This window comes from Artemia sp. Qi Xiang Cuo, chromosome 11, assembly GCF_049724085.1.
Source record: "Artemia sp. Qi Xiang Cuo chromosome 11, ASM4972408v1, whole genome shotgun sequence".
NCBI lineage: Eukaryota > Metazoa > Arthropoda > Branchiopoda > Anostraca > Artemiidae > Artemia > Artemia sp. Qi Xiang Cuo.
This window is the reverse complement of record NC_142804.1, coordinates 18479910-18624088: the sequence shown is the minus strand read 5'-3', so window position 1 is coordinate 18624088 and position 144179 is coordinate 18479910. Positions and strand designations below refer to the sequence as shown.

At 35.8% G+C, this 144179-nt stretch overlaps 3 protein-coding genes across 3 annotated transcripts in view; 1 reads left to right on the top strand and 2 right to left on the bottom strand.

Annotated features, from left to right (window-relative positions):
* The window catches only part of LOC148946725 (ubiquitin carboxyl-terminal hydrolase 10-A-like), a 51900-nt gene extending 8917 nt beyond the window's left edge, over nt 1-42983 (bottom strand). The window contains exons 1-8 of the mRNA XM_089096348.1: nt 42879-42983; nt 26560-26719; nt 18933-19637; nt 17037-17348; nt 13118-13322; nt 10158-10389; nt 8292-8543; nt 2240-2477 (exon numbers count right to left, since the gene is read on the bottom strand). Of these exons, the coding sequence (XP_088952474.1) occupies nt 2240-2477; nt 8292-8543; nt 10158-10389; nt 13118-13322; nt 17037-17348; nt 18933-19637; nt 26560-26719; nt 42879-42911 (2137 nt within the window). The 5' untranslated portion in view covers nt 42912-42983. The remainder of the gene's footprint in view (nt 1-2239; nt 2478-8291; nt 8544-10157; nt 10390-13117; nt 13323-17036; nt 17349-18932; nt 19638-26559; nt 26720-42878) is intronic.
* A 43210-nt stretch (nt 42984-86193) lies between these two features.
* SmB (small ribonucleoprotein particle protein SmB) lies at nt 86194-119092 on the top strand. Its single transcript, XM_089097098.1, has 5 exons — nt 86194-86323; nt 99609-99804; nt 108788-108958; nt 113501-113677; nt 118994-119092. Exons 1-5 carry the CDS (start codon nt 86321-86323, stop codon nt 119014-119016), a joined length of 570 nt encoding a protein of 189 aa, XP_088953224.1. The 5' UTR covers nt 86194-86320; the 3' UTR covers nt 119017-119092.
* A 17304-nt stretch (nt 119093-136396) lies between these two features.
* On the bottom strand, nt 136397-136768 carry LOC148946723 (protein CFDP2-like). Its single transcript, XM_089096407.1, has one exon. The coding sequence runs from the start codon at nt 136766-136768 to the stop codon at nt 136397-136399; it is 372 nt and encodes a 123-aa protein (XP_088952533.1).
* Between the last annotated feature and the right edge of the window lie 7411 nt (nt 136769-144179).

Below are 144179 nucleotides of genomic sequence, written 5' to 3'. Positions count from 1 at the left end.
AGTTGGCAGCTTTAGAAGCCTATAATTCTATTTGCTTGGATTTAAAACCTTGCCAACACAAAAGACGTAAAATTTCATTGCCTTCTCAATTAAATTTCATAGTCAACCCACAGATTCTCAGTAACACTCGATGGTGGCTAGTCCCCTCGAAGAATTCGCTAATGGACACTTTAACTTTGAGACAGCCAGCCGATGCTGAGGCTTACAAAACAATTTTAAAGTACCGAATATCCTTAAATCCAACAGAATATCGCTTGTTATTGCGTTTAATTAAAAGAAGCCCTAAGGAGCACGACCTTAGATTGTCGAGAATCAACAATCACATTAAGAAACCAAAGCCTTTAAAGATGGGGAGTAAAAGTAAACCATTATTTTTTTCCCCAGCAAAGATTTATAAATAAAACAAACTGAAAAGTTAAACACGAGAAAAAAATTCCGAGACCTAGAACTGAAGCAAAATTATTTTACACACCGACTTAATTGCTAAAATTCAGTACTTATTTAAATATCTTATTAAAAACTTATAAGTCACATATGACTTATAGGCAATTTTAATAAGTCCTAGGAAAGCTAAATTAATGCAGGTTTTATGGATGCGGATAGATTGGGCGTTTTAAAAACACCAAAATGATTGTCAGACACCAAAAACATAAATCTTTCTTGTCAGTTATCCCCTCCCCTCACTGTCACCTGAAGAAATTTGGTTCTGCGCATGACTTGGATGGACATCGCTTCAATAATTAATTTCCTTCCTTTATTAAATTTCAAGATAAAAATTCATTTTAACAAGAAACTTTCTACTACTCATAAGTAATTATAAAAACTTTATTCGGGAATAAAGTTGTAAACGAATAATCAGATAAGTATCCGATAACAAAAATAAATGCCCTTATTAACACAGAATTATAACATATCATATGAATTCTGACTGGTAAGTATTTATACTTTGCATGAGGAGCAACAACGCGGCAATTTCTCTTTTCCACATTATTTTGGGAACCAAGACTATGAGACGTTTCAATGCTCCAAATTCTCCTGACAAGAGTGTCAGGCTTCGACTTCGTCGAACTGTCACAGAGTGACGTCAAACTTGTGTCAGGCCTGACTTCGGTCCCTTTGAAAACAGTTGAACGCTTCCCAATGCAGGCCCCATTTCGGATGACAGGATGGCATTAGCCATTTTCATCAACTGCCAGCCTCCTGGCCGACCAATTTGTTATAATAGCACAGGACAGAGTTGTCTTGGAGGACAAGTTCTCAATATTACGGAAAATGCACCAACTTGAAGTTAAGAATTTTGACAGCATACTTTGCGGCATAAATCTGATTGTTTCCACAAGTTAGGACTTGCGTTTACCTCTAAGAACCGGGTTAAAATTGTATTGGGATTTGGCTAATTATGCACCTAACGAAATATTAGAATACAACATGAAAAGTGATGTATTCGGTGCTGCTGTTACCACATTGTTAATCACAAATGAAATGGCTTCCTAACCTGTTCTTTTAAGAATTTCATATTTTCTCTGGCAGGTAGTGTTTTTATTCTACCCTTTCTTGAAAAATCTACCCTTTCTTGGCAGCCAAAGACTCAATAAACTTACAATTCAACTGATCTTGTTAAGCGATGTCACAAGTAACAAGATTACAAGTTAGGAACGATAGTAGCTTTGATAAGCATATGCAATTTGCATTAAAGTATAGATGACTAAAATCTCTTCTAAGGATAGGGGGTTACGACCACAGCCGAGAGTAGGGATAAAAGAATAAAGTAAAACGTACACGTTAGATACCGTCGAATAAACGTAAACAGAGTAAAAGATTAGTTATGTGAACCAACGCATTCTAAAAGTTCCAAAATCATCCAAATTAATAAGGACTAAAGCATAATTCGTGGAGATTTAATATGTACTATAATTATCATTAACTCCATCAGTTCAGTTAACTATAAAGGACAAATGTCTTTTAGAAAGTTTATACTGACCCCTGTGTAAGGTATGAAAAATTCAAAAAGCAACTCCTTTGAAACAGTAAAGAATGAACATTTATTAGCATCAAATTACTTTGTTTGAGTGTTTTTCCGGCCTACATTCCCCCTAACCTGAAAATACTCCTTTAACATTCCGAAAAAGTATCTTTTACCCTAACCGCTGAGAGATAGTAAGAAACTGAAACGCCATTTTAACAAACTTGGATACAAAGAAACAAATTTGTTACATGAAACTGAATATAGATGACCTACCTCTTGGAATCTCCAAATCCAAAGGAAAATCAATCTTCTTCATAAGCTTTTGGCAACCTCCGTGCTTATCATACAGGAAACATTTTAAGTGGAGCATCAAAACAGGGGGAAGTGCTTCAAGTGTTGTTTGGCGAGAGGCACTTATCTCCTTTTTATTCTTTGGATCAACGTATCCAATTAAAGGCTCTTTGACTACAAGCATGTCCAAGGCTTCACTGACAGTATTGACTTTCTCATTCTAAAAATAAAGAAAATTATTGGTCCTGTAGTGACGCAGTGGGTTCATCTCAACTCGGTAATACGGAACCCGGAATTTGACTCAGCAGAAGCAACACACTGCAGGACTCAGAATTGGGTTTTATTGATGACTTTATGTGAAAGCGTAGCCACATTAATCCCAAAAAGAAGAAGAAAATTAATAGAACAGTATATATATATATATATATATATATATATATATATATATATATATATATATATGTATATATATATATGTATGTATAATCAGATTTTATTTCTAGGTAAAAAATATTTAATCCCGACAATTCGAAGAATCTGGGCACAAACAGCGAAAAAAAGAACGCATGGCAAGATTTTTTCCTGGTGTTAACTAAAATCTGAAGTCAGTGAAATCCAATTGAAATTTTGTCTTTGTCTACAGATATCATAACTTAGAAGTTAAAAGTTGAAAACTCAAGAAATGATAGGGTACCTCGGATCAACACTCGTATTGAGGGGGAGGGGGAGAGGTAGGTCACAATTAGCAGTCTATAAAGTATGTTTAACAATCGAATAAGATTGAAAGGGGTACCTAGTCATAGTAAAATGAAAAAAAAAATCTCTAAATTACAAATACTGAATAACTGACTCCGCCCCCCCCTCCCGGGGGGACGACTCTCACAATAAATATTAGAGCATAATATTTTTAGAGCATAATTTGATTCATCTGTAAGGAAGTCCATGGGGAAATGTTACACTAGCAGGACAAAAACAATTTTTACATGCTGTTAATTATGTAAAGAAGATTCAAATAAGGAAACGAGGAAAGAAAATCACCAATTGAAAAAAAGGAAATAAGAGAAATAGAAACAAGAGAATAAGGAAACAGAATCGAGAAACAAAAAGACCTTACTCTTCTTTATCATTTTATGAGGAAAAATCTTTTCACTGTGGTCTAGAATCCAGCAAGATACACAGCTTCGTCAATTTTACCTTGGATATTCCACATATAAGGTGCAAGATTTCTTGCAATATATGATCCTCGAGTTATAAGCGGGATTTCCTGCATAATGTTCAAAACTGTGAAAATCGCTATTTGTAGAAAAATGAAAATTACAGAGGTTAGTATATTATTAAAATATTTATAGACGAAGGCACTAGTTCCCGAAATTTTTTGTTTTTCCAACATCAGTGCTTACTTTTGAAAAAATTCTTAAACTAAGTATTTATTATCATCCTTATGTAGAAGAAGATTTGGAAATTATGAAAAAGAAGATAAACTGAGAATTTATGGTATAAAGTTGCTTACCCACAGTGAGTACCTATAAAAAACACACGGATAAAATACAGCCAAATAAACAGTTTAAATGGTTTTTCCTGTAACTAAATATTTAAGCTGGCACGAAATAAACAGAGATCTAGATAACTTTGCGGATATAATTTTAATATACTTTTTCCATGACAAATTCTCATCGATAATAAACCCCAAGTACTTTGTCTTACGAATAAATCCCAAACAATACTTTTGGTTTTTCAAGCTACGTATTTTCAGTATGAGCCGAATCTACGAACTCATGTGGCACTGTTTCCCATTCACAAAAGTTCAATTGATGGGCCAAAGACAAGAGGCAAGCTATCATCCACAAACAGATAGTACCTACCTGTGATAAAAACGAATATAGTTTTATTTGATAAGTAAAAATTTATAAAAGCAAAAGATCATCGATAGATCCCTGGGGTACGCCACATTTCGTTGGAAATGGATGAGACAACACTATATTTTAAAGATCCGGTCTTCAAGCCTACTCTTTTAGTCAATCGCACCTTTTGATGGCCAATAGTATCGAAAACTTTCGTTAGATCCACAAATAGAGCAGCGGGGACGAGCCCCAGCTCAAATGCTAAGATAATCTAGACAACCAGCCTCGTGGTCGAAAAGCTCTGTTGACAACCCTTTTCTAAATCCAATTTGAGTGTTAATAGGATTTGGTTACCTCTATATATTCACTCAATCTAGAATAGATAGATAATGTATTTAAAAGCCAAAGGGCATGTACATGAAAATTCAATCAACTTAGTAAAAATAATGAGCTTCAACTATTAAAACAAGAAAACAAATTTATACAAACAACTAAAAGTTTCATCTCGTTATTTTTTAACTACAAACTTTTCCTTTATTTCAAAACTTCCTCAAGGTAGCTGCAAACTGCCCCTATCACGGGTTTTGCCATCGACTCAAGCATACCAGATAGAGAAGGGGCATCCTTTCCAAAAAAATCTCTCTTAGGCTTGAAAGCCCCCGGCACCGTGTGAGAAGATGGTTTACATCCTCAGCACCCTGATTACAAAAGGGACAAGAGTACTCGGAATCCATTAAACCTCTATTTCTATCAAATACTTTCCAACAACCATACACTGGAAGGCTATTCACTCTGAGCTGGAACCATACTTTAAGACATCTAGCTGTTAAATTTATCTTGAAATAAGTTTCAAGACCAAAAACTAAGTTTTATTTATTTATAGGAACTAAGCCTTTCTGGTGACTCTACAGTAGCGAGTCCCAGCTGGACCTCTTGGTATTCTATAACTTTTGTAGCGTGCACTGCTATATCTATGAGTAGGCCGGTACACCTAATCCTTCATGACACAGGTGGGATAGGCCTACCTTATTTAATATACGGTGTATCTGAAAAGGCCATGCTTTTTTTCCTCCCTAACTGAAATAATTCTAAATATGCTAGCTTTACTAGTCTATCATTCAGCAGCTCTATAACCTTCCTCCAGAACCGGAACATCTGCCCTATTCTATATTTCCTTAGAGAAAATAGCCTTATGTCCCCTCTTACTACTTGCTTGTGAGTTGTCTGATGAACCCCGATTACTCTTTTATAATACTGAAGCTGGATACTCTCCAACTGCTTGGCAGCTTTATAACCCCACTGCTCTGCCCCATAATGCATTACTGGCAGAACTTAAATGTTGAAAATCTCTTTATGCATTTTTATATCTTTAGCACTTATCAAAGTTTTATTTCTTAGTAGTGCTGATGAGGCAGCCTTTCCTCTCCTTATCATTTGTTTTATATGCTCTGTCCAACGTCCATTCTCCATCAGAGTTCCTCCTAGATACTTAAAACTTTTTTTTTGTTGAGTTTCCTTTCCTCTATAACAAAACTTTTGGTCCGTCTGACAACTCTTATTACCCTTTCCAAATACTGCTTTTTCTGTTTTCTTAACATTTAAAGTTATTTTCTTTTCCTCAACATAATCACTTAGAACATCTATTAGCATCTAAGGGTTACTAGCGAACTTCGACCTACCAAGGCTACCAAAACCGAGTCATCCGCAAAAAGCATTACTGATAAAGCATACGTTCTCAACATCACCCTTGGTGGCCATTTCTTTCTAAAATATTCTACTATATCATTAATATATACCTGACAAAATAATCTTGGAGACAAAATACTACCTTGCTTGACTCCTCTTTTAAATTCAAACTCTTCTGACAAACCTTTACCTATTACTTTAACTATCCTTTTTGTACCTACATACATTTCCCTTACTATCTTCCACCTAGCTAATCTAGCCACCTAGCTAATCTATTATCCTCTCTAAAATCTTACTTGCCACCTAGATAATCAATTATTCTCTCTAAAATCTTACTTGCCGTTGACATTAGCGAAATTGGACGATAATTTTTATGGCTCCCAGGATCCTCTTTTTTTAAAAGAGGCACTATTAGAGATTTCTTCCATACCGAAGGCCACTGATGAAGAGAAAGAATCCGACTGAATAGTACTAACAACACAGGTAGGAACCATTATACAAATCTTTTATATACTTCAGTTGGAATCAATTCCTGGTGCCGATCCTCCTTCCATTTTTTTTAAGACACTCTAACCTCTCTTTCCTATATATCCTCAAATAATTCATAATCATACTCCTTCATTGGTAGGACAACCTCTCCATCTAATTCTTGTAGATCACTGCAGTGACCTCCTCTTTCCTTGAAATATGCTGGCCATAAACTAGGCTCTGGTGTTTCTTGGCTAGTTATCCCCCCTGTTTTACCTTCCTCTTTCACCATCCTCCAGAATTCTTTCATTCTACTATCCTTGTATGACGAGGTCAATGCCTGCCTTTCCTTTTCTCTAGTCACTCCCTTTTTTCTTTCAATTAGCCTCTTATATTCTCTTCTACCTGTTCTAAATTGTAGAAAAGGTGGTCCTTCTTACTAGGGTCATTTTCTAAATTCATTAAATCTAATATATTGTGTAGTTCCACTTTCCTCTGTTGGCACATAAAAAAACCCTACTTCCTTTTTCCTCTTTTTAACTAATTTTCCTTTAATAAATTATTTATAAGTCCCAACCTTCTGCTAACTTATCAACCGAGCACTCCGCCTCCTTTAACCTCACTAATTCCATCTGAATACTCTCCTGTGAAAATATTTCCGCTATTCCTAGGTTTTCCTCAGCACCCCATTCCCTAACAAGCTGCTTCCTAATCCTCCCGCCATTATTTCCTTCCTTTTGACCACTTATTGCCTCTATTGTAGCTAGACCTAGTGGACAATTAGCTTCTAACTTAATCCCCAACTTCAGTGGCAAATGATCCGAACCAGCCCAGTTCAAAACCTCTAGGCACAGCTGTTCCATCCCAAAACGAACACAGAGCAGAGCATAGTCGACCACACTAGGGCGGGCCCCGGAGACGCAAGTAAACTCACCCCTGTCCCTATCCTTACCAATCCTCCCATTTTCACTAAATACTCCCATCTCCACACAGTGTCAGCAGCCTTTGCCCATAAACATTCAACTTCCTTTTAGCGTCCCTGCTGCTCCGTGGCATTCCATAAGCTGGAGGTACTAAATCCTCCTCTCCTCTAGCCACCAAATTACTCAGTTCTCGTTCTGCTCCCGTATATGCATTTAAATCACCAGCTAACACAAAATGATCATCAGGGAAATTAGTACGGTACTCTGATAATTCACTTTCTAATATAAACCAAATATCTTCTGACCTACAAGAACTATTCCGTGGAGGGATATAAAGGCTTCCTAAAAGTAGATTCACTTCTTTAGTAATCACTAATCTAACCCAAATAATGTTCTCTGATTTGCTTGTGAGCCTAGCATATCTTTAAAAAAAAACATTTTATTATTCACACAGGTACGCTTTTAAAACGCTGGAAGAAAACGGTAAATCTGACCAGACTTTGAGGTCTAACATATCTGACCACAAAAAAAAAAAAAAAGAAAAGATTTGATGCTTATCAGGGGATTCAGTTCCTCAAACCTCAGTTTCTTTTTTTTGTAATTGTCAACTTTTTCTCTTAAGTGCTGAGAAGTAAGGAGTTCAAAGGCTCCTTTTACAAAAAATCCTATTTTCAAAGCCTTCTTTAAGGTCCTCTCCGCCTTATGAGATGATACGACTTAACTTGTTTTGTACGGGACATTATAAGCGGTATTTGGTCCCCAGGAGCCGGAGTGTAAAAATTAAAACTAGAGGAATAAGGATTTTCATCACAGAAACACGGTCTTAGCAGATTGATGACCAAGAACCAATCGTAGTATATGTATATATATATATATATATATATATATATATATATATATATATATATATATATATATATATATATATATATATATATACATATATATATATAAACTGCCATACGAAAAAAATTGTACTTGAACACCGAACCTAAAGGGGAAACATATCCAAGGAATCGGAAGCAAACACTAATTTGGGAAATATAATTTTTTTTGCACAAGAAAAAAAACAAATATATAAAGTGAGACAACTTATAGATAGCAGAAAATAACAACCTGGATGTCCAGCTGCAGAGTAAAGAAAGGTTGAAGCGTTGCAGTACACATGCCCTTTTCAGTTTGAAGAACCGATCTCATTTGACCAAGGAACAAATCACCAACTGGAGTTCTACAGATTGTAGCTGAACGGGTTACTGTTCCCTTGTTTTTAGGTCCAATAACTTGCCATTCTTCTGGTTCCTCAACATTACCATTTTCTACCGGCTTGTCTATGCCATTCTGCATTGGTTTGGAAACTAGTTTTACGAACTAAAAAATATTATATAAATTAGTTAGTACTAATCGTAAAGTGAATCTCAAGTCAGCATACTCAAGTCAAAACCATAAATAACATACGTATTATTTTTCCAGATCGAAAATTAAAATTATGGATAATAAAATGCGTAAATACCAATGTCTCATTAAAAAAAAAGAAAAGAAAGAAAAGCAATCAATTCAGTGGCGATTTTACAACTAATAATACCAAATATCAGTTCTAAAAGTGAATGATCTCATCTATTCTATTCATATATTTACTGAGTAAAGATAAAAAAGAGCTCAATTATTCACTGAAAAGGCCTTAGCTTTTCAAAGAAGGAGGCACTCGCACACTGATTCCCAAAGCACATTTCCACCCAACCCCCGATTACTTTATAGCTGTTTTATTGAAACCTTCGAAGACCCATCTTACACGAAACTCCTACTAGTACGCCTCACAAAACTCAAACAAAACACAAGGTGTGGAAAACCAGACGACTCGGGCTAGCCTTCGATTCAGACAGCACAGAGTAACAAGCATTGACCACAAATAACTAGAGTTAAATAAATAAAGTTACATTTGAGTGTCTAAAAACAAAGACATCATTTCTGAAGTTAAGCCAAAGAAGAATCCAAAAAATGGCTGATTAACATCTCCATTTGACAATAATGGAGGAGGGTTCAATGGATTTGACGAAACAGGTGAAATCTTTAAGCAGAAAAAACAGTCCCCTGGGAGAATTAAATAATGGGTCCTTTGTCTTTGAGACGGTCAGCCGATGCTGAGGGTCACAAAATGATTCTAAGGTATCGAATCCCCTTAAACTGACAAAAAAAAAAAAAAAAAAAAAATCTAATTTACATTCAACATTGATTCGAAACACGCAGCACCAACATGCCTACTTTGTCGCAAGAACTCAAAAGAATCGTCATAGAGGCAACAAATTCATACAACTGTATGGTGCGTGCAAACCCTATTAAAAGCTGTTTATTGGCTTCTAGCCAGTACCAATTGTCCCTAAAAAGACAAAAATATGGACAAAGTATGTAAAAAAGTATGGACAAAGGAGGGCGGGGGATCTAAAAACGAGTTGACTAGGACCATTATTTTCTTCTTCTTCCCTTTTCTGTAAAAAAAAAAAAAAAAAACAACAACACTGAGATACCTCCTCCGAGATTCAGACTTTCGAGCAACTATAGTTGCATAATCTAGTGTTAAAATTTCCAAAATTTCAACAAAGCATTTTTCACAACTCAGTTTGTAAAGTGACAGTCTAGATCAGTCTTCTTAAAGATTTTTGCCCTCGAAGAGCCCTTAAAATCAATTATATGCCACAAAGAGCCTCTGTGGATTACATGCCATAAATCTGTTCATTAAATAATCCACGTGGCTTCGTCCAGCTCGCAGTTTCTCCCCAAATCTGCAGCTGTCTTTTGCAAAACCCTCAGCTTCTACGAATTCCGACGATAAAATAAAAACAAAGTCAATTTTCAATCAAAATTAGAGTTTCGCACATCATTCCTGTCTCAAAGAAGTTAATATGCTGAAATTCGGATGATTATTATGACAATTTTCTGCACAAAGATAATTTCCACTTAAAAAAAGGAAAAGAAAGGATTTCATACCTCAATCATTTCATCATTAAGAGCATTCAATAAAACAGTGAGTAATTCTTCAGCATCCTCTTGACGTCCCATTTCTTTAAAAGCATTAAAGGTCTGCATCAGGCTATATACTATAGATGGCTCAAATGGCAAGCCATGACTGAATTCAGCCGATGGCTTCATTGATTTCTTGGCTTTTGGATTAGGTGACATGGGCGGAGGGAGAGTGACAAACTCGCTCACAAAAGAAACCCTGAAATAAAATAAATGCTTCATGAAAAACTACATAATAATGAACCCAAACGAAGAATGCAAAACCAGGACACTATGCAGCTCCACACTCCTCTCTTAACTGTACACAAATTGACAACTGAAAATGTGTCCTTTCCATTTTTGGAAACTACTTGAAAAACGTGGATAATTTCGGAGACCACACTGCCTTGTCTGTATATGTATGTGTTGGTGACTGTATATGTCACCGAAATATCTGGTATTTTTTTGTGAATTTTCTATACACTGTCTATTAAAAAGGATTTTATCCCTATTTTGAACTTTTATTTTAACGTTACTTGAAAAACTTCTGCAATATGCTTATATTCACTTGAGAATTTACACCACTGAATAAAGAGAGACAGAATAGAATAAAGAAAGACATTTAGCAAAAACGGCAAAGAAGTAAGATCAGAAATCTCAAGGTTTCCTTAAAATCGATTTCTATCAAAAGATGTACTTTGGTAATTTTTTGAAAAAAAAAATGTTTTGGTAATGTAGCTAAAAGGTAACAAACAAATCTATCATGATAATGATTTAATGCTGTGAGATTGAGTGATTAGAAAACAAAATCAGTGTCACACCCAAGAGTAGGGTCCGCCCCCCCCCCCAATAAAATCATTGTCACTTTAAAAATATATAGTTTTACTATAGCCGGAATGAAACCACAGAAATAAGTGTTTTGGTCTCAGAAGTAGAATTCCGGCTACATTCTTGCGACATGTCCTCTAACTATGTAAACATTGTCAAGACTCAAAAAGCAATTCAAATGAATTCATTTAGCTTTTAAGAAATTAATAATAATAAATGGGTAACTGTATTGTTAATTTTTTCTGGAATGGAAGAAGGAATCACACTCGACACCCCTGTATAAATATATGGCCCGCGATTAGATGAATTCGTTTCTAATTGTTTCACTGGCGCACTTGCAGAACCGTTCAAATGTAGAAGTGCATATATAGCATCTACTGTCACTTTTAGATTTATTGACAGACCTAGAACTAAAAACGATGGCTTGTTAGCCATCTAAGAAAAATACGGCTGAAATACATGTCGGACAAATTCACCTGATTTATAACCGAATGGAAATATAATAAATTTTTAGAAAGTCTTGAAAAAAAAACCCAATGATATACGTTCTAGAAAAGCGTCATGATGAAAAGATGGTATTCTTTCATCTTTGTATCAATTTTTTTGACGTTAATCTTATATTCACAAACCTATTTCTAAAGGAAAAATTAACTTTAAAGACAACAATAATGAAAATCCTGGAATATGGAAAAGCTTCCTGGAATATTTGAAACATTCCCCTATCTTTATTTCAATAAGTCAGTTTTTAAAATCGGCGAATTCAAGTACACCGTTAACCGTGTTAAACTGCCGCCAACTTTAAGCCACTGCTTCTCGGCAACAACCACATACACAAAAGCTAATTTAGACAGAAAGAGGGGAGGGGGGCACGAAAAAAACTACAAAAAATTTCGAGATTTTGGGGTAGCGTGGGTCATGCATATAAGCCTTTTCTCGAAATAACGCAAACACATACACTTGCTTTTATCTTCAGGCGGCTCTACAGATCTTGAGAAAAAGATTTTTATGAAACAATGAAAAAAAAGATGCAGAAGCCCAATAACAAAAAAAAATCACTTAGGATGAATTTTAAGTGGGCATTGCTGCCTCTATGAGGCATATGAGACCATCCCATTGGCTGTAAACGTCCCTACTATGAGTTAATACGTCATAAAAAGAATCTTCATGTTCTAGGAAATGGACATAGAGACTTGTATTAGACTTGTCTTTTTAGAGCGTACCAAACATAGCATGTTGGTGATAACTAATGTCTTAAAGTGAAAAATTTGAATTTCTCTCTTAGCCAAGAGGTTAGCACACCAAACTTGCAATCCTATATCCTTTGACGCAGGTGGCTAAGACCTGTTGTTGCTAATTATTTGGTTAGCGACGTGGGTCAGCGGTATGACTCTTTAAGCTCATCCAGAGTTGACCCAGAGAAATATTCGGAAAAAACACGGGAAGCGTCGTATGACCTGCCCCCAATCACACGTAGCACTCTCGTCCGAAGGGCAAAGAATCAGAAGATCTGTAACTGCATTACAGGGCATCATTGTTCAAGCATGCAAAAAAAAAAGTTTGAAGAATTCATATTTGAAAATGTGTATTATTTTCATTAGTTGAACTTTAGTTAACACCAGGGACTTGCATTTACAGGGGCTACCTAAGTTTTGCATTTGTGCGCTTGCTTTTTTTCCTTTTGATTTAATTTTTTTATATCTACTCTTTTTTTGTTTTTTATGATAGTTTTTATCCTTTTCACTTGTTACGGCAATTCCCAGTTTAATAATTGACTACCGAATAATTTTTTATTCTGATAATTTAGATTTTGTTATTTTTGCAGGTCATGTAGTTTTTTGTCTTTTTATGTTTTCGTTTTCGTTCTATCATGTTTTTATTTATTGACTCCGAAATCAAAATTCGATCCTTCGGGGCTTCTAACAGCAATTTTTTATAACAAATCTCTTATTTTATTTACAGTAATTTTTAAGTTTTAATTTCGCTCTTTACTAAAATATAAAAATAAACTTTTTTAATTTAACAAGAAGTTTGAGAAATAATAATAATAAGAAGAAATTCAATAGGATCAAAAGTCAAGCTTTCTCATTTTTCTAGGGTCAGATAAAGCGTTAAATACATACATAGTTTCCATTACAGGGGTAGGTTTCGCTGACGTATCCTTCATTTTGACGATAGGTTCGATGGCTCTGATCATATTATAAAATGGTGGACAGCCCATTAAACCTTGAAGAACGGCGTTGATGTAACAGTAGTTGCCTTTGTTGAGAAGACCTCGGGGCTGAAGATTAAGACCCTCGTGTACCAACGCATAATTATTCAAGTGTACTGAAATAAATTGATTAGTTAATTGCATAATCGGCTATTCATTGATGTCGGTAGAAATGCAAAAATCAACTAAGAACATACGTTTCTCTTTATCAATAAAGAAGTAATTACCCGGTGGATGAACTGTTGGTTTCTTTTTCTATTTTTGTAAGTTTTTACTTATATGTTTTGAAGATGTGATGCTCATTTTCATAAGGATTATAAACAAAATATTAAGTGATGCCACTTAATTTTGTCAGACCTTCTTAGCGTAAAATGATGGCCCTATGCATCTATTCAAAAGAAGGTAGCAATTTTTGTTTTTTATTAATTGTTGTCTAATTTCAACGTAGTGGAATTATTAGACAACGTTGTTGTCTAATAACTATGTCTCAAAATCTTTGTATTAAAAAAAAAAACAATTAAGAGTGCTTCTAGAGTATTAAATTTATGCCAAACATTAAAGTTGTTGTCACAATCCAAACTATTGGCAGTTTCTATTTCATTTTGTATTGCTTGCCAAAATGTTATGTTTCTCTGCGGACCAAAAAGAGAGCAAACAGTTTTTTGTGTTCGTCAAAAGACGACATTTATGTTGTTTTTCCAATGCTTCTACTGTCAACATAAATCCAACTCAAACGGAAGAATTCTCTGTTCTGTCGACAAGACTTGTGAATTGAATGAAGCTGTAACCGTACATCAAGAAAATAAAAACTGAATCAATGTCATGTTTAAAAAATCATGCTGGATGCCTGCATTCACTGTCGAGATAAGACATTCCTAATCGAGTGAAAGCTGGGTCTGAGAGATCGAGTGATTGGCATAAAGGAACCCCCTTCCTTCCCCACAGGAGAAACTCTCTTAGGACCAAACCCATTTTTAGCTATACAATTCAATAATCTTTAATAGTTATTTTCTTTTAAAACGGTCAAACGTACATACATGATATATATATCTACCTGATGACTTCTAATCTCCATCTTGGCTTACATCGCTTTGAATGTCATAACAGGATTCCCTTCTAAGATATATTTTAATATTTTTAGAAAAATGAAATCTTTATATATATATATATATATATATATATATATATATATATATATATATATATATATATATATATATATATATATATATATATATATATATATATATATATATATATATATATATACATATATATATATAAGCACCGCATCAATATTGTACAAAAACCCTTTCAAACCAACCCCAGGATTATTGTCCTAAATTCAAATTCCTAGAAATGTTTTTCGCATCCCTAGGGGTGCATGCATTCCTGTTTGGTAAGCACCCTGATACAAAAATTTCATCCCTATTAACAAGTCTATTTAATGTCTGGTGGATCGGAACAACATTTTACAGTCATCTTACCAAAACTGATATACGAAGTCTAGTCTTGTGTTTTCAACGTTTTGACACAGCAAGGGTGGGGAACATATGCAAACTTGGTTGCAGTTTTGACAAAATGGGGAAAATGCACGAGGTAGCTGTGTTGCTGGCTTTCAATTGTACTAAAAGTACAATGAATAAGCTACTGTAGCTAGAAGTGGTCAAAGCTGTTCTAGTTCTTCTCAAAAGAAATAAGCTGTGCCATCCCACATAAATGAAGAGCCAGTTAAGGTGACTTGTTTTACTTAAATTTTTTTAAATAAACTTTTTAATACTCTCACCAACATTCTTGCGCACAAAGGGAGACCTTGTCCTCCCTCCAAGACTGATTGGAAGAATTTTTAAGAAAATGTGTAATTTCTGAGACATCATAGTTCCCAACAAGGGGAAAGTTGGTGCTTCGATAGCAGGGTCGGACGTCTATAAATCTGACGTCGAAGCAGTAGCTTGCTAATTTGTGTACCCAATAAGTTTAAAGTTTCCAAAAATCGGGGACGCTAATGACTAATTTCAATGCTGAGGAAAAGCAGTGAAGTAATTTATTACCTATGATAGTATATAAATAGGTAATGCTGGGATAATTAATTGAAAAAAACTTTTACTAGAAAAACATCATTCAACACCTAGATGGGAAAAAAATCAGGGAACAAATATTTGTAGATGCACTACCCAGATAAGAAAGAATCCTAAGAAAATATAAAGTTTCGACCCTTGAAAAAATAATGAAGTTACAAATAAATAAATAGTTTTTACTATTTAATAAATAAAATAGTTTTTACTATTTACTATTTAATAATAAATACTTTAACTGTTCTTCATTCTTTTTTTTTTGCTTTGACACATAGCCGAGTAATTAAGGGAGTTTTACTGACTACTTTCTTTGAGAAGCGCTAGGTTAGTGAATATAGTAGGGCACTTAGAAAAAACTGTTAGGTTGGCAAAATCAGCATATATAGAGGCAATTAGGGATTCGGTTGTATATTCTTAGCAAAAACAATTTTTACCCAAAGGTTATTCTGGATCTTTTTTCATGGTTAAAAGATTAAAGTAGGTCAATGTTCACGGAGGCTTAAATACTAAGCACAAACATATGCTAAACTTACTATTTTTTATACCCACACAGAAGGTTTTACGATGCCACTCTATGGAGTAAATCGTGAAATAAACAATACTCCGAAAATTTGCATCTTGATGAAAGAAGAAATTATGTATGTCATGTTAAGAACAACGATAGTCCAATTCATGCCCAATGTGAATTTTTAAATGAAAGTATGTTCTGTTTGGTGCTTGATACGAAACAAATTTAAGAGATAATATCCTTGGGTGTCTGAAATATGCTGAACAGTGATTGTTTTGTCTATTTAGGGGTATATGTGCTAAGGCTACAGTCTATAGGCTAAGATTTTTCTCGCTAGTTTGTTTATGTGGTTCAAAAGGTTCATCTGTTTTTTAATATAGTCAACTTCCGATAACTCGAAATCCTCGGAATCTCGGATCATTTTCAATCTCCTTGGAAAAACCTGTCCAAGTCGAAGAAAAAATACATAACTCGAAAAAATTTTGCGGTTATATTTTACCATTGTAAATCAAGTGACCCAAAAATTACCTCTATAACTCAAAATTCAGTAGAAAAGTCGATATTTAATTTTCACTTTACTTCCACAAGTCGAAGTTTACCTATGCATCTCGAAGTTGCTCCAAAGGACCTCTGTTAGTCGAAACCCCGGTATACAGGATGCAACGTGTAAACTTCGATGTCTATTACTTTGTTTAACATATTTTGTATCGGATTTTGTTAATGTTCAGTTGTTTATTTCCTAGCAAACTGAATCTATTATTGACATTTGAAAGTCGAGTCTTGATATATCAAGTCTAAAATACACTAAAAGTTATTCTTAACTTTTTAGTGGTTGTAGGGAATAAATTTAGCGATTTTGTGCCTCTTTCGCTTTAATTTTCATTTGGCTTACCTCTACAACTCATTTCCTTTATAAATCGAATTGTATGTACAATGACCTCTACAATTCGAACTCTGCATACGTGGAACTATACGTAACTCGAGGAAAAACCGTGGTCTCGTGAATTTTGAGTTAGCGAGAGTCAACTGTAGTTGTTACTATTGTGTTTATTGGCATAGCCCTGTGGGTTCTTTTGACTAAAGCAATAGCAGAGAAAAGAAAAAAAAAATCGCAGCTGAAACAAACCTGGTTACTACTATTCCCCAGTTAGTCTTTGACATAGGTCTTTAAATTAGAATTAAAAGTGAAAAGTAAAAATTCTACACTTGTATTTCAGGAACATAGAAAATGAAGACATTGAACTTACTAGCTAACTTGTAAGTATCAGGATCACAGTTAGCTGGTGGAGGCGTCACAGCTGGTGGTGTCTGAACTGGTGGAAGGACCGGTTCAGCAGACACTTTTGAAACAGCTGGTGCTTTGAACAGACTTGCCCACGATCTAGGTGCAGGCGCAACTGGCTCTGGTGGTGTTGGATCAACTTTCACTTTGACAGGGTTGTCATTTCTTTGTCTTGCTGGTGGGAATACCAACGGCAATTCTTGTTCCGCTTTCACTTCCTTTACTTTTTCAGTTGGTTCAAAAGAAGTTTCGTTGGAAACTGAAGAATACTTGATTTCTACATAAGAAAATAAGAATAAAAGACTCGTAAAAATGTGGAAGTTTGCAATCAGGCTTATGCGAGGGTTCTAAAGCGCATTTGTATCCCCCTGTATCCCCCTCCCCCTAAAAATAATCCTTCATTTTTAGTGTGTATTGAACAAAACCTTTTTAATCAGCTAAAGGAAGTAAATTTATAAAGTTTCGTTTTTTTAATGGGCGAAAGAAATATAAAGAAGTCAGAATTTTGACTACCAAACGTTTATTCCATTCTATATCGCTAGGACTTCGGCTCTTAACTTTAGAGTTAAGCCACCTTTGCAATAGGAGCCGTGTAAGGTTTCACAGACCCGGCATGCCGGTGGGTCATTTCATCCCACTTATCATACCCTGAAATGATAAAACATTTTAAAAATCAGGTTTTACGTATGAAAAACTAAATGAATGAAAAAAAAGAAGCAAAAATGATAAAAGCATGCACCAAAGAGTATGGGAAACTGATGAGAAAGGAAAAGTCAATAATAAATAATAATAATAAAAAAAAAAAACTACTGCCATCTAGGATAACCCAGCAGAACTTTAAAGTTAGTCAAACGAAAATATCAGTCGTATCTGTTTTGATCTCTTTTTTTTTACGTTTGCTTCTCTAAATACCATATTTAAGTCTTTTTAAATGGTATATATTCTATATACACACCTAGCTCTGGTTATTTTATAATGAATAAAAATAATTTAAAACACAATAATCTACTCATTTTCAAAAACCTTGAATTAGAATCTAAATTTTACTCAATTAAAAATAACTCTTGAACATGTTTATGAAATTTCTAGTAATACTGGGTAGTACTATTTTGTCAGTGGCCCTAAAAGCTCTTAATTCCTACTAAGCCCATATAAACTTCCCTCTTTTACCAGATTCCTAGTGTCTTTGGCGTCAACACTATGAATCTCTATCTGGATTAGCGTAGTATGCTATGCACAAAAACATTACAAAGAATCGGTCATGCTTCAAGCTTGAAAGGCGGGGAAAATTTCTATTAGCAAGCAAAGTTGAATATCTTCAAGCAAGCAGAAAATGCTGAAAACAAAACCATATTTGGGACACATACGTAAATGTTTTAGCAAAAAAAAAAAAAAAAAAAAAAAAAAAAAAAAAAAAAAAAAAAAAACAGCAGCTGTCAGCATTCGCACAGAGGCATAATAAATTATCTGACGAATATTGGTAAAAGCAGTCATAAAACTATAGTGACAGATTTGGCAATTTAAATAGCAGAATAGAGCCAGTTACAAGATGAATTGTATAAATAAAACATACAATTTTGATATTCGCTACAAGGCTAAATAGCCAGTAACTTGATTGTAACATGAATCCAAGACACAGAAATCAAAGATCTTTCAGACAACAAAAGGAAAAAAAAATTCAAATCACTAAGAATTTAAGCAAAACTTTTAAGGAGAGCCAAAAAAACAAATGGAAACTAATGGGATTTTTAATCTGACAGTGGGATGCTGATTTCAACTCAATAAAAGAGAAAGGTAAACAAAGCATAAGTTAGTAGTCGGTTTAATTTACTGCAGAAAGCAGGTCATCACAGGGACATACCATTTTTTGTCTCTTCTACCCCATCAACAAACCCATTTGAGAGGGTTGCTGCCGTCAGTTCTTGAGTAGTGGTAATGTTTGTTGCTTCCATGGTGTTATCTATATGCATAATTTCCTTCTCATTGCCATATTTTTCTTTCTCCTTGTCAACATATCTGTTTTCAGCGATTATTTTAACATCTTTTGGCTTGTCTTTTTTATTATATTTTGAAGTGGATGCAGGTTTGCCTACTCCTGCTACAACAGAAGTGGTTGGTGGTGTATAGGGCGTCATTGATACATAATATGGTGTCTGAATAATAAATGGTGCTCCAGTTACAGATTGCGGTGTTGGGTGATTAGGATGAAATACAGTCTGTGGCACAAAGGCAGGACTAACAAATGGCGGTGGTCCATGAGTATACCCTGGAACTTTCTGTTCTGCCTGAATTTTATCCTGATCAGCATATGGTCGGACATGAGGCATAACATAGGGTATACTCTGCAGGCTAGGAGATACTGTATTGACTAATATGTTAGGCATTTGTGGGTAAAATCCAGGAGGCATGACAGGAGTTGCCACACAAGAGACAGGATACTGCAGATGGAAATTTTCTTGAAGAACATTTTCGACTGGAAGTTGCTGATACTCTTGGACTAAAGTACTGCCGGGCGGAGTATTGGAGGTTTTCTGATTATCTTCAACTACATTTGGTTCTTCTTGTTCTAGAATACAAGAAACCAAGTGATTCTTAAACTACTCAAGGCAAAAATCAATAGATGCTATTTACTTGACGGTAATTATACTTTAAATTCAACACCATTAATAGATTTTCGTTTTACAAAAGAGTTTCTGGTCAAAAATATTTAAAAAAAAATAAAAATATGTATGCCTAAAGAAACGAGCAAAAAAGAAATAAGAAGTGAAAACATAACAAGCATCAGGCTAAGTTTTATTGAAAAACATAGCACACAGAGTTATTTTTGTTCCTGGACTAAAATACTTTCAGGCTAAGAATCAGGACATTCCTGGTTATCAATGATTGTATTTGGTTCATCTTGCTCTAAAAAAAACAACAAAAAAAAAAACAACAAGAAAACCAAGAGATTTTAAATTGATATCAGTGAGTATGAAGCGATGCTATTTTACTAAGCAAAAAACAATTACGCTCCAAATACCTAATTTTAGGGTTTGTGAAACAAAAACTTCCAATGAACAATTTCCAATGTGTTTCAATACATACCAAAACAGTAAGCAATAATAATGCAACAAGCTTTTGGCTTTATGCTTAAAAAAAAAAAAAAAAAAAAAAAAAAAAAAAAAAAAAATATCAATACTGCTTAGGTAAACAAGAGGAAGGTCACATTTCAACCATTAGTGCAAAAGTTTATTTCAAAAAGTATGTAACCTCACCTAGGTGAATAGTTCCATATTATGGATAGAAACATATAAATATTGTCTACCAAAAATAAATGATCAAAAATTAACCCCTTACTATTTTTTTTTACAATTCTCCAAATCCAAAACTGAACTGGTAAGATCGTTGTTCATGAATTGACTAATAAAATGTTAGTTCATGACTAAGACCATGCTAGTAATATGCGAATTGTTACTAAAACTGTGGAGGCAGTTGCCCCCCAGTAGCCTAATGTGGAGAAAAATTATTATATAGCCCATGCTCCTTGAATATCCGAAAGTAGACCCCTCGTGCCCCCCCCCAAGTGAAAATGTTGTAGATTCACCCCTGTCCTTTTCCCCTTCTTGGATACCAGGACCATGCTACAATGTTTCAAGTCTTTCAGAGTGTTGTATTGTGAAATAAAGTAAGAAATATATTTTGCTACTTGTTATTTCTACTGATATAATAAAAACCTTGTTTTTGTTAGTTAGTTCTTGTGTCCACCCCCCAGACCTGTGGACACAAGACGAAAATAATGGCAGCAACTTGAATAATGATGTGTTTGGAAGACATCAGCGGTGTAAAGCTTCTATGTTATGAGTATGTTGTGCTTGTCATCAGGGGCGTCCTGAGGGGGGCGGGGAGGAGCGCACCGCCCCTCCAACGGTTTTGGCATTCGGTAAAATTTTTCGCCTTTGGCAAAATTGCCCGAACTTTTAGCAAAATTGTTGATTTCTGCAGAAAATTCAGCATAAATCAGGTATCGATTCGGTAGAATTTACGAAGATCGCCCCCCCCCAATGAAATGAGTCTCAGGACGCCCCAGCTTGTCATGTCGAACATTCCCTTAAATTGGGATCCAAATAATTAAGATTGACATTTAACTTTAGACCAATCAAAAGGGTACCTCTTAAGCACCAATAAATTCTTAAGGGATTCCAAACAAAAGTTGCTAAGGTATCACATTTTCCCTCTTGAAACAAAATTTTGACAAACTTTAAATCTAAGAATTGTAGTAGGCAAAAGATTGGTGTTATAACAAAGTATATATACAAATGATATTTGATTATAAAGAATGATAGTACTCATATACAGGAAACAAATGAATGTAAGGAAAAAAAAACATCTTGACAAGAATATTCTTGGTAGGACATATTAGCAAAAGCGATTAGAATGGCAGAGCATGTAAGAAAGTGTTTCTGTCAAATAAAAATTTGACAGAATTAACAGCATACTGAACTGTTATGAACAATTGAATATAATCCAGGAAAAATTTCAATATCATACAAAAGCCAAGCCTACAGAAATATACACGTCAGAAGGAATACCATGCAATTCTTAATTCTCTAGGTACGTAATCTGTGACATACTAGCTGCAGGAAGCCATTCGTTTGAATACCGTTCTTGAAAAAAAAAAAAAAAAAAAAAATACTAGCATGAGACCCACTCTACTTACAGCATTTGGTTGACTAAATAAGATCCCAACTCCCATATTCCAGCATTCAGATCCTGGGCAACTTTAATGACTTGACAGCCAGCTGGCTGTTAAGTTTACTTGTACTTGCGCAAGTTGTCAAAGTCTCAACGCGTGAAGAGTGTTGTACTAGACCTTAGACATTATCTTTAAGGTCTAGACCTTAGACCTTAAGTACTAGACTTTATCTTTGCCAATATTGAGAAAATTCTACAATCCCCCTACACTCTCCCCACTATTGGTGTGAGCAAACACTTTACTGTAATATGGAACAGCGGAAAACCCCCAAACAGATCTTAGTCAGTCGTTAAATACCCCCCATACACCCAAGAACAATTCCAGATTTACTGCAAGTAGCTCAATAAGAAAAACCAATTGAATTCCTTGATTTGAAAAACGACAACAATATGATGCCAGAGGTCACTGCTCAGCTTTTCCATGAACATAAAGTAATTTTTTCTGGAAAGGCAATCCTAGTCAAGTTGCCAAATAAGCCCTGGATAACAAAAGAGATTAAGAATCTCATTAAATTGACAAATGAACTTCGTGAATCAGGATATCTAGACTAGGTTAATAAAATGCACAATATCATGTCTTAAAATAAAGAAATCTGAAAAGGAATTTTGTGCTCAAGTGGTTAACAAGCCCTAAAAACTTGACCCCTTACATTTCATCGAAAGGTCCCAAAGATTATGGGACAAACTCAAAAGCAGCTGCCAATCTATGGCATTGATAGTGAACCTTTAAGTACTGATCAGATCAATAAAGATTTGTTCAATACATGTCATGTACATCCAACTCAAGATGAGCTACCTGAAACAAGACCCATCAAACAAATTCTGATCATTCACACCCAAGAAGTATGGAAGAAGCTTAAACATCTTGACACCAGGAAGAGTAATTAATCCCAAGAAATTCCTATTGAGTTGACAACTAATTGCTCTGAGGAGCTTGGTCCTATTTTGGCTGACTGTTTCAATCAATGTCTAATATAGGGTGCATTCCCAGACTACTTCAAGACAGCTTATACAACTCTGATTCCTAAAGTAAAAAAAAAAAAAGAAGAAAAAAGTCCCCTTGCCCCATGACTTGCACTTGATTTAAAAAACCCCAAGCCTTTCCAAAGGGTTTGAGGGCTTTATTTTCAAATATCTACTTAAGGAAACTGAAGCTAATTTAGATCCTTGGCAATTTAGCTTCAGGTCTGGACATAGCACTATCCACTATCTTTTATGTCTCACTGACAATCTGATTCCCATCACAGACCAGAAAGTCCAATCTATCTCAGGCCAACCCATGGTTACAGACATCATTTGGCAAAAGAGGTGACAATACCTTGGGCAAGTGATCTGTATGAAGGATGATAAAATCCCAAGACAGATCTTGTAATGGCAACCTCAGGGAAACTGCAGGAGAGGTCAACCAAAAAACACCTTGCACTGCAGATATAGACAGGATCTGTCCAACATCCACACAATAATACAACCCCAATGAGAAGATGTTTTGGCAGCAATGCACATGCAGGACGACTGGCGGCTCTTCGTGGATGCCCTGGTGGCACAGGAGGATCTAAGGTCTAAGGGTGACAATATGATTAAACATCTTGAGAAATAAGAGTTATATGCAGAAATCCTACCCAGCAACATAATGAAGGCTTTTGACAGCATCCTATACCTGATAGCTTTTAACCAAGCAAAAGGAATGGGTGCTTAGCAGTTTCTTATGATAACAGTTATTACTTTCAAGCAAAATTGGAACCAATGTGTTGATTCATATAGAATGAAGTATCCAAATTCCAAAAATATGGAGTGGAGTTCCTCAAAAAATAATTAGGACCTCTGACCTTTTTGATTATTTTCAAGCTTGTCCTAGTGCAAATAGAAGGTTGCTGTAAGTTTGCTGATGGCCTGTTGGGCATATTACTTTGGATATCAGCAAGCCTAACATAGTAAATCACCATTTCATCAATATTTTCTATCTAAAGCATGACCTTGAAGATGTAATGCTTGCAGTTTGTGAAATAAAGAGCTAGATTCTATGAGTTATTAGCTTCTTAAAAACCACAATTCCATCTGAAGAAGACATCAGACTTACAACTAGAGATGAAACAAAAATCCTTGGAGTAATTTCTTAGAGCATCCTAAAATGGTATTCACATATAACATACAGACAGAGATATAACATACAGACAGAGTAACATACAGACATTAGTATATCGTCCAAAAACTCTCCTTGGTCTAAAATCAGTTGTATGCCTCACTTGCTTTCAACATCCAAATTTACGTTATGTGCAGTCTATGCTGTATATTTGTCTGACCACATACTAAATATGTTTGTCCTGTTTGACACACAGATATAACTGCCATCCAAACAGAAAAAAATTTAAATATACAGAAACAGGTGTGCCTAATAATGTTTGGGGCACCTTACACATCCCATAAGGACAGCCTTCAGACACTGAGGCTTCAAAGCTATCTGAAAGGCACTGATATCTTATTATGTGTTTTGGGGAGGAAAAAATACTTAAAGTCTGATACCCATTGCAAAATTTTACCAAATTTTCAAGAACAAAAAATCAGTTGGCCAAGAAAATGTTGATGAGAACTTCACTTTGTCCACCATCCCAAAAGGTATCAAAGGTCCTTTGCTCCATACTTAGTGAAGCTCTACAATGATCAGCTTCTTGAAAATGCTGTGTAAAGTTTTGATAATTCATTTCTATATTTATTTCATTTTACTGTGTATTATATATTCACATCATGTGGTGTCCTTTGCTAGCTGTGTGCTATTATGGCAGAAAAGAATATTAATTGTTTATTAGTTCTGACTGCATGCTGATTGAAGTGGATATACTTCAAGACAAAGGAAAATATATTCAAGGCCCTGAGATACAATTTAAATTTTAAAAATGGAGCCCCCTCCTTGTGACATTATATGCCTGGACTAGGTCTAGTCAATCGATTGATAAGTTTTGGACTTTTGCCAGTCTTTCATGAACAAATATTAGTTCCAATTGACTAAATTCAGTGGTACTTGTGTATTACAGTGAAAGCTAGCTGTGTGCTATTATGGCAGAAAAGAATATTAATTGTTTATTAGTTCTGACTGCATACTGATTGAAGTGGATATGCTTCAAGACAAAGGAAAATATATTCAAGGCCCTGAGATACAATTAGGTATATCTTAATTAAATTGGGGCAGGGGAACATCAAGCCACAAGTTTTTCTACAGGAAGTAACTTGTTAAAAGCTTGTTTTTATCCAGTTCAGATACACTTTTAAAAATGGAGCCCCCTCCTTGTGACATTAATTTATTATCATAAACAAAAACGGTAAGCACACAATTCTTGTTGTTACAAACATAAAAACATGAACAAGGGCATTTAAACAAATAAAAAATTCTGTGAAATATTTCTATACCTCTAATAAAAAGTTGTGACATCAACTCTATAAAGTTGAAAACATCAATGAATATGGATATCATTTGGAAACTAAGGCATACTTTCTGGGCTGAATTTTGAGAATACTTGTCAATTCTATTCCAAACCCTTACTTAAATAACTCATTTACTAAAATAAAAACTACAGTAGGCATTGTGTTGTTGTTTTGATTAATTTTCCCTCTCTTCTCAAGTTACTAGATGACTTAAGTAAAAACCAAACAGTAACAGTCATCTAGTCTTTATCTTCAGACCACAGTATATATAGAATCACAACTCAGTAATATTTGGCTACTACAGTTTTAGCGCGTATAAAAGCTCCGCCCATATATTCGGACATCCTCCTCCATTGGACTGCTGATGGCAGATCAAATGAGAACCTTGGAACATGTATTTTCGCAGAAAATTTCTAAAAATGCGTTTGAAACCAACTCGAGACTTTGAAACCTACTTATAATTTCTAAAAAAAAAAAAATCTAATAATAAAGTTGCACTACTAATTATCAGTTTTTGTATTATGTATATGTATTGGAATAATTAATTTAAAATTAGATTCTTTAAAATTTAGGGCTACAAAGGTGAAGCCAAGTTTTGCATTCAATAGAAATCTGACTTGTTGACCATGAATAGGTTTATACGTTCTCTGGAGCACTTTTATCTTGGTCCAGCTTTGTATAAAATTTGAGATAAGGAATGATTCTACTGTATTTTATTTATGTACTGTGCTTCAGACCATATACTTTTCAAAGCTTCATTTGTTTTTTAATAGTAGCAGTGCCACCTTCAAATTTATTTGTGTCAGTTTTAACTCTATTTCATTTCTGGTTGATTGTCTTATTCTATTTTTAGAGCTGATTTACAATATCTCATCCATCAAGCTATAAAATCAGACTACATCTACATCCAAATTCTGTCTTGCATGACAATATGGATTTCTTTGCCAGCTACAATAAGACATTACAAGTATTATTGGAAACTCAAAAATCTTGTTATTTGTGACCAGTGAATTCAAACTGTTAGTTGTCTTGTGAATGTCTATTCCTTGAATATTGACATATTTATCTTTATCTCTGTTGCTTTTCTTTCCTTCTTACCTAATTATTCTTCCCTTCCCTAATCTCTGGGTTTCCCTAATTTAAGTTGGAAAATTACTGGGTAGAATAGTGAAATCTGTTACAGCATAATATTTTTTAGCAGAATTATCTTATAATTATAAATTCTGCATCTGTGTAAGCAACAAGGAGAATATTCATAATTTAAGCAGTTAACACTACTTAATAGTTAAGTAGGAAAAATGAAAAGTATAAAGAGGGTTCACTACTATTAACAATTATACCTTTATAATCCTGTGGTGTCTCTTGTTTGTCCTTTGCTTTCCATTTATACTGATCCTGAAGAAAAAAAACAGGTCTGTCCCTTGAATTGTCCTTTAATACATTCTGTATTCTATTGGCCTCTTCATCTGGGATGTTAGTCAAGTCCAAGAACTGGAACCCCTAAAAAAAAAAATTATTAACAATTCACTGCAATACCAATATACCTCAGGCCAATACAGCCACACATGCTCCTTCTCCACCCCAACATACAAAAAGCTCCACTTTTGCTCCTGCTCCTATGAAGTTCAACCAATGTAGGGCCAAGAGCAAAATTTTTGGCATTTTATCAACCTTTACCCCCCCCCCCAGATTTTGAACAATACATTTTTCCATACATTCTCCATTATAAACATATTGAACACTCATACAGTAAATACTGTATGAGTGTTTCACAGCATGAACTAAAAAAGTACAAAACCAGTTCTTGCTTTATTACCTTCATAGAATGTTTTAAGATTTTCAATTTACTTCCTCTTTAACAGATTCCCAGGATAATCTTTAGATTCTACTCACAATTTTCTGATTTTACTGCATACCAACAAGCAAAATCATCAAATTTTGGAATTAACATAGCCCAAGGCTATACTCAGGCATTAGCACTTAGATTAGAATCATGCTAGCTCTCCAATTATGATGCTGGACTTCTACAAGAGGCTTATAAATTCTAAGATAGAATACTCTCTAGAAGTGTTAAGAGGCTGCTGCAAGACAAGTCAGGCAAACAAGTTGAAACTTGCTTGGAGCTTATTCCAGACAAAAAGTCAAGTACAAGCTATTTTCAAGCCAAAATGAAAACCGGCTTTATGAATCTCTTGCAAATATTTGCACAGATGGGTTACCAAAAAGAAGCAAGGAAGTTGTAACTGTGGTGAGTCCTGAATATTGCTTGAATAAATCCACTAGGCTTCCAAATGACCCATCCACCCTTACAGCTGAGCTAAAGGCTATAATTGAAACTCTAAATGTTATTAATAAAAAGTCTCCTGAATCTAAGAAGGTGATCTTGCTCACAGACTCTAAGTCTACATTACAGCTCATTAGCCAAAACCATAGGTCAGTCAGAGATTCTTATACAGAGAGTCTACAGAAAATAATACAGAGTATTCAAGAAAGAAACATCAAGCTTTTATTTCCATCATGTGCCAAGTCACACAAACAACAGTTCAAATAGGGGGATATATCCTTTTATAAGACAATGAAAAATAATGACAAACAATTCTGGATATTTTGATGACACATATCATGTCCACCATTAGCAGATATTCTCTACTAATGATGGGCAATGTATATGTGACTGAAATGTCCTGAATTGTTTGTCATTGTTTTTCACTATCTAATAAAAGGATTTACCCCTATATGAACTGTTATTCATGCATCATGGAAAGACAGCATGATCTTTGAAAATACCCATGCCAAGTAAGAGTAAACACAATAAGGTAGCCAATTTACTTGCAAACAAAACAGCTGACATCCACATAAACCCAACATTAAACTCAAAAACTCTATGCAACACAATTCAGAGAAGAATGCCCTATACTTCAGAATTCAAAGTGATACATTGATCCTAAGAAAAGAGGAGTTTACTTGGCATAAACAAGCCAAACCATAATGCAGATTTTGCAACTCTACTCTGGTATCTCCAAACCACTTGATTTTTGAATGTCAATTCATCCAGCAAGATGTATTCAATATTAGGAAAATCTTCAGTGAGGCAAACCTCCAGCCTGATGTCAATGTGTTGCTGCTCTTCAGCCAGCCAGCTTAAACTAAACAACCACTTTACAAAAGTATCTTCAATTTCCCTGCAACATAAAAATATTTGCAAGTAGATTAGACAGATAATAGTAAGATTCCATATCCATCATCAACTGCATATGCAAAATCATTGTGAAGCCAACAGGGGAACAAAGTGGACTCTGGAAGAAAACAAAAATCATTGCAGAATTGGCAAAAATCTACATCCCTGATGATATGCTCATTCAAGCAAAAAAAAAGATCTTGCTTAACTATTAACAAAGCTGAACATTGATACACAGTCATATGAAAAAAAAAATCAACAACACAACACATATCAATACTCCATTGGAACGTAAGATCACTCACAGAAAATAAGCTAAATGAACTAATATCTTTTATGAATGATAATTCCATCAATATTGCTTACCTCCAGGAAACTCATTTAACCCAAAATCAACAAATTAAGTCTCTGGGATATACTATCCTGAGAAAGGATAGATCATCAGAGAGAAAAGGAGGTGGAGTAGCTTTAATAGTTAAAATAATATAAAATTCTGATTTTGCAAATGATGTTGATGCAATTGGTATCTGTGTCTGGCTGAATGATAAAAAAACCTACATAATAAGCTTTTATAACCCTAATGGTCAAACTACAGATGCCAAGGATTTCTTTAAATATATAAATAATTCTAATATGTTAAAAAATATCATTATTTGTGGAGATTTCAATGCCCACAGCCTTTTGTTGTGGGGGAATAAACCAACAAATAAAGCTGGTAAATTGATTGAACATATGACTTCAAATAATACTGAATTAGCTGTTGCTACCCCTCCAAATCTGAATACATATTTCTACACCAAAAGTGGCAGATTCCGCAATTGATCAAAAAGTTGTGTCATTAAATATTTTGAATAAAATTTATATAAATAAAATTGATAGTCTATGTACTGACCACTTTGCTATAGTTTACTCCCTAAATGAACCTGCTGAAACTCTATCACATACCTCCAAATATATCAACACTAAAGCAAATTGGTCTATGTTCCAAAACAAGCTAAATGATGAAATTACAAGTTTCACCCAAAATTCATGCATTTCAAACACAACAGTTGACACACAGGCTGGTCTTGGCATCTTTACTAATAAATACAAAAAAAAAACGGTCAAACTCGAGCAATTCCGATGGAGAGATGCTCGAGCATGCAAGAATAACCACTATCTCCAACCGTCTTGTCCCCCTTGTAAATAGTTCATGTGTGAGTGATAATAACGTTGTAAATGCAAGTTTGTGTAAATGTATAAACAGTTACGTCCCCATGCCCTTCTGCCTCGTCCCTCATTAGCAGCTCTGTGTACCTAAGCTGCAATTCACCCACTTCAACCAAAAGCGAGAATATTAGTGAGCAGAATAAAAACTCGCCCAGACACCCCCAAAAACTTGTGAACATTATGACGGCAAACGTTGATGTTATTACCAACAAGATGCCGGAGCTGGCAACAGTGCTCCAACTAAGTCAGATAGACATTGCAACTCTGACAGAAATTTGCCCCAAGAACTCAAGATTTCAAATGACAGAAGACTCAATCTGCCCCTCTGGATACAACATCTTCAGCAATCTGTCTGATCCAAACTGCAGAAGAGGAGTGGCTGTTCTAGCTTCCAAGGATTTCCAGGTAAAAGAAATTTCTGTCCCAAATTATTACTTACCTTGGGTTGAAGCTACATGGGTCTCCCTGTCCCTACCTAACGAAATGTTTGTCCTAAGCTCAATTTACAGGAGCCCCAGCAGCCCTTGCCAGCTGTCCTCTGAAACAGCAATTGCCGAAATGATGCAATTCATACTATGCAATTACCCAAAGGCAACCCTGCTCATGACAGGGGACTTCAACCTCCCAAACGTATCTTGGGTAGATGGCCGAGGTATGACCAAGTCAAGCCTTGAACAAAACCCATTAGTACAAGCCCTCTCTGACAACTTTCTATACCAAACAGTAACTATGCCCACAAGAATGCACCCAGGACAAAATCCCTCCATACTGGACCTAGTCATAACGAATGACCCAGAAAAGGTGATCAACACACACACTCTCAGTCCAATTGGCTCAAGTGACCACATGCCAGTTCTCTCATCTATTCAACTCAACTCCAAACCATCAAAATATACCAAGCAATCCTTTACAAATTACAAGATGATGGTGGAGGAGCTGTTGGATGCTAACCTGGAAACACTTATATCAGAAGATTTCGAAGCCTCATGGCTAACTCTAAAAAAGACCTTACTAGAGAGCCAAGCCAAACACACCAGCATAACATGGAAAAAGAAACCCAAAACTCTACCTTTCCTCACCACAAAAATCAAGACACTACACAACATGAATAAAAAACTTTGGGAGAGGTACATGAAACAAAAGACTACAGCTTTGTACGAGAAGTAAAAAACTGCAAGGAACCTCCTCAGAAAAGAAACTAGAAAACTGACCTCAAACTACAAAGAACGACTGGCCAAAACCGTCAAGGAAAACCCAAAACTATTCTGGAAATACATCTTCCATAAGAAGCCAGGCAGACACACTGTACCAGACCTGGTAAACAACAACTCTTTATCCTCTTGCCCCTCTGAAAAATCAAACCTGCTTAATCAGCAGTTTGCCTCAGTGTTCTCCATGGATGACCCCCAATCAACCCCCCACCAGCAGAACAGGCTCACACTCCCTTCCCAATGGTACACTCACCAGTCACAATCAAAGAAGTAACCAAACAGTTTAAGGACCTCAATCCCAATAAATCGACAGGACCTGATGGTCTCAGCCCACAACTGATGAAGCAATTAAGCCCTGCAATATCAGCCCCACTGGTAAAACTATTCAATCTGTCGCTGGCAAAAGGAAAGCTTCCTGGGGACTGGAAGAAGGGAATAGTCATCCCAATTCACAAGAAGGGTAGCAAAACTTCTGCAGCAAACTACAGACCTATCAGCCTTACATGTGTGGCATGCAAGGTCATTGAGAGAATCATAAACAAGCGTATCATTAACCATCTTGAGGCCAACTCACTTATCAGCAGTAGTCAGCATGGTTTTCGCTCAAAGAGATCGGTGGACACAAACCTTCTTGAGTCATATAGTCTTGTAACTGACCTACTAGAGAGAGGATTATCTGTGGATATAATATTGTTAGACCTAGCCAAAGCATTTGACAAGGTTTGTCACCGATACCTCATTCACAGGCTACTTACTCTATCTGTTAGTCCACAAGTGGTCAGTTGGACAGAGGACTTTCTGAGGGACAGAACACAGCAAGTGAAAGTGATAACTGGACCAAACAGCCATGTCCTTTCTGACAAAATCAAAGTCACTAGTGGGGTTCCCCAGGGCAGCATCCTGGGCCCCACCCTGTTCAACATCTACTTAAATGAGCTACCCCTCATCACCAGCAACAAAACCACCCTATATGCGGATGATTCGAAACTCATAGGTCCTGCCAACACCTCTTCTTCTATCCAATCCCTCCAAACTGATCTCAACCACATGTGCTCCTGGGTCAAAAGATGGCTGCTGGAATTCAACGCAGAAAAATGCAAGGTCATACACTTTGGACACAAAAACCCCAAACATCAGTACCTCATGACCCAAAATTCTGGAAGTCACCACACAATTGAGCCTGTCCAGGAGGAGAGTGACCTTGGCGTCATCGTTGACTCCCAGTTGAAATTCAGCTCCCACTCACAGAAAATCTCACCCAATGCTAGAAGAGCCCTAGGCATCATCAAACACAGCATCACCAGTAGGAGTAAACACGTAATCACCAAACTCTACAAAGGATTAGTAAGACCTAGACTGGAGGTGGGGACGATACTGGCCACCCCTTGATTCAAAAAGGACAAGGTGGTTCTTGAGCAAATCCAATGAAGGGCCACTAAGATGATTGTCGGCATGGAAAACAAGACATACAGTGAACGGCAGAAGGAACTCAACCTCCCCTCCTTAGTATACAGACGGAAATGCGGAGACATGATCCAGGCGCACAAACTCCTCTCAACCAATCAAGAAAATGAGATCCTGGAGATTGACACCTCCCACAAAACACAAGGACACCCTAGACAAATCCACAAACATCACGCTACAACTGGAGCAAGATGCAATTTCTTTTCTAGTCAGATTAAGGACCTCTGGAACAATCTCAAGGAGGACACTGTTGCTGGTGAATCACCAGATGCTTTCAAATGCCATCTGGATGCTGACTGGAAAGATACACTGTGGAAGTTTGACTGGGAAGCACCAGAATCTTCCACCAGAACTTAACCAACTACAACAGTCATCATAAGGAGTGATTCAACAGGATCGAAAGTCCTTATTTCACTCCAAGCTGTGATTTAAGGTAATTTAAGGTAAATACAGCTAATCATGCTATCCCCAGGACAACACCCAAGAAAACCTTCCCTAAACACAATCCTAAAGCATGGTGGACAAATGAGTGCCAAAATAAATGGAGAACAAAAAAGGCAGCTAGGAGAGCATTCATAAAAAAACCATCACCCACCACATATTTAAAAAAATTACAAGCAGAATCTAATCTAAAAAGGACTATAATAGATGCTAAATACAACTACTGGAATAATTTTGTAAATAATCTCTCCAGAGAAACACATGAGCCAATTATACATAAAGTCATAAGCCACATCTGTGGGAAAAAGACTTCCCCCAACCCACTCCTGTATGAGCGTATACATAATAATACCCATTATGACAATGATAATGAAAAAGCTAAGCTATTTGCAACTCTTTTTGTTAATAAGCTAACATCAGATAATCGAAGCAAAATGTCCCCAATTCGTATGAACCCAAGTTACCAACCACGCCCAGGATCTGAGTATAGAACTAGTCCATTTTCAAGCCAGGAAATGAACAATGCAATACATCATATTAGGACCAAAACTATCGGCAGCTATGACAATATACACCCTACATGGATAAAAAATCTCATCCCTTCACACAAACAGGAACTGCTAAATTGTTATAATCACACTTGGGCATCTTCTATGTTCCCCAATATCTGGAAATGTTTGTCCCTCCTACCAATCCTAAAGAAAAATAAACCCAAAGATAACCCTGAGTCCTATAGGCCCATAATGATTACTCCTGTGATGGCGAAAATAATGGAGAAAATGATCTATTACCAATTCCTCTGGTTTGTTGAAAAAAATAATAAGATCCCTCACACTCAAACTGGGTTCAGGAAACATCACTCCTCAACAGATGCTTTCATTTTGCTAACAAATGCAATAAATGAATCATTACCAAAAAATAATGTCCTAGTTGCAGCTTTCCTAGACTTTGAAGGGGCATATGACAATGTGAACCACCAAATCCTTTTAAACAAACTTGCAAACCTTGGACTACCCCCCAAGCTAGTATCTTATAAATTCCTTCATAGAATTGCGAAGTTTCATTATTTGTGTTGGTTCAGCCTCTTCACCCCAAAAGACAATAACCAAAGGCCTACCTCAGGGAGCAGTCCTCAGTTGCCTCCTCTTTGCCCTATATCTCTGGGACATGAACCTCCCCCACACAAATCTACAATATGCTGACAATCTGGTGCTATGGTCATCGGGCAACACCTTTGCAATAGCACAGTCAAATCTGCAAAAGTCACTTTTCCAATTTGAAAAATTCTCTCAACATTGAGATTTACCCATTGCACCTACCAAGGCAAAAATAATCCAATTTCACCAAAAGCAAAACCATGTTAATGCAAAACTAACTTTAAATGAAAAAACTATTCCAGAAGATAATCATATTAATTACCTAGGTCTCATGCTTAACCAAAAACTTAATTTCCACCTCCACTTTTCAAACACAATAAAAAAATGCTATAGAAAAACAAATATACTAAAGACTTCTTTCCAGACCCTGGGGCTCTAAGGAGAAAACCTTACTCCAGTTTTATAAATCACATATAAGACCCCATATTGACTATGGGCTCATCATCTATGGTGCATGTGCAAAGACCCAGATGCGAAAAATTGAAACAACACAAAATGATATAATATATCTCATATTTGGTCTTAGGAAACCCAAAAGCCCCATGTTTCTGCTTATGGAGAGTGGATTAACAACAATAAGGGAGAGACGTAGCTTTCTCTTTACAAAACATCTTACAAAAATTGAATCAAATAGCTCACACATCCTACATAATTGGTTAAGAAATCCAGCCATGTATAGAGGCATTGCAGATGAGTATGCCAATATTCAGAAGAAGTTCCCTGTGCCGGAAAAGTCTATTGCACCTATTGTCCCCCAATCCCCTCCATGGAATTGGTCAATTCCCATAATAAATACTGATTTCTCAAAGTGGAATAAAGATTTAACCCCCATTGCTTTTGTCCAGAAAAAATTTACTGAACTTTATACAATTACCTGTAAAAACCACTTCCAAATATTTGTTGATGGTCAAAATGAATGAGAAGGTAGCAAGTGGTGCTTTCCTTCCTCACCTGAAAATTGCAATGGGCAAGAGATTATATAATAATTTATCTATAATGTCTGCTGAGTTAAATGCCATATTCATGGCATTAGAACACCTTAAGGAAAACCAACCTTTGATTGCAAATTCAAATAATATTATTGTATATTCCGAGTCTTTATCAAGCCTTGAGTTGCTGGCCTCAGCTCCTCAGTATAAGTTGGACATTGACACTTATCATTGTCTCAGTATTATAGATAATCTTGCTTCAAGTGGCATAAGAACTTATTTTCAGTATATTCCTAGCCACTCTGGTATAAGTGGTAATCATCAGGTTGATGAAATAGCAAAAATGCTATAAATATTGACCAGCCAAGTGGGAGACCAATCCCAATTAGAGATATTTACCTATGGAGACTATCAGATATTAATTTTAATAAGAATAATCCTATCTTTTGCCCCTTTCCCAATCAGTATTTTTCTAAAATTTATCATAGGATTTGTTCTGGAACAAATGGACTAAATTTCCTTGCATTCTCGTATAAGTTTTCTAATTCAAGTGGTTCAATTCCCCTGTCCCCTCTTTGCAGGCATTGTAATACGAATAATGAAACAATTGACCATTGCCTATTTGAATGTAATATTCTGACGTCTTCACAACATACCTTGCTGTGTAAACTGCTAAAATGCTTCAAACACCACAAAATCTCACTATCAGCCAAGAGCCTAGCCAACTATACCTGCACACAGAGCATAGAAATCGACATCTATCATCTTATTTTTGAACTCCTAGAGTTGAAAGATATCTGAAAATATCTAATAAATATGAGGCAATCAAGCCAGTAGCTCTGTAGCCCACAGAGGGAATCAAAAGGAAAAGGGCTAAATAGTATTACTGAAAAGCCCGCCTGCTGTTAAATAGAAGAAGAAGAAGTGTATTTTCTAAAAACAACAATATATAAACCCCCATTGCTTTTGTCCAGAAAAAATTTGCAGAACTTAATACAATTACCTATAAAAATCACTTCCAAATATTTGTTGATGGGTCAAAAATGAATGAGAAGGTTGCAAGTGGTGTTTTCCTTCCTCACCTGAAAATTGCAATGGGCGAGAGCTTACATAATAATTTATCTATAATGTCTGCTGAGTTAAATGCCATAATCATGGCATTAGAATACCTTAAGTAAAACCAACCTTTGATTGCAAATTCAAATAATATTATCATATATTCCGACTCTCTATCAAGCCTTGAGTTGCTGGCCTCAGCTCCTCAATATAAGTTGGACATTGACACTTATCATTGTCTCAGTATTATTGATAATCTTGCTTCAAGTGGCATAAAAACTTATTTTAAGTATATTCCTAGCCACTCTGGCATAAGTGGTAATCATCAAGTTGATGAAATAGCAAAAAATGCTATAAATATTGACCAGCCAAGTGGGAGACCAATCCCAATTAGAGATATTTACCGATGGAGGCTATCAGATATTAATTTTAATAAGATTAATCCTATCCTTTCCCCCTTTCCCAATAAGTATCTTTCTAAAATTTATCATAGAATTCGTTCTGGAACAAATGGACTCAATTTCCTTGCAGTCTGATATAAGCTTTCTAATTCAAGTGGTTCAATTCCCCTGTCCCCACTTTGCAGGCATTGTAATATGAATAATGAAACAATTGACCATTGCCTATTTGAATGTAATATGCTGACATCTGCACAACATACCTTGCTTTGTAAACTGCTTCAAACACCACAAAATCTCACTATCAGCCAAGAGCCTAGCCAACTATACCTGCACACAGAGCATAGAAATCGACATCTATCATCTTATATTTGAACTCCTAGAGTTGAAAGATATCTGAAAATATCTAATAAATATGAGGCAATCAAGCCAGTAGCTCTGTAGCCCACAGAGTGAATCAAAAGGAAAAGGGCTAAATAGCATTACTGAAAAGCCCGCCTGCTGTTAAATAGAAGAAGAAGAAGTGTATTTTCTAAAAACAACAATATATATAGGCTAGGAATGTACTTTCAGTACATTCCTAGCCACTCTGGCATAAGTGGTAATCATCAGGTTGATGAAATAGCAAAAAATGCTATAAATATTGACCAGCCAAGTGGGAGACCAATTCCGATTAGAGATACTTACCGATGGAGAATATCAGATATTAATTTTAATAAGAATAATCCTATACTTTCCCCCTTTCCCAATAAGTATCTTTCTAAAATTTATCATAGAATTCGTTCTGGAACAAATGGACTAGATTTTCTTGCATTCTCATATAAGCTTTCTAGTTCAAGTGTTTCAATTCCCATGTCCCCTCTTTGCAGGCATTGTAATATGAATAATGAAACATTTAACCATTGCCTATTTGAATGTAATATGCTGATGTCTGCACAACATACCTTGATTTCTAAACTGTTCAAATACTTCAAACACCACAAAATCCCACTATCTGCCAAGAGTCTAGCCAACTATACCTGCACACAGAGCATAGAAATCGACATCTATCATCTTATATTTGAACTCCTAGAGTCAAAAGATCTGCTGAAAGATATCTGAATATATCTAATAAATATGAGGCAATCAAGCCAGTAGCTCTGTAGCCCACAGAGTGAAGCAAAAGGAAAAGGGCTAAATAGTTTTACTGAAAAGCCCGCCTGCTGTTAAATAGAAGAAGAATATATATCTATTTAACAGCCCGCCTGCTGTTAAATAGAAGAAGATTATGTTGTATCTTTCTAAAATTTATCATAGAATTCATTCTGGAACAAATGGACTAAATTTCCTTGCATTCTCATATAAGCTTTCTAATTCAAGTGGTTCAATTCCCCTGTCTCCTCTTTGCAGCCTAGCCAACTATACCTGCACACAGAGTTGGCAAGAGCCTAGCCAACTATACCTGCACACAGAGCACAGAAATCGATATCTATCATCTTATATTTGAACTCCTTGAGTCAAAAGATCTGCTGAAAGATATCTGAGAATATCTAATAAATAAGAGACAACCAAGACAGTAGCTCTGTAGCCCACAGAGTGAAGCAAAAAGAAGAGGGCTAAATAGTACCAACTGAATAGCCCGCCTGCTGTGAATTAGAAGAAGAAGAATAATACTGTTGACTGGTTACCCAGAACTAAATAGAAGAAGAAGAAGAAGAACTTAATACTATCAGTATCAGTGAAAGTGTACCATCACAATATGGTTATTACCTTCAATAGCAACATCTAGCAATCAAGATAAATCTATAGCTATAGGGCAAGCAATGGAGGTGATCAGGTTCATCAGCAGCAGTAAACACATTGTACAATATTTTTTTTCTTTTTTTAATATATCAAAGCCCTCTTTCCACTTATTATTTATTTAATAATAATATATCCTCTTTCCTCTTATAAATCAAAATCACTTGAAAATATCAAAACAAGACTCTACTGAGAATGGGAAGCCAAACTTTTGAACTATAAATGGGACAACCCAGTGTTTGTCTTATAATTAGTACTATCCTTAATAACAGAAGAAGAACACTTAACTAGGAAGCTAATGAACTTGTTTTAAATTGCATCTCTCCAACACTCTTTTATTTGGAAGGCATTTGACTGGGTTAGTGAAGTTAAACTTCACACATAAGGGCTGTGAAGTTAAACTTCACAGACCTTATGTCACCAAGTTTGTCAATCAAAACAAATGACACCACAGGGAACTCCCAAAGTACCAAATTATTTGCCAAATTTCTTTTAACTCATTTGTAGACTTTCCAAGATGATATGCTATAACATTTTTAGGGACCATCCTTTCCTAAACTTGTGCTCTACTCAATAAAAAAAGAATTATACTTGTTGAAGATGAAAGATTCATTAAATTCATCATTGAACATCTCTATCTGGCATAAAAAAGGGGAAGTTGAGTGGCTTTTCCAAGATTTCTAGGGAAGTAGGTGTCAACTTTAGGTTTTCTGAATATTTACATGGATCTCTTAAATAAGCTTTATAAGTTATGGCAAGGCTGCCCAAACAATTCTAAATAGTTTCACCACAGAAACTAAAATTTTATAATGGACAAAACATGGTGATTCTTTAAGGGTTTGTATGGCCTTATTTCACACTTCAGAGTAGTATTAAATTCCATGCTGGATCCATCCTGCTCTGTGTTGATGGCTTATAATTATTGAAGAGCCTATGTGCTACTGGCCTACAGAAAGCCCATGGAAAAACTGGCATTAGTTGGTAGCTCAAGGGATAGACTGTTCCACTGAAACTTTCATGGCTTATCATTCAATTCTTTGCCATGTCTTGACTTGGATGCAGTCACAATTTTCTCTTGCCCACTATTTTAGTTATCACCAAACATTCTGGGAAGAAGTTCTGATAAATTCTATTCCTTGCTGTATACTTGCTGCCTGCTGTTAAATAGAAGAAGAATACTTAACCAGCTTATGTAAGTGTCCTCTAGTATGATGTTGACCTAAAGATTTCGTTTATGCTTTAAGTGAAATTATTTACATATCTTTGTATAAGTTTTACCACAGGTTGGTAAGACTTGTTGAGGCAACTGGTATACCATAAGCTAAATTCTATTAATGGGAAAATGTTCACTTTGAACAGCTATGTCACAGTGATGGGTAACCAAATAGGCCTACTTAATCTTAATTTCTTAATAGTTAGGTTTAGTGGCATCCCTATAGGTTTTGAAAATACCTTTTTAGGTGTTATTTATTGAAAATGCCTTTATTTGGTATTTTCATTGAATTTTTGTTTTATATAAAAGACAGACTTACCCCCCTATATATTGAAAATACATTTTGTCCCCTCTTCCTCCGTAAATCTTATGAATTCATACCACTGGTTAGATATGGGAGCTAATCCACTCTTTAGAAATTCTTACTGGAGGCAGCTCTGAAAAAAATTTCACATGTCTGGTTGGCTTTAGTGACAGTTGTATTTGCATGGCAGTCATACTTAAGCTCTTTAACTATGAAAACACAAAAAATCTCTTATCATCACTTGCAAAAAGAGGATGTCAATGTCATCATTCAAGGTTATATAATAATGCTGCATTTAAGTCTCCATTTTTAATTCAATTACTTTGCATTTTTGGCTATTGAACTGCAGACACAACAGTTCTACCATAATAGTAGCATTATTAACATTAGACTAAAGAGAGGACTAACTGGAAGGGGCAATACTCTTCTGTTTATAAGCAAAGAGACTCACATTATTCTGGACAATTCTTGGTTTACTGTTTACAAAAACAATACTAAGTGTTGGTCCTAGACTTTTCCTTGTAGAACTTAAGTCTTACTTTGAATAATACTGATATAGGCAAGAAGATTTCACTGTTCTCTCATTATCTTACTGCTTTCTTTCTGATACCAAAACTGTAGACCAACTGCATGACCTCAAAAGTAGGCCTATAGCCTCCACACAAAGGCACCAACAGCAAACTTTACTAAATGCTTTAGCAAAGTTGAAAAGAGCCAGATTTACCATGATAACTTTGCCAATAAATCAGTTAGGCTGTGTGTTCATAGGCTTTGATGAAGCTGGTACTGGCTGAATAGTTAGGCTGGAAACATGTTGAAATGGACTCAAAAGATTTACAAGGGTAAAATACCAGTAATCCGAGAGTTAATTACCATCTCAAAAGTTAAATCACTATAAAATCTTAATAATACCACATAGGAACATAACTTTTTCACATCTTGATTTGCCTAAATTGTCTTACATCATTACTTTGAATGTTTTAGCCAGATGCTGTACTTACTATTCTAAATGTACTGATATTAATGCACAGGCCTAGTCACAAAGACAATTTTAGACTAAGCCAAATGTTAGAAAACACTCACTAGTCTTAGACACAAGGTCTAAACTAGTAAAATACACCTCAATCACAGAGAATTGTTGTAAAGAAGACTAAATGTATTTACATACTAAATGGTGAATTTTGCTTAAACTTAAAAGTCAAAAAAGGAACTTTTCCAAGATGGTCATCTATCCCAGCTAGCCTAGTCTTAACTATCAGGAACAGCTCAGTTACTGGCCAGAAATCAAAGTCTACAAAATTACAATTCACAAGAAGAATTCAGTGCTTAGCTGAAACTACAAATTTAGTTTCAAATAGATTACAGTTATCACTTTTAGCCAATCAAGAGAGCTTATGCAGGCAAAACTTTCAAAATTGTAATACATATTTTTACTGTCATAGGATAATGGATGAAACAAGCCAAACAATTGCCTTAGTGTGCTTCAATATTATGTATGGTGCTGCATATTTGCCTAAAATAAATAAAACAATTAATGAGAATGCAAAAATCAAATGTTCTAGAGTCTAGAACTGGGTGCTTAGCTGTAACTTGTCTAGCCAAGCATTGAATTTTACTTGTGAGCAGCAGTTGTCTAGACTTTGATGTCTGGCTGGACACATGTCTAGACATGGGATTCTAGCTAAACATGCATGTGAATGCTGCTTAACCCTCTTCTAATTTCCAAGTCTTAGAAATTTGCCTACATGACAGGTCTATATCTATTGAAATTTTGACAAAAAAAATAACATTAAACCTCAACTTTAAGTTTCTTTTTCTCTGGTGTTAGTTCTGAAAAATGAATTTGCTATTATTGAAGTAGAATTTTAAGCCATGTTAATGGAGTTTTTTTTTTCTAAATTCAGGAAAATGTAGGCCTATTTGTAGATCTTTGAAGTCTTACAAATTGGGACTGAGCAAAGTTGTGAAGCTGAAAACAGTTTTCTTGTACTTCATTCAGCCTAAGCAGACAAATTCTACTTTAGCTACTTTTGGCTATCTTGGGAAGGGGTTAGGCTAGGAAAATGAGACTTTCAGGGATGGGTCTACAGGCTAAAGTATGTCCCGGGAAGGTATTTAGAAGTACCTACCTCCACTCCTTCTCCCTCTAAAGGGTCATGAAATTTGTCTACATGACAGGTCTATACCCATTGAAATTTTGACAAAACAACATTTTACCTTAATTTTCAGTTATCAGTTTCTTTTTCTCTGGCTTTAGCTCTGAAAATGCAATTTCAGTTATTTGAGCAGAATTTTAAGACATAATTAGTTTATTTCCAAAATTTAGGAAATGTATTTGCATATCTTTAAAACCTCATAAATTGGGATTGAGCAAAGTTGTGAAGCTGAAAACAGTTTTGTTGTACTTCATTTAAGCAGAAGATCTATTTTGCCAGGTTTCACTTCTATAACTTACATATTTTTAAAGGTCATCAAAGGTCAGGACCCTCTAGAGGGAGGAGTGGAGGTGGGTACTTCAAAATATCTTCCCAGGACATGCTTTGGTAAAGTTCTACCAAATCATATTATTGAGTTAGAACAAAAGTGAATACACCATTCAATGCCTTTTTTTAAGCTGATTACAAATATGATAATCATTTCTATTGGAAATGAATTTCAGCCCACCCCCTATATATGCCAATTCAGGGTTAGGTTAGGTTGGGTTAGGCTAGGTATATATAGGGGGCTGAAATTCATTTCTGATAGAAATGATTATTATATTTGTTATCAGCATAAAAAAAGGCATCAAATGGTGTATTCACTTTATTTCTAACTCAATAATATGATTTGGTAGAACTTTACCCATGCTTTAGCCTGTAGACCCATCCCTGAAAGTTTCATTTTCTTAACCTAACCCCTTTCCAAGATAGTCAAAAGTAGCTAAAGTAGAATTTTACCAATTGTTTTGTTAGGTTTCACTTACATAACACAAATATTTTTAAAGGCCATCAAAGGTCCCTGCCCTCAAGAGGTAGAAGGAGTTGAGGTAAATATTTCAAATCACCCTCCTGAGACATAGCCTAGCCTACTTTAGTTTGAAGAACTATCCCTGAAAATTTCATTTTTCTGGCCTAGCCCCTTTCCAAGAGAGTGAAAAGTAGCTAAATCATAATTTTACAATAAAATAAACTGAAGAAGCTAAAGAACTCGTCGGGAGTACAGACTGCTGCCTTCGCCAAAAATAGTCTAAAGGCCTCACACTCTTACTAACATTCATTGTTCAGTGGTAAGCCTATAAAATTCCTAACTTGAACAACAAGTTATCTTATATTAAAGGTTACCGAATTCATTTCTTTAGTGATGGAATCAGTCATTCCTGGCCTTATGTAATCTGTCCATCAATGATTTTTTTTTCTCTGAAATTAATTCAGTGTTCAATGCTGCCGGTATTGATGAAAATGTACCAACACAAAAATGAAAGCGATGAAAGATACTTTAGCTAGCCTCGTTTTCATTCAGGATAGTCATTTTACGATCGTGAAGCCCTTTCTATATGTAGTATCTACAACTAAAAGCGTAAAATTCGTAAGGAGCAAACTAAAATTTTATCAGTGATTTCAGAAAGCATAACGTGTGATGTAATAGAGGATAAGGGTACACCCCGACGCGACGCCAATTTATCGGCCATGAAAGATATGCCGATGTGTCGCCGATACCGACGGCGCGCCGTCCAAATATAAGGATGAATATAAGTTCGTCCTTATATTTTTGCAGTGATTTGTTTATTTCAGCGTGCTCAGTAAGCTACCGTACTAAGTAACTTTGTCAAAGTCTATTGATATTGATGTTAAGCCAGAAAGGATGAAAAAGAGCTTACAAACAAAGTAGGCAGTAGCGTGTTTAAAGGGGGATGTGTTGCCTGGCCCCAGGGAAATTAGTAAATTTTCTTAATGAGATTATTCTTTCACCTGCAGCAGTCCTTATGAGTTCTTGCAGCATAGTCTGAAAACTAATTTGAAGTAGCTCACAACAATAAAAATTTTCTCTTTATAGATCTTTTTTTTTTGCGTTTTTACGTCTATTGAGATTCTTCACTCTTAAGACCTATCTCACATCATTAACCGTAATTTGTCATACCTTCTGTCATTCCATTCCTCTGCTTTAGTTTCCAGCGTATTTCATTGTAAATTTTTCGCTTTTTTTATATTAGTCTTTAGATTAAGGATTATCATTTTTTGTCTTTAAAGTGACTTAGTATGCCGCGAAACAGTAAAAATTTGGAATTTAGAGGATTGTAAAGTATCCTTTTCCATAATTTATTTTCCTTCGCAAAATGACTTAACAAAAATCTGAAATACTTGGATCTATGGTAGTGCTGAAAAAACTAAAACAGTTTTAATTTTTTTAATTTCGCAAGCTCAAAACTAGGGGGGAAATGCTTTCAATCGTTAACTGTTTTAAAACGAAATTTCTTTTAAGACTTCGCGTAGAAGTGATGGTTGGAAGATGGGAAGAACTGAAGCATCTGTTCACCAGTGTAGAAAGGAAAGCCCTAGTTACATGTTTTTTCTGCTACAATTGAAGACTGCAGTAAGTCAACAGTATTCATATAAATATCAATCCAGAGCATTGAAGTCCTTAATTTCCACGACAGTGACGCTATTATGGGCTCGATATTGCTTGTAAGCGCGAGAATTGATGGCTCATGCTCTAGATCCTTAAATTCAATGCATCCTTCTAAGACATTAAAAATGCTGAGTAAAAGACTTGAAGCTCGCCTGAATTGTTGCAAAAGTTGACCTGATCAAAATCCAATGTCGGGCCAACATTGCACATTTTTGCTGCTGATAAGATATTCGGGGACCAATCAACAAGGATGTAAGCTGTGATAGTTCGAGAAAATACATTTCCACCAAGAATCTGCTGAACGGCATGCGGTGCATATATCATCTCCAAGATTTCCTGCAAGCCAGAAGCTTTCATCAGATGTCCAATGGCAGCTAAAAGACTTATTCTAGCATGAAACTGTCCCAAGAGTAAGACTATGCGTTTCAAAGGACTTCCTATTGATTCATATTTATAGGTTTCACACATCTTTATAACCATCATATTGATGTCCACGCTTATATTCTTGTACCTCAAATCTACCTCTGGGTCTGCCGCAATCTCTACTAGCATCAGTTAGAAAGCAGAATTATCAGACAAATAACCGGAGACGTGAAAATTCTTCGCAACTCGTGGACAATGACGATTTTAAAAAATCCAGACTTTTATGTTCCTCAAATTTCCCTCAGAAACTACCTCAACCTCTCCAATATCAATTCAACTCGCTGTAATGTTCTGATGTATGTATGGATGTTAAATCAAAACCTCTAAAACACTTCTTAAATTCAGAATTTTCTTTTCAGGACGGCATTCTTGGCATTAAAAAATTCACCCTCAACCACAACCTAAAAAAGCTCAAATTTGTGAAATCGTTAGAGCAGCGGACTTTTCGGATTCGGAATCACCACATAGCGAAAGAATCATTTGTATAGCAATTTGTTTAAGGTCAAACCATATTTTTACTAGACTAGTTAAGAATATTTCTAAGAAGCTACCGGTTGAAAATACATTCTTGAGCTTTTGCAACCAAGGCCATATTTTGCTCATTTTCTTTTATTGGTAACTGTTTAACTTTGGCAGAAAAAGTTAAAAAATAAAATAGGTCAAAATAATTCAAAAGCAGTAAATTCGGTCTTGGATGTGTGAAAAAAATGGTTATTCGGTTTATTTCTTTCTCTTCCCCCAGATATACTGATTTCTCAGCTTCTTTTGTGTTCTGATGTACACAAAGAACACAAGCTGATTCGCTATTGTGACACACACTGGGTCGAAGGTAGTCCCAAAGCCGCGCCGAAAACTGATGGCACCACTGAGAATATTTAAGCCTGCCACCGCCACTAAGGCTTGGGCCCACCGATGTGCCACCGAGAATTTCTTGCACCGAATTATTTTCTGAGACTACTGAGAGGAAAATGTAACGCGAAATCCACTATTCAATGGCACATAAAAAAAAAGTTTGGATTTCCCTATCAATGTTTTTCAAGTTGCTTGTATACCATGGACTATAGATTGTCTTTCACTTGTTTGTGTCCTCTTCACTAAAGTATAATAATTTCTAATTAAAATAGATTTTAACTGGCATTGATATTCCTCAAATACCTTGTTTATAAATGTTTTCTTCTTTGGTGGAACAAATATACGTAAAAACTTCACCAAACTTCTAAGGGCAATAGCATTCAAGTTGACGGCCCATTCTATAGCGGACATCAGTTAACGGCTTAAGAAAAACTTTATTTCAAAACTTTTATTAAATTACTCCAAAGTCGTAAGTGAGAGGAATCAATCGTGATGCAATGAGAAACAATAATCACTGTGTATAAAGTAAGATGTTGGGAAGTATAAACTCACTTATTATGTAGATTAATTAAAAAAACTTTTTCCATTAAATACGTTTTTCAAAGAAAAGTAAAGAACTCCATTACACCAAAAATGAGCAAAAATAAAATAAAATAATCCACCAATGATGCTTGAATGAATACTTGATACCAATGAATACTTGAGTTTGACTTGGTTATTTACTGTAATTTCTGTTCGTTTTGGGTTTCATTTATTTATCGATGCTGATTTGTGGTAGTTTCACACTTGGTAGATTATTTGATTTTATTTTATAACTCATTTTTGGTTTAATGGAGTGCTTTTGTTTTCTTTGAAAAACTTATTTTGTGAGAAAAGTTTTTTTTAATTACTTTCTGTTCGTTTTATATTGACATAGTCTTTTCAGGGAAAAAGAAAATAATTCTTTAAATATTTTCGTTTTTTTAAGACTTTATAGTTTGGCCTGCTATTTGTATGTTGGAGAAAATTTGTCAGCAATTTTTAACAACATACAAGTAGTAGAAGACCAGCTATTACTCCGAGATATACAAGATCACAGCCAATCAGAGGCCTAGAATCCCGCGATATACAAGACCACATCCTCTTTCTAACCCAATCATAGATGTTTCTAAGCCTATTGAATACAGACGGGAGTGACGCAGTATTTGTAGAAAATTTTTGCCTAGATTTACGTAATAGGCTATGATGGAAATCAAGTTACACAATTCTATTTTGAATATGGATTCTCAAGAAACATTAGTATAAGTTCATTATACATCTTGCTTAATATAACAGTTAATTTTTAGCTATTGAACAATAAGCACTATGGAAAATCTTTATAAAATTGTTAACCAACTATAAGCCGCAAGTTTATATTATAAAAAATTAATTGAGATATTTCGGTACTGTTGCATTATAAGGGAGACTTCTTAAAAAGTCAAGTTTGGTTAATAAAATGAAAAAGGATGAATAATAGTTTAGAAACAAATTTGGGGTATATGTATTTGCACATTGTGGGGATGGGAGGGTAAAGCAGAGCATATATTAAATGTAAATAGGCTAGTATTTTTTACCTCTGATCGCAAATTTTAGGCCTACATGATGTGTGTATGTTAACGATCTTTTTTTATCTAATTTAAAGCTTATTTGCTGGAGCTGTGTTAAAAAGTCTATATTTAACCCCCACCCCCTCCCCCAGTTTCTTGAGCTTATAAAAATTAGAAAGTTATGCTATGGGTTTGCAGCCTACGTAACTATATAAATTCGACAATTTACCCCCTCCCTACCCCATAATTCCCGGCTTTTCGTTAGCCGAACTGTTTAGAAACATAATTTCAAAGATATTTACAGGGCTCTATGCTGTATTATGGCTTTTTTGTGCATTTCTGATCTATAGGCTTTTTCTGAAGGAGATTAGATACTTGTGAATTATATGATACACGAAAGAAGTCAAGTTTGCTTAATGCTAATGCAATGATATATGGTAGTTTAGAAACAAATTTGGGGTATATATATTTGCACGTTGTGGGGATGAGAGGGTAAAGCAGATCATATATTAAATATAAATAGGCTAGCATTTTTACCTCTGATCACAAATTTAAGGCTTATATGTTGTGTTTATGTTAACGATCTTTTTTATCCAATTTAAAGCAAATATGCTGGAACTGTGTTAACAAGTCTATGTCTAAACCCCCCCCCCCTGTTTCTTGAGATTATAACATTTCGAAAGTTATGCTATGGGTTTGTAGCTACGTAACTATCTAAATTTGACAATTTACCCCTTCCCCCACCCCATATTTCTCGGTTTTTTCATTAGCCCTGGTTTTGAGAAACATAATTTCTAAGATATTTACAGGACTCTACGCTGTATTATGGCGTTTTATGTTTTTATGTGCATTTCTGTTCTATATGCTTTTTGTTAAGGAAATTAGATACTTGTGCATTATTTGACACAAGAAAGAAGTCAAGTTAGCTTAATGACCATGCAATAAAATATAATAGTTTAGAAACAAATTTGGGCTTTGCATTTCCACAATAGGGGGGGGGGGTAAACCAAACCATATATGAAATAGATACTACCTGGAAATTGGTTTTCTAGCATCGATATGGAGGAAGGGGGAGGGGGTGTATAATAGTGGACGAGTTTGGTTTTTTACTATAATTTGTACGGTTTTTCTCTGCATGAAAAACTATAATTTAATTTCTTTTTAACGAAAATTTTGAGTAATATCACCCACCCAACAAGAGGGCTAGGGTCAATGATGCTACTCCCGTGCAGCGGTTGGAGATGGCTGGTTCTTCATGCCCCCAAAACCCCAAAGGAGAAATGCTGCCCCATCCATGCTCCGAACACAAGACGGTGAAGTCACCGAGCCTTCAAGACCTACAGTTATTTTTTATGCCAGTGAAGATGATGACCATTTTATGTCCTCCATGCAATGCCATGATACGCCCCCTTCAGTCCTTCACATGCAAGCTGTAGATCTTAATCTAAGTTTAAATTTATTGATGTTTTCGCTAATGATTTTTTCTCCCAGAAGGAAATATATCACTCTCCTTTGACCCTAATACTTCAAAGTGATTTAATCTCCTTGATAAACAGGTTGTACTTATCGAATCCTTTTAAGTACACGCATCCAGCCAGCTAAATCCTTATGAATTAGGATAGCAAAGGTTTCGCTGAAAAAGATACTTTTTATTCCCGTCAAATTTTCTACAGTAAATCCTATGAATTGTGAGATGGGAAATGGGGGAGGTTTCTCAGAAAAAAAGATACTTTTTTATTCCAGTCAAATTTTCTACAGTAAATCCTATGAATTGTGCGATGGTAAATGGTGGCACTTCTGATATTTGTTTTCCATTTTGAGTAAATTAAGATGAAACTAGAATGTCATTTTCATTATAGACAGCGCAAGAACTGCTTTTATTATTTATCTTTCTAGTAGATAATTCGTCATGAAAACTTTGCGTATTGCAATTTTATGGCTATTATATTGCTAAGTAGTCCTGTTATAAACTATTTTGCATGTTGTGGTCTTCACTATTTTAGTGTGTGCGACGCATACGCTGCTTTTATTATCTTTCTTTCTACTAGATAATCCACAAAGAAAACTATGAATATTGCAAATTTATGGCTATTATAAGGCTAAATAGTCCTGCTATTAAGTATTTTGCATGTTGTGATTTTCACTATTTAGTGTGAGCGACGCATACACTGTTTTTTTTATTTCTAGTAGATAATCCGCTAAGAAAACTATGAATATTGCAAACTTATGAGTATTAAAATTCAATTTTTTAACTGAAAAAGTAGTTTCACTATTGTTATATAAGCTTAAAAAACTAGCCAAATGACACTATGCACACACAGATAGTGGCATTGCTACTGATTCTGCTACGACTACTAAGTGTGTATTTTTTTTTTAAGCACATGTTTTAAACAATTAGAAAATGTAGTCGCTATTAATCCAATTTTCGACTTTCTTTAAAAAAATAGTGTGTTTTATACACTTTGAAATTAAGTGGCTGTTTCTTTATAGGTTACATCGGTTTAATACGCACTATCTTCTCCCCCATCTGAAATATCAAGCCAAGAATTATGTGACCTCATTGACGAGTCAGCTTTAATTAAACCACCACTAGAGTTTTGTGACAATCAGGTCACTGAAACATCGGCTATTGATGAGCAAGATCTCGAACGGTACGGTAAATTCTTGGAAACGGGTTTTCGAGAGGGTAGAGCTAATTTAGATGATATACCTTCTGACATAATTGATGACCCTGAATGGTTAGATAGTTTATTGGGACATTATTTCAATGTTAATAGTAATTATTTACATGTAGACGCTAGTACAGTTGAACAAGGCAATGCTGTTACTTAAGAAGATGATTTACCGTGGTTAAGCCTGAATGACACTATGCACACACAGATAGTGGCATTGCTACTGATTCTGCTACGACTACTAAGTGTGTATTTTTTTTAAGCACATGTTTTAAACAATTAGAAAATATAGTCGCTATTAATCCAATTTTCGACTTTCTTTAAAAAATAGGGTGTTTTATACACTTTGAAATTAAGTGGCTGTTTTTTTATAGGTTACATCGGTTTAATACGCACTATCTTCTCCCCCACCTGAAACATCAAGCCAAGAATTATGTGACCTCGTTGACGAGTCAGCTTTAATTAAACCACCACTAGAGTTTTGTGACAATCAGGTCGCTGAAACATCAGCTATTGATGAGCAAGATCTCGAACGGTACGGTAAATTCTTGGAGACGGGTTTTGGAGATGGTAGAGCTAATTTAGATGATATACCTTCTGACATAATTGATGACCCTGAATGGTCAGATAGTTTATTGGGACATTATTTCAATGATAACAGTAATTATTTAGATATAGACGCTAGTACAGTTGAACAAGGCAATGCAGTTACGTCAGAGGGTGATTTACCTTGGTTAAGCCCGAATACAACGCAAATTTTAGATAATTTTACCAGTGAGTTAAATGAGAACCCTTCACCCTCAGATTTAATGAATATAGTCCCGGTTCGATCAAATTTAATTGAAAATGAAATCGCTTGGATGGATTTACGTAGCCCTAACACACTAGAAGCTATGCTAAGCGAACTGAGAGATTTTAGTACACACACCAGCCCTATTGTTGAACAAAGCGGGAAGGGGGTTTAGGTAGTGACATACAAAGGGGGAGAGGGTTTAGGTGGTGATGATGATGATATACAACGGGGAGAGGGTTTAAGTAATGATGACATACATGGGGGAGGGGGTGATGATACACATTTCTTGTCGCTACCTGAATTTCAACAAACAAATTGGATTCTGACTACAATCGACGTTTTTACTGCAACGTTCGGCGATCCGTTTAATGCATTGATGGCGGGAAATTTTATAAGCGACCCTATATATATTATTGATGAATATGCAGAAAAAATTCCTGCACTATTAGAAAACTAGATTCAAGTCTGGGGGGGGGGTCGGGACTCCATTAACGCCTCAATTGTCTTACAAATATTTTATCTAAATGAGAGTCATGGGGAGGTCTATGATCACTATGTGCAAACCGAAATGTTGGTGGTGTATCCTCATTTGGAAAACTACGAGAGTGTAATTATGCAATAGGTCGACAATAGTGTCACTCATCTCTAAAATTATAATGAGAATGGGAGTGGTTCCGTAGTTTTATTTGTTGAAAATTTAAGTGTAAATACATGTAAATTTAAAAAAATATTTCATTTGAAGAGGGGGGCATGGGAAGAGGGCTATTGAATTAAAATATATTCCCGATTTAGAAGGATGTAAGGGTGTTCAACGAATCTGTTTCAAAACAGGCAAAAAATGTTTCATTTACGCTTTCCTCAGATCGGCTTTCGAACCACTACAAAATGACGCTACAAAGAAAAATGTGTACTACTGGGCCGTGCATGGAAAGGAGGGGTCTGATTTTCCCCAGTATATTTCTCTTGTTTAGTTGAAAAATTTCCTGTAACACTCAGGGCGATAGATATTTTTGAACGGGCCAATGATAATTTAAATATCGGTGTTACAGTGCTGCAATACGAAACGGAATTTCAAGAGGGTGTGCGTTTTCATAAAAAGAAGGTAATATTCCCAGTACGGGCCCGTCGATTGAATCGGTGAAAAACTGGGTTTGGTTCTTGTACACACCGCCTAGTGAACCCAATTCAATTGGCCATTTCAATAGCATTACTGATATTAGTAGAGTTCTGGGGAGGTTAAGAAGGGGTGGGGGTGTACGTTACTACTGTCCAATGTGTTTGTCCCAATTTCTTAGTGAATTAAACTTACAAAATCACATGAAACATTGTAAAAGACACGGATATCAAACGGTTAAAACAGTTTCGGGTGACCGAGCAATTTTACGATTTAAAATTTCCAGAATACGCTAATGCAAAGTGAAAAAATAAGTTTAGACTGTGAAGCCAAGCTGGTGGATGTGAAGGACCCATAATTTCCAAATTGTATCAAAGAACATCAAGCCATTGCAGTTTCCTATGCCCACGCACAACGAGATATCTTTAACACTATTCAATTGCTAGAAATAGTCGAGACGTTGGATGAGAATGATTTCAGGATCAAGGCATTGACTAAAATAATTGTCACTCCAAATGGGGCAACCTCGCGTTTGAGAAACACAAACTACCCAATGATACTATGAGAAAAGGATCGCCTGATCCTTAAAAACAAGAAAATATGCTGGGTAGGTAAGGTGGAATTTGAAGAGGGGGCTAAGGGGAAAGGGACTAGGAGAAAAAAGACTTAGGGGGAGGGGGAAACTCCGAGAATATGTTCACTTGTGGCGGGGAATATCTTCAGGGGGTAGTAATTTTTATGGTCTGGTACACCAATCATTAAATATCACTGTAAGCCAAAAGTTTTTTATACTGGTTTTCATTAAAAGTTAAAATTATGATTTTAAATTTATTTTACCGGCTTTGGCACGTATACACAGGGAGGAAGGGGGAGCAGATAGTCCATGGGTAAATAACTCATTTACCTACAATGCTATCCGCAAATCTGCTGGGAAGCTCTTGCTTTTAGAGTTGAAATGGCAGGTAGTGGATAATGGGCATAGGTTCTGGAATAAAATCCGTTTTTTAGATTCTTAAAGTTTTTTCTCCAAGGCTCAGAGTCAACTACTCCAAGTGCAGAAGTGACAATTTTGATAGTTCCCCTCTGCTTAAACAGCACTTTCCAGACAGTGAAATGTATGACTTACGGACTTGTAAAGGCATATATGCATATCGCTATTACTGTTCTGGCGCAAGGTTAAGTGAGGAGAAACTCCCTCCCATTGATGCATTCTATAATGCCTTTACCAGTAGCGAATGCACTATCGAGGAGTATGAATTTGCTAAGAGGGTATGGGCTAAGGGTGGTTGTAAAAATGGTTGGGATTATTGTAGAATGTACTTAGCCAGTGATGTAGTGACTCTTTTGTACATAGTCAGTAAAAACACAGACCAAATTTATTCAGAATTCGGGCTAGACATTGGCTATTATTTTTCAACACCACACCTCGTCATGGACTTAATTCTAAAAATCAGTAGGGAGGAAATAGGTTTAATCACCGATGTGGATCAACACCTATCTGTTGGACGATCTATGAGGGGGAGATATGTTTTTCACGGGGATTTTGTCCTAATAATAAATCCAACTGGGTAAAACTCTGCTGATGGTGAAAGGTTCAGTGCGGTAGTCTTTGACATGAACATGTTCTAGCCTTCAGCAATTTCTCACCATAGTTTATTGTGTTGCAATTAAAAATAACTTAAAAACCCTCGTGCCATCCCGGACATTACCACTGTCAAGGAAAATGGTCCCCAAGGATGGTTTTTTGAAATTGATGGACAAATACCATTGAAACTTCACGACACTGTAAAAGATTTTGTTTTTCCGTGCGTAAATAGACCTGTGACCAAGGAGTCATTGAGCCCATACAATCGGTCTTTGATCGAGGATATGGGCATTCATTGGACCACCTTCATGTAAAAAATAATTGCCGATTTGGACCCGAAACAGAATATTGTTGTTCACCACGTTCTATTGCCGTGGATTGTGAGCAATGGTTTCAAGTTCACAAAAATACACAGGGCCCTGCAATTTGATCAGAAACCCTACTTGATAACGATTATTGACACCTTTGTCAGTAAACACTCAGAGGCCAAAACTAAAGTTCAAAAGTAAATGCAGAAACTTATTTTAAATTCAGCTTTTGGAAAAATGTGTGAAAGCGTACGAAACAGATCACGTTGTGACGTCGTAACATGCCCCAAAGAATGTGCACGAATTTTCGCCGACCCCAACTTTACAATATTCATAGACCCAAATATGGTTTTGCTACACAGAAAAAAGAGAAATGTTGTTCTGAATAAGAATATCGCTGGGGGGAGTTCAGTACTTGGAATTTCCAAGAAACTCATGTTGTCGTTCTTTTACAATGTGTGCAAGGTACAATGGCCAAGGGAGGGGGGGGTTTAAGTTTACTATGTGGACACATATTCTCTGTTGTTAAAAGTTAAAACCGGGGATTTATTGAATGATTTGGAAAATGGAGCTCATATTGGTCCGAGGATGTATTTCACGAATTGGAATAAGAGCATCTACCCCGACTTGGTGAAACGCCAGGCCCCCAATCAACTATTAATGTTAAAGTCCGAGACGGAGAGTGATTTAATATCCAATGGGTTGTTCCTCGGTCCCAAATTTTACAGTGTGGAAACACACGGCAAGGATGTAAAACAGTCGTGCAAAGGGGTGCCTAAACACTTTGTAAAAAATAATTTCAACTTGAGTATCTACAGAAACTGTGTAGAGAGTTGTCTAGTGCAAAGAGCAAAAGTGCAAGCAATTCGCTCTCCACAGTATACGAACTATACTGTTAAAGTGGGAAAAAAATGCCATTTTTTTAGGGGGTCCCGCCCGCGGCCGACCTTTGGTCCCGGCCCGGCCTTCGGCCCACGGAGGGAGGGGATGTCTCTTTGGGGGGGGATTCTCATCTTTTAAATGTTGTAAATTTTGTTTTCTCATATTTTTCTATTCTTAGTGTTCAACTGTGCTGCTATTGCTATTCGTGCTGTATTTTAAGTTGTTTTTTTTGTCAACAAAAAATGAAAAAATATTGTTCTTGTTGCTATTGTTGCTATTGTTGATGTTGTACAAAAAGTGTTGTTAATAAATGAAAAATATTGCTATTGTTCTTGCTTTATTTTAAGTTGTTTTATTTGTCATTAAATGAAAAATATTGTTCTTTTATTATTGCAATTGTTCCTGTACAAAAAGTGTTGATGTTAATAAAAGAAAAAAATATATTTTTGTTGTTGCTATTGCGTAACGTACTAGGTAGATCTAAGGAAAAATTATTATTATTATTAGTTATTAATTAGACAAGCATGTTTTACAGTTAGTTGTAGTCCAACTGTTTTTAACAGCAGCAGCAGTATGTATCAATTTAAAAAACCATTCAGATCGTTTCTCTGTGGTCCTTCAATGTCGGGGAAAACGACACTTTTAGCTAAAATAATTAAAAATTGTAATAAAATGTTTTTGGATAAACCAAAGAAAACTTTCTATTGCTATAGTATTTGGCAGGAGTCCTATGACCAAATAAAAGCTATTGCCACGGCCAGATCTATGCCAGTACAATTCATACGGGGACTTGACGTTTTCAATAGTATTGAGCAAAACTCATGGCTGATTATTGATAATTTAGCTGAATCCATTAAACAGTTCTCACAGGAAATGCTACAACTGTTTACTGTTTGCTCTCATCATGAACACATTTCCATAACTCTAGTTCGACACAATCTAATTCATCAGAGCAAGTGTATGAGACCCCTTGCTTTGAATTGCACCGTCTATATTATCCACCGAGTTGTTCCTAACTTAAGTTCTTTACTGACTCTCAATAAACAAACATATTCAGGTGCCTTCGAATTTATACTTTCAGCATACTGTCAAGTAGCATATAAGCCCTACATGTACATTTTGCTGGATCTTAATCAGAAAACGCCCGAGGATCTACGTGTAGCTACAAATATTTTCGACAAAGAAATTACTGTATATATTCCGTTGAACAGTAGAAAGAGTTATTAGTTGCCATCATGACACTGAAGAAACTACACGAAAATAGACACTTATTTTCCGTTCTAGGCACTTCAAATCCCCCACTCAGGAAGCCCATACTCAAACATGGTGTTGACAACGAATTTATAAATCTAATATCTGAACTTTGTTTAAATTTAACTGAGGGCAATGTACACTTTCCAGAAGGTGTTAGACAACAGACAAAGCAACAGCGTTCCACTGTACGTGCCTTGGGTTGCAAAAACAAAGGAGAAAATTTTAAAAGGAAAAATTGAATTCCATAGTGACATCAATTGGAAACCTATTGTCAGTGACCTATTAAGAACAGATTAAAAGAGTATTAACGTATCTCATGTTGGAAAGTGGTGGTGATGATTATCAAGCACTGGGAAACGAATTATGATTCAGGGAAAAATCTATAATCTACTTGATTTAATTTGCGATATGGTTACAAATCGTAAAGGACTTTTATCATTTGACAATAATCTATGCACCTTTCTAAATACATCAAACTTCCCTAAAAGTCTTTTAGGCAACAGGCAAAATAGTAAAGAAATTAAGAAAATATAGTAGAGGTGCCAGCCCTCTAACAACGCCAACAATAACACCATTTAAAAAAGAAGAAGAAGAAGAAGATTTTAAATCAATCTTGGAAAATACTAGCACTCCTAGTAGCAGCAATAATTTGATAACACCAATGATTACGGCTAGACAAAAGCGAAGACGTATTGATGTCAACTCACCGACAAAAGCACCGCCCTCCAGTGTGCAAAAGGGGAGTGGACATTACACTACGTGTTTGCGTTCAAAATGGATGAAGTTTTAAAACAAGTCTATGAAAATATTGGTGAATTGGGAAGTCTAAGTTCCCCGACAATACTTTCTAAAGTTGCCTCTGACATAGGTGGCAGCATATTAAAAAAAAATGCAAAAGAGTATCTAGAAAATGAACCGAGTTACACTCTTCATTGGAATTGCAGGCTTCGTGGCAAACAATATTGACAAACTAAAGCCTTTTTCCCTCTGCATATAATGGAAAAAGATATTTTGAATCTAGACGAGGTACAAAAACGTCAATGTGTAGCTTAAAAATTTGTTTTAGTAATAACCAGTATATACAATTGCTATAGACGGTCCGTTTCATTGCGATGAAAGAGGGGTACTGAAGTTTCTCAGGCCTTAGAAGGTATTCCTGAACAAGATTGCTATAGAAAAATTCATTCGGATCGCGGAAGTGACTTTTTTAATTCTCGTGAGCAAAAGGTTCTATTAAAATATAATAGATAGCTCTATTATAGCTATAGTCCGATAAAGGCTTGACTGGCTGAATTACTTATAAGAATAATTCTGCGATTAAATTTAAGATATTGAACGCTTAAAAGTTCTGTTACTTTTATTCATGTTTTAGATAAAATTATGCAAATATATAACCAACGACCACATCAATCCCTGTCCGGTGTTAGCCCTCAGGAAGTTCATTGCAGTGAAAATACATTTGATACTTTTCTAAAGCAATATTCCTGTGAAAAAACAAGAACAAAAAATTTGAAGAAAAAATTCAATGTTGGTGATATTGTTCGAATTAATAGAACCACCAATATTTTTGAAAAGAAATATTATTTGTGGACCACTGAACTTTTTAAAGTGTCCAAAATCCTAGACACTGAACCTAGACCCCAAAGATGATGCGAGACACCAAAGATGCTGAGATCCTCGGCGGTTCTTATGAATATGAACTACAAAAAGTTAGAAACAGTAGTGAAATTTATCAAATTGAAAAGATCTTAAAGAGCCGTACTGGCGGGGGAAACAAATAATTGCTTGTTCATTGGTTATGATACAAATCTGGTTTTGATTTCTGGGTTGCAGCTAAAGAAATTAACAGTGCCAATTGATGTATTTGCGACATTCATGTCTAATGTCTCCGATCCTCTCTACAATGATTTGAATAAAACAAGGGATTTTCTGACGAAACTCTCTCCCACTATCAAATTCAACGGCGTGTATGAAGTGGCTCTCGTCGACTGTATTCTCAAAAATACATATGATATCCTGAGAAAGGATCGTGTGTATGAGATAAAAGTTATACCATTCGATTGGCCACTTTTTGCCGAGTGTGAATGGGTTGAAGCACTTAAATCTAGTGAATATCCACATGTCACATTAAAATATAAAAAATATGGTACTATGACGGATTTGTGTCGTACAACTAATAGAAAAATCTCATATCGTAGGAATGGTTCATTCTATTTTAATTATTCAATGGAACACGATAGGATTTACATTACCTCACCTGTTGACACTGAAATGATTCATCTCAATGATAATCTGAGAGAAGTTCTTGGCTTTAAACAGAATATGATCAGTGGTAAAAACGCTGGAACTGTTAGCGGGATGGATCATGTTATTTTTGTTGATTATCCACCTGGTTTCTCCTCGAATACTTGTATACTTCTCTATGCTACATTTGTTGAAACATCCAGAGTTGGCAATAGCAATGATCCCCTCCTACGAGTTCTTCGACGAAAAACCAATCAAGAACATATTCATCAATACAATATAAAGCATCTTCAGTTATCCCCGTAAACACTTCCTATTTGGAACTCTGCATATTAACACTAAAAACTGAATTAGGTGATCCCCTAGCAATATCAAAAGGTTGGCTGCGATTACATGCAATTTTCGACCCATTGTTGTTGGTGTTCAAAAAAAACAAGTTTTATAATAGAAAAGTGGTATTCATTTGTTCTGCTATTGACTGCTATGTTAATACTCTTTGCCTAAGACAAGTGAAAAATGGAATAGGCTATTACAAAGGTCGCTCAGCAATGTCTGGCTGTGGTCTTGGCAGTTGGTTTGCTAAGCTGTTTCGCTCTGGCTAGAAATTATATTGTACCGGCTGAGACAGATTTTGCATGCTCTACACTATACGAATGGGGCTCTGGCACGGATTTTAAAAACAGTGCTTCGGAAAATCTTAGGTCCAGTGCGCGTATCTTTGGCGAGCAATTGAAATCTCAACAAAATGGAAAAGGTTTAAAAAGGTCGAGAAACAGTGCACCACTCAACAGTCTGTACTCAGGTCAGAAACAAAAGACATTACCCCTGTCAAAGAAAAGAAGGAAAAAGACGACACGTAAAGTAAACAGAAGAAGAAGCTCCAGGAAGAGAATTGTTAGATCAAAACTGGATTTCTTTTCATAGACTGAACAATGGCATATCTACCGCATAGGGATTACCAACCTTGAATCACTTCATCTTTAAATCTATTCAATGTAGAGAATGTTGATGCGAGTTTAAAACATGGATACTATGACCAATTTTATCCACAACATTCTCTTCCTGGGGTTTCTTCTTCTGTTTATTCTACGTGTCGTCTTTTTCCCTTTTTTATTCTACAGGGGTGAAGTCTTTTGTTTCTGACCTGAGTAGAGACTGATGAGTGGTGCACTGATGAGTGGTGAAGCCCCAGGAAAAGAATTTTTAGATCGAAACTGGATTTCTTTTCATAGACTGAACAATGGCATATCTACCACACAAGGAATCCCATCCCTCAATCACTTCATCTTTAAATCTATTCAATGTAGAGAATGTTGATATGAGTTTAAAACATGGTTACTATGAACAATTATATCCACAACAACCCCTGTCCGATAATATCCACTTTCAAATTTATTCCAATTAAGACTGCTTTATGGATATGTCTTCAACATTTTTAGATTTCCAAAAGAAAAGTCCGGAAATCCAACAATGGAATGCCAGTTCGTGCTGATGGAATATCCTACGAAAATTCTATATTAAATAATTTATTTCTTCAAATCAGTGTCTACATAAATGGCACTTCGGTGTGCACAAGCAACAATCTCTCGAATTATACAAGCTATATGCAGTCAATGTTGATGACTCCCAACTCATATAAGGAATTGAGAGGCACCTCCAATGGATGTAAATATATTACTGATACTGATAGTGCAGATGCACGTAAAAATGGTATAACTAGTGAATTACATCTAGTTGGAAAAATGTATCATGAAATATTTAATATACCCCAATGGCTACCACCAAATATTAAGGTGGATATAAAATTGATGCTTGCTCCATCCAATTTCATTTTATGAAAGGAACTTCCTGCCAATCCTGATGTAACTCTCTCCCTCGCCTCAGCAATACTACATGTACGAAAGAAACAATTCATGAGTTCTTTTGCTTTTGCAGGGGAGAAACTGAGAGCTAGAGGAAATAATCGCAAACTCCGTATTCCTCATACGATCACCAGTTAACGATATATTGCCACAGGTTCAAGCACCTTCACCGGATCATCCTTTATCAATGACGAAATTCGGTCAAAATTAGCATTGGAATTTATAAAAAGCACTAGTGCAATAGGATGGTGGACTTGCTGCCCACATAAATTTGAGATGTTTGGGCTTTCATCTTGTCTGCAAAGTAAATAGAATCCCGCTCTACAATCTATCTTCTGATAAATCCTATAGGACCTTGTATAACTTTGCAATGCAAGACTTAGATCAAGATTCATAACTATTTGAAAATGGTATAACCGAAGAAATGTTCGCTAAAACACATGGTATCATTGTACTAGACCTGTCTGGCACCCAGAATATAAGTATAGTACGATTGGGGAGTGTGCGTTTAGAGTGTACATTTGCCGAGCCATTACCTGAGAGTATTGCATTAATATCATTGAATCAATTTGAAACTTATTGGGAAATCACTTCCGAAGGCAGTGTTCTACTAGACCTCGCACCATGAACACAAATCAAATAATCATTGTATTTAATATGGACCCCTACATGTCCAAATACAGATCCTATTGTCTACCCTCGGACTCCCTTGGAAAAATCCAAAGTATAAAAAATACCCTAAAAATTGTTAATAGCAGTCCGTCGACTGTGAATACCGGCCATTGGTTGTGCATCTTTCAAACAATGAAGACGACTGAATTTTTTGATCCTCTCGGCATACCCTATACATTCTACACTCCAAACACCAGCAACTATACTGACAGAAGTGGGACAACTATTATTCAAAATCGAAAGAGAATACAGAATCTGAAGACAAAAAGTTATGGTTTTAATGTGTTGCTATATTTCGTGTTCAGATGTCGCGGCTATACTTACAATCAGTTTCTCAACATTTATGTAGAAAATCCACGTTTGAACGACTTTATGGTGGAAAATATCCTTTCAGTCCTGTATTATGTTGATTTTAGTGCCCTACGAGTAAAGTGCTTAAAAAATGTGTGTGAATTTTTTTATTAATAGAGAAAAGATGTATATATACAACAATGTCTTTATTCTTCAATTTAGATTTCTTCTTTTTCTTCGGTGTATAGATAACTGTCGAGAACCACTAATGCTGGTAGATTATTTGAATTCACTGTATATTGATCTTGATTGGCTGCAAAGTCAGGGACACATTTTCTAGAGTACAATGTAACTTCACTCTTATCATATCTCTTTGTAAAGTCAATGATACTATTTGCATTCATATTGTGAAATTCACGTGTTTCAATTTGTCTATTTGAAGCAATATCAAATACAATGTTTTCAAGTGTTGAATCACATTCAGTAGCTGCCAAATAAAAATCACTAGGTTTATAGTCATAATAGGCAGTGTCATCACAACGATGACGTAGAAACCAAATTGTCTTGTTACCCCAACAGGTGAATTGTAAAACTGATTCTTTCTCCCAAAATAATTTAAACCACGACGATACCAATCTCTTAAAAATAAACTAAAATCACGTTTAGGGTTCTTTCTAATCATACCAGGATAAGTATTCTCCCACTGATCACATTTGTGATAGTGGTAATTGGAGCAAAGTTGCCCTCTAGGGTGAGATCACAAGTCTCTTCAAGACATGAATTATAGCCTTTAATTTGTACTGCACATCCTCTATGTAATTTACATGGATTACATAATTTACATTTTTCATTATATTCATCAATAATTGTACAATTCTCACATGATAATCAACTGCCAAGAGTGTACATACATAGTGGACATGAATAGAAATTTTTTTTGGTTTCCGATGTCAACTCTCTCACAGCTAAAAAGAAACTGATCCATGTTCGATAAATTCAGAGGGGGATGGGATAGGAGTAACTCTGTGACGTTACATAATCTGTTTCGAAGGGGAGCCATCTACATAGAATCTATGGCAATGTTTTCAAAAGTATATCCACGATACTATTCTGCTTTGTTTCAATTAATATATCAATAAATTGAGTAAAAGCATTTGATTCACGTCGTAAAAGCTTCATACAATAGTCCAATGGGGGAGAATCATTCCCTATTATATTGTCAAGTGTTCCCTGAGAAAATACCTTCCGTTGAACAGACAACTCGAGACAATCGTCATCCAGAATCAAATGTTTTTATATAATCACAAGATTCGACCTAATTCTCTCTTTCTCAAATTTATTCATTTTTTTCAATCCAAACACTCTCACAGCTGACTCTAGACTAACCATGATTCGTTCTACTTCAAGAATATTCGATAACCCCCCAAAAAATCTAACATAAAGAAAAGGAATATTTTCGATTTCGAAACAATTTTATTGAGTGTGATCATACAACAATAACATATATCACACATATACAATTACCGATATAACTTATTGTCCTGTATATACTCCACTATTGCATTTGAAGCACTTTGAAGTCTATTCACATGTGCTATATCAACTTTTGCAGCGAAGCATAATTGGTCCTCCAATTTAAATTAAATCAATGATAACACGTATCTTGCATATACTTCATCCCATTCAAGACAAAACCGTGATCCTCTCGTGATTTCTACCGCAAAGTTTGGTGTTCTTGTATCATTGCTGCTGCTGCTACCAACTCCACTATCAACTTATAATAGTGTAAACATTCCATTCATTATTGCAAATATATCTCAATGAATAAATATACGAGTAAAGCCAAACTCTTCTCACTCCTTGAATTCTATTCTCACACTAATAAAAAACTATACCAAAAATCCTTCCTTATATTCACTGTGTCACTTCCCGTTCGTATTTTTAAGTCCCTGATTGGTCTAGAAAGAGGATGTGGTTTTGTATATCGGATTCTTGGCCTCTGATTGGCTGTGATCTTGTATATCTCGGAGTAATACCTGGCCTTCTACTCATACACCCTTTTAAAAACCCGAACACAAATAGTAGCGTTTAATTTAGTTTCATACCTCCTCTAGTTGACCTGAAAAAGAAAACTTGATACCATTCGCAAAAAAAACCTGTTTATTTTCTTTATAGCTTGGATTCACTTACGCTATTTTGATTTGGTTCAATTTTAAGAGCAGAAGTAGCCCCGAAACTTTGGACATAAAACCCTCGGTCGTTCTTGGGATACTCCTGAGATACCTTATTGAGAATTAGCATTAACACAGTGCATTTTGATTTAATCTTAAGGCAACATTTTTTTTTTAAAATTAATGGGCAAATGGGAGGTTGGGCGTGGGGACTAGTTCCAATCACTCCAATCACTTTCGACTATTAAAAGGGCATTAACCCTTTCTATTTTCGATCGAATAAGACCTTTCCGAAGTTCCTAAGACAACTCCTTCGATACAAAGTGCCCTGGTCTAAACAAAAAAAAAATAAATAATACATTGTACCCACATCGATCTTTACTATAAAAAATGTCAAGCCTTCGAATCACTTTCGACTATTAAAAAGTGAACTAGCCCTTTCACTTTCGAATCGAATGAGCCCTTTTTGAGTTTCTATAACAAAATTTTCCATAAACACCTTATATGCCCCCAGGGTATAACTTACAACCCTTGCCCATATGTCTGTGAGGGGGTTGTCATACTTAAAAATCAAATCTACTACTTTTCAAACCACGTTAAACAAGCTTGATGACTCAAAATTTTTACTGGATGTGTTTGGGGAAAAGGTGGACGGGAGAAGTGGGTTGGTTGCTATTCAATCAATTCCGACTTTTAAAAAGGGCACTAGTCTTTTGAATTTCAATTGGAATGAGCCCTTTCTGAAGTTTCTACGACAACGAGTTCTATAAAAATTGTATTTGCCCCAGGGCATGACTTACTACCCTTGACCTTAGAGCTTTGAGGGCTGTCATCCTCAAAAACATAATTTTCAGACTTTTTAAATACATCGAACAAAATGGCTATCTCAAAATTTTGATTGGATGTGTTTGGGGAAATAGTGAGTGTGAGAGGGGTGTTGGTTATATACTCCAATCACTTTCGACTATTAAAAGAGCACAAACCCTTTTAATATCCAATTGAATGAGCCCTTTTTGAAGTTTCTACAACATCATTATCTATGAAAAAAATTATATGCCCCCAGGTCATAGCTTACAACTCTTGCCCCGAGGGCTTTGAAGGGATTATCATCTTTAAAGACCTAATTTCTAAAACGTTTAACTACGTTGAACAAAATGTCTATCTAAAAATTTTGATTGAATGTGTTTGGGGAAAACGTAGGCCATAGAGGGGGGTTATTTGCCCTCAAATCACTTTTGACTATTAAAAAGGGCACGACCCCTTTGAATTTCCAATCGAATGAGCCCTTTTTCAAGTTCCTACAAAGCTTTCAATAAAAGCTTATATGCCCCCAAAGTACAACTTACAACCCTTACCTTGAGGGTTTTAGGGGGAGTGTCATCCTCTTAAATATAATTTCCGGACCTTTGAACTACTTTGAACAAAATGGCTGTCTCAAAATTTTGATTGGATGTGTTTAGATAAAAGGTGGGTGTGGAAGGGGTGTTATTTGTCTTCCAATCACTTTTGACTATTAAAAAGAGCACTAGTCATTTCAATTTTCAATCAAATGAGCCCTTTTTGAAATTCCTGTGACAACACTTTCTATAAAAAAAACTTATATGCCGCCAGGGCATAGCTTACAACCCTTGCCCTGAGGGCTGTGGGTGGGGGGATTTGTCATCCTCAAAGACCAAATTTCCAGAACTTGCAACTACGTTGAACAAAATGGATATCTCAAAATTTTGATTGGATGTGTTTGGGAAAATGGTTGGCGTGAGAGGGGGATTAGTTGCCCTCCAATCACTTTCGACTATTAAAAAGAGCACTACCTCTTTGAATTTCCAATCGAACGAGCCTTTTTTGAAGTATCTACGACAACGCTTTCTATAAAAACCTTATATGCCCCCAGGGCATAACTTACAATTCTTGCCCCGAGGGCTCTGAGGGGGTTATCATTCTCAAAGACCTAATTTCTAAAACTTTTGACTACGTTGAGCAAAATGGCTATCTAAGACTGTTGATTGGATGTGTTTGGGGGAAAGGTAGGCGTGAGAGGGGGGTTAGTTACTCTCAAATCACTTTTGACTATTAAGAAGGGCACTGGCCCTTTGAATTTCTAATCGAATGAGCCTTTTTTCATGTTCCTACGACAAAGCTTTCAATAAAAACCTTGTATGCCCCCAGAGAGCATAGTTTACAACCGTTACCCTGAGGGCTGTGGGGGGAGTGTCATCCTCTTCGATATAATTTCTGGACCTTTGAACTACTTTGAACAAAATGGCTATCTCAAAATTTTGATTGGATGTGTTTGGATAAATGTTGGACGTGGAAGGGGCGTTAGTTGCCTTCAAATCACTTTTGACTATTAAAACGGGAACTAGCCATTTCAATTTCCAATCAAATGAGTCCTTTTGGAAGTTTCTACGACAACGCTTTCTATAAAAACCTTATATGCCCCCAGGGGATAGCTTAAGATCCTTTCCCTGAGGGCTGTGAGGGGGGGGGGTTGTAAACCTCAAAAACCAAATTTTCAAAATTATCAACTACGTTGAACAAAATGGTTATCTCAAAATTTTGATTGGATGTGTTTGGGGAAAAGGTGGGCGTGAGAGTTGCCCTCCAATTACTTTTGACTATTAAAATTGACACTAGCCCTTTGAATTTCAATCGAACGAGCATTTTTTGAAGTTTCTGCTACAACGTTTTCTATAAAAACCTTATATGCCCCCAGGGCATAACTTACAACCCTTGCCCTGAGGGCTGATGGGGAGTGTCTTCCTCAAAACATAATTTCTATCGAGAAATCAAGTGCCTGAATAAAATGGCTATCTCAAAATTTCGATGGGACGTGTTTGGGGAAATGATGGGCGTGGAAGGGGTGTTAGTTGCCTTCCAATCACTTTCAACTATTAAAAAGGGCACAAGCCACTCCAATTTCCAATCGATTGAGCCCTTTTCGAAGTTTCTACAACAACTACTTCGATACGAAGTGTCCTGGTCTAAGACCATGAAACCAAAAAAAAAACCAAAAATAAATAATACATTGTGCCAACATCGTTCTTTACTTAGGCAGTGCTATTGTTCTACCTTTGATTAATTACTGATTATTTAAGCTCTGAAGTTTTTCTCTATTTTCACATAATTTCTTAAAATTTTTTGATTTCCTTTCATTTTCACAATTAAATTCATTTTAATACACCCTTAGTTTTTCTGCCAAAATTTAACTTTTGCATTTATAATGCTTCAAAATTGAAAAAAGCCCCTGAAAATCAATAGCCTTATTAAAATAAACAGATTTAGATAAAAATGGTTTATTAGTATAATGTAAACATAAATGTTTTACTTCACTATAAAAATACGTTATAATGATTGTAGAGGAAAATCAACAGTTTGCAGCCTAACGACATGCGTAGTCCAAATGCTCCGTAGTCCTCCTGCTTTTTAGATAGTAGGAGTTAAATTCTATCTCCATATTGATAGGAAGACCGCTCATGAGAATTTGGCCTTAAGAAACAAACCTTTTAGAGTTTCTGGAACCCCAAAGAAAGGAGATCCACTGATTTTCTCAACTTTCTTAATACTTGCGTGCAATAATGCAATAGTGGATAACCACCCCTCCGGTTTGTGTGGACTGTGTAACTTAATCTCTAGAGACAAATGTGGCACCATATGTGACCTTGAAAACAAGGACTATATTGAAATAACTTTTCAGAAATCCCAAGCCAATTAGCTATCTCCTTATTTTCTGCCAAAGTCGAGTCAAATTTGATATTTATCTGTTTGGAATAACCTTAATTAGTAGATTTTTTTGGTAGAATTACTGTCGCCATAATTTCATTCTTAAGAGTTTCAATTACTATTGGAAAAAGTAATGGGTATTTAGTTTTCTCTTTGTTGCCAGAATTTCTAAATGTTGAATGTATTATATTTAGTTAAATTTGTGAAGACAGATAATTGTTTAAGGAGAGTAAATTTAAACCCATTAGAGTCCTGCTTAAAAAAAACAAACAGCAAATGTACTTCATTTGCGTCAATCGGTCATTTGAGCCTTGTCTTAAAATTTATCGTTTTTTACTGTCGGAATGGTAATGATAGTGAAAACATGTGGAACCCCTATGCCTTCCCAAGGCCAGAACATAAATTGCACTTTACTGAAAAAAATACAAATGAATGTGCATTGTCAGTTTAATATACATATACTGATATTTAGTATTAAAAATGTTGATACTAGTTGATTTCTTGAAGTTATAAAAGTACAAACCTTCACATTGTTTATGCAAAGTGCAAAGTATGATCTGGCCTTGGGAAAGCATAGGGGTTTTGAGCCCAACTTATGTTAATTTCTGCTCTTTTTCTGTTTGACTCGGTGATTTATTGTAATTTGTGTTCGTTTTGGGTTTCATTTATTTATCGATGCTGATTTGTGGTAGTTTTAGATTTGGTAGATTATTTGGGTTTAGTTTTGCTCATTTTTTGTTTAATAGAGTTCTTTACTTTTCTTTAAAAACCTTTTTTTGTGGAAAAGTTTTTTTTATTGATTTCTGTTCATGTTATATTGACATAGTGTTTTCAGAGAAAGAGAAAATAATACTTTAAATCTATTCGTTTTTTTTACAGATTTATAGTTTGGCCTGCTATTTGTATGCTGGAGAAAAAAATTCAGCAATTTTTAACAAAATACACCCTCTTAAAAATCTGGACACAAATAGAAGTGTTTAATTTAGTTTCATACCTTGTCTAGTTGACCTGAAATGGAAAACTTGATACCATTCGCAAAAAATCTGTTTACTTTCTTTCATAGCTAGGATGCACTTAGCCTACGCTATTTTGATTTGGTTAAATCTTAAGAGCAGAAGCAGCCCCAAAAGTTTGAACATAAAACCCTCAGTCGTTCTTGGGATACTGCTGAGATGCTTTATTGGGAATTAGAATTAACACAGTGCATTTTGATTTAATCTTATGCCAACATTTAGTTTTTAAACATAAAGTAAAATGGGAGGGTGGGCGTGGGAGGGGGATTAGTTTTCCTCCAATCACTTTCGACTATTAAAAAGGGCATCAGCCCTTTCTATTTTCAATCGAATGAGCCCTTTTCGAAGTTCATACGACAACTCCTTCGATACAAAGTGCCCTGGTCTAAACAACAACAAAAAATAATACACTATACCAAATAAGCAGAGCAAGAGGGAAATTTTTATACAAGACAGTGGAACGCAACTTTAAATGAATATTTCGACCCTACATTATACCCACATCGATCTTTACTATAAAAATGTCAAGCCTTCCAATCACTTTCGACTATTTAAAAGGGCACTAGGCCTTTCGATTTCAAATCAAATGAGCCCTTTTCGAGTTTCTGCAACAATACTTCCTATAAACACCTTATATTTCCCAAGGGCGTAAATTACAAGCCTTACCCTAAGCGTTGTGAGGGTGGATGTCACCCTCTAAGACTTGATGACCAGAACTTTCAACTATGTTAAATAAAATGGCAATATCAGAATTTTTGTTGGATGTTTCTGGGAAAATGGTGGGCGTGAGAGGGGCGTTATTCTTTCTCCAATCACTTTCAACTATTAAAAAAGGCACTAGCCCTTTCAATTTCCAATCAAATTAGTCTTTTTGAAGTTTCTACGAAAACACTTTCAATAAAAACCTTATATTCCCCGAGGGGATAACTTACAACCCTCGCCCTGAGGGCTGGGGGGGTTGTCATCCTCAAAGACCTAATTTCCAGAACTTTCTACTACGTTGAACAAAATGACTATCTGAAAATTTTGATTGGATGTGTTTGGGGGAATGGTGGGCGTAAGAGAGGGGTTATTTACCGTCCAATCACTTTCAACTTTTAAAAAGAGCACTAGCCCTCTCAATTTCCAATTGAATGAGCCCCTTTTGAAGTTTTAACGACAACATTATCATTAAAAACCTTATATGCCCCCAGGGCATAACTTACAGCCTTCGCCCTGGAGACTCTGGGGGGGTTTTTCAACCTTAAATACGTAATTTTCAGAACTTTCAACTACGTTGAACAAAATGGCAATCTCTAAACTTTGATTGAATGTGTTTGGGGAAATAGAGGGCGTAAGAGGGGGGTTAATTACTTTCCACTCACTTTCGACTATTAAGTGCAATTTCAATTTCCAATCAAATGAGCCCCTTTTGAAATTTCTTCAACAACTTTCTATATAAACCTTATATGCCGCCAGGGCACGACTTACAACCCTTACACTGAAAGCTCTGATGGTGTTATTATCATAAAAGACCTAATTTCCAGAAATTTCGACTACACTAAGCACCAAGGATACAGTAGTGTTTTGCTTTGATCCATTTTGGAAAATAGGAAGTATGAGAGGGGGGTTATTAACCCGTCAATCATAGTTAACTTATACTAGGGCACTAGTACCTTTAATTTTAAGTCCGATGAGTCCTTTTTCAACTTTTTACAGCATCAATTTCAATAAAAACCTTACAGGCTCCCAGGGCATAACTTAAGACCTTTGCCCTGAGGATTGTGGGGGGGATGTGTTGTCATCCTTAAAGACCTAATTTCCAAAACTTTCAACTGTGTTGAATAAAATGGCCATCTAAAAATGTTGATTGGACGTGTTGACAGGGGGTATAGTTTCCCTCAAATCACTTTCAACTGTTAAAAAGGGCACTAGCCCTTTGAATTTCCAATCGAATGAACCCTTTTTCAAGTTTCTACGACAAACATTTCAATAAAAACCTTATATGCCACCCGGGCATAACTTATAACCCTTGCCATGAAGACTCTGGGGGGAGTGTCCTGCTCAAAGGTATAATTTCCTGAACTTTAAACTGCGTGGTAAAAACGACTATCTAAAAATTGTGACTGGATATGTTTGGGGAAATAGTGGGCGTGGAAGGGGTGTTAGTTGCCTTCCAATCACTTTCGACTATTAAAAAGGGCACTAGACATTTCAATTTCTAATCGAATGAGCCCTTTTTGAAGTTTCTACGACGACGCGTTCAGTAAAAACCTTATATGCCCCCAGGGCATAACTTACAACCCTTGCCCTAAGGGCTCTGGGGGAATGTCCTCCTCAAAAACATAATTTTTATTTGGAAATCCACAACACTGAACAAAATGGCTATCTAAAAAATTTGATTGAATGTGTTTGAGGAAAAGGTGGGCGAGAGATGGGGCTAGTTGCCCTCAAATCACTTTCGACTATTAAAAAGGGCACTAGACCTTTGAATATCAAATCGGATGAGCCCTTTTTTGAAGTTTCTACGACAAACATTTCAATAAAAACTTATATGCCCCCAGGGCATAACTTATAACCCTTGCTCTGAAGAATGTGAGCGGAGTGTCCTGCTCAAAGGTAAAATTTCATGAACTTTAACTGCGTGGAACAAAATGGCTATTTCAAATTTTGATTGGATGTGCTTAGGTAAATGGTGGGCGTGGAAAGGGTGTTAGTTCCCTTCCAATCACTTCCGACTACTAAAAAGGGCATTAGCCATTTCAATTTCCAATCGAACGTGTCCTTTTTTAATTTCCTAAGACAACGCTATCAGTAAAAACCGCACATGCCCCCAGGCAATAGCTGACAACCCTTTCTCTGGAGGTAATGAGGGGGTTGCCATCCTTACGGACTTAATTTCCATAATTTAAAACTCCTTTGAACAAAAAAGCTATATAAAAATTTTGATTGGATGTCTTTGGGGAAATAGTGGGCATGAGAGGGGGTTTAGTTACCGTCCAATCACTTTCAACTATTAAAAAGGGCACTAGCCATTTGAATTTCCAATCAAATGAGCCTTTTTTGAAGTTTCTATGACAACTCCTTCTATAAAAACCTTATATACCCCCAGGGCATAGCTTACAACCCTTGCCCCGAGGGTTGTGGGGGAGTGTCCTCCTCAAAAACATATTTTCTATCTGGAAAGCAACTACTCTGAACAAAATGGCTATCTCAAAATTTTGATTGGATGTGTTTGGGGGAATGATGGGCGTGGGGGGGGGCTTCTTGCCCTCCTATCAATTTAGACTATTAAAAATGGCACTAGCCCTTTGAATTTCCAATCGAATGAGCCTTTCTTGAAGTTTCTACGACAACGCCTTCATTAAAAACCTTATATGCCCCCAGGGCATAACTTAAAACCCTTGCCCCCTGGGTTGTGGGGGAATGTCCTCTCAAAAACATATTTTCCTTCTGGAAATTAACTATGCTGAACAAAGTGGCTATCTTAAAATTTTGATTGGATATTTTTGGGGGAATGATGGGTGTGGGGGGCTAGCTACCCTCCAATCACTTTCGACTATTAAAAAGGGCACTAGCCCTTTGAATTTCCAATTGAATGAGCCTTTCTTGAAGTTTCTACGACAACGCCTTCATTAAAAACCTTATATGCCCCAGGGCATAACTTAAAACCCTTGTCCCCTGGGTTGTAGGGGAGTGTCCTCCTCAAAAACATATTTTCTATCTGGAAATCAACTACGCTGAACAAAATGGCTATCTCAAAATTTTGATTGGATATGTCTGGGGGAATGATGGGCGTGGGGGGGGGCTAGTTGCCCTCCAGTCACTTTTGACTATTAAAACGGGCACTAGCACTTTGAATTTCCAATCGAATGAGCCTTTTTTGAAGTTTATACGACAACGCCTTCTATAAAAACCTTATATGGCCCCAGGTCATAACTTAATATCTTTCCCCCCAGGGTTGTAGGGGAGTGTCCTCGTCAAAAACATATTTTTTATCTGGAAATCAACTACGCTGAACAAAATGGCTATCTCAAAATTTTGATTGGATGTGTTTAAGGGAATGATGGGCTTGGGGCGGGGGGGCTAGTTGCCCTCCAATCACTTTCGACTATTAAAACGGGCGCTAGCCCTTTGAATTTCCGATCAAATGAACCTGTTTTGAAGTTTATACGACAACGCCTTCTATAAAAACCGTTTATTCCCCCAGGGCATATCTTAAAACCCTTGCCGCGAGGGTTGTGGGGGAGTGCCCTCCTCAAAAATATATTTTCTATCTGGAAATCAACTACGCTGATCAAAGTGGCTATCTCTAAATTTTGATTGGATGTGTTTGGGGGAATGATGGGCGTTAGGGGGGGGCTAGTTGCCCTCCAATCACTTTCGACTATTAAAAGGGGCACTAGCCCTTTGAATTTCCAATCAAATGAGCTTTTTTTGAAGTTTTTACGACAACGCCTTCTATAAAAACCTTATATGCCCCCAGGGCATAACTTAAAAACCTTGCCCTCTGGGTTGTAGGGGAGTGTCCTCCTCAAAAATATATTTTTGTCTGAAAATCAACTACGCTGAACAAAATGGCTATATCAAAATTTTGATTGCATGTATTTGGGGGAATGATGGGTGAGGCGGGGGGGCTAGTTGCCCTCCAATCATTTTTGACTATTAAAATGGGCACCAGCCCTTTGAATTTCCAATCGAATAAGCCTTTTTTGAAGTTTCTACGACAACGCCTTCTATAAAAACCTTTTATGCCCCCAGGGCATAACTTAAAACCCTTGCCCCGAAGGATGTGGGGGAGTGTCCTCCTCAAAAATATATTTTCTATCTGGAAATCAACTACGCTGAACAAAATGGCTATCTCAAAATTTTGATTGGATGTATTTGGGGGAATGATGGGCGTGGGGGGGGGGGCTAGGTGCCCTCCAAACACTTTTGACTATTAAAAAGGCCACTAGCCACTCCAATTTCCAATTGAATGAGCCTTTTTCAAAGTTTCTAAGACAACTCCTTCGATACGACGTGCCCGGGTATGGAGAACCAAAAAAAAACACATTGTGCCCACATCGTTCTTTACTTAGGCAGCGCTAGCGCACTGCCTATGATTTGACAATATTCTTATATCATGCAAAATTTCCCACGTCAAATTAGTAGAAAACGTTACTTTTTTTTTGGCTGCCGTCAAGTTTGTTTATAAAATAAGACCTAACTTCATCTGGGTTAGAAATAGATACATAGTGTTTGTGCAAAGAGGATTCTAGAGAGGAAACTATATAGGAGGAAACTATAAGAGGATTCTATGATGGAAAGGCAGTGTGGTCTTCGTCGCTACTTAGAAAAATACTTAAACCTGGTATGATTGGAAATAAACCCTAAACGTGATTTCTGTTTATTTTTAAGAAAATGGTATAGTCGTGGTTTTAAATTGTTTAGGGAGGAAGAAGCCAGTCTACGCTTCAATTGCTGGAATAATATGAAAGCCTGGTTTTTAGGACATCGTTGTGAAGATACTGGCTACTATCACTATAAACTTACGAATTTTTATTTGGCTGCTACAGAAAGTGATTCTTCATGTGAGAATATCGTGTGTGATATCATAGGCAGCGCAATAGTGCTGCCTAAGTAAAGAACGATGTTGGCACAATGTGTTATATATTGTTTTTTTTTTCTTTTGGTTTAGACCAGGGCACTTCGTATTCAAGGAGTTGTCGTAGAAACTTTGAAAAGGGCTCATTCGATTGGAAATTGGAAGGGCGTGTGCCCTTTTTAATAGCCGAAAGTGATTCGAGGGCAACTAACACCCCTTCCGCGGCCACCATTTCCCCAGACACATCCAATAAAAATTTTGAGATAGCCATTTTGTTCGACGTAGTTGATTTCCAGATGGAAATTATATTTTTGAGAAGGAAACTCCCCCCACAGCCCTCAGGGCAAGGGTTATAAGTTAAGCCCTAGGGGCTTATAAGGTTCTTATAGAAAGCGTTGTCTTTGAAACTTCAAAAAGAGCTCATTCGATTGGAAACTTAAAGGGCTAGTGGCCTTTTTAATAGTCAAAAGTGATTGGAGGGCAACTAACCCCCCTCTCACGCCCACCATTTTCCCAAACATATCCAATCAAAATTTTGAGATAGAAATTTTGTTCAATGTAGTTAAAAGGTCCGGAAATTATGTCTTTGAGGATGATAACGCCCTCAGAGCCCTCAGGGCAAGAGTTGTAAATTATTTCCTGGGCGCATATACGGTTCTTATAGAAAGTATTGTCATAGAAACTTCAAAATAAGCTCATTCGATTGGAACCTGAAAGGGCTAGTGCCCTTTTTAATAGTCAAAAGTGATTGGGGAGCAACTAACCCCCCTCTCATACCCACCCTTTCACCAAACCAATCTATTCAAAATCTTGAGATAACTATTTTGTTAAATGTAGGTGAAAGTCCTGGAAATTATGTCTTGTAGTATGACAAACCCCCTAAACCCCCCTGGACGAGGGTTGTAAGTTATATCCTGGGGGCAAGAATGTTTCTTAAAGGAGTGGTATTCTCAAATACTTCAAAAAGGGCTCCTTCAATTGGAAATTCAAACGCCTGGTGGCCTTTTTAATAGTCAAAAGTGATTGGATTGCAACTAACCCTCCTCTCACGCCCACCGTTTTCCCAAACACATCCAATCAAAATGTTGAGATAGACATTTTGTTCAACGTAGTTGAAAGGTTTGGAAATTATGTCTTTGAGGATGACACACCCCCTACATCCCTCAGGGCAAGGGTTGTAAGTTAATCCCTGGGGGCATATAAGGTTTCTATAGAAAGTGTTGTCATAAAAACTTCAAAAAGAGCTCACTTGATTAGAAATTGAAAGGGCTAGTGCCCTTTTTAATAGTTGAAAGTAATTGGAGGGCGACTAACACCCCTCTCACGCCCACCATTTCCCCAAACACATGCAATCAAAATTTTGAGATATTAATTTCGTTCAACGTAGGCAAAAGTTCTGGAAATTAAGTCTTTGAGGATGATATCCTTCTCAGAGCCCTCAGGGCAAGGGTTGTAAGTTACACCTTGGGGGCATATAATGTTTTTTTATAGAACGTGTTGTCGCAGAAACTTCAAAAAGAAACTCATTTCATTGGAAATTGAAAGGGCTAGTCCCCTTTATAATAGTCGAAAGTGATTGGAGAGCAACTAACCCCCTCTCACAGCCACCATTTCCCAAAATACATCCAATCAAAATTTTGAGATAGGCATTTTCTTCAACGTAGTTGGAAGTTCTAAAAAGTTCTAGGTCATTGAGCATGACACCCCCTTCAAGGCAATTGTTGTTAGTTTTGCCCTGGGGGCATATAAGGTTTCTTATAGAAAATATTGTCGTAGAAACTTCAAAAAAGGTTCATTCAATTCGAAATTGAAAGGGCTAGTGGCCTTTTTAATAGGTTGAGGGTAACTAACCCCCTGAAACGCTCACCATTTCCTCAAACACATCCAATCAAAATTTTGAGATAACCATTTTTTTTTTCAACGTAGTTGAAAGTTCTGGATATTATGTCTTTGACGAGGAGTGCGAGTTATGCCCTGGGGGCATATAAGATTTTTATAGCGAGCGTTGTCATAGAAACTTCAGAAAATTCGGAACTTCGAAGGGCTAGTGGTCTTTTTAATAGTCAAAAGTGATTTGAGGAAAAGAAACACCCATCCCACGCCCACCATTTCACTAAACACATCAAATAAAAATTTTGTGATAGACATTTTGTTCAAAGTGTTTAAAAAGTCTGGAAATTATGTCTTTGAGGATGACACTCCTCCCACATCCCTCAGCACAAGGGTTGTAAGCTATGCCCCGGGGGCATATAAGGTTTTATAGAAAGCATTGCCATAGAAAGTTAAAAAAGAGCTGGTTCAATTGGATACCGAAAAGGCTAGTGCCCCGTTTAATAGTCGAAAGTGATTTGAGGGCAACTAACGTTCTTTTCACTCCACCATTACCCCAAACACATCCAATCAAAATTTTGAGATAGACATTTTGTTCAACGTAGTTGAAAGTCCTGGAAATTAGGTCTTTGCCAGGGCTGTCGTAGAAACTTCAAAAAGGACTCATTCGATTGGGATTGTAAAAACCCTTCCCCAAAAAAACATCTTATTAACAATATTTAATTCGAAAACTTTCGATAGCTGACCGCTGGTCCTCCATGGCCCGATACCCCTTCCTCACCTCATAAAATTATCAATGATAAATCATGGGGACTGCCCCTGGCCCTCTCTCGATGCCCCCCCCCCGAAAAAAAAGAATGTTAACGATATTTTATTCCAAAAATAATTAGAGTTGGTCCCTGGCCCTCCATCCATACCCCCCCCCCCAACAAGAAGAATCTTATTAACGATATGCTATTCCAAAAATCACGGGAATTCAGTTTAATTTTATTAGCTCTTTCCAAAACAGTTCAAGAAATCTATATTATTCACTACAAATAGGAGTATGGCTACTGCCTGTTTCCCTGACAGTAAAAGCATAATATGTCTTATGCTTTATGCTATGCTTTATGCTTATGCTAACATGTCTTATGCTAAGACATAACTTGTCTTATGCTGCGTATTTGGGGCTTTACTAAAACGAATTATATTACAGATATTATCTTTTGCACTTATTAGAACATTGGAAATAAAATAAAAATTGCAGTGAAACCAGACCAGGATTTACCTATAAGCAAACTAGGCCCTGCGGCTTTCACTATTCCCGAATCCTTGGGAATTTCCGTGAAAATCTTGCAGAAACCGGGCGGCAAAAACGCTTGGACTTAGAAGCTTCAAAGCTTAATAGCCGGCCCTGGGTGAAACAAAATGTTGAGCTGGTAAGCTTCCAGCAATTAATATCATCATATATCAAATATTCAGTTTAATTTAATTAGTTCTTACCAAAACTGTTAATTTATTTCGGAATAAAAAATTATTTTGAAATAGTGAATTTTGAAAAACTTGAGACTATGGCAATCAAAAACGAACATATATTAATTAAAAAAAAAACTTTCCGAAAAAAAACTTTTCTAAAGAAAAGTATAGACCATAAGATCAGAAGAAATATAAACCTACAATAACTCAAACTCAAAACGACCAGAAATTAATGTTAAAGAATAAATGAAACCTAAAACGAACTACTACTACTAACAACAACTCACCACAGCACCAAGCTGCCTGAGGCCAACACAGCAACGCAAGCTCCTCCACCATCTCAATCTATTCAAAGCATCCCTTTTTACACCCTCCCAGAACGTTCCTATTTCCTTTAAATCTTTCATTGTGACGTCCTCCCACCCCAGACAAGGACGACCTGCCTTCCGTTTAATCCTAGACGGTTGGCCGAAAAAGACAATCTTCGGCAGTCTGTCATCCTTTATCCACATAACTTGCCCTAGCCACCTCAACTTTTATTTCATTATAGCCCTAGAAAGCGGTATTGAACCACATTTTTCGGAGAGCCTACTGTTTGAAATACGGTTAGTTAGCCGGGTACCCAGAACAATCCGTAAGCAATTTCTCTGGGAAACATCTAGAAAATCTTCATCCGCTTTTCGGAGCACCCATACTTCAGAGCTATATTTGACCACTGCCATCATTGTAGCTTCTAATAATCTAATCTTGGTTGGCAGACTTATCTTCCTATTATTACAAACTTTTTTTAATTGTTTAAAAATACCCCGAGCCTTGGCTATTCTACTTTTAACATCTTCAATGCTCCCACCGTCTTTACTAATAACACTACCAAGGTAAGTGAAGTTGTCCATCTGATCTATGTTTTCATTACAGAACGTCACCTTTTCATCTTCACTTATTCCTAGCCTTAGTAACTTTGTCTTCTTAACATTAATTTACAAACATATTCCAGCACACTTAACTCGCAAAACCTCTAAATGTTCAAACGAGAAACATAGCTCAATTCTTCCTCCAACTGCACCGACCTCCAAACTCACCAAACATCAGAACAGACTACAATCCGTCAAGTGCCGAACGAACAGATTTGCAAATTCGTTCGTACCATATTTTGTTAGTGTATTAAATAAGTGATATATTTTTTTTCTTAAATGACTGTAAAAATAGCATAATTTAGCGTTCAGTTTTGTTTGCTACGAAAGCTATTTTATTGAACGAATACGAATACGAATTCATTTTGCTCATACTTTCCATCTAGGATGCTTTTAATCATCAGCATAATCTAAGTCCAGGAGACTTTATCCTCCCCAATTGATTCCGTCGTCTACAATTGCCTCTCCTGTGCTTCTTAAGACAATGTCCATCAAAATAATCCATATAACGGGGTATAGAACACAACCCTACTTAACTCCTGATTTAATACAAAACCAACTGCTAACCTTTTTCAAAAATCATATTCATAATCTCCCGTAGCTTATTTCTAACCTCAGAGCCACCATATTTGAGAAACTCATTTACCGCACCATCAGCAACTGGAGCCTTATTATTTTAATCCTTTTAGTACTGTCGCTATTTCTTCCTCACAAAACAAATCTACCTTCACATCCAAGGTACCACAAACTTTTTCATTTTCCTCTATATCTTTTCCTGCAACTCTATCTCGGTTTACCCAACTCTCTGTAACTCTTTTCTTATCACTAATTGTGGCCCCGTTCCTATCTTTAACTGAAACAACTCTGATTGATCACTCTTTCTCAATTTATTAACATCCCAGTACAATATTTTACTATAATGCCGTTAAGCTGCATCTTCCAGATCCTCGGCAATTTTATCCATGGCCTCCACTTCACACATCCTTAGTTCATATTTTAATGCTTTCTCTACTTTCTTTACATTCCTTTTGTTTTCTGATCTATCACTCAGATAATTCTTGTACAAGTCCCTTCTCCTTTCCATTAGCACTTTTTCACTTAGCTTCTTAGCTGCAGTCCTAGCTTTCCTCCCCAAGACACCTGCAGCAACTTCACAAATTATTTTTCTAAAACTATTCAAACCATCTTCCACATTCTCAAATTTTAAACTCTCGAGTTTAGTATTCAACTGTTCCTGGAAAGTTTTTCTCAAATTCTCATCCTGGAATCTACCAACATCATAACTCCCCGGAATGTAGTTACCCTTCCTAAATTTCAGCTTTAAATTAACCCTAGACACTACTAAATCGTGATTTTGACTTTTAACATCAATAACAGACTCCTATATAACCTAGTGACTTGTATTGATCCTGCCAGTCTTCGGTTTACTATAACATAATCAATAAGGTTTGCTGTCTTACCATCATATGAATACCATGTTAACTTATGAGCCATTTCATGTCCAAACACCGTATTGGTTATAACTACATTGTTATACCTATAAAATTGCAAACGTCTGTATCCATTACTGTTTTCTTTTTCTAGACCAAATTTACCTAGGCTAGGATACCATATATCCCTATTTCTACCGACCTGGGTGTTAAAATCTCCTAGTGAGAACATCATATTTCTACCTGGGACCCTGTCTATTTGCTCCTGTAACTGTAATTAAAATTCATCTGAGTCACTAGTATCTCCCTCAGTGCGTTCTACGGGGGCATATACTACTATAACTGATACCCTGAACTTTTTAGTCATAAAATGAGCAATTAGTATTCTATTATTAATACCTTCCCGGCCTAAACAAGGCATAGCAGCTTCCTTATTCATCATGAACACTACTTCTTGTCTATGCACCCCATCCTTCCTGCCAGAGTAAACAAATTCTATATCACCTAGTTTCATGCTTCCTACCCCTTGGATATGAGTTTCTTAAACTCCTAATAAGTCCAGTGCGAATCGTATGAATTTGTCAGTCAAAATTTCGATACGATAGTCAATTTTTAACGTCGTAACATTCTAAGTTCTAATTTTCATGTTCTTTAAATCATTGAAATAATTTTTGCCTCAAGAAAAGTAATGATCCCGGATACCAGTGCCGGGCGGAGATCACATATCTTCTCAAGTCTATACCGAAGTGCTTAAGCCGGCTTAGAACCGTACAGTAAGAAATCCCTGGGACCTCCAGTAGGAATGGAGGCTTTATGCAATCCTGGTCCCATCTTGGTCAAAACGTGGTTTTCAGCACTTGGAGAGGCTCTTCTATCAACAAGAGCTGAAATCCTGCACAGACAATCTCAAGCCTATTGCCTCCGGCTTATTATATATTCATGCCTACAAATATTATGCTACTACGCGGATGCAGCCCATTGTAGATAAATTAGCTAGGAAAAGGTTTTTCAGCCCGAAAACGCGTCAAAATCCCGTGCGAAGGCTGTGTTGTTTACTAGGCTATAATTTCCTCGAGGGGAGCCACTCCTCAAATGGGAATGGAGTTGACTGCAAGGTCCCCAGTCTTGCAGATACCACGGAAGGATCGAGGCAGCCTTTGGAAGAAGCCGTTGTGCATAGATCTGGATCTTACGCCCCGCCGCAGTTGTCCTCTTATAGAGAATCCTCCCACGATGGTGTTCTACATCACCATGCAATTTAACTCATTACTGAGAGTAATGGTGCTAAAAAATACCATAGGTACTAATATAAGTGAATAAATAAATCTTAAAACGAGAAAGCTTAAATTAAATATGCAAACCAAGTTTAAAACGCACAAAACTATTTTGCTATCGAAATATAAATTAAACCCAAACGAAGAGAAATTAAACGCACAATCATAGCAAACAAACATACAATAATTACTAATATAAATGAATAAATAAATCTTAAAACGAGTGAAACTAAATTGAATATGCAAATCAAGCTTGAAACGAACAAAAGTCACCAGAAACAAGAGTTTGGTTTCTGCCCCCTTTCCTAACTGTAAACTTCTAAAGCCTACAGCGTCATTGGCGCTTTACTGAAAATGAATTATATTACAAATATTTTCTTTTGTACTTACGACATCATTGAAAATTAACATAAACAGTGCAGTAAAATTAAATTTTGAACTGATGAGCTTTCAGCAATTAATATCATTATGTATCAAATATTCATTTTAATTTTATTAGTTCTTTCCAAGACTGTTCAAGACAAATATAGCTTCAAAGACTATAGCCTACTTCGTCATTGGTGATTCACTAAAAATCAAATATATTATAAATATTTGCGTTTCCAGTTATTACAGAATTGGAAATGAAAATAAAATTACAGTGAAATAAAATCTTGAACTGATTTACTTTCAACAATTAATAGCATTATATATAAAACATTCAGTTTGATTTTATTTGCACTATTAAAGACTGTTCAAGACACAAATAGCTTTCAGTAAAGCGCCAATGAAGCAGTAGGTTTTAGACTTTTACAGTGAGAAAAGAAGGCGAAACCCAAACTCTTGTTTGTAGATATTTTTGTTCGTTTCAAGCTTTATTTGCATGTTCAATTTATGTGTCACTCATTTTAAGATTTTTTCAATAATTTATATTAGTACCTACTGTTTGTATGTTTGTTAGGATTATTTATTTAATTTCTGTTTATTTTGGGTTTCATTAATAATTTAACAGCGAGATTTTTATGTTCTTTTTAAGCTTGATTTGCATATTCAACTTAAGGTTTACTTGTTTTTAAGATTTATTTATTAATTTACATTAGTACCTATTGTATTTTTTTTTTGCTATGATTGTTTATTTTATTAGTGTTCGTCTTTGGTTTTATTTGTTCTTTAATAATAATTTCTGGTCGTTCTGAGTTATCGTAGATTTTTATTCCTTCTGATCTTAAGTTTAATATGGCCTTTACTTTTCATTAGAAAACTTGATTTTCAGAAAGTTTTTTTTAATGATTATCATGAAAAAACGGACGAAAGTGAGCGCTAACTTTTATTAAACAGCAAGAGATTAAAAATTCTAAAAAAAAAATCTTCATTCTACAGATTGTTTAGTCTTTTTTCCATAGCAATATCCAGGGAGGAGATTATCTATTGACGCATGTACCTATGTCATTATGTAATACATAACTTCGTGGTTCTAAAGAGCTTTTGCAGGTTTGTCTGTTTATTCAAATTTAAATAATACCTCACCCGTCCTGTCTTGAATAGGTTTAAATCTGTAAAATCGGTACCAGTAAAATCAGTAAAAGCAATAAAATCGGTGCCAAGTGGTGGCACGCCATCGAAGGAAAACCGGTGACGTGCTGCCGAAACTAAAACCAATTTGGCGTCGGGGTTTGAGATAACCTACTTAGCTGAAGAATAAAAACGATCGGCTAAAAATACTGCATCAGTCATAAACAGCTTTATGTTCTTGTGCGCCATTATGATGGGGGTAATTAGCCAATGTATAATTTATATATTAATGGTTTCACATTGGCTAAATGGACCCTTTTCTTCTACTCCTGCTTGTTTACACAAGATCCTTGAGAATATGAACTTGTGTCCGATTGGTGAAGCATTTCCATCAGATCAATCATATATATGATTATATATATGAGTTAGTCATATGCTATATAATGACATTGTGCAATATCATATATTTGTCCAAATACGTTGTTTAAGACATCTATTAGTATTATTTGGTTTGCTATTATTCATCTTTTTTCATGTTTAATCACTTGCCTAGTTAGGACTGTAAATACTTACTTTCATAACTCAGTAATCGCTCCTGTCACAAATTGCATCTTGAGCCCTTAAAGAGGCCCCGAAGGTATTTTATATGAATTATAAAAGAGCATCAAATGATGTTTTCACTTTTATCCTAGCTAAATTATAGTGCCACCTAAAAATTCACCAAAATAGCTTTGTATCGCAAAAATTGAATTTGCGTGGAGTGCAATACCAAGCAGTGTTTCCACTCGGCATGGTCCAGAAAGAAGTAGGTGAGCCCCAAAAATAAGTAGATTGGAAGTAGAAATGGTTTTAAATATAAGTAGAAAATAAGTAGTTTACACATAAATTGTTTGACGAATTTGGATAAGAAATAAGATCTCCCGAGGCTCACTTAAGGATTTTCCTCTGATAAATGACTTTAATTGTAAAACCAGCACAAAAATAAAAAGGGACTATATCAGATAAAGTACTGGCTAGCTTAACCAAATGTGATTAGACCAAAAACATTTCAAACGCTTTCCACTAAAAAGGCGGAGTTCACTTCAAAATACTGTTTCACATTTCAAATCTTAAGTGATCTGCTCTAACATTCTGAAGCTGTCACGTTAGATTTAACCCGCTTCAAACACTTTTAAGCGAATCGTCAACGACCATATGGCTGGCCACCTTTTCGTTTTAGTCGGCACTTCGTTTGAAGAGTGGTGCAAAGGGTTACACTGGCTAACCGATTGTGCTTTTCAGTCTTGATCGATTTTTTAAGAAACTAAACAGTCTTTCTACTGCAATATTTGAAAGTTGCTAACTGACGAGAAATTCTGCAGTGAGAAATTGTGCTTGTTTTGTTCCACGAAGGAAGTCCAGAGGATGCGGGGTCTGCAGGGTCTAGCTTCTCCTGAAATAGCAAAAGACGGATTCACAAGCTCAACAAACTTGTATATTTCACCTTCAAATGGAAATCTTTTCTGAATTTTTGTTTATGGTTCTTTCTAGAATTCTCTGGCCCTACTCTTGACTCTTGACGATTTTATGAAACTAAATAGTCTTTCTACTGCAACATTTGAAAGTTGCAAACTGAAGAGAAATTCGACTACTTTCAAGACGTTTTCAAACTTTTTACGTCCATTAGGCATTTTTACACTTGCAACACATTTCCAGAACAAAACTGGGTCAAAACTTTCACAGTCCATGTCATCTGGGGGCAAGCTAAATCCAATTCTGGGCACTCCTTTTCAGTGCTTGTTTTGTTCCACGAAGGAAGTCCAGAGGATGCGAAAAAAGATTACAGGGTCTAGCTTCTCCTGAAATAGCAGAAGACAGATTCACAAGCTCAACAAACTTGTATATTCCACCTTCAAACGGAAATCTTTTCTGAATTTTTGTTTATGCTATTTGTAGAATTCCGTGGTCGTATTCTCGACTTTTTAGCCCCTTTCGGTGAATTGGGGATCAGACATCAAATCCAAAAGGTTGCATTCACTATTCAAAACAAGATACACTTGGTCAAGCTTCAGGTATTTGTGTTCGTTGACCAAACCTACATGCTTACATTTTTGTGGTTCTGGAGGTAGGAAACAGCAAAGAAATTCATGCAGAATGTCTTCACTACAGATTTTACTCGTTATTCCAACTTGAAAAAAATGGGCGCCTCACTCTTAAAATGTATATTGAGTTCGTTGAATATTGCAAAAGCATATTTGCAAACTCCATCAGTACCTAGTGATAGGGGTTACTTAGCGTAATAAAACCTAGTCGTCACCAAGTGACAGGTCTTCTACTGCTAAATTCGCTCGTAAAGTATCAAAGCGTCTCATTGCTCAAACAGGTCTCTTACAGTTTGTTAAAAAGAAAGCCATCGTGTAGGAGCAAGAGCAACAAACTTTCTTTCTGGAACTTGGGTGAATATTTGAAGGTGCTTGTATGCATATATTCGCTTGGGACTATAACTAAGATTTAAAGTTACAGGTCAACAAAGATCCTCAAGTCCTTTAGGCAGCTTTTTCTAGGTATACTGAGCAAATAAATGGAAAAGATAACACGGAAACTTCACTATCACAACCCAATGATACTTGGTTGTGATGAGCGTTGACAGACTATGGCAACAGCCCATCATAGAGTTAGTAGTGTCTGCACAAAAGCCAACCCAGTTCCTTAAGTCAACGCCTTCCCTTTCCAGAGCTGGCAAACATTGGCATTATTTGTCAAATGCCCCATCTGCAGTACAATCTGGGCAAGAGAATTTATCAAGCATATCAACTTTTGTCTCTAAACCACCATAAGCAAAAGCGACACAAATAGTCAGCTGTTTATCAGCAGACACGTGAGTGGTTTCATCCACGATTATAAAAAAAGTAGCACTGTTTCAACATTCCAAATAGTTCTTCACTGAAGTGTGGTTCAAGTGCCTGACTCACCACCTTTTTCCCTCTCTGTTTGCCCAAAGCAAGCCTACTCAGTAGTTCTTACCCTGGTAATGACTTTCCTAATTTTGTGATGTTGTTGTATTGGGTGTAAGGCAAATCATGCTCCACTAGAAAGCAGGAAATTTTACTTTCAATCTCCAACAAACAATTTTCAACTGGTTTAGCCTGGAATTGAGACTTTATAGATAGCATAGTTCGTGCTTAGATACAGGCTTTCTTACTAGTAAGGTACGCTGAAGTTGTGGCATGCTTCCACAAGGCTGTCTTACTCTGAGAGCAGCTTTAGTCTTTCTTGCAGCAATTACTGTGTGCCTTCCCCTCTCCTCCCAGCTGAAATATACTTTCTCCAAAAATATTGTCAAAACTAAGATAAATTTTACATAATTTAAACATCCACAGAAACGGGTCAGTTTTCTTTAGTACATCTTTACCTTGTTTTACTAACGTATGGTTCATTTTTCAGTTTTCTCTGTTATATTCACTTGATTTGGGAAGGTTGACTCCAACTTTGCAACCCCCCCCCCTGTATTTTCACGAAATCAAACCACTGGTTGGGGTATGGATCGAGTGATCTACCAAGGATGTAGTTGCAAACCATGAGCTGGATTAACTCTATTCTGTTTTGAATCAAAACGCTTGACACGTCTGAAAAATAAATGCATGAGCATCTGTTTTGCAAAAATAGTGAATTATCTAAAAATAGTTACATAAATGGGACAAAACCGTGATTGAAAAAAAATATCGAAACTGGAATCGAACGCAAGACACTCTGATTTGAAGTCTAACGCTCTACTAACAGAAACACGGCTCTAATAATCTAATTGAATGTATTAGTGATCGAAGAGTCATAATTGTTTAGTTTAGTAAGAGTGCTTGGAAAACGAACGTACAGTAGTCGTTCTCGAAAACTTCCAGTCAAAGGTTTTGGAACACAGTCATTACAATGAAATTGTTCTATGCTTACACGCTTTTCTACTTGTAAAGTGACACTAAAAGTTTTTTTCTATATCCTTAATCTCACTTATTGATGGTAGAATTAACAGGAATCATATAGATATTAGCAATAACTTCCAAATGAGCCATTATACATCACTTTGAGAGTTCTGGTTACCCACTAGCCCCAGATTTTCCACTCCAGACATGGGAACAAAAATATCGTTTTTAGTGCCATTTGGAACTTGTAAAATGTGGAATTTGTAGGAATAGCATATATATATTAGCAATATGTTTTATATGAGCTATATAAAGTATGTCTTCGATGTTCTGGTAGCCTCACCCCTTCAGAAATGGAACAAAAAGTGTCGTTTTTAGAGCCATATGGCACTTGCACATGGTGGAATTTATAAAAAACACGTAAATATGCGAAATAGATTTTGAATGAGTCATTAAGAATCTCTCTATGATGTTCTGGTAACCCGCTAGCCCTTGAAAAAAAAAAAATAAATAAAACGAGAGACAGACCAGGCCTATCCTTGCAAAAAAGTGATTTTCCTTGTTGTTCAAGGTGGGGGACTGTAATATCTCTATATAAGGTTATCCACCATGCTGATTCCAATGGTATATCTTTTGGTTTGATCTGACAGCATTTTTGAGGAATTTTAAGCTCGTTTTTCAAAATCCCCATAAATTTCTTTTCGCAATAAATTTTTACTTTTAGCAGGAACCACAATAATAGTTATCATTCCTAAATCTTAGAAACCGAAAAAATGGAAGAAAAGTAGTACAGCCGGGTTTGAAATTTTTACTGGAAAGCAGCAACGAGTGAATAGCAGATATAGAAAAGGATCTCTGTCCAATTTGAATCTTTCTACCCTTCAAAATGGTATGACTCCCTTTTTTATGTGACAGGCTTCTCCACTGCATGATAAATGTCACAGGGATTTCTTTGAAGGAAGCCTATTTAAAAATTACTCTAAACAGTTAGAGTAAAAAACCAGCATTCAATTGAGAAAAATTAGGGCCTATGTAAAACTAAAACCCTTACATCTTGTTACCAAAGAGGAATTGGGAAGAATTGTGTATATCAGAGAAAAGCTTAAAATCTAAGCTATGCATCAAATAGTTATTATTAAAATTACTTAGATAAAACACTTAAAATTATTAGTTTATTGAATTACCTACTAGGACCTATTTTTGAAAATACCAATAATCCTATTTTGATGTTTATATTCTTTTAGTGTTTCAGTTTTATTCACATCAACAGAAAGCTTTCTTTCTTCTGATTCTAAAAATGTAACTTTTATTGCTTGATATTTATTCAATAGGGTAAGACACCCAGTAGTCGGCCACCTGCCTATTCTCAGACAGAATGTAACTAACAGGGAACCTAGCTCGAGGCTAATGTGCTTAGAAAGTTTTTATACAAAGACAAAGCTGGTTTCCCTGGTCACTATTAGATATCCATATGGATTTATTGATTATTGGATTTTATTGACCATATGGATTTTATGACTATTATATATCCATATGGATATCTAATAGGCTAGTGACCAGGGAAACCAGCTTTGTCTTTGTATAAAAATTTTCTAAGCACATTAGCCTAGAGCTAGGTTCCCTGTTAGCCTAGTTACATTCTGTCCGAGAATAGGCAGGTGGCTGACTACTGGGTGTCTTACCCTAAATCACAAATATTAAGTATAATTTTTTTGTTTCAATTGCTTGTCAAAACAGAGACCACATTTTTAATTTACGCTGACAAATTATTGGTGAAAATTTGACCAAGAAGGTAGAGTTCTTAGGGCCATTCTTTTACTCATCTTTGTGCTAAGATCTTGCATCTTTTGACAAAGAATGCTTAGAAGTGAAATCTTAGCATTAAGATCTTACATATTATAGTGTTCTTTTGCAAACAGCTTTTGTGATTCTGCTCTGATCAGCAGACTAAGAACAATAGGCCCGTTTTTTAGTACTAAGATCTCACATCTAAGATCCTACATCTTTCTGCAAAGATTATTGTTTTCTAACTCATCTTTGTTCTAAGATCTTATAGCTCACTGATATTAGCAAAAAGTGTGAAGATTGCCACTGTTTTGCCATATAGAACTTTGATGATCAACTCATCATTGTTCTCAGACCACTGAGCAGAGCAGAATGATGAAAGACGTTTGCACAAAAACGACCAAAGATGTAAGATGTTAATTCAAATATTTCACTTTTAAACGTTTTCTGACAAAAAATGCAAGATCTTAGCATAGTGTTGAGTGAAAGAATGGCCCTAATGCTCTCTTATCATTGTTCTATATGGCAGAAAGATGGCATCCTTTACACTTTTTGCTAACATCAGTGAGCTGTAAGATATTAGAACAAAGATGGGTTAAAAGAATAGAAATCTTTGCAGAAAGATGTGGGATCTTAGTGCAAAGAACAGGGCTCTTGTTACTGCACTCACATTACATAATGCTGTAGTAAAATAGGGGTGGTCCAAAAACTCATTGCTATTTTTCCAGAGTACCAAAGAAAAGTGGTCTTTTCCAAAAAGAGGTCTTTTACCCTACTTATCTCATTGCTAAAGACACATTGCCCTACTGTACCCTTGAATGGAGCAAAATATAACCAACCATATATATAATGGCACTTCTCTTTTTACTGTAACTGCTAGGTTAACTGATTGTTAGCAAGACAGAGTTGGACAGAGTTCTCTATTTGGGAGCTTATATATTGGAAAACTGAAGCATGATATACTTGAAAGACCCTCTTTAGATAATATAGCTTCTCCACAAATATTGTTGTACTGGTGGCTTGGTTACACCATTGCAGTTCAGAAAGAAGCAACAGAACAGTGGGAACTTTGTCTGTGGCCAAAGTATCTTTTGTAGTGGGAACTTTGTAAACATAGGCAGCTAATAACAGCACAAAATTGGCATATAGGGTGGGTGGGATGGATTGGTCTTATTGTGTTAACATTCAAGGATATATAATTTCCTACAGCTTCATAAAATTCTATATTTTTTCCCTCTAAAAGTTAATGTATTTTTTACCTTTAGATAATATAGCTTCTCCACAAATATGGTTGTACTGGTGTATTGGTTACACCATTGCTGTTCAGAAAGAAGCAACAGAACAGTGGGAACTTTATCTGTGGCCAAAGTATCTGTTGTAGTGGGAACTTTGTAAACATAGGCAGCTAATAACAGCACAAAATTGGCATACATGGTGGGTGGGATGGATTGGTCTTATTGTGGTAACATTCAAGGATAGATAATTTCCTACAGCTTCATAAAATTCTATATTTTTCCCCTCTAAAGGTTTATTACTTTAGAAGGAAAGAAATTACATATTCTTTCCCTCTAAAGGTTATTTAATAAACTAATATCAGGTTGGGTGTAAGTATTCAGATGGCAAAAATCTTGTACTTGGTGGTTTTCCTGCTATGTGTTGCAATTCATCTCCATCTGTTACAGTTATAATTATGTGGATCAATTAGGCAACAGTCCAAATCAGAAGAGCCATCAGCTAGCAATGGAAGTAAAACTCCTGGTGACAAAGATGCTGCATACAAAGCAGAAATCATCTGGGTACCCAAGTCCTTGTAAGTTTCTATGTCTGCAGGTTTGTTTGACAGAATCATTGATCTCTGAAGCCATGTTCTATGGTAAGCCACTGCCCATGATGTTAATAAGTGCAAAGAAAGCTATTTACTTGATAACTAATGCACTTTGCCCACACTTTAAACATAATATTATGATGAAATTCAATTTGTTGTTGAATACAATGAAACTACAAACAGCGAAGGAAAAAAAGAGCTACAGATTAGAGTTCACTTTTGGTCCTCTTTGAGAGATCAAGTTGTGAGCTTTCATCTGGTGATGTATTTCATGGGACATGCAACTGGTGAGAATATTGTAAAAAAGCTGATGTCATGCATTGGGAGCAAGAATTTACCTCTATAAAGACCAATAATGATAGGTGGTGAATGGCCTAATGTTGGTAAAAAGGTATGGTTGCAAAAGAGTACATTGAAGAAGAAAAAATCTTCAAAAGAGTTTGTGAACATTGGAACATGGAACATCCATATTGTGCACAGTGCATTCATGAAAGGACTCCAGGAATTTTGCAAAGAGTCGTCTGACTTTTTTGTCATCTTGAGGCATTTTTCCCTTGGCTGACCTGCATGATCAAAGAATTTTGGAAAATTCCAGAAAAAGAAATGTCCCACACAATAGTTTCATTCAGCACATTCCAACAAGGTGGTACTGTTGTTTGCCATGCAATTCAGTGGCAGGCCCTCTTAAAGTATTTTTTTCACAACATACCATCAAAGAAATATTTTAAGAATGTTGTCTTATCAGCAAAGTACCTCAAGATTGTAAGCTACCTAAAGAGAAAGATATGGTTGCAGAACTTAAATTTGTGTGATCATTGTCTGAGATTTTTACAAAATTCACAGCAGCATTTCAGAAGAAAGAACCCCTTGTGTTTGCTCTTCATGGCAAGCTGAGAAACTTACTTCCCACTGTTTTGGCAAGACTTCTGAAACACAACATTCTCATGTCTGCTGATGAAATTTTTACCAGTTTGCTTGAGAACTTGACAACTACAGGCCTCCCACTGGGTTCATAATTATGAAAAAAGTTCATATTTTTAACCTAGGTTCATAATTTAAAAAAAAGGTTCATAAAGTTCATATTTTTCTTGTCATCAGCTGGAAAGCACTTGTAGTTGGTGTCTTTTTCCTTATAAAGGACAAGGGAAGCAAATGTATGTGCAAAAGTTTTATTAAAAACATTTCAAACTGTAACACTGCCTGTTTTGTGAACATACATTTTCTTCTGCTCAAAAAGACATTGTTACATCTAACTTGGTTCCTATATTGCCCCTATATCTTCTTGTACTAAGCTATCTTTTAGTCTTTTCCTTTTTCTGGCTTGAGTCTTTGCTACCTTTGTAGAGTTTTCTAGTAGTAATATTCCTAAATAGTTGATTTAAGCTAATGAGCTGTAGCAGCTCTCTGCATGTTGCATGCAAACGCTGACGTTGAGTGTGATTTTTCCCAGTCAGAATGGACCATGACCAAGGTAATATCATTGATGAAAATCAAAATGCTCAATGCTAGACTGATAGTCTCTGATTCTCTAAAGAAGTTTGAGAACAGGCCCAAGATAGTCTCTATTACCAGAGAGCTGTTGAATTTGGGATGAAATTCATGCCAGAGCTATAAACTGTACCTGGAAGCTGAGCAATCTAGACAGGCTGAAGAGGAGTCCAAAAGGAAAGTAGAAGAAGAAAAAAAGAAGATGTTATCTGAGAAGAAGACTTGAACACCTGGAAAAAGATTGGATTGAGAAGAAGTCAGTTGAAAAGGAGAAGAGACAAGTAGCGGAAAGACTTCTTCAAGAAGCTAATGAGAAGCTGAAAAAAGCCATAGATGCCAAAGACTTTGTAGAAATAAGTCTCACACAAAGTATGATCGAGGCCTTGAGCTGGGAGATGTGCGGAAAAAATAAAGCAGCCAGAGAGGTTGAGCTGATACAGAGCAGGGTAAACAAACAAAAGCCGTCCTTAATTTTATCATATTTTGCCAAAAGGAACAAGTAGAGTGAACTATTTTGTGCTATTGTATTTTGTACTTTTATACAAATTAAATGCATTTAACTGAACTCATGAAGAAAAAAAAACACAAGAAGAATATGTGCACCAGTAATGAAAACACCAACTGCCACTTTTTGTGTCCACAGACAGTTTCTGAGGTGCACATATCGTAAATTTAGGTTCATAAAAAGTGCAATCAAAAGTTCAAATTTTTGTGGTCAAAAATTCATATTTTTCACAAAAAATCTAGCGGGAGGCCTGCAACTATTTTCAGGGCACTGTTGTAGGTGAGCAGGTTAAGCTTGCATTATGTGCTCAGGAACTCACCTTGGCAGAAAGACAAGGGTTCTGTTGAAGGGTGTAAAACCATTTCAAGGCGGCTGCCAAACACTTGATCAAGAATTGCCCCATCTGTTCTAATAGCCTTCTTGAAGCACTTAGGTGCCTGGATCTCAGGGAAAACAAAAAAAAGCTAGAGGTCTATCAGATATAGTTGTGCTTGCTCAATAGATCCCAGTAGGAGTAAGTGTTGATGGTGTTTGAAGTGAGTCTATATTGATGCAAGCCAAAAACTTTGTAGAACCAATGCCATCACATGTCAAACATTACTGGCCTCAAATCTTCTCTATTACAGATGCTTTTGGTGGGCAAAAGCATGTGCTTTTGTTGAAACTTGTAAAAGCAGTGTTGACATTATCCCATGGTAGTGCTGAGGTAGAAAGGGGTTTTTTGCTCTCAGCAAAATGTCTTCTGTTGGACAGAGCCTGCATGTCAGAAGGAGTCCTGAATGGGAAGCTGTGGGTGATTGATGAATTGAATATGGAGACAAACCCAAAAGATTTCCTATTGCCAAAGAATCATTGACTTTGGCTAGGTTGAGTCAATCAAAATACCAAGACTATGTGGAGAGCAAGGCAAAAAACCTGCTGAAAGAAGCATCCAAGACCAAGAGAAAAAATGGAGCTAAGCCTAGTTGATATCTAATTGACAAAAAAAAGGAGCTAGATAGACTTGAAAAATCATTGCAAGAAAGGCAGACCACTGAAAAACAGAAACGAGCAATTGTTGATGCCCTCTCAAAAGAGGCCACTGATTGCTTACTGAGAGCAATGGCTGGCATCAAAGGATTCAATGGGCATTGCCTTGTTCAATTCCCCCCTAAAGAATGCCATGAAAAAAGAGTGGACTGAAAAGGACATTCAAAAGAAGAAGCTGGACCTGATAAGCAAGTTCACCAATGTCTTGAAGAAGTTGAAAAAGTGAATGAGTTAGCTTGCAAGCTGAAGTCCTATGGTTTGTTTTTATTCGTTTCTAGTCTTGAAGTTGCTTTTCTTTTTTTTTATAAACAACTGAAAGGTTAAACAAAAAGAACAAGGAAAATCATAAACAATTGGCCCATCTACAGAGAAAATGAGTTCCTTCCAAGGCTCCTTAATATGATGATTTTTAGGGTGACTTGGCCACAGTTTCTGATTCATGAGGAAAGGAATGTTTTGATTATGAATGGTAATCAAAATCTCTTCCCACTTTGGTCCCTTTTTTCACCCCCTAAAAGTCTCTTGACAGGTTGTCAAGTCCCTATTCTAATGAGCAGGAATCATTCTGAGCCTTGTTATCTGTACTCAACAACCCTTAGTACCCTTTTGTTTAGTGTATAGCTGGTCTTCAAGATCTCTTGTACAAAACAGACTGGAAAACTTGCAGCTACCAATGCACCCTTCAGATTCTGCTGAGATAATTTAATATTGACCTAGAAGTACAACACACAACCAAATTACCCCAATCTTACCAGACATTCAATTCAGTACCTTACAGAAAGTCACTAATAAAAGATGTCAAAATGTTCTGTTAATGTGCAAATTAGCCTTCAAGCAGAAACAATGACTACAACTGCATCTTTCAAGCACATACTTGACAAGGAATGGATGACAAGTCATGTAGAATACTAGTGGGAGAGTTCATCTCATTTGACTATCCACTGATGCTAATTTCATCATGTGAGTGTCTTGCAGAGAAGGCTAATGCTCCTTTTCAGGTCCAATCATCTCACATACTCTATCAAAAGTTGTTGCTGGGTGGTAGTGTGAAAATTTAATTGCTTGAGAATGGTCTTCATGGGCCTAGGTCTTTCCAGCAGCCCTCTTACAGCCTGTCAATGAGCCTTAACAAAGTGACAAAATTTTGTTATCATTTACACAGAGCAAGCAGATCCAGTATGGACCTTATTTTTGCTCTGAAGTCAAAATTAAGGTTAGCTGCAATTATGTTTATTTCCCCATTTCAGAATTCACCACCTTTCTCTTACAAAGTAACATCAGTGTCTGACACTATCTGTTTGTAAACATTGAAATGTAAGTTTTAAGAATCCAGGATTTTCATATTCTGATGACATATAATTCAAAGGAATTCAAAACTATTTGATGACATTTAAAATATAAAATTTTCAAATTCTTCAAGGCATGAGCTTTGAAAGAGTATTTTTTTTTTATTGGATTTTAGTAGACTGTAAGTTAACCTTTTGTTATATAGCCATCATTACTGTACCCTCTAGTGTCTACTGAACTGGCATAAGTAATTCCTCCCTTTTCTAAAATGTAGTTCTGCCATTTTGACTGATGCTGCAATAAAATTAGTTTAAGCTGTAGTCCAAAGTGATTACACTTGTGTCTCAAATGCAGTCATGGCCAGTATACAATTACTTACCAAAAAGTATTATCTGTGACAATATTCATTATGAGCCATGTTTTATGACAAAAGAATACATTTTGGGAACTGATTTCTTCATAAAATATGTTTTATCACCACAAAATTGTCAAAATCGGGTTTTTGGACTTCAGTACAGAAATGCAACCTTTTTGTATACTTATCATTTATGAAATGTATTATTTTTGCTCTCACTAAATCTGACCAGAGTCATACTCTAAAATAATGCAAAGTTTTTTTTTTTGATTTTTGGTTTCTTTATGATTAGGGAATAAAAGAAACAAAAACTCTGTGTTAGCTAGCTGTAATTAAAGTTTAGAAAATTCAACTTTCATTGCATGCACAAAAATAGAGTATATACTAAAGTTTCAAAGACAGCAGCATGTTTACAACTTGGTGGGAAATATACACAGCAACTACTACTGATAATAATAACAACTCAACACAGTAACTCCTGATTGTATAATCTTATTATGGTATTTTACACTGCTTTGGCAGATTTCTAACAGAAGCAAGGATTCTTTCTTTTCCAAAACAGCAGTGATGGAAGTTGAAAAAACTAATTGTTCTATTGCCAGTGGAAATGTGCTGTCCATTCAATAATATTTAGTAATGGTGACAGTATTTCCACTATGTAGTGCATAACTGTTATTTTTACTTTATAAAGCAAAAACTGCTTTGTGATAGAAATTATGTGTTAGCTATTGGAAATTATACAATATCTTTACTCTTAATTTATTTCTTTTTAGTGTCTACGTTTTTAAGGTTTTTTTTATGCCCCATGTATTGAAATTCTAAAATTTAACTCCCATTGTATACAAAAAGTTGTAGTATGCACAATAATGTTTCACAAAGATGGTGGCATTTTGTGTAGATCAGTGCAATTCTGACATTCTGAATTAAGTATTCCCAAAAGTAAATTTAAGATTTGGATTTATCAGAAAAACTATGATTAACTGAATGTGTAAAGTCTTCCTGCTCCTGAAACTGCAAGGCACTTGTGAGTCCAGTCCTTGACTTTGGAACCTGCCTTGCTGGTCTCTTTAGTGAAAGGCACTGTACAGCTGATTGAGGGTATACAGAGAGAGCCAATAAATGTATCTTGGACCTGATGAGACACCATAAAGGAATAGGCTATATACCTTCATTGACTTCCTGACACAGGCAGAGCAACATGCTACTAACACGCAAGTATTCCAACCAAACCAAAAACGAGGTCTTTGTACAGCTTGTCAATCAAAGACAAGCATGAGGTCACTCAAAGAAGCTTCATAATCCCTCAGTCAGCCAAAATATCTGATTTATCCAAGGAGTGGTCAATGATAAGATCAATTTGAGCTAAGAGACCTTGTCTTTAACAGCAGCAGCATTTGTTTCCATTGCAAATTTGATTTTAAGCCCTTTACTGACTCTGAAAGATGATGCCTTTTTCTCTTATTTTAGATATAGCTTATGCACCTATGTTAGTGTAAATCTTGTTAAAACTGGTTTACCCATGTATTGAATCAACAGCAACAAAATCGAGAATCAATAAATGCATGCGAAATATATATATAATATGGGAAATATATATATATAATAATATATATATATATATAATAATATATATATATATATATATATATATATATATATATATATATATATATATATATATATAATATATATATATTTGGGTAAGGTTAGAAAGCATATGCTAGGTTAAAAGTGAATTTGCAATGGAAACAAATGTTATATTTGGATTCAGGATGAAATTCTGATAATAAAGGTAAGTATGTTTCTTGGCTCTGAATACTCTGTTAATGTATAGGTTTACTGTTTATTATTGTTGCTATGCTGAAACATTCCGAAAAATAAGTTTATAAAAGAAATGTAGGCTAAACATCACTTCAAACTTAAGCACAGCAGTCACTAGTACCTGTTAAAATTCCAGCTCAAAATGGCCATAAATTGTTATTAAAGATCAGCCGAAACCCACAACGAACAGAAATTAAAAATACAATCATAGCAAAAACATTCAACAAGTAATAATATATATGATTAAATAGATCTTAAAGCGATTAATGCTTATATTGAATATGAAAATCAAGCTTAAAATGAAAAAAAAAAATTACTATTGAAGTATAAATGATACTTAAAAGTAACAGAAATTAAATAAACAATCATTGAAAACAACCATACATTAGATATTGATTTAAATGAGTAAATAGAATTTTAAAAAAGTGAAACAGAGATTGAATATGCAAATCATCCTTGAAACGAACCAAAATCACTACAAACAACAGTATGGGAATTACCTCCTTCTCTCTTTGTAAAAGTTTAGAACCTATTGCGTCATTGGCACCTTACTGAAAACCAATTTTATAACAAATGTTCTCTTTTGTACTTAATATTGAGAATAAACATTAAAATCACAGTAAAATTTTTGAACTGATGAGCTTCGAGCAATTAATATCATTTTACATAAAATATTCAGTTTAATTCATTAGCCCTTTTTAAAGTTGTTAAAGATGAATATAGTTTTCCTAAAAACAAGTGTTTGGATATTGCTTCCTTTCCTAACTGTAAAAAAAAACCAAAAGCTTACTGCGTCATTGGTGCTTAACTGAAAACGAATTACATTACAAATATTTTCTTTTCCAGTTCTTACAGTATTGAAAATAAAAATACAATTACAGTGAAATAAATTCTTGAACTGATGGATCTTTCAACAATTAATATCGTTATTCATCAAATATTCAATTTGATCTTGTTTATACTTTCCAATACTGTTTAAGACTCATATAGTTTTCGGTAAAGCGCCAATGACGCAGTAGGATTTAGACTTTTACAGTGAGAGAAGGAAGGCATACCCGAACTCTTGTTTGTTGTGATTTTGGTTCATTTCAAGCTTGATTTGCATATTCAATTTAAGTTTCACTCGTTTTAAAATTTATTTATTAATTAACATTAATATCTATTGTATGTTTGTTTTTACATTGATTGTTTATTTAATTTCTGTTCGTTTTAGGTTTCATTTATACTTCAATAGGAAAACAGTTTTTTTCATTTTAAGCTTGATTTTCATATTCAATCTAAGCATTACTCGCCTTAAGATTTATTTATTCACTTCTTATTACTTGTTGAATGTTTTTGCTATAATTGCTTATTTAATTTCTGTTCGTTTTGGGTTTCATTTATTCTTTAATAGTAATTTCTGGTCATTTTGAGTTTGAATTTTAAAAGGTATTTGTATCTGCTGAGCTTAAGCTTAAAATTACCTTTAATTTTACTTGAAAAACTTATTTTTCGGAAAGTTTTTTTTTTAATTAATAAAAATAAACAGTAAACCTATACATTAACAGAGTATTCAGAGCCAAGAAACATACTTAAAAAGCTTTCTCAAAGTTCTTATCGGATGGGTTTGAGGAAAAAGGGCATGGATGGGGGGCTAGGTGCCCTCCAATCTCTTTTGACTCTTAAAGAGTGAACTAGAACTTTCAGTTTCCAATCAAATGATCCGTCTTTAAAGTTCATACGAGCATCCCTTCCATAAGACCCATATATGCCCCCAGGGCATAACTTACAATGAATGCCCTGGGCCCTGGTGGGTTGTGTCAACACCGGAATTTTTGTTATATGATCTTTGAACTATTTTTAACAAAATAGTTATCTCAAAATTTTTATTGGATGCATTTGGGAAAAAAAGGTTGGGGGGGGGGGGAGCTGGTTACCCTCCAATATCTTTTGATGCTTAAAACGTGAACTAGAACTTTCAATTTCCAATCAAATGAGCCCTCTCTGAACTTTATACAAACATTCCTTCCATAAGAACCATATATTCCCCCAGGGCATAGCATATAACCCTTGCCCCTGAAGACTGTGGGGGGGGAGTGTCCTGCTCAAACATATAATTTCCATAACTTTCAACTGCGTTGAACAAAATGGCTATACCAAAATTTCGATTGGATCTGTTTTGGGAAATGGTGAGCATGGAAGGGGTATCAGTTGCCTTAGAATCACTTTCGACTATTAAAAAGGGAACTAGCCATTTAAATTTCAAATCGAATGAGCCCTTTCTGAAGTTTCTACGACAAAGTTGTCTATAGAAAACCTTGTATGCCCCCTGGGCATAACTAACAACGCTTGCGCTGAGGGCTGTGGGGGAGTTGTCCTCTTCAAAGATCTAATAAAGACTTGATAAAGAACTTAAAACTACGTTTAATAAACTGACTTTCTCAAAATTTTGATTGGATGTGTTTGGGGAAACGGTGGGCGTGAGAGGGGGGTTAGTTGCCCAAATCACTTTCGACTATTAAAAAGGGCACTAGCCCATTGAATTTTCAATCGAATGAGCCTTTTTTGAAGTTTCTACGACAGCACCCTCTATAAAAAAAAACCTTATATGCCCCCAGGGTCTAACTTAAAACCCTTTCTTTGAGGGTTATAGGGGAGTATCCTCCTTAAAAACATATTTTCTATCTGGAAATCAACTACGCTGACCAAAATGGCTATCTCAAAATTTTGATTGGATGTATTTGGGGGAATGATGGGCGTGGGGGGGGGGGGGGCTAGTTGCCCTCCAATCACTTTCAACTATTAAAAAGGGACTAGCCCTTTGAATTTCCAATCAAATGAGCCTTTTTGAAGTTTCTGCAATAATGCCTTCTATAAAAACCTTATATGCCCCCAGGGCATAACTTAAAACCCTTGTCCTGAGGGTTGTGGGGGAGTGTCCTCCTCAAAAACATATTTTCTATCGGGAAATCAACTACGCTGAACACAATGGCTATCTCAAAATTTTGATTGGATGTGTTTGGGGGAATGACGGGCACGGGGGGGCTAATTGCCCTCCAATCGCTTTCGACTATTAAAAAGGGCACTAGCCCTTTGAATTTCGAATTGAATGAGCCTGTTTTGAAGTTTCTACGACAACGCTTTCTATAAAAACCTCATATGCCCCCAGGGCATAACTTAAAACCTTGGCCCTGAGGGTTGTGGGGGAGTGTCCTCCTCAAAAATATATTTTTGAGGATCCTGAAGCGTTGCCTCTGATCCTGAAGCTTTGGCTTCCCATTTTTTGCTGAGTCACCTGTTGAAAACTTCGCTGCTGTTATCCAAAGGGATGCCAAAGCTTCAGGATAAAAATAAATTGCTCCTCACTGACTCCCCACAACAGGGGTAGAGTTAGGACTAGACAGCCTAGGCATATGTCTTGGAATATAATAATTGAATAGGACCATCTATTATATGCTTTAAAACTACCAAATGCAAAGAATGTGTCACGAATGAGAAATAGGCCTAGATTTACAATGTTGCCTAGGGTCCACTTTAGCCCAAGTCCACCACTGCCTACAAATAAAAATCACTTGGCCTTAAACACAATTATTTTTCATTCACATAGTGTATATAAATTAGCAAAACACCAATCTTATACCTTTATGCCAATTAAAAAACTCATCCAAGTTATGACAACAATATTCAGAAGTCTTACAACTAGGCCAAAGAAGGCTAACTAGGGCAGAGGTAGGGGTTTGAAATTTACAGACTCCTATTTTGGTCTGTAGGTCCATTCCTGAAATTTATTATCATGTAGCACAACAGATTGCAATGTACACTCAATTAATATTAATGGGTTTGGCTCTATACGTGTCAGAGTTTGCCCTATTTTGATCTTGTTGTTTCCATTCTGTAACATTAATAAAACTTTAACAGGCGAATTCTTCTGTGAAAGTAATTTTTTGCACTAGATTTGAAATTAAGCAAGTAAATGTCAAGAGCCACTTGTCTTTCTTTGTAATATACAACAAAAGTTTTCTCCATCCTAGTTTTCTTTACTGATGCAAATTCGACCCCATAGTGAGGAAGTGATTCCTAATTGGTCTTATCTATTCTAGACTATAAGCAAGAACAATAAGATGTTACAACACATCAACTTCAGGATGAGAATAATCCTAGCTGACAATCGGATTCTGATTGGTACATTCAAAGCATTTGATCGCCACATGAATCTTATTCTTGCTGACTGTGAAGAATTTAGGAAAACCAAACCAAAGAAGGGTACACAAGAGAAAGAAGAAAAGAGAACTCTTGGTAAATTTGTCTTCTGTGATTTTACTAACTTTCTTTGTCTGTTTAGTTTTGAATGGGAACTGAAACTCTTTATTCTTAACTTTCCTGCGCAATTTTGTTCTTTATTCCCCTCTCCCCTAGAACTAATAATTAATATGGTCTTTGATGAATTTTCAGGATTGTTGTGTGTGCTTGATTCTAGTGCCTCTAATTTTGATGAATTTTACCCTAATTTTGATGAATTTTACCCTAATTTTGATGAATTTTACCCTAATTTTGATGAATTTTACCCTGTTTGCAGAGGTGGAACGGGGTAGCATTAAAGTGAACTATAACCTTTTATTTTTTCCACATAGATGATTAAAAACAAAATTTGAATGCACAGTGCTATAGAATTAACATATAGGTAATATTTACGGAACAGAAAACAACATCACTCTCTCTGCCGACAACTCCAAGCTGTTTGGGCCTGCAAACCAACAAAGTCTGCAGCGTGACCTTCATAAAATCCAACTGTGGGCACAAGACTAGCTACTTGAATTCAACACATCAAAGTGCAGTGTCCTTCACTTTGGAAGCAACAACCTCCGTCACCAGTATAGCATGTCCGATCCCAATTCACTGGCTAGCTTAGTACTAAAGACAAGTCCCGAAGAAAGAGATCTAGGAGTGCTGATAGATGAACAACTGAAGTTCCATGGCCACTGGCAACAAGCAGTTTCAAAAGCAAATTCAAGCCTTGGTCTCCTCAAATGCACTATAACCAGCCGCTCCTGTACAGTCTTTCTAAGGCTCTATAAGGCTATAGTTAGACCCGTTTTGGATTTTGGTACGTGTCTCACCTCCCCTTCTTATAAGAATGACACCAGTCTAATCGAGGGAGTTCAGAGACTTGCCACGAAATGTATAGCTGGCCTACAAGATCTCCCATACAACAAGAGACTGGAACGCATGCAGCTGCCAACACTCGTCTTCAGACGCCGCCATGGTGATATGATGCTGACCTACAAGTATATCGCACAACCAAAAAACCCCCTCTTTACCAAACATTCAAGTCAGCACCAGACAAGAGGACACTCACATAAGCTGTCAAAACGTTTTGTTAAAACACGAACGCGGCAACACTTCTTCTCCCAGCGTGTTGTCAACGATTGGAATAGCCTTCAAGCTGAAACGGCGACTGCACCTACGGCTGCGTCCTTCAAGTCCAGACTTGACAAGGAATGGAATAACAAGCCATGTAAATATGAGTGGGACTGTCCGTCCCACTCAACTACTGATTGATGCCAACTTTATCATAATGAGTGTCTTGCTAGGAGGCTGATGCCACTTGTCATACCCAACCATCTCGCATACTCGATCTGAAGTTGCTGTTGTGTGGTGGTGTCAGCTCTATACCACTGAGAATGGTCTTTACAGGCCATACCTACCTCGTTGCCACTGCTACCGAGTGGGCTTAAATTGCATATCTCCAGCAAACCTCTCCTATGGTGTGTGACTGGGCCCTAACACGGTGACAAATTTTTGCCATCATTGACCTAGAGCACAACAGATACAGTATGGACCTTAATTTGCTCCGAAGTGCGAATTAAGGTAATTAAGGTAATTACCTATATGTTATATTATTATATTATATTATTATGTTATATTATATTGTTATATTATATTATATTTTTTAAAAATATTACCAACCTATAAATTACAGATCTAATTACAGCTATAATATCAGCCTTTCAGGATTCAATCTGACTGAGTTTACTTTTCAGTATTTCTGAGATTTAAGCTGCAAAGCACTTTTAGTGACTCTAAACACCTACATTAAATCTTCTCTACTGTCTGTTTATAGATTTGCTCAGTTTGGCTTCTGAGCAGTTCCTGATTAATTTTTACAGTGATTGTTTTTGAATTTTTTCCAATTTAAATGTTGGGAACTTCGGTTATAATTGTTTCTAGGCTGGCTTGGAAAAAGTAGAGTAGCCATTAAATCATTAAGTCTTCTCTACTGTCTGTTTATAGATTGGCTCAGTTTGGCTTCTGAGCAGTTCCTGTTTACTTTTGACAGTGATTGTTTTTGAATTTTTTCAAGTTAAATGTTGGAAATTTCGGTTATAATTGTTTCTAAACCAGCTTGGAAAAAGTGGGGTAGCATGGTAGCCATGCTACTTGGCAGTTTTCATGGCCTAGTGAAATTTGTCTGCAGATTTTGGCAGAAAATGCCAGTGCTTCTACTATCCCCAATTTTTTTGGGATTTCGCCAAAAATCTGTCTTCCCCAAAAAAATTGGTTCCCTAGAAATTACCTTTCGCTCAGGGTTGCCACCCCTAGTGACTATCACTTGACTTGACATAATTTTTTCACTACTTTCCAAAAGTTTTGTCTCAATTGTTTACTACCCATCGAAATCCAGACAGAGATTATTGAAATATAGACCTTTCTTCCAATGTTAGTAAAAGCATAATCTTTATAAGATTATGCCATTTCATCAAAGATTCTATTGTGATTTGTGGTGAAGAATTTCATTTGAACACATTTATGTTCAGTGTAGTTCTGAACATTGATGCAAAAAGGGTTATTTTGACAGCTCGATTGTGAGTTTTAATTTTGTTTTCTTCTGCTATTCTGTTTCATTTCCAAAGGTCTGGAAATATAAGAGAGTTAGAATGAAGAATCATTCTAAAATAAAAAGGTATATTTTACATAACCATTATAAACGTGGCCTATGCAGAGCGTGGGTAGGGGATTTCATGGTAAATTTGGAAATATTTTTGCTATTGAGCTATTACATGAACAAACCACTTGATGCTTCTTCCAAATATAATTGTCGTTTAACTCGGAAATTAAATGGACCCTTTAAGATGATACTCTTTTCTTTTATTTTTCGCTATAGAAAGGTTTAAAATATTGGTCAAAACTGACTATTTGATTATAATTCCATTTTATTGAAGTTACATAATATAGAGGCATTGATTTGTTACGAAACAATTGAAAAAACAATTTATTAACCTTTAAAAAAAAATCCTATTTGCTTTAAGCTGTTAGCATCACTTTTGTTTAAACCTGTAAACTGAACCAACTCTGACAAAATCAAGAACCAGAAAAAATCATGAGAAATATATAATTTGGACTATATATTTGAGTATTAGGGGGAGGGGGATAAAGTATAGTGGAGCTGCAGTCGAAATGTGTTGACTACCGTTATTCTTCATGTTATGAAATAAGAATTGTTTTCTTAAAATATTTCCGTCTTCACAGCCCCAATTCTAGGCTTCTACTGAGTTGTTGGTCTAAGACAGGTAATTTAAGCTCCTGGGAATGAATTCAGAGCTTAAAATATCTTCTTGGAAAGTATTTCCAACGCTCCTATTTCTATTTCTTTCTAACTTCCTTTCAAAGGCTTAGCAAACTGCATAAAGACAAGTCTATATCTGTTGTAATCTTGAGATAAAATAATTTTTTTGTAATTGTAGTTTGAGTCTGATTTTCTTTTACTCTAGGTTAAGGACATAATCTATTAATTGTAAATACATAATAATTGAATGTGTGATAGATTAAAGGAATTGATTTTTTTTTGCCAGGAATCATCACAGTTTAAAATTTTGTTGAATTTTGCTTCATTTGGTATGTAAAAATAAAGTACCTTTCTTTTTTCCTTTAGATTTTTTTTCGTACAACCCTTTATCTTCAAATGTATTCCCCTCTTCCTCCTCTCACCACTGCTATTCTGGTGCCTTGTAATATTTCTGGTGGGCGTTCATGCTTGATTGAGTGGTTCTAATGCGGTTTGAGATCTTCTTACGGTTTAGGAAAGCTGTTAAGTAGGTGAATGAAATTTTATGGAATAGATATTCTGCTCAAATTAGGGTTTTGGAAATTTGTTTAAATATCTAGGCGTACCTCCACAACTTGTAGTGTTTGAACAATTATTAACCATGTATGAAGGCTAATCTTGAGATAGAAACCATAGAATTAAAAAAGAAAAAAAAATTGGTAAAATTGAATTTTCCATTCAAAACTCTTCTTACCGTAAAAATCCCCCCCCCCCTTGCTCCTCCTAAAGAGGAAAAATTAAGCTATGGACTATATTCAAAGTCGGGAATAGGTGATTGAAACGGAAGCGACCCCAAAAATATGATTCATAAAAAATTAAATATTACAGCAAAAAGTAAAAATGCAATTATTAGTTCCAGATTTTTTTTTTGTGAAGTTCCATATTATTTTCGGACTTATTGCTTACGAACTGTTGGTCTTTATTTCTTAGTGTGCTACCTGATATATGTGTTTGAAGATAAAGTTTGATTCCATCAGAGAATGGTTGATCAAACAGTTCATGACAATGAGCTGTAATTAAGGAGCAACTTGACCCAACTAACCAAAACTAAAAAAAGAGCAACTGAAAAACAAAAAACAAAATCTGTATTCGTTTTTGATATGCTTATTTTTACCCAGTGATGTCTCTATACCGGAATACAGCCAAGCTTCCGTAAATTCAACTTGAAAAAGTAAAAAAGTAACGCGACAGGATACTTATGATGAAAGTCAGGTCATATTCGAAGATAGATATTGTATCTTAATATCCAAGGGAAAGGAAGGGGCGGGGGTCAATTTTCGAAAGATTCAGTTTGAGATACTTGGGAAGTAAAAATTTTGGCTGTAGGGTTTGTGAGTGCTAGTTCTATATATGATGTTCTTTTGTTCTGATATCACCGTACTGAGGACCCAGCCAAAGCCCAGAAAATAGTATTAAACCGTTTACCGAAATTCACCCATTTGATTCCAAGGTTCTTATGTCATTAGGATGTCTGTCCGTAAATGCCTAAGCTGATCTAAAGTATTGGTTCCCCTCGAAGACCTCGTTTTGTTTCTCTCGCAGACTATCAAATTTTAATAAAATACTCAAATTTACAACTTTGCTAACTGCTTCTTTTCCGCTTTTGATAATACATACATCCAGCTTCAAAGCGCCTTGTTCACTGCGGGTACTGCAATGTATCTGGCTGGTATTACACAGTCAAAGGCATATTGGCAAAAAACACCCTAATCAGCCTTTCAGATTAAAAGGGGAACAATCAATTGCTTGTGCTTTCACCAAATTTTCAGTCACTTATTGTGGTAGCTTATCTAGTTCAACTATACCGCTAAGTTCAGCAGTTGAGTGCTCATTGTCTGTGCTTCATTGTGCTTCAACTGTTCACCGAAAAGTCAGTAGGTCTTTAAGTGCCCCAGCGCCTACCAATGAAAACCCTATTGCTGTCTTTGACCCTCATACACCCTCCACATCTGCCAATCCCGAGAAACGACCCAGAAACAATTCTGCAGTGACCATAGAGTCAGACTAGCTAGCGTTAGTTATAAGTATGATAAAAGCTGTTCTGCAAAAGCTTGAGAACAAAGGAACATCATTATCCAGCTCTGTTTAAAAAAATAACAAACCTAGTAGCACTGATGATTCCGAAGCTTTGCTAATATTGACACATACGACGAAAAGACTTCAAACGCTTTCAGACGAACATTTTAAGTTATTTTTGACAAAGATACTGAGCTCTGGACAAAGTGTTTAACCTGCACCAACACTAAACGAATCACTTGCAATGTTTCACTTGGAACTAACTTTGCCTACTCAAATCAACCTGGGGAGTTCCGATATCTCAAGACGAAAGTAGTTCTACATCTAGAATCGTTGGCTCATAAACAAAGTTTGCTAGATGACGCTGCCAAAATGTCCAAAGCCGATCGGCTTGTGTATAGAAACCATAGAACGGCGTTGATTTGTGGTCTGAATGCTTATCGGCAACTTAAAGGGAGTCATGTTTCCCAGTTCCAATACAAAGGCGATATAACTTTTGATAGCGTGAAAGGCCTTCCTGTTGGTGAAATGAACGACAGTCGCAAGTCTTACTCCTATTTTTGCCAAATGTATTGACTCCCAACTGCAAAGATGTCTTAGTACAAATCTACTCGCTACTTAACGGCCACCGCGATTTGCTATTATTGACGACGAGATGACGCCTAATAGGCGAACGGTTCCAGATTGTTGGTATTATTTCTTTCCTTGCTGGACGTCTTGAATCTTTCATTGTGGACTTGCCAGTCATTAGTAGGCTTACAGGATTAGACATCGCGAGCGCTCTGCTTGAAGCTTTGAAGCACCAACCATTGACCGTAGAAGATATCAAGCAGCAACTTGTAGGTAGTGTGATGGATAGATAGTATTTCACGCTTCATATGCCCACTTATGTTTTGACGCTTATTGGTCTCCACGATTTTCCCTGGTATAAATTTACCTGGAATCGAGTGCATCACGTTGAATTGGCTAAAGGAGATGTCCGAAACTCGTCACAGTGCGTCTCAGATCTTTGTAACCTCGTATCCATGAATTAGTTTACAGTGTTAATCGTAATTCAGAAAACTATTGATATTTCTAACTGTAAGCTATACTAAGTCATAATCAATAACTAAGTTAATACTAATACTAAGTTAAGAATCAATTTTTAATGAAAAAGACATCCACATGCACTTATGCAATATTTTGCAAGTAGTCAGTAACTCAAATGAAAAAAGGAAATGAAACCTGGTCAGAAAACCAGCAAAAATAAGTTCAACACATATGACACCAAAAAACTTAAGAATGTGTCGTTTGACTTTGAAAGGGCAGTTGTCTTTGGGATTCAACACATTGTTCACGTTTGAATTTTTATGTATGAAACATGTTGTCAAACTTAACTGATTAGTTATGCTTATTCATTTTCATGGATTAACATGACAACACTGTTGAAAATGTGATACTGCAATAAAAACTTCATAAATTTGGAACAGCCAAAAGGAAAATCTTAGAAAGTTGTGGGTTTTAGGTATGAATAGTGTAGGGGGCAAAAAATAATTTGTTTTGATATTCTTTGTTTTTCAACAAGTTTTAGTGTGAGAAGAAAATATGACCTTGTACAGACTGTGTTCCTTGGAAAAATCTTAAATGTGTTCTTGAATTCTGTTTGAGGAAGTTGTCCTAGGTTACACTTGAATATCTTTGTCTTAACTAAAAAAAAACTTTATCCCTCAGCCTACTAAGGGTCACAATTGGTAGATTTAAACTTATTTGTGTTTTGAAGAAAAGAAAAGAAAACTATTTGTTTGGGAAGGTTTGAATGTTGCAATGTATGCTAAATAAAAAAATGTAAAAATATTTTTGTGGGCTTGTACTGTTTGGGTATTTTTGTTGTTTTGTTGTATTTTTAATTTTAATTTGTATTTTGTATTTTAATTTGTATTTTGTAATTTGTAAGTTGTATTTTAATTTTTATTACTGTTTTGTTGTATTTTTTGGATTTTAGACGAGAAGATTACTTTTTAAATTGATAAGCAAGATTGCAGCGGCTAAGGAAAATTGCGATTGTAGTCGTAACAAAAAAAAAAATCGTAAAAAAACCTGCAAAAAGTATCTTAAAATATTCCAAATTTATTTGTAAAAAGTCTATAGTACCTCAGTTTCAACAAAAATTACTTGTAAAAACATTTGGTCATACAGAATTCTGATTTGTTCTTCGAATTCATCGTAAAAAGTTTCAATAGAATCAGTGATTTTAATCTTTGAGCAAAAAGGGTTATGTATTGTTACTTTATCTCATGGATACTATTTATTGATCATATCAATTGTCAATAACTTAATATTGACAATTCTTAATTGTCAATTTTATACCAATTTTTCAAATCCAAAGGCATGCTATATTAAAAAAAAGAAAATTAATATTTATTTTAAAAAGGTAAAATATTTAAAATATTAAAAGAGGAAAATATCTCTACCTTTTGAAGGCAGAAATAGAACTGGCAGAAATATTCCTTAATAATTTAGAACTAAGTGCTGCATTGAGAGCTAAAAAGAAGCTTGTTATTCTGAATTATAACACCCTGGAGTTCAACTCCAAGCCCTGTAAATCTAAAATATGGGACACCATCTTTAAGGTAATAAACTTCTTTAAAGATGGGCATAGTTCTTTATATTGCCATCTTTGCTTTTATTCTTCTCTTCTTAAATACTCATATCTCTCTCTCTCTCTCTCTCTCATCTCTCTCATCTCTCTCCTCTTTCTCCCTCTCTTTTTCTCTCTCCTCTCTCTCTCCCCTCTCTCCTCTCTCTCTCCTCTCTCTCCTCTTTCTCTCTTTCTCTCTCTCTCTCTCTCTCTCTCTCTCTCTCTCTCTCTCTCTCTCTCTCTCTCTCTCTCTCTCTCTCTCTCTCTCTCTCTCTCTCTCTCTCTCTCTCTCTCTCTCTCTCTCTCTCTCTCTCTCTCTCTCTCTCTCTCTCTCTCTCCCTCTGTATTTATTTCTCTATTTGCAAACATAAAAAAAAATAATTACTGATTGGTTTTTTCAGCCACTAAATGTTGTTCATTTGTTCTTTTTTTTTTATCTCACTTCTGAAATGAGAGGCAATAACAATACCTGGGATTTGTGTTTATGGCAATTGTTTCATTCAGCACTTGCTGCTACATTGAGTACAGATTATTTAATTTTTAATTACTTTGAGGGCATCATACATGATTTATTGTATCAATTGGCAATCTTCAAAAATCCTCTTAAGCTATTTGGTTCAGTAATAAAATAAAAGTATGCAATATTGTTCTCCCCATTCACTTTGGAATTTTCCAAACCATAGTTTTTACTTAATGTGCTTTGATTTAGTTTGGAAGAAAGTACTACATACCAGTGTAAAATCTCTAAAAGTTTTTTTTGTTTATTTAGTTCAGCTCTTAATTTTCTTAAGAAAAGATTAACATATGGGTGGATTGCCCCTGGAGATTGGTTTTAAGTACCCCTTTCTAAGAAAAATTGAATAAGTTTTTTTTTTAAAAATAGACTGTTGTGTTTGACCCTCCAGCCTAAATAAGAAGTATGCTTTGACCCCCTCCCCCACCCCCTAAGGGTCAAACCTGGGGTGAATATTATCCAGGGAAAAGTTTTTTTTAATGAAAAAATAGTTTTGCTGAATGTCTCTATGATTTTATCTATATTTCAGGTTTTCTTTTGCTAAGAGGAGATCAAGTAGTCAATATGACGGTTGAAGGCCCCCCTCCCCCAGAGGAAGGGTTAGCTCGAGTTCCAGTTGCAGGAGCCCCAGTCGGCCCAGGGGTTGGAAGAGCTGCAGGAAGAGGGGTGGCAACTGCAGCGCCTTCCGCAGCAGTTCCAGGTAAGGAAAAGTCGGTTGTGGTTTGTTCTGGTGAACCAGGGTCCATCCAGAAAAAGTGGTTGCAAGATGAAACTCTTTCTGTATGCTCAAGGCATTTAGTGCCTTCTCTTTTTCCATTTTCTGCATTTCATTTTACAGTGGACTTTTTTTTTCTTTTTTTTTAATGCATATACTTCTACAAATGGCAGGCCAATATTTGGCATAGTCTCTCATTAAATTAGCAACCTGATGGTACTGATACAAATAGTATGCTATTGAAAGTCCTTGGTGTTTGTTCAGGATTCTCCGATGTATTCAATTTGATGATGCAGTTTTCATGTGCATTGTATTATCTTTATTTCTTTTTTTCTGAAAGTATGACCACTATCGAACATAAGCATCCTTTAAACTAGCAATCAAAAGAATCTGATACAAATATAACACTGCGAAACCTGGTCTGGGTTCTCAGGCTTTCGACTTATGATTTCAAACTTAAATTTCTTCACAAATTTACTTCTTTTTTTCATACAGTCAGTGTGAAAACAGATTCTTTTGATGAATATATTATTTTAAAATTCTGGGTTCACATGTTACTGATCATATCCAATGTAATCCGTAAAGCTTTAAGCAGACCATTAATGTTGGATAATGGCGAAGTTCTGTGCTGTTCTATGTCAATAAACCCTGTCATTGCTGATAGAAGTCCTGAGTTTATCTTGAAATTTATCCTTTTAAATTACCCTTAGAAAAAGCTAATAACAAATTTGAAGGACTGGTTTCTCTTATCATTTCATAATTATATTAGTAGAAATATTGAAGTGCAAAACTTGGTGTTCAACTTAGCACCTTTTTTTCGTAAAACTTTTTTTTTTTTATTAAATGGAGCAGAATTATCTTTAATTTCAGAAAAGAGATTGTCTTAGAAAATGTTCTAGCTTACATGCTAGAAAAACAGTAAAAATCAGCTCAGAGGAATTATCATTTGAGCTTTGGAAGATTCCTGCGATGCCACGTCCTTTGATTAGCCAGCTCGCCAACAAAAGGGACGTAAAATTTGATCGTCTTTTCAGTGAAATTTCACAGTCAAACCAAAAATTCTCGACAGCTATCTGATAATGGCTAGTCTTTTGGGAGAATTACTAATGCGCTGTTTGTCTTTTTGACGGTGATCCGACGCTGAGGCTCTCAAAATGATTTTAAGCTTCCGTGTCGCCTCAAGCAAAATAGTTATATTAGTAGCACCTCACCGTAATGTAATTGTGGGAGCATGTGAACTTTACACTACAAAAGCAAGTTCTAACATTTCATTGGATGGTTTACAATAGCCACTACTAGGATTTCCACTACTATGTTTTCTTAAAAGAATAAATGGTTAGTATAAATCTAAAAGTAGGTCGTGCAACTTACAAAACAATGTGGAAAGGTTGCTCTCCAAGTATTGCCATTTCAAAGCCTCTTTGCTGTTTCTCGACTCAGGAGCTATAATCGCGATCGTGCATTCCTAAATGGTATCCTGCCACTTCTGGAGACGATTTACTGTTAAGTACTCAGCTGCAATTTACAACTATTTTTGCCAGTGATTAGAGGAGGGATGACACATTTTGGGAAACCCAGCAGTTTCTTAATATCCCAAAACCAGGCAAGGTGTAGAAAAACGGTTAGACCAATTCGTCCAACATTTCAGTAGATGGGCTGGAAATCCCGTTCGACAAAAAAAGAATGTCACTTGACACTTTTTAAATTTCAGCAGCCATCATATTGCAAACAAATAAAAGTTCAGATTGGGACAAGCCCTTTTATAAGCAGTGACAATCAGACACAAAAATTTCTAGATATTTCAATCACATACATCAGTGACCATCATCAGCAGATAAACTAAAGTATTACAATTAAAGTAAACTATATTTATACAGAACAAAATAATTACTTCTGGATCAAAGATAGTTTCTGGTTCATTAGATGAGAGGGTTTATTCAGTCTTGAGTTCTTTAATATCTCCTAAATGTAAGTTGAATGCTTAATGAAGATGGCACAATCTCCTTCTTCCAATTGCAGACGGAGTGTTGCGGAATTTACAGTTGTACACTTGCTTAGTCTATCATCCCCATATATACGACGTAGGTAATAAAAAAATTTCTGGATATTTCGATCATGTACATCAGTGACCATCATCAGCAGATAAACTAATTTAATGAAACTAATACAAAGGATATTTATACAGAAAAAATAATTACTTCTGGATCAAAGATAGTTTCTGGTTCATTAGATGAGAGGGTTTATTCAGTCTTGAGTTCTTTAATATCTCCTAAATGTAAGTTGAATGCTTAATGAAGATGGCACAATCTCCTTCTTCCAATTGCAGACGGAGTGTTGCTGAATTTACAGTTGTACACTTGCTTAGTCTATCATCCCCATATATACGACGTGTCTAGACCTTAAGGGTCTAGTGCCGCATCCTTTACCTTTACCTTTATATATACGACGTAGGTAATAAAAAAATTTCTGGATATTTCGATCATGTACATCAGTGAGCATCATCAGCAGATAAACTAAATTATTACAATTAAAACAAAGTATATTTATACAGAACAAAATAATTACTTCCCGGTCACAGATAAAATACTTCCGTCATATTGCACTTCTCTTTATGTATATATGTAATATAAACTTAGTCTTTCCGATTAGTCATATAGCCGAATTACCGGCTAAGATGTATCTCATTGACTTCCTTATTTTAGACAACCGTTTTACTTGTTTCATGCTAAATCTGAAGCAATAACTGAATATCCTAGGACCTTCAGTGGTATGGCTGATTATTCGTTCCCATTTGTGCTTTAGAAACACGTTATTCTTTCGTCAGTCGAAAATGTGAGTGTTGTGAGTCATGGCAAACTTTTAACTGAGTCATCGGAATAAATGCTTCTTATGCGGTTGAAAGAAGATTGAAACAAAGGCTTGATAACATACAATTCGGAATTAACGGGAAAAGTGTCTTCTGAATAAATAACGTGTTTGCAAATCTACCCGCTAAAAATGGATAAACGAGAGCAAATAAAAGTTTAAATGAAAAAAAAAAACTCTCAGCCAGTGAAATAAAGCTATTACGAATACTACCAACAACTTACTGTAGCAATAAGCTGCCTTAAGAGGTCAACACAGCTATGCACGATATTCTTCCATTCCAGTCCTTTTAAAGCCTCCTTACACCCTCCCAACAAGTTTCTATTCCTCTTATAGCCTTTCTTAGAACCTCCTCTCACCCCATTCGGGAACGGCCTGCTTGTCGTTTCACCCTAGATGGTTGGGTAAAAACGTCGATTTTCTGCGATCTGTCATCCTTCATTTGCATAACTTGTCCTAGCCATCTCAAGCTTTCTCTCATTATAGCCCCAGAAAGCAGGATAGAGTCACATTTATTGCACAGCCTTAATTTTTGAAATATGGTCAGCCAGATGGGTATCCAAAAGAATCTAGACAATTCCTCTGAAAAACTTCTAACAAATTCTCCTTCGTCTTCCGGAGTGGCCACGTTTCAGGACCATATTTGACCACTGTCATCGCTGTTACTTCCAAAATTCTAATCTCGGTTCGCAGACTTATCTTCCTATTCTTCCAAAAAAGTTCAACTGTGAAACATTTTAGGTATGGGCCTCTGCCAAGTCGTCTTCAGTGTTACTAGAAATAATAAAAAACACCTTCCAAAGAAGTCCATAAATGATGAAACCACGATACTGAGAAATAGAAAAAAAATTCAAAAGAACAAACCACCTTGCTAATTGAAAGCGATAAGATAGCTGAATTCCCCCAAAAATATATACATATTTATGCATTGAAGTAATAATTCAAAGGTTGGATTTTGCTTGGAGCCCATCCATGGTTATTAACGCAGCTAGTTCATTTCGATTCGATCAAGATGTTTGATCCTTTCTTTTAACGTTATGGAATGTGTTATGAACATCTTTTAAATAAGATGGTCAAATGGAGTTTATAAGAATGTCTCCTGTATCCAGGGGTGTCCTGACGTTCATTTTATTTGGGGGGGGGGGTGATCTTCGTAGATTTTACCGAATTGCTACCTGATTTATGCCGAATTTTCTGCAGAAATCAAGAATTTTGCTAAATTTCAGCTTATTTTGCAAATTTTATGCCGAAATTTTCGTCTTCAGTGAAAATTTTACCGAATGCAAAAAAATTGGGGGGGGGGGGCCGCCCCGCTCCCCGTCGGGACGTCCCTGCCTGTATCGCTGTTTAATGCTAGACCCTTGTTGTTTTTTTTTTTCATTTTCGTTTTTAGCTTCCCTAAAAGATTATGGTAAACTATTTTCTGTGGGGGCCAAATATGAGAAAAATTGCTCAAAAAGGAAAAATTGACTGGGGTTAATATTATATTTCTCTTGTGAGATTTTTTAGAAAAGTCATAGTCATTGGGCAAGAATTTTAGAAGCTTTATAGAGGATTTCGGCCGCCAAAAAAGCTCAATATTCTACGAGTTTACTGATTTTTGTTTTGGAATTTGTTTAAGAAAATTTTGAGAGCTCAGTTCTTAATCAATGGCTTTTCTAGGATTACAAGGCCCAGTCCGGGGTGTGGGTGGCCCGGCAGCGCAAGCAATGGCACCAGGTATGAACAGAGGAGGAATGGCTCCCCGTCCTGGTATGCCACCTATGAGACCAATGATGGGAATGCCTCCAATGGGTATGGGAAATATGCCAAGGCCTGGAGGACCACCCGGCATGAGAGGTGAGTCTTAAGATATTAAAATAATATGATATACCTAGCTATAAAAAAATAGTTTTATTACTTTAAACTAATTTTTTTAAATTATGATTTGCTTAGTATAATAAAATGCTTCTGGTGATTTGGCAAGTTTTTTTTTTTTTTTTTTTTTTTTTTTTTGATTACTATTTAAAGTACATTACGTTAATTTTAAAGCTGCTTGTAGGATTTCTCAGGCGACCATAATTCAGATTCTGTTCCAAAAGAATATGAACAAGGGATTCAACGTTAAAATTATCCTTAATCTGAGGTCATTTTTTTGTATGAACTCCCCAATCTTCAAACAAGTGTAATGAACATATACAAATTTTGGTGTGTTCAGAGTTATTGCTTGACCTAAGACCTTACTTTACTAAAGCAGTGGTGTACATAGGTCCCAGTATTGGAGACTATTAGCAGGGTTCGGACTCGCCTATAAATTCCAATAAATTCCTATATTTTAATGCGCTCCTATAAAAGGCCTATATTTTGGCTAAAATCCTATTATTCCTATATTTTTGGCTGAAGAGCACTAAGAACATTGCTCAAGATTTGCAATTTTCACTGCTCGTTAAGTAAGCCAAAATGTGCTTTTCTTTGCTTTTGACTCTGCTTGTAGACTGTGCTGTCCTTTGGTGTAGATCTATAACTAATTAGAACTGTTGAGCTGTTTGAACTTAACTAATGTTTTGTGTTAAGATTAGTTAGCTGCTTCTGCCTAGCCTATACTGTTGTGTTGACTTAGTAGCCTATGTTTTGTTTTTTTGTCATTTTGGGCCTGTCCGAAATGAGCAAAGATCAGTATATAGGCTAGCAGTCTCTGCTATATGAGACTGTGAGTTCTTGCGACTTATGCGTTTCCTGGCTGAACGCTATAAAAGGCTGATGCAAATACGGCCCAGTTTCGGATATATCCTTATTTTTTCTTTTTATGGCCTTTTAATCGCGGGATGCTATTTTGCAGACGATGCTTGGTAATTAAGTATGGGGCCTACCCAGTTTAATAGTTCATGGCTTGCGAAGACGGATTGCAGCGGTAGAAAGATAGGCGAATGGCGTAAGACTGGGAACAACCAGTACTCGTTCTTTTGCAAACTCTGCTTGAAAAATCTGGGTTGCACAGCTGGGGTTGCTCAGCTAAACCAAAATGTCCGATATGCAGAACACAAAGCCGCAGTTACTGCTCAACTACATCCACTACAGCTTTACCTGACCGGACAATCTCGAGTTGATGAAACAACCAAGGATAAACCATTAGTTGGTACAAAAATGTTTTGTGAGCGTGATGCTGCTTATAAATCTGAGTTAATATCGGCACTTCAGACGGTACAGAGTTCCATGTCTGCTAACTCTTCAGACCATATTGTCACAACCTTCCATGTGATTTTTCCCGGTAAGATCCCCGACGGAATGTCCCTATGTGCGAAGAAACTCACGTATCTGATCACCGACAACAAGTGATGACCTGTATAGGAAGATTGTGTCAGCCATTGAGCAGAATCAGCTGCCACTTGAAAAACTTATTACACTTGGAAGTGACGGACCAAACGTCAACAAAAGCGTTTGGAACAAGTTCAATGCCGAAAAAAAGAAAGTGACGGGAAAGGTAATGTTGAACATTGGTAATTGCAACATCCATGTAATTCATAACGCTTTCTTCAAAGGTCTTCAGGTGTTCGGAGAAGAAAGTTCCAGCTTTGTTATTCTTGTGCATTCATTTTTTGACGGCTGGCCTGCACGTTGTGAAGACTATCGAAAGTGCCAAAAGAAAGTGGGAGTGCCAGAGAATGCTTTCATGAAGCATGGCCCAAGCCGCTGGCTGACGATCGGACATGCCCTGGCTAGAATCGTGCAGCAGTGGCCGACAATCTTAGAGTACTTCCTGAACTTCGTGCCGAGAGAGAAAAAACTGAAGAATCTTCTGTCCACTCCCAAATTTCTGAAGATTGTGGCTAATATCAAAAGTGCGACGATGAAGGTTCAACTTGAATTTGTTCTAGTCTCAGAAGAACTGATCATGAGTTTCACCCAACTATTCCAGAACGAAGAGCCTCTCATTCATATTCTGCACTTAGAGATCAAAAGAATAGTTGTGATGCTTTGCAGACGGGTCTTTACTCCAGATTTCGTGACCGAGACTGAAAATATCTCACCAGAAATGTTGGACCTTGCTGAAAAATTAGCAGAAAAGCCCATAGTTTCAAAAAATGTGGAACGAGCTTTCGGTGAGAAAGCAACACTGAAAGACAAGGCCATTTTCTATGTCAATGTGCGAAAACATTTTATTTCGGGTATTCGCCATATTTTGAACAAAAGTCCCCTGGAAAAAGATGTTTTTCTAGAGGCTTTACGCTGTTCGAGTCCGATCAACATGAAGGATTCAAGAAACATTACAGACATAGCGGTTGTGGCACGCGAGATTGTGATTGGAGTAAGCTCAGACGTCGCTCAGGCTGAGTGGCTGCTTTTGCGAACGGAAACTGGACCCCGTGAGGACATTACTTGGATCGCTCATTTTTGGAGCCATTATTTGGGACTGGTGAATGAGCGTGAGGACAGCAAGTACCCGGAACTTACCAAGCTTATCAAAGCGGTGCTGACGTTGTCGCATGGCAGCGCAGATGCTGAGCGTGGGTTCTCGCGTTCTGGTAGTATTCTCGGTGAAGACCAGGCCTTGATATCTGAACGCGTTCTGGATGCGAGACTCATGGTATATGCCACGTTGAGTCTTTATGGAGGAAAACCAGAACGGTTTGCTATTACAAAAGAGCTGTTGAATCTTGCACGTTCCGCACGGTTTCGGTATCAACAATATCTGGATGAAAAAAAGAAGAGCTATCTGAGAAGGAGAAAGCAGCTTTCGAAGAGTACAGCAAGCGGAAGTTGCACGAGGTCCACGACAAAAAGAAAGAAATAGAAGACCTGGAAAGCAAAAGGAAAAAAACTTAGAGCATCAGAGCAAGAAAAGAGAACAGTAGCAGATACTCTACTTCAGGAAGCGACCGACAGAATGAAGAAGGCTGCCAAGTTCAAGAGTTCCATAGAAATTACCTCAGCTGTTTCTCTGCTCGAAGGAGCTGTGAAGCCCAGGACAAGTGATGGAGAGCGGATGATGGAATCTGCGAGAGTGAAGCAGCCTGTTGCAAAGAGAAAAACTTATCTCATATCGAAATTGATGCCCAAGAAGCAGCAAGAGTGATTCAGAATATTTTACCTGTATCAGTCAATCGTTGGCACACTATGTGTATCTGATTTTTTACTGTTTTCTACTATTTGTACAGTTTCTATTTGAAATTTAAAAAAAATTAAATAAATGAAAAACTCGGGAAATGACGAATTTGTGTGACCAGGCATCCCACGCCATCTGCCACAGATCTGATCCCGAGGACTTCCGAATCCTATATTTGGCCTATATTTTGGCCCGGGAAATCCTATAAAAATAGGACAGAGCCTATAATTTGAAACGAACCGACCTGTCCGAACCCTGTATTAGATGAAAAACCTTTTCTAATGGGAAGGATGGCTGAAAACTCCAAAGAAATGAATTTTTAGGTCGCGATTTTCTTTCAGTGTTTTGTGGGAGAATTAGCCATGGCCTATTTTTACTCAGTATGATGGTTAATTTACCACTCCTTGTATATCACTGAAAATGCACTTAAGTGCATGACTAATATTTGAGTATTCTCGACTAGAATCGTTTTACTGGCTGTAGCAGAGACCAATGAGCAAACCTTGGTTTTGAGCCTTTCTTTTTGTGCATCGATCTGAGTATAACAGAAATTTGTTATATTGGATTATATAAGCCAAATACCAATCGAAATTATGCCAAATAATACTCGTAAATAAAGAATTTTATATCTTCTGTTGTCTAATATTTTCAACTGCAGATGCTTGGCGAGGTAACTGTATTTTAAGAACATATGCTTTTATTCTTTAAGTTTTTATTTGAAAATTCAAAAGGTAGGCCTAATGCTGATGATTTTGAATCATGAGAAGGGCGATTTTAAAGAAGAAAAAAGTCATAAGGATGTCAGTTAAATAGCCGTACTCCGAGTACGACTCGGAGGCTCGAGACCCCAAATTCCGAGTACGGAAATTTGGCGTCTTTCTGCTAGATACAGTCTATTGGTCGTCGTCCGACTTTTAGTGCGTCTATAGATAGGTACACTACTATTTGCTATAAAATAGTACGGGTGCATTACTTGAGCAAAAAAAACACTGTGCAAGTCCAGTACATACAACTACGGAGCTGTAGTACTGCATCTATTTTTGAACGCACTAAGCATAGGAGACCGACCAATAAACTATTTTCTAGCTCTGTAGTGGACTGTGGACTGTATTTTTAGCTCTGTGGTGGTATGAACTTATTTGTTGTTTTAAGCAAAACTAAGCTGTCCACATAAGTATGGTTGAATTTATAATCTGCAACTTAGGTCGTTAGATTAAAAGCACCATTTACGAAAAATTTAGAAATGCCAAAATAATCTTAGGATCCAAATTGCTTTTATGTCTTGTTTTGAAAACTAGATTCAGAAGTCGTTCTTTTGGTAGAACAGTCGTTCTACTGTAAAATTAGAAAACAGTGAGTTTGTCTGCTCTGTCACAGTATTTCTACTTTGTTCAATTGATAAGTTTTTTTTGCAATATTATGGAGTTGGAGTCTTAGTAAATCTAGGGCTGAATAGAATCAGTATATTGAAATTGTCTGAATGGAGTCGGTATATTGAAAATGTCTAAATGGAGTCGGAGTCAGTTATAACTTATAAAATCTTGTTAAGTGACGCTTTATAACAAGTCTGTGGACTCGGAGTTTTAGTAGATTTTTAGTGAATGGAGTCAGAGTGGGAATCGGTATATTGAAAATGTCTCGAGTTGAAGTTGGAGCCGGAGTTGGTTGTAACTTATAAAATCTAGTTAAATAAAGCTTTAAAACAGTGCTGTGGAGTCGTAGTTTTAGTCAATTTCTGCTGAGTGTAGTTGGAGTCGGTATGTTGAAAATGTCTGGAAATCGGAATCGGTTATAACTTATAAAATCTAGTTAAACGAAGCTTAATAATTGGACCCTGAACTCGGGAGTTTTAGTAAATTTTTGCTGAATGGACTGGGAGTCGGTATATTGAAAACGTCTGGAGTCGGGGTTGGAGTCAGAATTGGCTATAACTTCTAACCTCCTCCACAGCCCTGTTTTTTTTGCTCTTGTTATTTTTTTTAAATTATAATTATTAATATTTGTTTAAGCTAAAAGTTTGTTAAGTTTAGGTTTTTCTATTTATTTATTATTATTATTAAATTTTTTTACAGGAGCTGGAGGAAGACCATATTGAGCTGCGTAACACCTTTAAAGTATGCATGTGTGATTTGGTATTTTGTATCTGAAAAATTAAAATGAGTTCTTTTCTATTCTTGGTATGGGCTTTTTCAGACCAGCTTAAATATTAGCTAAGTGTAGTTGTAATTAGGAAAAGAAGGCCTTAAGCTCATCTTATTTGGGATAGTAGAATCTCTTGGTTCAGGATAGAAGACCCCTTGCGATTATAAGCAGAAAGTCAAAATAAGTTTTTCGGAAGAAATGTGTGGAAGTCTTCTATACAGATCTATGGGGACCAAATTTTCTATTCTTTAACTACCCTGTATGTCATAAACTCATGATACTAGTGAAGGACCTGGCAGGCATGCCCATTAAAAGAAAAGTAGCATATACTATCCTGTGAGAACTACAGAAGAACTACTTTACCTCTTTTCTTCCAAAGCAAAATTTGAAGTCCTCGTACCTCCTCCTCCCCCCCCCTCCAAAAAAACTAGAATTTTCACTTTGATCCCCTAGCCACGAGGCAAAACAGTGTAAACTTAGCAAAACTATGTATTGAAGTCATAAGGGTTTAAATTCAATCTACTGACTGTATAATGACCAATGCTCGCGTTGTTTCAGGCTTCAAGAGCACATTATATAACAACACAATTGTTTTCAGAGCTGCACTGGTAATTGTTTTGTCAGATTTGAAGGGAATTTGGACTCTGTCTTGGGATTGGAACATATAGTTTACCGTTGGGCCTATGATGCTAAGGGCATAATTTATGGATTTTCAAACATCAACCCTCCTCTCAAGGCAATTTTTTTCACAAATATTCAGAGTCCGTGTAGAACAAAATTGGAATATCTTCCGTTAGGATCGCTACCAGAGACGTTCTTTTCTGTGTTTTCTGAATGCCAGTTAGTGCTATTATAATAACTTTCTAAGGAAGAATACTGGATACGGAGCATTTTAACTTTTAGGCGATTCCCAACCAAGAGGAACCCAGTGGGGTAGTGTACCAGTCGCACCTACATTTTTTATGGATAAAAAGAAGGTATTATTTTTTTTAACAGTTAAAATTGGAACGTCTATTATCCAAAATAGCAAGTAGGCATGAAACGTTGTTACACCTTATTTTCATACAAAATTAGAAAACTAAGCAAATTTTCAAATTCTAAGAGTAAAAACCAGGAAAATACTTCTCTTCAGGATTTTCACCCTTTTGCTAGTGTGGATTATGCAGGAAAAGTCTGGTTCTTTTTCCCTTTTTTACGCCTTTTTTTATAACGCAATGTAGGCAAGCATTATTCCAAACACGAATTGATGTAAAAAAATTGGATGGAAATTGCTTACTCTTGGAAGCAAGTAGAAACATAAATAAGGTTTCACACTACACTGGGTATTTGGTATACTGTTTCAGCTCTGATAATAAAAATTGCGACATATGCCATTTTGGTAGAAAATTAGTTATGTATGTGTTGTGAGTAAACTCAGCACGAGGAATCGAATGTTGGAGTCGGAATCGTCCTATCGTTTACCGTTACGAAGATAAAAGAGACAAACGCCATTTTTGACAGAAGAGGATTATCTTATAATGATTATTTATAATGGCATTTGTCTCCTTTTTTGTCAAGGAAAAAGGAGACACGCCAAAAATGGATTAATTTTGAATTCGCTCAGAATATTTATGACAGAAGAGGATAGGAAAAAGGAGACATCCGCCATAAAGTGGGAATAATTTTGGATTCACTCGGAATATTTTAATTTTATATCGCTGAAAAGAGCATAAAAAATTGGTTTAGAATATATTCCCTTTATCTCCACTAGTTTCATCCTTCAGAGCGACCACAGCCGACAGACTTTTTTCCGTGTTTCAGCTCTCCTGAAAAGTTACAAATTGGTGTATATCGCATTTTTAAATATCACAGACGGTTTGTTCTCCGTGGTTTTTGTTTTTCAGCTATAAACACTAAAATCTGGTTGAAGTATCTCATAAGTACTTTCTTTTTAAACCGATTTCGCCTTTAAAAAAAGATTTGGATGCCAGAGGGGGGAAAAGTCTAAAAATCGAGGTGAAATTTTGGAAGCAGGAAAAAGAAATGCAACCTATGCTTTTTTGTGTGTATTTTATCATAACCTTTTACAGCTAATGTAAAGGTTTGGAATTATCAATCCTCTTCTTGTATTTTCCCTCAAACATGTCAACCTTTGATGATAATAACATCAACTTGCATTCTTCCATTTATGCAATTTTCCTCTTACACAACTTTCCAGTTTTTTTTAGTTCTGTGCAACGAATAAAGTTTGCGGGATGGAGATGTCAGGTCACTCGCTTACAGTACAATCTGCTCCTTATATTAAAATATGCTAGATGCAGAAACTTCAATTGAGAGTGGCAGTCCTGAAGGAGTATTTTCCTTCCAAATTAGCCATGATAATAACAAAATTCTTACCTTATATCAATAACTTAACTCGTTTTAATGTTGTTTAGTAGGTTAAAATAAGTTTCAGTTTTTATTCATTTTCAATGCGTGCAGCTAAACATATTTATGGGAGCTAATTTTCCGTAGTCGATACAAACAAACAAAAAACGGAGGATTGTCTAAAAAAAGTAAAAGGAAGAAATTAAAATTTTTAGTGATTTTAGCCAAAAACAAAACTATGAAAATTGAGTTGAATTGAAGTACATTTGAAATAACATTTAATGAGGCAATAATGATAAGAACGAAGAAAAAATTGTAGCTACTGTTTCAGCCAGTTGAGAAAAGAAAATGTTCCAGCAAGATTAATTTGAAATAAAACTTCATTTAACACTATATAATCACGTTCCACTTATATGGGGGCTGCAAACCATTCGCTAGGTAGCATTATTGATTTTCTAAATTTTTACGATGGGAATCCAAAAATAGTTATTAGGATTATAATATGGAACCATTTTGAAGAGGTGAGGTGTTGGGGAGTGTTGTGGATAATAACTGAAAAAAAGGAACATAAATTCTGTTGCTTGTTATAGATTCAAAATACACAAAAAATATTGTCTATCACTTGACCAATCTATCAAGATCTATCAATTGATTTTAACAGATGGCGTTAAAATCAGCACTGGCCAAATTTTTGGATCATTTTTGTGCTTTCAATTGATTTTAGTAAAAAATAAAATGGGTTTTATTAAGGCAACCAAAGAAAAAATTTGGTGACAAAAATCGAATGAAGAAAAACCAAAGATACACTAGCAGTAAAATTCGATAAAGAAAAAAAGATCACATTTTAGCGCGCCCATAATTAGCAAACAACAAATTCTACAAATAGCAACTAAAGCGTTTTAAGAATCTGTGAAATTCCTGGATTATTAGAGAAGAACCTGTAAGCGAACAGTTTGAAAATGGCTGAAGATATTAATTAGTCTCGGCTCATATGAAGCTACTAGTCACGTGTGCATGGGGGGGATTCGGTCCTTCACTCCGATTCTAAATTTAATTCAAATATGAATGAGAGCCAGTCTTGATTCATTGCATAGCTATAAGGTATCGAAAATATTACGAGAAAACTAGATAATTTGAATGGTCGATTCTATTTTTCACTTGAATTGCAAAATTTTCCATCCTCAATTTTTAAGTGGTTGTTTAAAGAACTGTAGCAACTTTAGTTACCTTTGCTTGTCTCTTTTTCTTATTAATGAATTTTTAGCCATCATATTGAAAAAGTTTGCAAAAGCCTTAAACCCCCGACCCTACCATACCAAAGTCATATACAAATGCCTATATATGTGTCTGTCCCGATAAAATACTATCATTTTAACAGATAAGAAGCCCTCGAATAATCTAAATTGCCGAATTATTAAAATTTCGACTTGCTTTATAAATTTCGGATTCTTTCTTCCCTTTCAAAGCTGTAAAAAGTTTATATTATTCATTCTTAAAGCTGTATTAAAATACTGCCATAATGCTTATTCAAAATTTTTCGTGTTCGTGCATAGCTTCCCAAAACATTATAAAATAAATTTGATCATCAAAACACTAAATTTGAGCCCCAGCTTTGTTTTGTCAAAACAAGATTTACAGCTGATTCCACATGCAGCTACTTTGCCGCTTTCAACATTTTAGCAACGATAATTCCACGTTTTCTCAAAATTTTTCAAAAAATTGGTTTGTCAACCAATTTTAAGAGACTGTACGGGCTGTATAGAATGACCCATACTCAGTTTCTTAAAGGAGATCTTGGTGTTGGTGTCCAACCCAGGAGTGGGTTGGGGGAAGAGTGTTGTCTCTGTTAAAAATTATAAAACGGTCCAAATAATTAAATTTTGACTAAAGGTTGTACAGCTACGCTGTGATAGGCTGCATATGATGAGTTACGAAGGAAAAAATCTTGGCCTTTTAAAGTCAAGGAGGTACTAGATAAAACAGGTTTTTCTTTCACTTGGAATGATGGCCTTGGATCAACTAGTCAACAATTATAGTTGGACAAGGAAATCAAGCGGATGCTGGAGGACCAGACAATACAGGAATGGGGTGAGGAGATTAAGAAACCGGAAACTTTACGATATTATAAAGAGGTTAAGATAGTGTATGGGCAGGAATTCTATTTTAAGATAACTTTACCGGCTGGATACCTTATTTGTTAGATGCAGCTACGACCTAATTACCTTCCGATTCGTTCCGAGATCGAAGGTTTTTGAAAGAAGGAGCGTTGTCCCGGATGGCAGGTTTTCTTGCCCTCTTTGCAAAGAAGAGGAGGAGAATTTGGAGCATTGTCTGAGTCGTTGTTGAGGTCTTTTGGGGGGTAAGGGAAAATTTATTGGGGAATGATGTATTGCTGCTTCCTGATGCCTTGAAGAGTTCGTTGCCACAGTTTATTTGTCTAATGGGAAGATATCTTGATCAGTTTTTTTTTTGCAAAAAGAGGAGATTAGTTTTTATTTCTTCTTTATTATTGTGACGAGTGTTGTAGTTCGTTAATCCTATATGTTGTTTGTGTACATGGCCATATTTTGGCTTGAAACATATGTAATCTTATCTTATGTCATAAGTTACCTAGAATAAAGCAAGGGTGGATCTAGAGTAAAATCTTGGAAGGACCCAATGTGACAAATGTGCCAATAATGGACAAAATTGACAAATTTATTTTTAAAAAAGGAGTGAAAAACATAAAAAAATGAGGGCTCCTGAAAAAATCTTGGGGGAGGAGATCCCCCTCCTGACCCCTGGATCCGCCAGTGGAATAAAAAAAAAACATTCCCAGCTTTCTTTCAGATACACAATTCCATCAGCTGATAATATGGTTTAGTACGAGACACGCGGTTTCTTTGAACCAATTGCTTTTAAGCCACAAATATTTCAAGTAAATGATACAAAAATAAGTTTAACCAGTAAAGATTACAAACAGGAATAGGATACGCCAAATTATTCTCATAGAACGATAAGCATTAAGCTCCATAATAAATAAGCAAAGTGTATTTGATTGCTTTTAGACAGCTGTAAGCGTGGCCGCCTCCGACCCATTCGTTTTATCCCTCGTGCCCACCCTACTAGTGGGACTCGGGTCTGAGACCTTTTGCATTTAATAATTGTCTTGTATTAAATCCTAATTGTTCGCATTTCCCGACAACTGAAAACAAGTCGCACCTTCCTCATCATGCTTCGTCTGTATCCTCACCCTTCCTTCCACCTCTAAATCCCCAAGGTAAATCCTTCTCTTACCCTACTTCTCCGCAGCATCATAATATTAAATTGAAAACCCACCCAGGAAATTCTCATACACACCAAGTATCCTTGTCGAGATACCCCAATCGGTTTATTTTTCCTAAACTTTAGTTACTAATGCTGAAAGTCTTAATTTTGAAAACCTTACCGAACTCGAGGTGCTTTCAGAATCAATTCTAATCGATATTATAGCTATTACGGAAGTACAGTCCCATGACCCAGGGTCTCTGTGCCTGACAAATTATTCAGAGTTTATTAAACTCTGAATAATTGATTTTGTTCAAAACTCTGAATAATTGATTTTGTTCAAAATGAGGATATTTTGTTCAAAGGATTTCAGTTGTCTTGTAAAATGTCCAAAACGGAATGCTACAAGTAAACAAGACAATGCTATCAATCGCAAGAAAGACACCATATTGTATTTTGTTGCTTCAAATCTTGAAAAGGTTACCTTTGTTTTGAAAAAGATGGGGCTGTTGCATCTACTGTTGGGATCATTACATAATCTTCTAAATTGTATTAAAACGAAAAAATATGATGCAATGTATTTGCGACAATATTTTTCACCTCAACTAATGAGATTTTAATATATTATTCTTGTTTATAATAGATGTGTTATTCTACATAAGTGATAACTCTTCTACTCCTCCCAACGGCTTGTTCCTTGTTGTATGCTATAAAATTATGGAACCCTGAAATAATTTTATTTTTTGGGGGGTTTTATTAGTCAAGTAACCTTATTATGTGTGTATTTTACGTGGAATGTAATAGCTAAATAAATGGGGCTCAGAAGATGGAATTTAAACTTGGCACCTCATAAAATCAGTATCTTTCATTAAAAATTATTGCCCCCCCCCCCTTCTATGCTTAGTGTGTTCAAAATTACAAGTTTAAATGCTATCATCCAATTAAGTTTTTTCTGAAACAAAACATTTTGAAAAAAAAATTGTTCCCTCTTTAGAGAGGGACAGTGGAATTTTGATAGTTACAAAAATACTTGAGAATAGGGAGATATTAGAATTTTTGATTAGAGTTGACAGATTCATTCGATTATTGCTCATTATTTTTCGTTTCTGTATCAAAGAAGAGAAATGGCCAATCTTCTTCTTCTTCTTCTTCTAATTCACAGCAGGCGGGCTATTCAGTTGGTACTATTTAGCCCTCTTCTTTTTGCTTCACTCTGTGGGCTACAGAGCTACTGTCTTGGTTGTCTCTTATTTATTATATATTCTCAGATATCTTTCAGTAGATCTTTTGACTCAAGGAGTTCAAATATAATATGATAGATATTGATTTCTGTGCTCTGTGTGCAGGTATAGTTGGCTAGGCTCTTGGCTGATAGTGAGATTTTGTGGTGTTTGAAGCATTGTAACAGTTTACAAAGCAAGGTATGTTGTGCAGACGTCAGCATATTACATTGAAATAGGCAATGGTCAATTGTGTAATTATTAATATTACAATGCCTGCAAAGAAAGGACAGGGAAGTTGAACCACTTGAATTAGAAAACTTATATGATAATGCAAGGAAATTTAGTCCATTTGTTCCAGAACGAATTCTATGATAAATTTTAGAAAGATACTTATTGGGAAAGGGGAAAGGATAGGATTAATCTTATTAAAATTAATATCTGATAGCCTCCATCGGTAGATATTTCTAATTGGGATTGGTCTCCCACTCGGCTGGTCAATATTTATAGAATTTTTTGCTATTTCATCAACCTGATGATTACCACTTGTGCCAGAGTGGCTATGGATGTACTGAAAATAAATTTTTATACCACTTGAGGCAAAATTACCAATAATACTAAAACAATGATAAGTTTCGATGTCCAACTTATGCTAAGGAACCGACACTAACAACTCTTGCTTGGAGAGAGGGATAGAGTATACGATAATTTTGTTTGACTTTACATCAAAAGTTTGGTTTTGCTTAAGGTATTCTAATCCCATAACTACGGCATTTAACTCAGCAGACATTCTAGATACATTCTTATATAATATCTCGCCCATTGCAATTGTCAGGTGTGGAAGGAAAGCGCCACTTGCAACCTTCTCATTCATTTTTGACCCATCAACAAATATTTGGAAGTGATTTTTATAAGTAATTGTATTAAGTTCTGCAAATTTTTTCTGGACAAAAGCAATGGGGGTTAAATCTTTATTCCACTCTGAGAATTCATTATTTATTATGGGACTGGACCAATTCCATGGGGGGGATCGGGGACAGTGGGTGCAATAGACTGTGCGGGTATGGGGAACTGTTTTTTAATTTTGGCATACTCATCTGCAATACCTGAATATATTACTATATTTTTTGGCAAATTCCGTAAAGCATGTGACCTATTTCATTAAATTTTTGTAAGATGTTTTATCAAGAAAAACTTATGTACCTCTTTGCGTTTTGCTAATCCGCTCTCTATAAGCAGAAACTTGGTGCTTGTGGGTGTTCTAAGGAAAAACTCGAGACGTATTATATCTTTTTGTGTTGTTTCAATTTTTTTCATCTAGGTCTTTGCTCATGCACCATAGACGATGAGCCCATAGTCAATCTGGGGTCTTATATGTGACTTATAAAACTGGAGTTAGTTTTTGTCCTTACAGCCCCAGGGTGTGGAAAGAAGTATTTTTAGTATATTTGTTTTTCTATAGCATTTTTTTATTGTGTTTGAAATGTGGAGGTGGTAATTAAGTTTTTGGTCAAGCATGAGACCTAGGTAATTAATATGATTATCTTCTAGAATAGTTGTTTTATTTAGAGTTAGTTTTGCATTAACATGGTTTCGCTTCCGGTGAAATTGGATTATTTTTGACTTGGTGGGTGCAATTGGTAAATCTGAATGTTGAGAGAATTTTCAAACTGGAAAAGTGACTTTTGCAGATTTGACTTTGCTATCTGAAAGGTGTTGCCAGATGACCATAGCACCAGATCATCAGCATATTGTAGATTCGTGTGGGGTAGGTTCATGTCCCAGAGATATAGGGCAAATAGGAGGCAACTGAGGACTGCTCCCTGAGGTAGGCCTTTGGTTAGTGTCTTTTGGGGTGAAGAGGCTGAACCAACACAAACAATGAAACTTCGCACTTCTATGAAGGAATTAATAAAAGATACTAGCTTAGGGGGTACTCCAAGGTTTGCAAGTTTGTTTAAAAGGATTTGGTGGTTCACATTGTCATATGCCCCTTCAAAATCTAGGAAAGCTACAACTAGGACATTATTTTTTGAGAAAGATTCATTTATTGCATTTGTTAGCAAAATGAAAGCATCTGTTGAGGAGTGGTGTTTCCGGAATCCAGTTTGAGTGTGAGGGATCATATTATTTTTTTCAACAAACCAGAGGAGTCTGTGATAGATCATTTTCTCCATTACTTTCCCCATCACAGGAGTAATCATTATGGGCCTATAAGACTCAGGATTATCTTTTGGTTTATTTTTCTTTAGGATTGGTAGGAGGGACGAACATTTCCATATATTGGGGAACCTAGAAGATGCCCAAGCGTGATTATAACAATTTAGCAGTTCTTGTTTGTATGAAGCTGTGAGATTCTTTATCCACGTACGGTGTATATTGTCATAGCTACCGCTAGTTTTGATCCTACTATGATGTATTGCATTATTCAATTCCTGGATTGAAAATGGGTTAGTTATGTACTCGGATCCTGGGTGTGGTTGGTAACTTGGGTTCATAGGAATTGTGGACAGTTTGCTTTGATTATTTGATGTTAGCTTATTAACAAAAAGAGTTGCAAATAGGTTAGCTTTTTCATTATCATTGTCATAATGGATATTATTATGTATAAGCTCATACAGGAGTGGGTTGGGGGAAGTCTTTTCCCCACAGATGTGGCTTATGACTTTATGTATAATTGGCTCATGTACATAAAATCATGTGTTTCTCTGGAGAGATTATTTGCAAAATTATTCCAGTATTTATATTTAGCATCTATTATAGTCCTTTCTAGATTAGATTCTGCTTGTAATTTTTTTAAATATGTAGAAGGTGATGCTTTTTTATGAATTCTGTCCTAGCTGCCTTTTTTATCCTCCATTTATTTAGGCACTCATTTGTCCACCATGCTTTAGGAATTTGTTTAGGGAATGTTTTCTTAGGTGTTGTCCTGGGGATAGCATGATTAACTGTATTTATTAGTAAAGATGTCAAGGCTTCAGCATGTGTGTCAACTGTTGTGTTAGAAATGCATGAACTTTGGGTTAAACTTGTAATTTCATCATTTAGCTTATTTTGGAACATAGACCAATTTGCTTTAGTGTTCATATATTGGGAGGTATGAGATAAAGTTTCAGCAGGTTCATTTAAGGAGCAAACTATAGCAAAGTGGTCAGTACATAGACTATCAATTTTATTTATGTAAATTTTATTCAAAAAATTTAAAGACACAATTTGTAGGTCAATTGTGGAGAATCTGCCATTTTTGGGGTTGAAATATGTATTCAGGTTTGGAGGGGTAGCAACAGATAATTCATTATTATTTGAAGTCATATGCTCAATGAATTTACCAGCTTTTTTTGCTGGTTTATTCCCCCATAAAAGGCTGTGGGCATTGAAATCTCCACAAATAATGATATTTTTTAACATATTAGAATTATTTATATAATTAAAGAAATCCTTTGCATCTGTAGTTTGACCATTAGGGTTATAAAAGCTTATTATGTAGGTTTTTAAATTATTCAGCCAAACACTGATACCAATTACATCAACATCATTTGCAAAATCTGGAAAATTGAGGCCACAAAATTTTATATTATTTTTAACTAATAAAGCTACTCCACCTCCTTTTCTCTCTGAAGATCTATCCTTTCTGAGGATAGCACATCCCAGAGATTTAATTTTTTGATTTTGGGTTAAATGAGTTTCCTGGAGGCAAGCAATATTAATGGAATTATTATTCATAAAAGATATTAGTTCATTTAGCTTATTTTCTGTGAGTGATCTTACATTCCATTGGAGTATTGATATATGTTTTGTTGTTGATTTATTCTTCATATGACTGTGTATCAATGTTCAGCTTTGTTAAAAGTAAAGCAAGATCTTTTTTTGCTTGAATGAGCATATCATCAGGGATGTAGATTTTCGCCAATTCTGCAATGATTTTTGTTTTCTGTAGTTGATGTATGTTCATGGCCTAAACTGCATTACAGTTTAGAATGAATAAGCATTTATTTGGGGATTGCATTTTTGGTTGTGCATCCTTTTTGTCGGATAGGGGATTGATTCCTGGTACTGTTTTGGGTGCGGTTAGTCTGGGGGGGGGGGAGGGGCACGCTGACTTCAAATCAATAGAAAAGAAGGCTTGTTGGGGTAGTGATTCAAGATTATAGGAATTTTAGCTAGGGGGCTTAGCATATGGGGTTGTATAAGGGGTGTTCGTTGCATTGGGGGGGTTTTGGTTGGTTTCATTACATGCTTTATTTGGTATTGTTGGGCAGCATTTGCTTCCATTGCTGCAAAGGGGTAGGTGATGGCCTTCTCTGTTGATATTTGGAGTGTTAGAGCTCTTTTCTTATATGCAGGGCATAATGATTTATTTGTAGATTCATGTGGGCCTTTGAAATTGATGCATGTAGGCTGAGTGTTGTTGCAAGTTGTCAGCTCTTTAGGATGGAAAGCTTTACAATTACTACACTCTCGGAGAATTTCATTGCATTTGTTTTTTGTGTGTCCCAGTTTGTGACACTTCTGACACTGGATAGGCTTAGGTTTGTATTCCTTGTGTGGTTTGATTTGCCCAAATAGGAATAATTTTTCTGGGATATTAATTTTTTCCTTCAGTCTGAATAAGAAAGATCTACTAGTTTTTAGGTCATTTGAGTTAGGTTTGTCAAGTTGGGTAACATCCTTAACTTGGATCATGTTTCCAGCTCTATCTGATAGGCCTTCTTTTAACTCCTATGTGGATGTCTCAGGGGAAACCTTACAAACTAAAATTTTTCTAGGTACGTGTTTTGGGTTCCAATTAGATACAATAATTTGCTTATTCAGAAGGGATTTTAGGTTAATTATTGTATCTGCTGATTTCTGATCTTCTACAGCTATTAGCAGAGATCCATAACGGTTAATATTAAGAGAGAACATTGATTTTAGCAATTTAAAAATTGAAACTCTTATTGCAGTGATCATTTTTATTTCAAAGGGGGTATTAGGAGTAATTTTAAGGTAAATTCCAAAGTTTTTGGAGGAAGGATCTTTGGCAGGGAGAGGGGAAATGCTTTTGATTGGGGAGATTTTTTCCTTTTTTTTAGAGTTTCTAGAGAGGACCTCTTGAAACCCATTATAATCATTTATGGTTAAATTAGCCCCTACACTTATCATTGTCCTATTCTCCGAATTGGAGCTATCATTTGAACTTTGAGATAGTGTGCTTGACCAGCCAAGATGGGTATCTTTCAATATGGCACTTTCACTGGAATTTGATTTGGGATCTGGTGGGACTTTTTTTTGGAGGACTTCTAAACATTGCCTATTGGAAAAAGCTTGAAAAAAAAAAAAAACTAAAACAAGAAGGGAAAATAGAATGATATCAAACCGTCTGCACTATACTATGGGGAGGAGAAACACCACAGTATAGCCCTGAGGATGAGTTGAGCAGGATTGGTTTGGTACAACTGCTGATTAGAAGCGATAATAATTCACAAGAAAATATATTTTAATTTTCTTATAAATTTGCTGTTGCAATCTATAACTAGTGGCCAGTATTTGAAGATTTTGTTCACTGGATATTCATGCACTTTGAGGTGACATAAGAAGGTAATAAACTCGGAGCGAATTTAAAAATTGCAACGTTGCGATATATTCTTTGCGTTATGTACGCTTAGTTATGTTAACGCTGTTTTATCTAATTACACCATATATAATCGTAACTGTAGCATTGCATGAAAAATTTGTAAGATCTCTTCTATCCATTCCGATCATGAAAATCCGCAATGACAAAGCTAGTTAGGTTACTAATATAATTCTTTCTCCATTAAAAATTAATAAAAGAAAAAGGAAGATAAAGTGAATTCTTTAAAGATTAATGTTACTTTTGCTCTTATAAGCTTGTAAGTGTGATCTATTATGCATCTTCTATTTGAATACAAAGAACATAAGCAGAAATTGTCAGTAAATCAGAGCCTTTTTTTGAAATTTGTATTACCTGAAAATTGATTATCAAGTTATTGAGATTTCAGGACTGTTAGCTCTTGGAGTTAATTTGACCAAAGAATTGGCTGCCTTGTAGAGGATTCTGAGTGTTATTAGTTTTTTATGTGCACTTTTAATGATTTAAAAATACAAGGAAGAATTTTTTTTTACTCATTTATATGTAGAGCGTGAACTAGTTGCTTCAATTACTTATTAATTATTAATTAATAATAAATTACTTATTAATTTCCCAAGGTGAAAAAGGACAGAAATTTTTGGAAATGAAAGACCTTAACAAATAGAAGTTAGTCTAGACAAATTTGAACAGGAAAAATTATCACAAATAAGAATTGATCTACTACCCCCTACAACCCCCAAAGCCTCGATTTTGTTATTCTATTATTGTGTTATTGTATTATGTATTACAGGGTAATCATTATAATCTACGAAAAAAAACTCTTAACAGAAAAATCCAAATGGGAAATGTAAAATCCTTTTCTCCAAACATCAATCCCACCACCTTGAAACCTGCACAATGTCCATGGAATAACCAACAGCAGGCCAATGCTTTATTAATAAAAAATTGTAGATGTCAGACAAAACTAAAACGGAATATGGGCATTATTTTTAACAGTATTCTATATACAAGCGCAAAACAGCCCCATAGGAGAGGATATTTTTTACAAAGGACTTGAGCTGTCTAGCAAAATAATCAAAACGGAATCCTACAAATTAACGACAAAATGCTATGAATGGCAAGAAAGACACCATAATGTTATTATATACTTTAAATCTTGAAAAAGTTATCTTTACTTTAAAAATATTGGCTCTATTACATTCACTGTTTGGACAGTGGCTGGACATTGGTATTATTTGTGTTAAACGTAAAACATGTAACTTGTTGGATTAAAAATGAAAACTAAATGAAATGACTTTGTTATTCACCACAACTAATAGTTTTTGAATAGATATATTATTTTATGAATAGATGTGAATAGCAATACTTTGTACGAATTGATGTATTTTTTTTATATATTTATTATTTGTCTATAATTTTCAGTTCTCTGTTGAAAAACACTAAAAATAATAAAGATCAAGAATGATCTTTTTTTTTTTTAAGGCCGACGAAAATACTAGACGAAAAAATCGAATATTTTGTTCGGGCAACCACCTTCATTCAGCAATACCGGAGGAAGTTAGAAGGAAACACGTTGAGCAAACTTGGAATGAAACATTTTCTGAACGGAAATGTGAGCGCAACAACTTGTATAAAATAAACAACGTGGAAGCCAACAGAATGAAACAAGTGAAAATCAGAATTTGAAGAGCTAAAAAAAACAATCAACGTGAAGAACTAATACAAATAGCAAACAAAAAATGAGCGGAATTATACAATTTTAAAGCCAATAAACATAATTTCAAAATCAAACCGCTTGCCAATATCTGTGATTATGAATAAGCAATAGTACGAGCACAGTACTAATTGAGGAACTGAATTGGTAAAAATTCTTTCATTCCCAATGTAAATTATTGCCATTAGGTCAGCTCGGGAAAAACTGCATCCTATATTGTTCAGTGATAATCAGTGCTTCCAATTGTGGCTTTGTTTCTTTTTCTTGTTGGTTTCTGCGTTGTTTATACGAAGCTTATTTTATTAAAACTTAAAATTCTTAAATAACATGCATGGAATATGAATAATATTTTAATTTGTCCAAGAGCCATGTAGGTGACATGCATGTGTAACATAGGTTTTAAAAGGGAATCCAGCCGAAAAAATTTTTTTATTTCACTAATTCAGTCACAAATTTAAACTCATAATGTCCCTATCAAAGGTTAAAATCTGTTGGTGCGCAGCTGACCATGGCCCGACACACATTTTACCCATGCCTTTTCCCTACTCTTCTCTCTTCCCTATGGTTTCCTCATAATGGCTTTAAAGTCACCGATCACCAGTTGGGCAAGTTAATGAGGAATTTTGCTGTTGCTGAAGTGGGTTCCAAGTATTATTTTAGTAGCATGTTTTGTCAGACATCTAGTTCTGCTAACATGTAAGCAGTGTTTTGAGTTTTGGTACCCTAAAGGGGACAACAATACTCGAGGATAGGTCTGATGTGGGGTGTAGACGCCAGTAGGAGTTGGCGATCAGAGAAGCCCAGCCTGTGCATACTTGTTAAACTCTGGATTGAGTAGTGACATTTGCGTGCAATATTGTCAACATGCAGCTTGAACAAGCAATCACCTGTAAATATTACATCTAGAATTGTTGCAAAGAAAACAGTCGGAAACAGCACATCTGAGCTATAATGTCCAGCTTGAGTGGATTGAATAGTAGAACTTTCGATTTCTGTTCATTCACTTGTAGGCCATTTGATTGACACAGGGTGTCGAAGTCCGTGAAGAAAGTCTGGTCAAACTACTTCTTTGCTACCGCATTCTGTGTTGTGTACTTGAGAAAGGCAGACAAGTCGTAAACGAACTTAAAATGCTCTTCGAGTTCTGCTAGTACTGGGTTGATGACGGGAAGGAATAAAGGAGTAGCTAGTTTCGTTCCTTGGGGGTAGCTGCAGTTTAGTTCTGACCAGTCAGAGCAGATGTCTTCGGTAAACAAAGAATAAACTAATTACCGTGGACTTTAGACGTAGGCCAACGAGTCAGCCTGCAACTCGGACTTAGGCCGTTTTAAACCAACTCAAGTCTTAACTCATTTTTACTCCAAGTTTCCACGATCTACAAATCACCCTTCAGTCAGACAGATTGAAAATCTTTGCAAGATTCCGGTCTGAACAATGTGTAAAATGCTTATCTTCATGCTAAAAGGTCATGGGGAGAAGGGCGGTGGGTCGAAGGGGCCATTGGCTAGATTTTCAACTCGAATCATAGTGCCTTAAATCTCCGTCACGATATTAGTCTTAGCACGCTGCAGCACACTCACCTTTTTACAACTAAACTTTTTTGGAGAAGATTAAACCATTTGAATATCGTGGGAAGATTGCCCCTTGCACAGCGTGGTTTATTCTCCTCTTCCCCTTGAAGACACATTTTTCTAATCTTTGGACCATTTTAGGTAAAATTGAAATTTCAAAGTTTTAATTCGTTCCCTTACGAGGCTACAGGGTTTCTCGGGACAAGTCGGACAGAGTTGAACCCTGAAATAAATAGTTGATTTTGTTTATTTAAAATTCAGTTGGGATTCTGACATACTGGGCAACAAATATTATTTGACGAACCACAGGGCAAAGCGGACGAATTTCATAAAAAACTTAATAATAAAAAAAAAAACGTACTCTTTATTGTTAGCATCGAAAATTAACTGATTCTGATTATATAATGGATAAATACTCTGTTCAGGTACCCTTTGTATAGTGTCACTGGAATGTTTGCCACTGGTGTCTGGCCGGAGGTTATGAACACTTACCAATTATATACGGTGAGATTCACCTTAATAAGCTGCAGAGTCGTATCGTTTGTTTAGGCATATTAGTGTTTGATGCTTTGAAACTATTGGGAATGTGTTTGTGTATATCTTGGCCAATTTGATACTATCACTAATTGTTTTCTATTTTAATTGCAGATGGAGAATACGACAGACGAGAATTCAGTGAGAACTGAAGCACAAGTCACACTAGTCGGAGCTACAGTTCCAAAAGATCTTGAAAATATCTTAGCTGATAAATTACCGGTACTAATTCAGGCTTTTATTGGTGTTTGTCATCATTTTGCTTTCTAAGCTCATTTCAGTATCTTTTTCAGCCGAGGAACCAAATTTTGTGTCGGCAGTCGAATCTTACGTCGCTTGATGAATAACTGTTAGTGATTAGTCATTTTATTCCGGATTTTTGGCTCATAAAAATCGTTTTTCCGGATGGTATAATTTACTACTAATTTTCTACTTTAGATTGGTCTTCAATGGATGTTTTTTCGGGCAATGGTCTCCAATGGATTCTTGTAGCGATGTCGCTTGGTTTATTTTTATTATCAAAAATTACCGTCATCTGTCTAAGCTTAGACTACTCTGTCGGACTGAAAGTCCTATGGCATATAATTCAGTGTAGCTCATGTGAAGCAATTAGGGTTGGTTTTGTTGTTTTTTCTCTATTTTAATTGCAGATGGAGAAGCCGACATACGAGAATTCAGTGAGAACCGAAGTACAAGTCACACAAGTTGGAGCTACTGTTCCAAAAAATCTTGAAAATATCTTAGCTGATAAATTATCGGTACTAATTTAGACTTTTATTGGTGTTTGTTATCGTTTTGCTTTCTAAGCTCATATCAGTATTTTTTTCAGCCGAGGAACCAAATTTTGTTTCGGTCCTTCGGTCCTTAACCTGCTTGTTCGGTATTCGGTCCTTAAACCTGCTTCATCGAGCAGGTTTAACGCTTCAAATTTGTTATGTAGTGATATGCAGAAGATTCTGCGGATATCACGATCTTTCAACTTATCAGTGTCGAATTGTTTATGTGTTGTGGCGTTGGTCTTGGTTTCTGAGCTTTCAGTTTAATTCTTACTTTGGCTATCAGCAAGATGTGATCTGAATTCACATCCGCTCCTCGAAAGCCCCTATTGTCGATCAGGCTACTTCTCCAGTGTCTTGATATGAGGAAATGATCGATTTGGTTTTTTTTTTTCGGCCGTCAGGGGACACCCACGAGTACTTCTGAATCATTTTGTGTTCCAACATACTGCCGCCTATCACCAAGTCATTACTTAGGGCATAGTCAATTAGGAGTGCACCGTTTCCATTCATGTCTCCGATGCCACATGGGCCCAGAATTTCAAGGCAGTACTGACGATCTGCACCGACTTTAGCATTTAGATCGCCAAAAACACAGATTATATCGTGCCTGGGAACGTCTTTGGTGACCGATTGTAGCATGTTGTAGAAAGCATCTGTTTCCTCATCAGTATCGTTGGTATGAGCATAGCAGGCAATGATGGTCATTTTTTATGATTAGATACGAAACGAGCTATCAATATACTTTTGCTAACTGTTGTCATGTTCACTAGTGCTTTAATTTGAAGTGGTGATAGCGCAATTGCTACGCCAGTGTGGTGGACGGAAGGTTGACCATTAAATGACATAGCATGCCCATCATCATATTTCTCCAATCTATTTGTAGTCCACCTTATTTCAATGAGAACGAGTATATCGATGAGATATTGTGTCATCTCTTTAATAACTTGTTCTGTCTTGTTCTGTCTTCGAAATTTTTTTTTGCATTACAAAACATTTCTACATAAGTTATATATGTATATATATATATATACACACACACACACACACACACACACATATATATATATATATACATATATATATATATATATATATATATATATATATATATATATATATATATATATATATATATATGTATATATATAAGATTTCGATATCAAAGATTTTGATATTCCTGATCAGTTTTTTTTTCGCTTAGATCAACTCTTGATTTTGCCTTTTGCCAAAGTTCAATAACAAAAAAATGGTGATTAAAGAGTACTTTGCACATATTTGTCCAAACTTTGAATAATATGAAAACAAACTTCATTTACATAGACAAGTTTCACAATAACCGAGTTTTGAAGTTGCTCAGGCTCAGGACGAATAAAAGAACTTACTGGAAATTTAAAATCAGCAACCTGTCAACATTTCCACCTTAAAATTGATTCTCCCTTTCCGGGATTAAATATAAAAAAAAGGTTTTTCATCTTAAGGTAAACACCAGTTGAGACAAAAAACACAACCCAGAATCTAGTTGGTACATGAGGTTAACCCCAGCTCCAATCGACCTCTAGATTCACTCTAGTTTTTTTATTATTTAAAAAATAATTCTTTTTTATTTAAGCAACCAAAGTCTTTTAGGAGTTGTGTCTAGAGACTTGGGACACACTCTCGTACACAAATTTTCCACTCATATAAATGATCCTGTATGTTCTTTTTAAGTAATAGTTTTGCTCCTTACTTTCAGCTGAAAAACTTGTTTGTGACTTGTGATTTTGATTATTTTTCAATTAATGCAGCACTCCCTACCTTTTCCCTCTCACGAAAATCCCCCCTCATAACCCTTACTTTTTAGACAATTCTTGCAGGTCGAAGTTCGTGTCGGACTTATAGCACCGTCCCCCGTGCAAATTTTTCAAATCACGAGCCTCAGGAATTATATGTGGTTTTCGAGAAAGGGGGGGAGGCACCCCCCAAACTTCAACGAATAATCATGAAAATCATACCAACAGATTCGTACTGTCAGAAAACCCAAATTCTCTTACTTTAAACATGATTTTTATTTGTATTATTTTTTTTTTTTTTGTTTTTTTGCCAGGGTGTTTTTATTTAACTAATGGTCCCAGAAGTTCGGGAGAAGAGTCCTTCAGCTTTATTTTAATTCACCAAAAGATTTAAAGGTAACTCTCCTCCCCCCCTCCAACATCCGTTTTTCTCACAAATTAATCCAATCTAAAATTTAAGAAGGCTGGTTTAATCAGCATATTTGAAATGTCAAAAGTCTTTGCCTCAGAGGAAACAAGACCACGCCCGCTCCACGGAAACGGGCTCTAATATCTATATTATTCTTATTTTTTACATGCAGTTTTTGTTATTTAGAATCAAACAAACAATTATCAGGACGAGGGACTTTCATGTGGGGGGGGGGTCCATGGGAAAAATTTGCACGGGGGAATTTGCTCGAATTACTAAACGAAATCCTACATGAAAGAACCTTCTAAGGAGTAATTTTCGTGCGGGGGGATTTTCAATAGAGGGAAAATGTAGGGATTGCGGTATTATTTGAAAAATAATCAAAAACGAAATACACAAACAAGTTTTTCAGTTGAAAGTAGGGAGCAAAATTATGACTTAAAAGAACATAAATTATCCTTTATATGAGGGGATAATTTGTGTACGAATTTGTGTCCTAATTCTATAAGGACAACTCCTGAAAAACTAGGGTTGCTTAAATAAAAAATAAGCATTTTTTAAATAATAAAAAGACTAGAGTGTAGCTAGATGTCGATAGGAGCGGGTGTTACACACATGCACGAACTAGGGGCGGGTTTGGGTTAAGTGTTAGTATTGCTGTTTACTTTAAGATGAATAACTTTTTTTTTATATATTTAATCACTGAAAGGCAGAATCAATTCTAAGGGAAAAATGTTGACACGTTGCTGATTTTAAATAGCCAATAGATTTTTTTCTTCGTCCTGAGCCTGAGCAACTTCAAACCTTATTTTTTGTGACATTTGTCTATGTAAATAAAGTTTGTTTTCATACTATTAAAAGGTTGAACAAATATGTGCAAAATACTATTAAATTACCATTTTTTTTTTTATTTAAATTTGGCAAAATGCAAACCCAATAGTTGATCTAAGCAAAAAAAAACTGATCAGTAATATCGAAATCTTAGATATCGAAATCTTATATATATACATACATATATATATATATATATATATATATATATATATATATATATATATATATATATATATATATATATATATATATATATATATATATATATATATATATATATATATATATATATATATATATATATATATATATATATATATATATATATATATATATATATATATATATATATATATATATATATATATATGTATATGTATATATATATGTAGGTGTGTGTCTGAGTGTATATGTATATATATACATATATAACTTATGTAGAAATGTTTTGTAATGCAAAAAAAAATTACGAAGCAAATAAATGATGTTACAATATTACGTAATAGGTACTCGTGGGCGGAGCTTAAAGGCAAGTCAGGAATGCAAAGTCACCTTATCGGCTTATCGCTATGCGGTTTATGCATGTATGGAACGAAATGAATTCGTCAAAACTTTCCAGTTGTGAAAGTAACTTTGATCAAGGAACAACATAACAGATTTTATTTGTGATTTTAGTTGTGAAACAAATTTAATTAAGAGATTAAAAATGATTAAAATGGGTAGCGGACTTGCACGAACAGGATGCTATTTGGTTCCAATAGAAAGAGCTATAGTTCGTGAAATGGCATCAAGAAAGATAAGACATAGTGCATGCACTATTACAGAGGTAAAACCATTTGTACCTGAAAGGTGAGTACAGTTTTGTATGGAAAATCAAAGGCCTTTATTAATTGAGATGGAACTTTAAATACTGAACCAGGAGCCAGGCCAGTCTATATAAGAACACAATTTGAAAATACCGAAAGGATCTATGAGACACGCATCAAAGCCAAACTCTCTATCCAGGAGACCATACCAAAAATTGTAACAAAGAAGGTTCCAATATTTATCAGACCGACAATAGTTAAGATCGTAGAAACAGAATTATGAAATGCATCTATTCGAAAAAAGACCACACCAATAAATTTAGCGAAAGTAGTTCGAACGTGGAAAGAGCCAGGAGTTGCCGAACTACCGGGATATCTGACGAATTTTCTGTTTTGAGTTTGATAAGCTTATAAGAACAAGATTCCTTTCAACATCAACAAATTTACAACATTATCGTCTATAAAATTTTCGTTTTTTTGATGTGAAAATTATTTATTCCTTAAGATAGTTTTTAATTTTTTTTTAGTTTAGTTTTTACATTTTGCTTGTTTTTCTTAAAGGTTATATTTTTTCATTAAATTTGAATATATGAATGTATAAAAAGAATTTATTCACTGTTTTAACTCAACCATGTAGGGAACCGTGCCTCTCTGAGGTTCGGAGAACACGACGGTCCCACGTCCTTTAAATGTGGTGGGTTATACTCTGCGGTTGCACCCCACACCCGTGCACCCGCGGGGTAACCCTCTGGGTACCCACGTCTGCACATTACCCGCCTCACCCAGCCTTAGATGCATCATCCCCCCCCCAGAGACCGACCCCCGCATGCCCCCGCAACCGATTATTGATTGTGAAACAACACCTAAAAATGTGTTTTTGGAATGTGAGAACTCAGAGCCAGTTATCCAGGAGAAAACCATTTATTAAAGAGATGAGGCAAGGAGTCATATATGTACTTGGTCTCAATGAACTAAGGTAGACTACAAATGCATCAGAGAAATTTTATCAGGATCATTCTATGGCATTTAACGGTCACCCTGCAGTTCACTACGCTGACATCACAATTACGCTGTCACCACTTCAAATCAAAGTAATGGCGAACTGGAAACCAGTTATCAAACGTATATTGATAGCTCGTTTCGTATCTAATCATACAAAATGACCATCATCGCCTACTCTGCTCTTACCAACAATACTGATGAGGAGTAAACAAATACTCTATGAAGCATGCTACACTCGTTCACCAACGACGGTGCCGGGCGAGAGCTAATCTGTGTTTTTGTCGATCGAATTTCTAAAATCGTTGCAGATCGTCAATACAGACCTTCAGTTCTGGACCCGGATGGCATCTGAGACATGAATGGAGACAGTGAGGTACTAATTGAATTGGATTGATGTAATAAGTTTGTGATAGGTAGCAGACTGTTCGAATATAACACGATTCAGAAGTACTCGCGGGTGTCACCTGACAGATGGACAAAAAACCGAATCGATCATTTCCTAATTTTAAGACACTGGAGATGTAGCCTGATCTCCATCAGGGGATTTCAAGGATCAGCCAAGAGTCCCCATCATATTTTGCTTATAGTCAGATTAAGAACTAAGCTGAAAGCTCTAAAGCCAAGACCAATGTCACAACACATACAGAACTTGACACTGATATCCTGAAAGATCATGATATCCGCAGAATCTTCTGCCTATCACTAAAGCCAAAATTTGAAGAGTTAAACCTGCTCGATAAAGCAGGTTTGAGGACCGAACACCGAACAAGCAGGTTAAGGACCGAAGGACCGAAACGAAATTTACTTCCTAGGCTGAGAAAAATACTGATATGAGCTTAGAAAGTAAAATGATAACAAACACCAATAAAAATCTGAATTAGTACCGGGTAGTTGTAAGCCAAGATATTTTCAAGACCTTTTGGAACAATAGCTCCGACTTGTGTGACTCGTACACCGATTCTAACCGAATTCTAGTCCGTAAGCTTCTCCATCTGCAAATGAAATAGAGAACAATTATTGATAATATCAAATTGGTCATGATATGCATTCGAACATAGTCCCGATAATTTCAACATGTAAAACACTAACATGCTTAAGCAAACGAGACCCCACTGCACCGTATTAAAGTTAATCTCACCGTATATAGTTGGTAAGTGCTCACAAATTCAAGCCAGACAGCTGTTAAATATAAAATCTACTATTAAGGAGAACAATCTGTGAAAATTTAACTATATTAGGTGTAAAATATTGTATCAAACACATTAAAAACTATTTTTTCGTTTTAATGTAATTTAGAATGATGTATTGATCACATCCGTCTAAAAACAAGACCTATCTTTTTATAAAAAAATGTAAACTTTTCAAGACTTGAATAATCGAAACACACTTTGGTATCTTTATGGCGAGTGATGTCGTTGTATAGTTTACTTGTAGAGTTCTATATTGGATATTTAAATAGACAACTGAAATCCTTTGCAAAAAATGTCACTCTTCTATGGGAGGCGGGTTGCGTTGGTATGTAAAGTTATGTCATTAACAAAGTCTTTATTTCGTTATAGTTTTGTCTGACATCTGCAATTCATTATCAATACCATTTTATCTGTTCATTTTTTATTCTATAGACATTGTTGAGGTTTTAAGACGGTTTGATTGATAGATCACAGTCTCATTCGGGGATTTATTCGTTGAGGTATCAGTCAATCATACCATATAATACGAAATTCATTTTTTGTTAATCCTAAACAAAATGGCCACCTCAACCCTTTGATGTGACTACTTTGGGGAAGTTTGAGCATTAGACAGGCGGCTAGTGCACTCCAAGAAAGAAACTAATCCCTCTCCCTAGCTTCAAGGAACTTAGTTGGAAGTCCATTTACCATATTCCCATGAACTAAATTGAAGTAGCATTGAGGGGATAAAATTAAACACTTGTTTAAACATTGCTTGTCATTGTGATAACATTTTGTCTCGAGAATAATTTCAGTACAAAAAATTCCAGACCACGTCCCTCTTCAAAGTACAATAAATCTGTAAAAAGAAAAATAATGTAGTATTGGACTTTGAACTTACTAACGGTGGTGAGCATCTCCGTTTTTTGGCCCGTTAGCCAGAAAGTGCACAGGAGAGCGTGGAGCCAACCATCCGTTACCTATAGATACCCTTCCTATTTAACTTCTACAGATTTCTTCATGTACGCATGTAGAGCTTGGTCGACGCTAGCTTAGCTCAGTGTGTCACGCAACTGACGATCGTACAAGCCACATAATATGTTAAACTAAGATTCAAAGCTCCACCTTCATAGACAAAAGATCGTAAATCCAACGCAGAAAACAACCCCACTATTGGATTGTATTCACAAAAAAGTATATTATAAAAACTTAATAATCTAATTGAAAAATAACAAAGATAAAAAATAAACTTATTGCTATTTAAATGAGGGTTTAGCTATATTCGATATGAAAATATATACAAAGATATATCTAACTAAATATAGATATAAAAAATTAAATACATATATCTAAAACGCTATTTTGAAGTTTTAGAGTTTGTTTGGTTTTTTCTTCTATCTGATGGTGAACGTCCTGCGAAAAAAAAATTAAGCTTATAACATGTTTTACAAATGTTCAAAAATGAGAAAAATAATATTCAATCCAGTGACCATACAGCTGTACATCTTACTTAGCAGCATCCATACTTTATCACAGCATATTATCAAAATCAAACTACGGTTAGGGAGAGTGGATCATCAGTTTTTTCTGAGCACCCTTAAATGCTTGGATCCATAACGTGTCTCCTAGGCTTAGATGTCTTTGTCATATCACACCATTTACGGTTACTAAATACCTTTATCCAGGTTTCATGACAATATATGCTTACCCTGTTGATCGTTTCAAATTTGAGACCAAATATTAAGGAGCCCGGATTTTGCCTTTTTGGCTGCTCAGTCTATGTAAATAGATGAAAGTGCAGCGACAGTTCTTGTGATTCAGCCCTCGCAAATTTGATCCAATTTCTGGAGATGTCATCAAGAAGCTTCAGTAGTAAATGCAAGACTTGCTTCGTCAACAGCAAGCTCTGTCATGGTTCTGAAGACTTTCAATGATGAATCAGTAGCTGTAAAAAAAACTGATTCAAACAATTCGTCGAAGTCTCAAGAAAATGATTTAAGAAACACATATAAGAGGTTTTCATAAATTCAATGTCCTGGCCCACAAAAAGCCTCCTTTTTTAATGTTTTTTCCGAAGATGTTATTTTAAAAAAAATTTGCATTTAAAAAGACATTATTAACGACGTG

What these genes read in the sequence shown, in the direction of transcription:
- SmB (XM_089097098.1), top strand. An exon ending in GCCTTCCGCAGCAGTTCCAG is followed by an intron (nt 108,959 to 113,500) that starts GTAAGGAAAAGT and finishes TGGCTTTTCTAG; the next exon opens with GATTACAAGGCCCAGTCCGG. An exon ending in AGGACCACCCGGCATGAGAG is followed by an intron (nt 113,678 to 118,993) that starts GTGAGTCTTAAG and finishes ATTTTTTTACAG; the next exon opens with GAGCTGGAGGAAGACCATAT.
- LOC148946723 (XM_089096407.1), bottom strand. Translation starts at nt 136,768, where the DNA reads ATGACCATCATTGCCTGCTATGCTCATACCAACGATACTGATGAGGAA.